Source organism: Maylandia zebra, linkage group LG6 (assembly GCF_041146795.1).
Source record: "Maylandia zebra isolate NMK-2024a linkage group LG6, Mzebra_GT3a, whole genome shotgun sequence".
NCBI classification, from domain to species: Eukaryota; Metazoa; Chordata; class Actinopteri; order Cichliformes; family Cichlidae; genus Maylandia; species Maylandia zebra.
Genome location: NC_135172.1, coordinates 15,304,676 through 15,444,222, shown reverse-complemented (window position 1 = coordinate 15,444,222; position 139,547 = coordinate 15,304,676). Strand labels below are relative to the sequence as shown.

The following is a 139,547-nucleotide window of genomic DNA, read 5'->3' as shown; positions in this document are numbered from 1 at the left end:
TTACATTTTAAGATGATGAAGTTAACAAGTGCATTTTCTCTGGTGCTGTACTTACTCATAACCTTGAGATACTTTTGAGATACAACTTCAGGCCTGCTGGAAATATTCAACTTTCCACTGGTAGCACAAATTCCATTTAAAAATGTACCAAGGCTCTTTGGATCCATTGTTGCAGGATTTTAAATAATTTCCCACTGGAATTTTCTTTAAATATTTCACAAAAGGCTAACATTAAGGGACACATCAACAAGGTTAATATAGATTTATTTACTGCAAATTTAGATTTTCTTCATTCTTGCCCTGTTATTGATGTCACAACCCCAGATATTTATCATTTAACAACCACTAAACCCAAATACCTAAGCATACATGATGATTTAAAAACAACTCCACCTTGACCTGATACATCTCTGAAATGTCAGTATGATGAAATAATATACAAAAAGTTTCCAGCCTCAGAGGTATTTTAACTTAAGATGCTTAAGGTTAGTATAGTTATAAATTATGCTTTCCTTTGTCTGTACCTGCAAACTGAGTGATTCAGTTAGAAACAACAGTAAATATTGTTTGTAGCTGTTCTCAGCAAAAACAAAGAAGTAAAAAAACAAACAAACAACAAACTCCTTAAGCTGCAGACTGTATATAAAAGATGGAAGTTGCCAGGATGAGGACATCAGGGATTCATTTGTGAAGCCACGTTTTAAAAGTTAGATTTTAGCATTTTGTCTGTCGCTGTCTTACTTTTATTTAAGCTGGAAGTGGGACACTTGAGTGATTAGAATGCTGCATAATCAGCTAATGTTTGCAAGCTTGGCTAGCAAAGTGCATCTGAAAAACACAGATATTTGCTAATTAATACTGTGTAGCATACAAATAAAATGCTAAATCTCACCCAGACTTCAAAGTGTATTCTTTGTCAGATCGTTGTCAGAGAAGCTTAGCAGGTAGCTATTGGTTATGGCTCTCTGGGTTGGTATCCACCTATCATTAATGCAATTAAATAGATGAATAAGAAGACTGAACATTTGTCACGAACTGAGAAATTTGCTATGGAGACCAGAACAGGTTTTTGTTCCAGGGTGAAACATGTCGATTTCTGCTGTGAATTTGGATATTCTGGCATGTGAGTCTCTGGGGACTGACTTTCACTTTTGAATCCAGCCTCAAACACCAATTCTTTGGCTTCATTTTCCAATCGCAGAGGTTGCCCCCTGCTTAAAAGCAACTGCACACTCCCTGCTCGGCACCAGATAAAAATGCAGTAGCACAAATAGTGACTCATTGGTTAACAAAGCTGAGCTTTTATTAGCTGAAGACAGTTGGTAAAGACCAAAAATGGAGCTTCCCAGAAAAACACAGACATGAAAGTTGCTTGGAACTGTTGGATGTGTACATAACTAATTGTTTGCATGTTAGTAAACCTTTAAACAACTTTAAAGGACATTTTAAAAGTCTGTAAAGGTGTCGCCACCAGTTTTAAACAGCCTTTTCTTTCTTATTGTGCCACAGAAGCCTGTTGGGGGGTGGCTTTAACACGAACGATGATGTCATATCTACAGCCATGTCTAGCTCGGATGCAATCAGCCAAGGTACGTCACTACACCAAACATATGTGTGCACATATTGATTGTGACTGGAGCAGACTTCAAAGTCCTCTCCCCTCTCTCAGACCTGGAGCCTCACAGAGGGATGGATCGTTATCTTGACAGCCTGTTTGACCCTGTGCTGTCTGACGGAGCTGGAGTAAGTTACATAATTCATTCACTCTGAAACACTTGCGCATGCGAGCAGACTCCTCCATCAACCACTTACTGTCAGTCACTGTAAATCTCTGTAGAGCTCTATTTTTAGAAAGTGGGCATGGAGTGTGCCTTCAAGGAATGAGCTGTATACTGGGTAAAAGTCAGTTAGATGTACAATGCATATAGAGAGCACTTTTGCCACTAGCATACAGACAGTTGTGAATATACCTCTGAGAGCAATTTCCAATAGAAGCACCCAATTTCAGGTCTGTCCTATGGACGTGCAGGTCTGAGATGTTCAGAAAGTCTAGTGTTTGATCCAATAAACCTTTTTGTAATTTTGCAGCCATTTTTTCCACAGTTTTTCCACCAATAATAGTAAAAATATAATACAAAACATAACTGGATGGTGCATAAAATGAGAGTAAGGACAAAAGTCATTAAAGAGAGCAAAGTCTAATTAAAGAAGAACAATAATTGTTTTACATCACCTTCTCAACAGGCGTCATCGAGAGACTGAGAACATTTAAAAGTACACGAGACTCAGTGGGAGTTTGGTAGAGAGTGAATATCATAATGTGAGGCCCTAATAGCAAAAGCCTGAGCGTCTTTGTCACAAACTGTGAGCTCCAAGTTAATTACAGCAAAACTGTGACTGGGAATTAGGGCATGTTTCTAGAAAGGAGGATATTTAGTAAAGTGTGTCTGGTGATTTATGTTTTTTAGCCTGGTTGTGCCAGATAAAAGCTTTTTTCACTTGAAAATTGTTTTCTTACAGCAGTAAAAACACTTATTCTTCATCTAAAATGTGTGATTGCAGAGAATATCTGAAGACTGAGTTAAAGCCTTTTGTCAGGGCAGTGTTGCAGTGAATGCGTGACTTTGTCGGCCGGCCAGTCCTCTGGACGCCGATGTGGTGAATGTTAGTCGTGCTATCGGATGTGGCTGACAGGAATTAGCATGTATCAGATGTGTTCTACAGACCTCTCCCGGCCAGCAACCTATTCCGTTACCCAGTTACCGTAACTGTCACAGCCACCAGATCGCCACGATGATTTCCCACCCAGGGGATCTGCTTACGAGGGACTGACACTCTGGCAAATGAAGGGCTTATTTTTTAATGAGACATGGCCTACAAACGCACACACTCCTGAGGATTTATGGGTCAGTGGCTGATTTCTGATGGAACGGTTGCACACTGAAGAGGGAGATTCCTCTGATCACACAGCAGACAGTCACTCGCTCTAAGATACTGTAAGCACAAATGCTGTTTCAACAAGCAGACACACAGATACATACATATATTGTATATATATTTAAATATATACACACATACAAATATACATAGAGAGTTCTGTGCAAAAGTTTTGAGCTATCCCTCTTTTCTCTACATTTGCTTACAAGCAGCCTGACCTTCTTGTGATTTTTAAAATGGACAGTTCTCCAGGCTTTCTGAAGGCCTTTCAGAGTTTTTCTTTGAAGATTGGCTGCTTTAAAAAAAGAAAAAAAAATCAGTTTCGACCTTGAACCTGACATTTTCAGAGGAATTATTTTTTTGTTAAGCTACTTTTAAATTGTACCTTTAGGCACTTGTTCCATTTTCTTATTTTGTATCTATGAAAAATGACAAATATAAGAGTTTGAATGGGATCAAATGGTATTTGTGCATCAGCTGTTAGCTGAAAATCTTTACCTCAGCACTGTGTGCAGTGTGTCCTTAAAAAATTTGAGGAAGCTGAACTTTGCTGAAACCTCATTAGAAATGGTCTGAGTGGAAGTATGGCTGTGGAAAAAGCCATGGAAGCAGAGAAAATGCCTTTGGTTTGCCAAATTATACAAATTACACAAGAGCTGGACCGAAAATCAGTGACAACAGGTGTGATTGAGCGATTAATCCAAATTCGAAGTATTTCAAGTGTTTCTTAATACATTTAGAGCAAAAATGACTTTGACTCTTTGGTGCTTGACCTCACGGTGATTATATTCATCTTTTATATACAGCCTGTGGTTTTAAAGTCTGCTTGTGTATCCTCACAGGAAGTAGAATCAGCTGGAGGACTATCCAGCCGGATGAAGGGAGCTGGGGGAGTTGGTGGTGGTTGGCATCAACAAGGAGCATCCACGGGCCCACCGCCTCCACCTGGAGGTCAGTCACAGACATGGGCACACATGCTAAATATTTACTCCTTCGCACTCCACAGTCCTGACAGATGATTAGCGTGTGAAATAAAACAAACACACTTAACATCTGACAGAAACTGGATGGCTGTGTGTGTTTGTGTTCACAGCTGTGCGAGTACTTCCTGTGGGAGGTGTGATGTCGCCTCCTGTTGCTGCAGTGGCACCTGTAACACCTGGTTTGTATAACGAATGATGATGATGGGGGGGAATCATCAAACATGATTTTCCATCCTGTTTACTGTGTTTTTCCTCCAGATGCCCAGCAGGCTGTTTTGTCCCAGCAGCAGCAGGCGATTGTGAACCAGCAGGCCGTCATCATGGTGCGCCTCGGTTTTGGATCCGCGTCTGTTTATCTATCCCACTGCTCTCTGCTACCAATGTAATGTGTCATGTTCTTGTTTCTCAGGCCCAACAGATGACTATGCAAGCCATGGCTATGGTCGGCAGCCCGGTGTCGAGTCCGCCCACCTCCCCGATCACGAGCCCTCCCATGAGTCCTCTGTTCCATCACCCTCTGAGCCCTTATGCCCCCACGAGCCCGTATGCTGCCATACCGCCAAGCCCGTATGCAAACATGCCACCGAGCCCCTACGCCAACTTCACCCCAACTCCCTTTGCTGCAGCAGACATCCCGCCTCGCCCCCATCCTCTCTCTGCTCAGGCTCCGTCACAGCCTCAGGCTCGGCCTCCTGCCGGTCCCCAGACTCAGCCTCAGGCCTCCCCTGCCAACCCTAACCCTGAGCCAGCCTCCACAAAAACTGACAAAGCTAACCCAGCAGCACAGGTCAGTAACTCCGAGACATGTGAGGAAACAGTTCGCACTGACACGTTGCGTAATATTCCAGCACTGCGAGTGTATAAAAGAGGCTGCCGTGAACTTAAAGCAACAGGAGACATTATCCAGGAGAAGCAGTTTATTTGAAATACAAAGAAGATATGTGTTGTCAGGATAATAAGCAGCAGCTGGTTCAAAAAAAACAACAAATATAAAAACCAAAACACATAAATGCATCAACCAAAGATCTGCAATAGTAAACGTACTAATTTCTATGCCTAATCAGCCAATCGAAATCAAGCGCATCTGAAAGTGACTCTCAAATGTTCAGACAAATGAGGGTGAAGCAGTTGTGCGACTACAGCTGCTGCGGAGGCGGCTGCAACTTTTCTTTGGTTCTGATATCTTAGTTTTACTCGTGGAGATTACTCTGGGTCTGCAATCCTCCGTAACTCTCAGCTAAAAACTCACTAATTCATTAAAGAGATAAACAGATTCACAAACACAATGCACAGCACCCTGAAAACACAAATCTCTTTATAAGGTGAGAACAATCAGCTGTGACTGAACTTGGATGAGTGACGAAACGTTTCTTCCTTATTCGTTTCTTTATGCACAGACGCAGACGTATTATATGGTATAAAAGACAAAATAAGGTGAAATTCGGTGTCCGCCTTGGTTACTGTTTTGGTTTTGTTTTTTTGGTTGCAAATTACAAATTTAGTTGCCAGTCTCATCTTCCCTTTGATGTGATGCCCAGAATCCCTACCTCCAAACATTTACTCTCACAGTTTGCCCATCTTTATTTCCCTGGCACACGTTGCTGAGTAAAGTGCCGTGTATTAAGTATTCTGAGGAGAAAATTTCAGACAGGTTATGGGCGAAGCAGTTAAATTGGATTGAGGCACATTCCATCAGTGCGAAATTTCAGCTCACTAGTTAAGAGCCATCCATCAGCAGCATTCAAAGACCAAACTGAATAGAATATCTCCCTCTGTCTCCGCTACATTCGCTAAGTTCATGTCAAGTGATGAGATCCTCGGGTCATCCCTTTTTTTTTCCTCCGAGCTCATAAATTTCTGGGATGGCAGCTTTGATTTGTACAGTGAGATATGTAAAGTTGTTTCAGCGTCTATATGACTTTTCCTCTTACATTATTATAAATCCTCATGTTTGTAGTGGTCAAAGGGAAAATAGTTACAGTGGGGCAAAAAAGTATTTAGTCAGCCACCGATTGTGCAAGTTCCCCCACCTAAAATGATGACAGAGGTCAGTAATTTGCACCAGAGGTACACTTCAACTGTGAGAGACAGAATGTGAAAAAAAAATCCATGAATCCACATGGTAGGATTTGTAAAGAATTTATTCGTAAATCAGGGTGGAAAATAAGTATTTGGTCAATAACAAAAATACAACTCAATACTTTGTAACATAACCTTTGTTGGCAATAACAGAGGTCAAACGTTTACTATAGGTCTTCACCAGGTTTGCACACACAGTAGCTGGTATTTTGGCCCATTCCTCCATGCAGATCTTCTCGAGAGCAGTGATGTTTTGGGGCTGTCGCCGAGCAACACGGACTTTCAACTCCCGCCACAGATTTTCTATGGGGTTGAGGTCTGGAGACTGGCTAGGCCACTCCAGGACTTTCAAATGCTTCTTACGGAGCCACTCCTTTGTTGCCCGGGCGGTGTGTTTTGGATCATTGTCATGTTGGAAGACCCAGCCTCGTTTCATCTTCAAAGTTCTCACTGATGGAAGGAGGTTTTGGCTCAAAATCTCACGATACATGGCCCCATTCATTCTGTCCTTAACACGGATCTGTCCCCTTGGCAGAAAAACAGCCCCATAGCATGATGTTTCCACCCCCATGCTTCACAGTAGGTATGGTGTTCTTGGGATGCAACTCAGTATTCTTCTTCCTCCAAACACGAGTTGAGTTTATACCAAAAAGTTCTACTTTGGTTTCATCTGACCACATGACATTCTCCCAATCCTCTGCTGTATCATCCATGTGCTCTCTGGCAAACTTCAGACGGGCCTGGACATGCACTGGCTTCAGCAGCGGAACACGTCTGGCACTGCGGGATTTGATTCCCTGCCGTTGTAGTGTGTTACTGATGGTGACCTTTGTTACTTTGGTCCCAGCTCTCTGCAGGTCATTCACCAGGTCCCCCCGTGTGGTTCTGGGATCTTTGCTCACCGTTCTCATGATCATTTTGACCCCACGGGATGAGATCTTGCGTGGAGCCCCAGATCGAGGGAGATTATCAGTGGTCTTGTATGTCTTCCATTTTCTGATGATTGCTCCCACAGTTGATTTTTTCACACCAAGCTGCTTGCCTATTGTAGATTCACTCTTCCCAGTCTGGTGCAGGTCTACAATACTTTTCCTGGTGTCCTTCGAAAGCTCTTTGGTCTTGGCCATGGCGGAGTTTGGAGTCTGACTGTTTGAGGCTGTGGACAGGTGTCTTTTATACAGATGATGAGTTCAAACAGGTGCCATTCATACAGGTAACGAGTGGGGGACAGAAAAGCTTCTTACAGAAGACGTTACAGGTCTGTGAGAGCCAGAGATTTTCCTTGTTTGAGGTGACCAAATACTTATTTTCCACCCTGATTTACGAATAAATTCTTTAAAAATCCTACCATGTGGATTCATGGATTTTTTTTTCACATTCTGTCTCTCACAGTTGAAGTGTACCTCTGGTGCAAATTACTGACCTCTGTCATCATTTTAAGTGGGGGAACTTGCACAATCGGTGGCTGACTAAATACTTTTTTGCCCCACTGTATCTGAGAGGGAAAAATGTCACCCTGTGCATTGACTGTATTGTCCTTTGATCCACCAGTTTTATACCTTTCATTTTAGACCTTCCTTCATGTCAGAACTCTGGCATGTCTATCTTTTAATGTTACAAATCAACAACAAAAACGTCCCCCAAAAACATTATGCACAGGTGCAGACTATCCACAGGTTTATCTGCACCAAAAACACTGTCAGCTTCTTTTTTCTTTGCTCCCAAACTGACTTCTCCGGCAAAATTGCAGATGACTACATTGAACATCTGCAGAATCTTGAGTGCAAACTCTCTGTTTTCTCGCTGTGTGTGTGTCTATGTGGCTTTTTCAGGCTCAGTCAGCCAAGGACAGCGTCCCTCTGAGAAAAGCTCCGGGCATCCCCGTGAACAAGGACAAACCAGTCAGGAAATTTGGTAAGAGAGTGAGAGAGAAGTTCGCTTCTCACAGAACTCTCATTTAAGAGAGCAGAGGAAATCTAATCTGTTTTTGCGGATGCCTCAGCCCCGGTTGTGACGTCTCCTCTGCCCCCTGCTGGAGAAGTGGTGAAGTATTCAGCTCAGACTTCAGATCATGTCGTCCCCAGCCAAGATATCCAAGGTAACTGCAATTTTTGACAGGTTCACACACACATGTGAATAAGCGAGTCTTTTTCTTGACATTCTTGAAATATTGTATAAAACTTTGAAACCACCCTTTGTTGACATGTTTTATTTCATTAAAAAGAAATCATTAAAAGATACAACTCTCCACCACCACCGACGGACCCACTGCCACCTGGCAAGAGGTGAGGCTACACAAACACGCACGCGCGCAAACACGTGTTCTGTGTTGAGGAATCAGCTCTCAGCTCGGTGATCAGATTTTCCTACAATAAACTTTGCTTGTAAATCCAGCACAGCAGTTGATGCTGTCTGCAGACACAGAAATAACTGCGCACGCTGTAAACAAAGCACCGACAGACACCGGCTCCGATGTTAACGCCTGCATTAAGCACGCAGCACCAGAACGATCGTGTTTACACTCAGTAAACATAAACGCAGATTATACAATTTGATGTATTTGTAGTAGAAAAACCCTGCGCACCGTAATGTGTGATGTTGACACTGTGTGGTTGTACTTAGGAGACCAGAAGGGAAGTTTAAGAAGGCGCAAACACCTCGCGATGAAGCTTTACAGATCCTCAAACCACAGATGGAGAACCCTCCTGCTCCACAGGTGAACACACACACACACACACACGTTAATGCAAGCAGCATATACAGTTGTGGTCAAAAGCTTAAATCCACTCGTCATGGTAATTTAAGGTTTTTAATTTTTTTTTAATTTATTTTGTTCTTTTTACAAGGTGGAATGATTGTACAGATGCAGCTTTAATGACTTAAAAAACTACAACTGGTTTAATTTAGTTTGAATTTATTTTTTTATTTTCTATAATCCACACAAGGCAAACCAGTCCCACTGGCAACAAAACTGGTCCAGAGCGTGACGCTTCCACCACCGTACTTAACAGCTTTTGTTCTTAGGTCTGAGCATCACCTGCCCCTGTGTGGATGCAAACTTTTGACCACAGCTGTAAAAGGTCACATAACAAAATGTTTTTGTGTCTCTTCAGCCCAAACGTCCTGCTGCTGCTTCACCCTCTGCGTCTGCAGTGAAAGAGGCAGGGTTTAAACCCACCAAGAGCACAAAGACCAGAGCGCCTGCCCGTCCCCTCCCCATACCTCCTCCAGGTATACACTGATTTGTGTACAGATGAAGCTAAATCACTTTCCCTTGTTAGAAAAATCTCAGCTTTAACCAAACAACAGTAGTCATCTCAGGACCCTATAATCCTCAGGCTCAAAGAGGATCGACCATGACCAACTGGGATGAGAGGAAAGAGGAGAGGGAGCAGTTCTGTTTTGTTTAGATCAAATAGACCTTACAAGAAGAAATTACGTGCTGAAGATATTGTCTGGCTCACAGAAAACCTGCAGAACCTGATTTTAGTTCAAAACTGTGTTTCAAGGCTTATAAATGATGAATAAAAAAGAAAAACCCACATGAGCCCTGTTTTAGCTTCCCTTCACTTGGGAAATTAATTTTAAGATTTTATTATTCACATTTTAAGCGCTTTATTGCTTGGTTATGAGCATTATTACTGCTGCCCAACCAGCCAGATTCTCAGCAAGGACTCGGATGACTAGATCAAGTCTAAAGCTGAGTGTTTTTTATTTTCACCAGGGGACTCTAAGCTGTAAAACTGGTTCAGTCAGTGACAAATTTGCCTTTATAAAGTAACTCATAATTAGGGCTGGGTATCGTCACTGATTTTTGAATCGATTCAATTCCGATTCACAAGGTCCCGAATCGATTCGATCCACGATTCGATTTAATTCGATTCGATTCGATTTAAATCTGGGAAATTTTGACAGTCAGAGATATAATTCAGATCAGGACATTTACATATTTTTGTATCTATAAAAAGGAAGCTGACACTCTCAAGACTTTATCCAAGGTGTAAGTGTCACAGCAGATGCCTTTGTGTCAAAGTAGCTGAAGATAAAACACAGAAAAACATGTAGGTGATTTTCCTGGCCTGGGATTTTATAAAAATATTCTGCAGTACATCAAAAACGAAAGAAAACCATTAATTAATCAACATTACCTCTGACGTTACAGCGGTTTTATTAGAGACATGGCTAAGCATTTTGCATTTTGAATAATTTTAAAAAGTTTCAATTTGTTCAGTATTGAACAGCAGAAATGAGATTTTCTTTTCGGAAGAATGTAAAAGGGGAAAAAACAGCGGCCGACAGCGCTGTAAACAACAGTAGACTTGTGTAACAAGCAAGCGAATAATGAAGAAAGCGAAACTGTTCGAGAGAGAGGGGAGGGGGAGGGAGAGAGGGAGAGAGAGAGAGCTGCGCATCGCAATGGAAGCAAAACAGTAAAAGAGTGAATTCATGACGATGTTTATGTGAAGCGTTTGGATCTTCTTTTGCTGCTGGTTCGGTCAATATTGTTTGGAGAGAGATCAAACTAACAGCTTTAGAATCAGCGCATAAAGGGCGTGAACACAAAGCGCGGACCCGGATCAGCGAGCTGTCGGCTTTCAGCCCCGACTGTGAGAAAGGCGACATCTAACTGATTCTGATCCGCGGGTCGCGCTGTGTGTTTAAGTCTATGTGCAGAATCCCTGTACCTGCTCTCATTTACTGTTTGGTGGTTCTTGAAATTTTGTGAGATGTCACCAGAGATTCTGGCATTTCGGACAAAATAAATTTATATTAAAAAATCGATTCAGGATTTTAATGAATCGATTTTACGTTATCCAAGCCAGAATCGATTTTAATCGATGAATCGATTATAAAAACCCACCCCTACTCATAATGTATTTGGAAAAGTGCTTTATGAATAAAGTGGTTGAAATTCCCAAGCTTTTATTTCTCCTCCAAACCTCTATGCCACGTGTTTAGTTAATGTTTTAAAAAAATAACATATATGCTTATTGTTACATAAAGTTAAGGCCAAGCACCCAGAAAAGAGTCTCTTAACAGTTTTCAGGTACTACTGGGTCATTATGTTGCCTCCTTGCCTCTTTTTATCTACTTCTCTGTCCTCCTGACCTCATCTAGGAAATGCCACTTTAATGGTTTCAGGCTTCTCTGAGAATTTGAAATAGATTTCTAGTAATTTGATATCTGGTTATTATAAAGTTTTGGCCTACTCACTGGATAGTTAATGTCCTTGCATTTGGATTCATTTTGTTCTTTAAGTTGGTTATTTGTGTTCTTAGTTTCCTCAGTGTTTGCCAGTCTGCTCCTCCATCTTTCTTGTTTCTGTCTTAATGCCATGGTTCCACCTGAGTAATTTCTTTTGTTTAATGCAGAGTCTGCATTAATTCTCTTTCCACTTTTACTTAACACTTGGGTTTCTTTCCTGCCCTGCATTAGCGTTTTTCCTGCTTCCTGAATGTTTTCACCTGTGTCTAATTTCCCCCCCTGTTCCTTGTTCTCAGTTAACCCAGTGTGTATAAATAGTCTTGACTCCTCTTAATCCCTCTCAGATCATTGGTCTCCTCCCCCTGTTTTTCTGTGATCTGTATGTTCTTTTAGACTTTTAGTATTCTTCACTTTGCCATTTAACAGCTTGCTTTTGTATCTTGACTGTCAGTTGTAATTTTCCTGACATCCCACACTACCTGCTTGTAAACACTAAGTAATAGCTGAGACAACTGTAATAGCTCTCTAAAGGTCAGGATATTGACAGCTGTGAAATGGGACTGTCACAGCAAGCCAGCAGTGAGACCCCACATGACCCTGACGGCACATAGATTCTGAACTATTAGAAACGTTTGACTTTCTGTTAAAAAAAAAGGTTTACAAAATGTTGGAATGAGTTTTCCCTATTTTCTGTAGTGAACTAATAGCAGACATAAAGATTCACTTCAATGCCTTCACATTAGCCTCCCCTATACTGTGGAGTGCTAACTAGCACAGGTTAGGGTGCTAAACAGAAATGGGGAGCATAAACACCCTTGTCTGGTTTCCCCTCCTATTCCTTGTTCCCAGTTAGCCCAATGTGTATAAATAGTCCTGTCAGATCATTTGCTTGCCTCACTCTGTGTTTCTGTGATCCACACATGATCTTTTAGATTTTAAGGTGTCTTAACATTGCAAGCAGTTGTTAAACTGCTTTCTTTTGTGTCATGCTTGCATTTTGTAACGTCAAAATAGATAACTATAATAAATTACTCTGGACGTCAGGGAAAGGAGGGCAGTGAAATGCAAAGTTTCTTTGCGTAGCTTAAAGCACAGGTTTGCCTGAGCACAGTCTCATCTCTATCCTCATGTATAAATAAGAGTGTTGACTGGAGGTAACACAGACATAATCTGACCTGTTTTATGCAGTCTCTCGAGAACTTCCAGTAGAGACACAAACTATCCAGACGCAGCTTCATCAGAGGACCAATGAAGAGCACTACACCTACACCAATGTTCCCTGGAGGCTGTATCTGAGGAAGGAAGTGAGCACATATACAAATATAAATCCTAAAAATTCCACTTATTCTGACCTGTATCTCCTCACTATTAAACCACGTTTCCTACCGCATTTCCTTTCCTTCACAGGTATTTTATCCCAAAGACAGCTTCAACAGTCCCCTGGTGCTGGATCTAATTTTCAAACAGGTAACTTTTCTTTTCTTTTCTTTCTTTTTTAAATTTCCAACCCATTTGAGCTCAATAAGTTTAACTAATAACGCAAAGATCATAGAAAGATTCGTCTTAATAATTTCTAACAATTCCTCTTCTCTGCTCTCCTCTGTCCTCCAGATAGTAAATGACACCTTGTCAGAGGCGTGTGTTCGCGTCACCCGGGATGAAAGGCAGAAAATGAAAGCTCTTTTTGGTAGTCTGTCTGTTCTTCCGGGAGACATTTTTTAAGATCGTATGCTTGAATCTCTTTGACATTCATGAGTTTGTGTGTGTCTTTTTGTGCAAATGGCAGCTAAGCACGGCGTCAGACAGAATATGGATCCAGTGGAGGAGCACGTAAAGAAAACTGTTGTCACAGCAGCCAGGGAAACCTGGGAAATATACTTCTCCCGACTCTTCCCAGCCTCGGTGAGCCTGGCGGTGAATCCTTAGGGCAGTATGATTTCTGAGTCGGTGGGGAATTTTCATTTTTAATAACACTTTTTTATATTTTTTCTGTCTACATTTCTGCAGGGTAGTGTAGGAACGGGGGTGCAGGTATTGTCAGTGTCCCACAGTGGAATCAAACTGCTAAAGACTGTAAAAAGCAGTGCTACAGCTCCAGACTACTTCCGAGTCCTAAGACCGTACACGTATGTGCTTGTTTGTCTCTGTGTAGATTTATGTCACAGACAAATACACCAAACATACACGGAAATACAGCACATAATGCAACAAGCAACATTTGCACAATTCTAACAATCTTGACAGTCAGTATTTGGTGTGAACACCTTTAGTTGTTAACACAGCCTGAACTCTCTTAGGAAACCTTTCTCATCTTGTCTTTAAGAAGTATTCAGGAATAGTTCTCCAGGCTCCTTGAAGGACATTCAGAGCTCTTCTTAGGATGTTGGTTGCCTTCTGTTCTCTGCTGATATGATCCCACACTGCTTAAAAGAGGTCTGTTGAGGTCTGGGCCTTGGGGAAGCTAATCCGTGACTGATAGTTTTTCACTTTTCTGTCCAGTTATGCCTTTACTTTACAGATGGCTATAGGCACTCACTGTTGTACCTCTCATTTGATCTCCTCTATACATACTGATGACCAAAAACTTTCAAATTTGGTGCTAACCCATCTCAAACGAATTAGCACTGTTGCCTCACAGCAAGAGGGCTCTTTGTGGAGTTTGCATGTTCCCTCTGTGTTTGTGTGGGTTCTCCCAGAGTCCCGGTACTCTTGCTTCCTCCTGCAGTCCAAAGATATGCAGTTACTGGGGTTAGGTTAATTAGTAACTCTAAACTGCATAGTTGTGAATGTGAGTGTGAATGGTTGTCTGTCTCTGTGTGTTAGCACTGCGACAGACTGGTGACCTGTCCAGGGTGTATCCTGCCTCTTGCCCTAAGTTAGCTGGGATAGGCTCCAGCAGCCCTGCAACCCTAACAAGGGTAAGCGGAAGAGAATGGATGGACTCCATTAGACCTGTTGCTGCTGCTGCTGATTTTCAGTCCATGCCTCAGCCTTTTCTCCCTGTTTTCCTTCATGGCTTCTTCTTTCCACTGTCACCATTTCCATTGTCAGTGAATAGTTTTTCCTATTTATTAGGACATGACTTTCTGCTATCGATAGTTTCTTACCTGACACTTCTTTTATTCTTTGGCTTCTTTTTTTGTATATGAAACTGAAGAAATCAATTATGTCTTTATATATCAGGCCGCAAAAAAACATTCCTCTGAAAAGGACTGAAAATGAGGGGAAAAACCAGCCAATGTTCAAAGGAAAACTTTGAATGGTCTTCAGAAAGCCTGGAGAACCAGACCACCTAAAAAAATTGAGAAGAAATGACGGTTGCCTCGAGACTTTTAGACAGTCCTGTATCTCCAAGCTCTCACCAATCTGTTGTCTGATAGTGTGTTTTATTTTGTTTTGTTTTTGTTGTTTGTTGTTAAAATATTTACTCCGCTTTTTTTCCAGCTATGCCGACATCCTGTTTGTGACCATCCCATCTGAGAACATGCTGGAGTTCAATCTGACCAATGAGAAGCTCATACTGTTCTCAACCAAGGCACCACAAGTCAAACACCTCATAGACATGTTCATCAATGAGATCAAAAAGGTACAAAGCACACACACACACACACACACAATTCACCTGAAACATTCAGCTTAAGTAGGTTATACCAACGTCCAGATACACAAAGATAAACAACAATTACACATATAAAACATACGCAGGTATTTGAGCTGTTTAAAAAAAAAGAAAGAAAAACCAAAAATAAGCTCTTTTTTCTGTGTTTTTCCCCTTTTCCCCCTCAAGGACTCAGACTACGTGATTGCAGAGCGTAACTTTGTTACAGATGAACGCTCGATGCTCAGTTTCCATAAAGGTGACATCATCAGGCTCCAGGTTATGGATGGGCTGGAGAAAGGTGAGGCACTGGTGTGGAAGTCACGCTGTATTCTGTGTGAATCTGCGGCAGACTCATGAGCTCATATTTGCCTTTGCTCATTCTCCAGGGTACAGCTATGGCTGCGTGGTGAGGAAGAAGGTTGTGTTTTTGGAGGAGCTCAAAAGAGACACTCAGGACTTTGGTATTTATGAAATCCTGTTATTTTAATAACAAAAAACAATCAGTTTTGCACAGAGTTCCCAGATGTTGGACGAGGCCCAAATATAAACAAAGCGACAATTCAAAATGACGGTTTTAAAGGATTTACTAACCTATGCTGCGCTGTGTACCCTGGGGATGTGAGGGTATTTTTAAAGCCAGGGAAGAATAGCTGCAGTCGTGTTGATGGCGCCTGCGGCACTCTTTAAATACAATATTGTATCAGAATATTATTTTCCAGATGGATGACTGCAATGCAGTTCCAAAACTATTGATTTATGTGTTTTCTTGAGGACATAAAAGATGAAATGGGATCACAAATGTCACGTCAAGCAGTCAGTGGATAAGACAAACTACAGCAGAAGTTTGCGCACATATTTCTAATTTAATCTGACGTATTGGTTTTGTTTTTCGGGGTCTTAAATTCAGAACTTATAAATTGCTCATATAGCACTCCATGCTCATGTTTTATTCATGTGAATTCTGCCTGCGCCATTGAGACCGCTCTCATTCAACCACAGTCTTTAAATGGTAGCATAAAAAGCTATATTTTTACATAAATTAACCTTTAATGTTAAGTTGATTTATGGGCTGCATAAAACATTTTTCATCAACTACGTGCCTGAAATGTGTGTTTGTTTTTTCTTTTTTAAGATTCATTGCGTGTGTTCTTATGAAACACAAAAAGGGACTTACTGCTGACCTTGTGGCAAAGTGCTGGTCCCTATAAGCCGACGTTTCTTTTACTTCTGCCTGAAACAAGATGATCTCCAAAGTTGAGACACAACGGTTTTCTTATCCAGTTACTTCTGTCACTTCTCTTTGAGTTGGTCCCCGGCCCTGTTTACTGCTTGAGGATGTTAAACTTGACCTTATAGCCACATGAAAAGCTAAAACAGTTTTATTTATTTTTAGAAAGGAAAGCAACATTGTTTTTGAGCACTATATCAAAATTGGAAGATTAACAATTCAGGTTTTTTTCAGTCATATTGCCACAGGAGTATAAAATCATGCACCTAGCTATGCAGTCTGGCCATACAAAAATATGTGAAAGAATGGGTCAGTCTACAGAAGGGATATCCAACTCATTTTATGTAATAGGCCACATACTGCTTACTTTCATCTAAGAGTAAACCTCCCTTTTTGTCACTGTAAAGAAGTTTAACTGCACATTAAATCTGTCAAATATCGTAATATAAGCAAAAAAAGAAGGAAAGTTCAACAGTTCAACTCATTTCTTTCCTGCATGATAAAGAAATTAAGTAAATAAAAGACATCTGTCAGCACGATAATCCCCAGACTGACCTGTAATTACAAAAATTTTTTCATTAATTCACAGGAAATTCTGTTTCTTTTTATCTTACTGTTGGTCTATTGCAAAAATCAGACTGAGATTTCTATTGTAGATAGTGGAAAAAATGGGTTTTCTCTCATTTTTTTGTTTATCTTTTACATAATTACTTTGGTGTAGTAAGAATGGCCACAGGGAGGTCTTTATCAGTGGAATGCTGTATTTTAAAGTACACAATTTAAACCCTCCTTCACATTTCCAAAGCCATCAGGTGGGCGAGATTGGAGTCCTTGTTGATTTCTTCCTCCGGGTCTTAAGTTTGACACTCCTGTTCTAAAGGGTTTCCTAAATTTGGGTGTGGAGCTGTCATAGGATGGTAGCTTTGCTACAAGTCAGTTGGTGACATTTCTTCACTCATAGATATTTCCCAATCAACTGCAACATGTACTGTTGCAAAGTGGAAGCATTTAGGAACCACAGAAACTTGGTGTAAACTTACAGAGCAGGTTGATGGGTTGAGCTCCAAACCTCCTCTGGCATTATCATAAATACGAAATCTGTATTTATGGAGCCATGGAAACTGTGGCATAGGTTTCCATGGCTGTCCAGCTGCATGCAAGCTTTACATCACTGAGCAAAATGCCAGCTGTCAGATGAAGTGTCTCAGGACTCTAGAGCAGTCAAAACATATTCTGTGGATTGATTAATTTTATTTCTCTATCTGGTAGTCTGATGGATGAATCTTGGTTTGACAAATGACAACTGCATGCTTCTAACTTTGCTTCTTCTCCTCAGAAAACTGAACCAGTTTTCACATAAGTCTGAAAAAGAAAAAAACAAACGGCGTCTCTGGAAACTATGAGCCAGCTGACAGGTTAAACTATTGAATATTGCAGCATTAATTTCATCACTCGCTTAGCTTCGAGGATTGCTGCAGCACCATGTCATGTTTGGGATCAGGGTTGGAGGTTGCCCCATATCAGATAAGTTAGCCTTATGTCTCTACAATTATAGAGGAGACTGCCTTTTGTGCCAGGTTATCAGTGTGGCAGCAGAGAGGTGGGAGGGGGATCACATCTTGTAAATGAATGCAAAGCCTGCAAATAAAGATCCGACCACTTTAATTGAAAAGCTGACCTGCTGGTAGAGGAAAGGCCGATAGCGATCAGGATTTGCAGTAAAGCAAAAGCTTGTTTAGGCACAGTGAACAATCAGCTGTTTGCCCTGCATCACCTGCACCTTGTTACCCCTCTGCTCTGTCTGCGCATCAGGCTGGAAGTTTGGCGCCGTGTTCGGCCGCTCCGGCGCATTCCCCGCCGAGTGCGTCCATCCCGTCGCTCCTCCTGACTTCCTGTCACTTCCACTGGACCGAAAGTCGGAGCCTCGAGGTGGAGCAGGACAGTTCGCTGTGTCATCAGCTGTCGCTGTCGCCGTAGCATCCACCATGGCCGCGCATGAGATAGATCAAACAATTGAGGTTCACAGACACTCACACACGCATACAGATTGCTTGTTTTTCTGTCAAACTGAATTCAGGTTGTTTTTCACTGTCACTCTTTGCCTTTCAGAAGGTCTCTGTTGATGGCTTTGCTGATGGAGATCTGGATGAAAGCGCCCTGCAGGACACGAAATATGACATGCTGGAGTTTGCCAAGAAGTACTTCAGACAGGCGCCCAGCGGGAAAGGGTGAGGGAAAACACAGAATGAGTTTACCGTGCTCTAACAGCAGAACAGGAAAAAGATGTGTTAGTTATCTTTTGTTCTTAGTAATCAGCAGGGAATAGACAAAGCCACCAGACTTCCTAACAATAACACTGTATTTTCATGTAAAATTATCACTGAGTGAGAACATTAGAAGCAACAGAATGTCTCCTTAATTTTAGTGCACAGTCTTCAAGTGGATGCAGCTGCTGAGCAGCAGGAACAGCGAACCTGTTGCTGTTAGAAATTTCACTAGGCAAAGATAAAAGAGTGAAATGAGGAGGTACGGCCCGAGAAGGAGCATCAGAAAGGGGCATCGAAAGTAATCAAAAATACTTGAGTTACTTTGAAAATCATTTAGGAGCTAGGCGCTCCTGTGTTCACAAGTTCTGCATTGAAATACAATTTACGATGCTAAGTCCTGCTCCAATGATAGAATATTAAAATGATGTAACACTGAGAGGTACTAATCTGCATCATAGGTACACTGAAATCAGTTGTGTCGAAAGTGCTTGCGTACTCTTGTTTAGATACATATTTGAAGGTTGCTAATTTTCAGGCAATTCAAATAAATGCTGTTTTATTGGAACTAAAAGGCAACATGAGGCATGACTGACTGTGTTCACAGAGATTCCCTGAAGAGCAAAAGCAAGAACAGAGACTCCCGGGAGCCCATTGAAATGATCAAGTTTTCCAAGGTGCCTTCTTCTTTGCTCTCAGTTTTGCTGTCGTAACACTACGGCCGCACCGCGTCGTTCGCGTAACTTTTCTTGTACTGTGTTCACCTTTGCAGACGCCTCTGACTGAATCTCTGATAGAGTTCACAGACCCGGCCATGAACAGAGTGGCAGCCGATCTCTTCCTGTGTAAGTTCTCACCTTCTGTCGTCTTCAGTTACATTAATAATTTTCTGATTTTTTTTACAACCCGGGCTTCAAGTGATCTTCTGTTCAGAGGAGATGTTCTCATATCCTGTGCCATCTACTGCATATCTGTTCATCTCGGCAAAGCAAGAGCTGAGGTTCCTGCTTTTTCCCCGTAAAAAGGATTTGAGGGGAATTTTTCATTATGTGATTTGACCATCTGAAGTTCAGGTTTAAATGTTGGTGTGCGTGTGTGTGTGTGTCCTGGTTATGTATTTTATGTAGCCATGATGCGTTTCATGGGCGACTCTCCATTAAGGGGGCTAACAGAACAGGAAGTGGTCAGCACTTTCCTCAAGGTAAACATACAGATCATTTTTCGCCTTGTCTACTCTGCTGTTTTCTCTTTGACAGCTGGCTAATCTTTTTATGCTGTTCTATGTATTTTTGTGTGTATGTGTGTGCGTCCATCCACCGCTCAGCTCATAAGAGAGTTCTCCTTGATGAGGGATGAGGCTTACTGCCAGCTCCTCAAACAGCTTACCACTAACACCAGCTCCAAACCGTAAGTCCGCACACCGACACACACGGTACAAGCCTCTTTCATCACTGAGCCTGTGATTCCGAGCGTGCACTCCTGTGCTCCACAGCGACAGTTGCCAGCGAGGCTGGCGGCTGCTGTACATCCTGACTGCTTTCCACTGCTGCTCTGAAGTCCTCAAGCCCTTCCTCCTCAAATACCTGCAGCAGGCCTCTCGCAGCGCAGGAGTGCAGTATCAGGGTAACGAGCGCGCACAAACACACAGCTTTTACTGTCCCGTGAGTGTAAATGTGTAACGTTGCCTATAAAATTGGCAGGCATAGCTAAAGCGTGCGAGCAGAATCTGAAGAAGACGTTCCAGTTTGGCGGCCGCATTGTTCCACCCAACAGCATGGAGCTGAAGGCTATGATGGTCAGTGTCTCTCTTTAATTTATGTCCCGAAGTTTCCACTCACAGTTTATCACGTTTGCTGATTTGTGCATAAAATGAATAAAAAGCAAAACTATTTGCTGTAAATTGTACTAAAATAATGGTGTCAGGTTTAGGGAGCATTCAAAGCTGAAGCTACCCCAGCGCTTCAGTAGTGCTGTGCTCCTGTCTGCATTGTTTCGTTGCACCTCTGTGGGTGTGTACACTCTTTGTTCACTATATTTTTTTTGTTACAAACTGAATAAGGACAGACACAATTTCCAAACCCAGTCTGCCTTGAATTAGAATGAAGTTTACTCCTATTATGTTATGTTACAGTACTGTTATTGATGTAAGCAGTAAGTTAATGAGGTAGCTGGCTGAACTGAATTGGCTTTTGAAAGATGAAAAGTTATATTCTATTTTATTGTAATAGGCAACAAATTGAATGAAAGATCAAACCAAGCAATGGTCGGATCCCACCAGCAGGCATTGTCTGAATAATCAAAGCTTTTTTTCTCCCCTCCCTCTTTGCCAGGGAACTCGATTGTTGTCCAAAATCTATTACACATCAGAAAGCCACAGTGTTGCAGTGGCTGACACGCTTCTGGGGATTCTAGTGTGAGACTAATTCCCAACAAATGCACAATTTTCTCCTGTTTCAGCAATACTTGGCAAAAAGTGCAGCGTCCAGCTTTTTTAGCAAATAACTAAAGGATGCAACTTGGAAGCCACTTTAAAAGATTTATTGAGGAACCAGCAGGCTTGGGGGGCTGAATGCTACAAACAGGAGAGCCTAATGAGAGAAAAACATGCTGTTAATTTTAAAAAAAAAACAGGTTTCATTGGGTGTAGGATCTTGTGAAGTAGCCCCACTTATACAGTGTGTGTAGTTTAATCTCTAGCAGTGTATTACATGTGTATGTGTTCGTGCCTCCTCAGGCGGGACGGAGTTCAAAACGTCAGCTGTTCCTCTTCCCCGGGGGTATCGAACGTCATGTGAAAATCAAAACTTGCTCTGTAAGTGCTCAGCTGCCACTTTCACCATCACTGGTGTGCATCATGAGAGCGAGTGCATCCATGTGTCTGCACTGACACTGTTGTGTTTGGGTTTTGGTTTTTTTAGGTTGCCCTGGAGGTGATCGAGGAGCTGTGTTATGAGATGGGTCTGCACAAGCTGGAGGCTATGGAAGAATATGCCATATTTTTAGTGACCAATAGAGGTATGCTCATGGGCAGCTTGTCTCAAACACATACAAACACATACATATTAAACTTTGTATTTATGCTCTTTGAGAAACCCAAAATTACACTAAAATGCAGAAGCAGTGTGCGGAAAAATTAATTACAACTGTCATGGTTTCTATCTGACTTAACGGGGTAAGAAGCAGCCAGCTGCTGCTAATCAGATCCACTCGATTAAAGCAGAAGTTTCGGCAGGTTGCTCATCTGCAGCATTTTGGTGTGAGTTAACTCTGGAAGGGCTTAAATTTCCAAACTATTTGACATCCACCATTCAACAGTGAGAAAGATTATTCACAAGTGGAAAACATTCAACGCAGTGCCATAGCCAATCAAGGAAACTCAGTTTCCTGGACTCAAACACAACCTGGAGACCGACAGCTTTGCAATTTCAAAAGGTTTATTAACGAGTATGCTCAGGATTTTAACTCAGGAAGACTGGTCTGCCAGAGAAGGCAGGTAAATTAGCCAAAGTGTAATATGTTATATTTTTTATTTTTATGTCGTGATCTGTAAAACCTTATCATTTGAGGAAGGGGCACCTTCTTTCACATGACTGTACCTCTAAAAGTAAACATTTTTTTGTGTGTATTTAAAAACACAAGTGATGAAGAACGGCCCTATGGCTCGTTTCCTTCTGCTTTATCAATAATTTAATGTTTAAGCCCCTTGAAATGCTCTCACAGTACATATACTTTATACACAAACACCATTGTTGTCTTTTTTCTTCCCTGAGCATTAAATATCTCCACATGATAACAGCTGGCAGCTGCTCTGACTCCTGCGCTTTTCCGAAGCACAGCAGGTCACGCAGCATGGGGCTGCACAGCACATTTCAGAACACGAGTATCAATAGTTTTAACTCCTTTTTGGGGGCTGAGCAGTGGCCAGTGTGAAAATATGCACGTCCACTGTGTAAAAACTTTGCATATTTGCATGTTCAGGTCAGAATGTGCGTCCTTTGAACAAGCATGAGTACATCCTGGATGTGGCGACAGAGGCCGAGTTAGTCGACACCGGCTACAGCTTCTGGTTCAGGCGAGTCGTCTGGACTCAGCCGCTCAAGTTTGACAATGAGCTCTGTGTGGCCATGCACTATAACCAGGTACAACATTTGCTGCACATACTCGGTAGCTGCTGTTTACCTGTGTGTATGCATGTGTGCATAACCCTGTTTTTGTGATTATTTAGATCCTTCCAGACTACTGTAAGGGTCTGCTGAATGTTCTTCCACATGGAAAAGTGAGCGATCAACAGTTTCACCAGATCTCCAAACTGGCAGCTTTGCAGCACCGAGCCAAAGACAACATCTTCATTCCCAGCATGTGAGGAAACAGCAGCACTGAGAAAGTGGTTATAGTTTAATTCTAATGAGCCCCAAAGAGGACTTTAAATTTAACCTGGAGTTCAATTTTACTTAATTTTACATACTTACTTTGTTCTGAACAATTTACTTTAGTGATAATCATTGTCCTGAAAACACAAACTTATTGTACTTTAACAATCCTGATGTCAAACAAATCCCAATTAAAAGAAAATATTAGCAACTAGCAATTAGCTCCAACTCTGTGCATTTAGGCAGATAAACATGGTTGAAGAAAGTTAATTTAAATGACTGAATGTGGCATGGTTGTTCATGCCCGATGAGCTAAACTGAGTATTTCAGAAACTGCTAATCTGCTGATCTCTAGCGTTTTCAGAGAATGGTCTACAGAAGAGAAAATATTCTGCGAGCAACAGTTCTGGTTCAGATTGGCCAGACTGTTCTGTTCTGAGAAGAGCATCTCTGAATGCATAGCACACTGAACCTTGAAACAGAGAAGCTCCAGGCAGCAGATGACAACACTGGGTGGCACTCTTGTTAGCTAAGAACAGGAAACTACATTTTTTTTGCACAATTTGCCCATTATCGGCAAAATCTGGTCTGGTAAAACCTGATTTCTGTTATAACATTCAGAATTTGGCATACACTTTGTACAAGTATGGATCCATCCTGTCAACAATTTATCCTGCAGGTGTAATGGCTTATTTTCTTCAAGCATCCCAGCCCACCTGAATGTTATTCCTGATCGCGTCTATCCCTTTATGGCCACAGTGTACCCATCTTCTGATGGCTGCTTCCAGCAGGATAACGCACCATGCCTAAAAGCTCAGAACATCGTAAACTGGTTTCATGAACATGACAATGAGTTCACTGTACACCTTTGGGATGTGGTAGATTGAGAAATTCTCATATTGTATTTGCAGCTGACAAATGTGCAGCACCTCTTTGATACTGTCATGTTAATATGAACCAAAATCTTTGTGGAATGGTTCCAGCAGCTTGTTGGATCTTTGCCACAAACAATGAAGGCAGTCCTGAAGGCAAAAGAGATCCAGCCTGGTATTAATAAGATGTACCTAATAAAGTGTTCAGTGACTGTAGATGGAAGTCATTCATGATGTAAAAACAGTGTCAGCATGTTTCTATACATTCTTTATGTTTGTCTAACTTCGGTTTTGTTTTTGCCTTTAAATATTATAACTTGTTAACTAAGTTATTCTTGATATTTGAACGTTGAATGAACACTTTCCCCAGGATTTCTGGATGGGTTAGACTTTAAAATGAAATAATTCTGTTCCCATCAAAAACTTTGGTAATACACCCTACAATGACCAAATTTGTTGTGGTCTTTTATATCTATAATGTAGTATTAATGCTCATTTTAGTGGTGAGAAATTACAGCAATTAAAGTGTGAAATAAAGGAACGAGAATTTAGTGTCAAGCTGAAAAATTAAGAGTAAAGACCTCATAAAATGGCCTGCATAAAAGAAAACAGAGTAAAATCTTGTATAATGTTAATGTTTAAGTGGAGGATTCTGACTCGACTTGCAGCAGTTTAGTAAATGCAGGCACAGACTGTGGTGCAGTCACCAGTTATTGTGTTTAAAAGGCATGACTGCTTTTCTACTTTCTCAACTGTAAAAACTCTTATATGACTTCTTGCTCTAACCGCTGTTATCCTCGATCCTTCCTCCCCCATACACAGACACACACACAGACACACACAGACACACACACACAGCCTAAAGCGGGGAAGAGCAGCTCACTGAGTTGTAAAACTCTTCTGGAGAAATGTGGGAAATCACAGAGTGAAACAGACTGCTGTTTATCTGATACTCTGTTTCTGTTCTCCCTCTCCTGCAGACACGAATTATCGGAGTACATCGCCACACCTCTCTTCAAAAAGCAGCCACCCCAGCAGTGGGTTACCATGGCGACACAGCATATGCAGCAGGCACTGAACCCGCACCAGGCCCGAGCACAGTTTCTGGGTAAGATTGCTGTGGACATTAAGAAGCGCTGCAGGAACACCTGGTGGTCTACAGTAATGTGTTAAACTAAAACTCAACTGCTTCACCCCAAGATTGAAAATTTACTCAAATTTTTCTTGTGCGCTTTCAGGCCTGGTCAGTGCATTCCCCATGTTCGGCTCTTCGTTCTTCTACATCCACAGCAGCAGCTCCACCACCTTTTACGCTCCCAGTATCGTTGCTGTCAATCAACACGGTCTCCACTTCCTCCACAAAAATACCCATGTAAGGAGCGCGCACACACACACACCTTTGGTCGGCTTATGACTCAGCGCATCGTGACGAGAAGATGAACTCATATGCAGAGCTGTAATTTCAGCAGACAGCTGTAAAAGTTTAGTCTCTGTCATGCAGGAGATGATGGCACTGGTCCCCCTGGCGGATATACAGTCCACCCGCACCCAGAGACCCACTGCTGGGACCAGTTACCCTTATGTAGACCTCACCTTAGGGGATATGAATGCACAACGTGTCATTCAGCTACAGCTGGAGCAGGTATTATGCAAACCACACATCTAAAGAATCTTGATCATCTTTAGCCAGACAGCTTTCGGGCTCTGATCCACTCTTTCTTCATCCTCAGGGCCTGGAACTGTGTCGAGTCGTCGCCATGCAGGTGGAAAACATGATGTCAGTGCGGGAGAAGAGGCTCACTCTGCCACCCAGCGAAATCACCATGCTGTAACGCACAAACTTTCACGAGTGCACATGCTCTCGCTAATGTACATGAGACCTTCATAAATAGCCTACCTCTTCTCAGCTTAAGGTGTTTGCTATATGTATCTCGCACACACAAATGTGAGGTCACTTTCTATGAGTGCAGAACAAGAATGGATCTCAATACTGGACGAATTTCCTGTTTTTCTATCTGTGTGACTCATTAATAATTGCACTTAACTGTTTTATGTGTACAGAAGCTGTAAATGAAATGTGGGGAGGCTTTGCAGGGCCGGTGTCGTGTCTTCACAAAGTTTTATAACTGATAGGCTACATGTTTTATATTTTTTTATAAGTACAGTTGACTGTACTCTTTATTGTTATATTCAGCCCTTGATAATGCCCATTTTGTTAAAAAAAATCAAAACAAGAAACATTATATATAAATCACAATAAATCAGGGTTTTTAAAAACAATTGTGAACTTCTTCAGTGATTATTATATTACGTGCATAACTATACACTGCTGGGGAAAAAGTGAAATATTTAATCAGCAACCTTTCTCCTAATCAGGTATTTACTGACTTCATTGTTTACACACATAATATTAAAAATATACATTGTTTCAGTGTGCGAGAGTTAAGCTGAATACTGCTTGCTTCCAAACTCTATAGCGGCCGGTAAGTAGTTATTTTTACTGTATAACAACACTTTTTTTTATTCCACTATATTCACTCTTTTATTCTTCTTCGTGATATGTAATGAAATAAAAAGTTTGCATAAAACTTTAAAAACTATTTTTTAGTCGCACAGTTTTCTTTCTTTGTATATCTGCTATATAAACTGAGAACCAGCGGAATTAATAAAAAAAAAAACAGAGCTATCTGGATGTAAAGTGTGGACTCAGTGGAGGTAAATAAGAGGTAAGTGGGACAGAATTAGCAGCAGAGGACTAAAATGTGTCCTCGGGGTTCCCAAAATGGATTTAGCCCCGCCCCACACTGTCAAATCGTCACCGAGCATGCGCAGACTTCTGGCAGGTTACACGAGTTTATTTTCAGCCTTTTTCTTGGAGACGGTTTGTGCTGGTGTAAACTAAGAGGAGGTCAAGATTCGTGCGCATATAGCAATGCGTTTCCCAGGCTATTGGAGTTAAAACCTGACTCGTCTGCGGAGCTCTGAGGTCTGGAGTTTAACGGCGACATGTGAAATGTTGCTGCGTGGTTTGTCTGTTTTTCCAGGCGGCGACGGACAGACCCAGCCAGGCTAGTGGAGCTAACTAACTTACTAGCTTGCTCGCTAGCTGGTAGCCAGGCCGCTCAGATAATATTTTTTCGCGTTTCTGCTGGCCGAGCGTGCTGCATTTGCCACGGCTCTGTTTTCCTGAGAGAGTCCGGTAAGGTAATCTCCAGACTGTCAACTGCCACACCACATCGTTACTTCAATGCAGACGCGGAGTGGCCCACCAGCTTAGCTAATGTTGGCTACTTTATGCGCTGCGAGAAAGTAACTGGACCCTTTAAAGCAAGTGATATTCATCTGTTAGACGTCTAGTCCGCTCACGCTAACAAGACCCCGAGTAATTGTTGCTGAAATGCAGCGCTGATGCGTGCTATCTGTTAGCTAGCAGCCCTCGTCGCAGCACGCCGGTCATCTTGTTTTGGCTGATATGGCAGCCAGTGGATACTCCGACCTGAGGGAGAAGCTCAAATCCATGACTCCGCACAGAGACGACTACGAAAACAAGTGCGTGGACGAAACGAGCAACGGGAAACACCGAAAACGCAAGCACCGGGAATCCGATGACGACGAGTACGAGCACAGCGATGACAGCACGGACCTCCGGGAGCAGGAGGCCCGCCGGGTGAGGAGCAGCATCCAGCAGAAGACCATCTTCACGCCGGAGGAGTGCGCCCTCATCGAGAAGAAGATCGACGAGGTGGTTGCACAGGCAGAGGCCGGACATTACCGCGAGCACACCGTGGATAGAGCGCCCCTTCGGAATAAGTACTTCTTCGGGGAGGGCTACACGTATGGAGCCCAGCTGGAGAAGCGTGGTCCGGGTCAGGAGCGGCTGTACCGCAAAGGAGAAGTGGACGAGATCCCGAGTTGGGTGCACGAGCTGGTGATCAATCGGCTGGTGACAAACGGAGTCATCCCAGAGGGGTTTGTTAACAGTGCAGTCATCAATGACTATCAGCCAGGTGGCTGCATCGTGTCACACGTGGATCCTTTGCACATCTTTGACCGGCCCATCGTGTCCGTGTCCTTCTTCAGTGACAGCGCTCTCTGCTTCGGCTGCCGCTTCCAGTTCAAACCGATTCGGGTGTCTGAGCCCGTGTTTGTCTTGCCTGTGAAAAGAGGAAGTGTCACCGTGCTTAGGTGAGTATAGCTGTGTTTGCTGTCATGTTTTGTGTTTTTGTGTAGTTCCCACGGGCTGCAGAGAGCAGTCACTAAAAGCCTCTTTTCCCCTCTCTCAGTGGCTATGCAGCAGATGACATTACCCACTGCATCCGACCGCAGGACATAAAAGAAAGGCGTGCAGTAATCATCCTCAGAAAGTGAGTCAACACACTGTGATTTTGAAAAATTGACAATCCTAATTTAAACCTCTCTCTCAACCCCAGTCTTTCTTATTCTGCTTCTTCTTCTTTTTGGCAGGACTAGACCTGACGCTCCTCGACTGGGCTCTGACAGCTCGTTAAGAGCTTCTTTGGCACAGAAACCAGGTCGCCTGAAAGCCAAACGTTCTCATCGCAAAGCAGACCCTGATGCTGCTCACAGGTATCCACCCGCACATGCTAACACACCAGAGGTCTTCATGGTACAAACTAAACTGAGAAAAGTCAGACAGCGCACGAGTATTTCATCTGATGAGAAACTGGTCAAAATGTAATTGGAAAACATAGAGGCTGCAATCAGTGAGTGCTAGGAAGGGGTACCAGAGTTTGGCATTAAATTCATACTGATTCCAGTCTCCTCTAAACTGAAACATTGATAAGTGTCTGGACAAGTGGTGCCACTCTCAGTATTTATGTAACGTTAATTCATTCTAACAAAGCCGGTGTTTAGAAATTCACAGCTGCCCCCTGAAAATGAGGCTGCTAGTCTCAAGCAGATTGTCTGCCCCTCAAGTCACAGTAACTAGGGCTATTAATGAGTCTTTTATGAAATGCACAGTTGGCATCGGTGTGAGTACTTCTTTAAGTGGCTCTAATTAATTCTCAGGCAAACAGCACAACAAACGCTTTCTCAATCAATAAATGAGGCAGAATGCCTTGGCCAAAGATATTGTAAGGCTAAGTTTGTTGACATGACAGTACAAGCAATGCTTGTTTTTGCCAGCATAATTAGATGTGTGGAAAGTGATGTGTACAAACAAAAACATTTACCTATTTCTGCCAAAGAAAAAAAAAGATTCCTGTCAGGATGACAGGCTGCGGAGCGGAGTAGGTGATCCCATGTTGGGTCAAGATGATGTGTGTAAACACCAGTGAGTGGTATTCATCATACAGTCTGTTCAAGTTTAAACATGTAGAAAAGATATAGAGGGTGTCATATCTTGGTTTTTAAGTTGCTGTGACAGAAAAGCGTCTTCCACTGAGGTCAGGGACGATACTAGCCTCTGGTCTCGCTACTCACGTGGAAAACTGGGCAGCACTTAAGCAGAGCTCTAAGCTGTAATATTTTGTCATGGCTCAGAGGTGGTGAATCTGCAAGAATAAACGTGAGGTGTGTTAGTAAGATAACTCTGTGCGATGAAAGGGTTTGTGATGAATGACCCAAATGTGACTCCACCAGGCCGAGGGTTCTGGAGATGGATAAAGAGGAGAACAGACGTCCTTCACTGTCCCGTCATCGTCACAGCATCACCTCAGAGAACTACAGGAGACGCGGCCAAGACTACGACAAAGAGCAGGAGAGTTCAGGGCGCAAAGTCAAAATGAGGCGCCACTGAGGACTCCTTTCACATGTGAATATCTGGTTGTTGTTGTTTTTTTTTAATGTAAGCCCATCAGCCACAACATGAAAACTACTGACAGGTGAACAGGATGATCTCATTACAGAACAGCGTCGTTTGAATCCTCGGGGCCCTGGCGTTCATGTCAAAGTTACTCTGGCCAGCTAAACACTGGAGCACAGCAGGACAAACACCAATGAGGAAAACATCTTAGCAGGACACACAGGCAGCCAAAGAATCTGCTGCTAGCATCACAGCGCCATCAGAGACACCCCTACCCCTATGGCATGATAGGTCAAATCTGTTTTGGCAACACTGAGTGCGGCCTGCACCGTTTTGAGCAGGTGGTTTTAATGTTATGGCTGATTATTATATTTCAGTATTATATTATTTGTTCATTCAAACTTGCTCCTTTTGTTTCAGTTTGGCACAGGGAGGGCAGTTATCATACTGTTGCTTTTTGATTTGAGTGGATTAGTTTTTGGCAGACAAAGCTTACATCTCTGCTACTTATTACAGCACTTGGAGTTATTCACTACAGTTAGGCTCTGTTGATAAACTGTTCAGTTAAATGAAACTTTTTGTTTGTATGTTCATAGATACCTAAAACTGGCATGTTTTGTTTTTTTTTTTGTAACCAAGATGTACAGACCTTGAGAGCTGAAAGGAGTATGGACTTGTAAAAAGGAAACCCTGGGCTGTAATCTAACTTGTTATAATGTACAATATGTTTATATAGTGTTTGATTGGAGGACTTTTATGGAGCGTTTGAGTTTTAGCACCTACGTTTCTGACCTGTAACTTCACTCAGTTCACTTTAGCCTCCATTTTGCAGTTTTAAGTTGCAGCAGACGTGAAACCTGGATTTCTGTTTTACGATTCAACTCGGCCGCATGGCTTCTGTTGCTGGTCTGTCAGCTGGAGTGATGCACCATTTCAGGAGCAATGGAAAAACTCAGGTCTTGTTTTACACTCCTGTTTCATTCTGACGTTGTTGCTGTCCTGTGCTAGATCTAAATTTTTTTTTCTTTTAAATAAGGTGAAATTGGGGTCAGTCAGAACTTTAATTTGAGCAGAATGACCTCCATTAAGTCCTGTTTAGTTTGGGTCTGAGCAGAAACAATTTCCTTGCGGTTTGCTGTGTAAACATAAATTTGTTGCTTGCTTCCAGTCAACCATGTTTGGCAGAGGTACTCATTAGATGACTGCTTAGTATGGAGTTACATATGAGCAAAAATAACCTTGGTTCAGAGGAGAAATTGCTTTCTAAAAACAGGACGTGGGGTGTTCATGGCTCTGTGTAGCTCGGCTAAAGTTGAAATGATTGTGTGGACAGTGAAGGAGCATAAAATGGTTTCATGGGTTTTTAGTTGTCATTTGTTTTGACTGACAAAGGTCCTCGCTAAATGAAATAAAGCTGAATTTGCCTCTCCCGAGTCTATTTATTCTGCCTGCCATACTGATAAATATGTATTTGTTACATTTTTAAGTGCAGAATTTGAGATTAAATGATCTATTGAGAAATCTTATTTTATATCTAATATCAGTAAGAATAGAATAGAATTCAACTTTATTGTCATTGCACAGGTACAGGGCAACGAAATGCAGTTTGCATCCATCCAGAAGTGCTTTAGCCATGATCGAGAAGCTGAAACATATAGCACTACAATTTACTGCAAACTTTCCAGCCACTGCAAACTGCTAAACAAATGCAGTTATGAACTTTTTTTTTAAATGGTCTGATTCTGTGGTATCAGAAATACAATTTCTTCTGGAAACTTCAATCTAGAGTACTCCCATTTTATCATTTCAAAGCAGAAAGCTGACGTAAGCAGTTTCCTCACAAGCTCCACCTCATGAACTAAGTCAGGGTATTCATCTAAAGTTTCCTCTACAAACTGCTGCTGAATTTAACATCTGATCCAAATGAGCTGTTTATGTTTTTAGACTATGTTGAACTGATGAAATTTAACTTCAGTGAAGGCTTGCTGAAAAGCCTAAAAACCTTCTTTCTTGTCAGCCACTTTGAGTAGGAGAGAACTTTCATCTTCACTGAAATCTCATCTTATAGCTTTGGAATAGTTAATTATTAAGTGATGATTTAACTTAAAGGGAGAACCACAAAAAGGAAAAAAGCTGCCCACATATATATATGTATGTGTGTATATATGTATTTGTTACATTATTTTTGGAAATTCAGATAAATGTATAGAAATAACCCGATTAGTTAGAACAACTGTACAGAAGAGAGCCGGACAGTTATTGAAGGTCTGTTGTGCCAGAGCGTCACCAGGGGGCGCTAATGCACCTTTAACGATGATTATCATCCGAAATTTTAAAAAAAGACGAAGAAGCCACCAGCTGTTAGCTACTGTTTATGGCATACTTATGGCAGCAAACGACAGTCGACAGGCTTTTTTTATTTGCCAAAAAAGCATCAAAAGACGTGTTCTGTCAAACTCCAATGGTTCTGAACCTGAATATCACATTTTCTTCGCACTGAGTGGTAAGCATATTTATCAGGAGGGTGGAGAGATAACTTATATAATGGACTGCTAACAAGGCTAACCAGCTGGCTAGCTGCTAACAATGAGAAACGCTTTGTTTTTGTCTGCGTTGTTATTCGGACAGCTGTGTAACTTTACTGTCTGTCAGTATGTTACTCGTTTCCGTCGACGTATTTTTCGACTGTTTTTGTAAGGCTAGAGATGAGAGGGGAGGTCGGCGCTAAAATACTGTCACAACTCGTTAGTAGTGAGACCTTCAAAAGTTTGAGTGATTCCAGATGTTTCACAGAAACACTTAATTGAAGTCTCCTCTCTTAAATTTCCAAGTCTCCCTTTGGAAAAATGCCTCAGCAATGTATTTGGAGGCTGTTAAAGGACCAGTTATGCAAGCAATTAGTTCGTTTGGATATAACCCAGAGCATGACTAAAGCAGTAACCGCAATAATATAATATTATTTGGAGGTAAAAACAGAAACAAGATAACAAAACAGATAAAACTAGGTGAGTGATTAGCAGACTCTAAAAGTTGTTTCTGAAGAGGAGAGTTAAAGAGGAGTAAGAAAAGTTGAAACAACACCATATGCTTCTGTCATGACCTGCTTTCCACACTCTTTCTCAAAAGCACCAAGAGACAGATAAAAGAAACGGACTAAACAGGGGGTTAATCAAACCTTAAGCATGGTTAAGGTTCCTCAAAGTCTGGAGCCACATTCTGCAAACTTGACTAATTTGGTCCAAACACATTGTCAGTGAAATGCTGAGAACGCATTGCACTGTTCTGCATCGTGATATCACATGAAAACAGGCAAAGAACTCTCTTTAGCAAGCAGCAGAATCAGAGCATCTTGGATTCATGTAAAGACAGTTGACTCTGAGAGAAATTAAACATTCAGAAGAATTCTCCAAAATGCCAAATATCTTGAAGGCTTGTTTTAAGGGCAAAAGATCAGCACACCAAGATTTTTTCTTTTCAGTTTACTACTCTTATTATGAAGTCAATTAACATTAGAAACTTTTCCACAGTACTCTTACGGTGAACATACTGGCAGTCCAGTCAGCAGGATAAACTGCAAATCCTTTAATCCTGTGGGAGAAGTCTAACTTTGCCCTTTCTACATTTGCCATGTGATATGTTTAGTATTTGGTCAGTAATCTATCACACAGATGGAAAAGAAGAAAATTGCATTTTATTTGTATAATGTCTTTGTTAGTGTCATATATAATGGCAATGGCAGGTTTATATATATATTAAGATAAAAACCTAAGAATCTGTGCAGGTTTGCAGTGCTTTAAAGTGAAAATGGCAAAAATAAAACTTTACAACCTCCCATTCACACACACTCACAGCTATTAAATGTAGAGTTTGTTTTTGTTTTTGAATGTCGGCAAAGACGGAGCGCTGCCTGTCCTCTGTCAGTTGAAGTCTAGTAGGATATCCTGCTGCTGCTGATGGTGGTGCTAATGTGTCTGTAATATATATATATATATAAAAATAAATAATATTTTTTCACGCTTAAATTAGCAGTTTGAATGCGGTGGTATAATTAAGCACTATTGTGACAGCAATCAGGATATTGATGTAAGTATTGACCTGATGGTAACAGAACAGTGACCTCTGTTCTGATAGTCAAAGTGACACCTCCATGCTGTATGTGCTGTAACTAGATGACTCAGGGATGCACCGGGTCTATAAATAGAGCGCTCCTTTGGTTTTGGGACCCTGTGCCTCTTGCAGGGAGCGAGGACACAGAGTTGTTTGAAATGGTTTTGAGTAATATCTTATAGCTATTTGTGGATATCAGGCATCTGGAGCTAAACGCAATAAGCTCAACAAACTTTCGGCTTTGTACAAACTAAAAATACATTTCTATCACTGTCATGTTCAGTTATAGAAGCTTACAATCAGCTTAAACAAGCTCCTTAACTGAAGTTTTGCAGTGCACTGGATCATAGACCTCATAGTGGGAGGGATGTTTTACCAACAGACTGATGTGTCACAACAGGAAAATCCCAGGTGTCATCAGTAAGGGCTGGTGTACTGTAATGAGCTTAGGAGCGCAATTAATGGGATTGATTACACCTGTGGAAAAAGACCATGACACAAAAGTCTGCTTTAAATTAGCTTGCCTTTCTATAACACCTAGCTATGAAAGAAAAAAGAAAGGAATATCGTTGTATCAAGCCCAGTTAGGCGAATGCATGTCAGACATTGATCCTTACTTTTTTTTTTAAACAGAACCTTTATTGTGGCTGTTTCAGGTCTAAAATATGACCTTAGTTGCACCATATTCAAGGCAACCGTTGCAGACATATTTAGTTCCTGATACTAAAGCAGTGAGCAGAGCCCTGAATGGTGTAGTCAGCTACACCAGTCTGTGAAGCTCTCTTCATGTAACTACATCACTATTAACTCAGTGACAATTCTGAAGCATGTCAAAACTGAGCTGTCAGGATTCCCGCTAACAATAATAGCCATGTTTGTTTATGTAACACTGTTTCTGCCAGCACTTTCTGACATGTTTAGTTATTCTTTAACTGGGAAGGGATGCTGCTTTAAGAAAGATGAGAGCAGGTTTTGTCATTCTAAGAAATACTCTGTGGCTCGTAGAAGTATTGACATAAAGAGTGCTGAAAGATTAAGAACCAAGCCCTTCATTCAAGGTATAAAAGCTTCAGTTTATTTCTTTAATGTGTCCACACATCTTTGAAGAATACTCTGCTCGATGTGTGTGAAGTTATTCATCATATTAAATAGAAATGTTGCTGTGCACACTATTCCACTTTCATGAATTATTCAGACTTCAACACTTTAGAGTGCTGTTGCATACAATTATTTCTAAACGAAGAGAAACCCCCAAAATGTTGTTTTCCATCTGACAGTCAGTCATATCTTGTGTTGCCTTCTGCTCTTCCAAATGCATGCCGTCTCCTTTTCCAAAGGCTGACCACGAAAAAGGAGAAGATGAACTTCCAGAGCAGTCGGAGGCGAGGAGAGGAAGGCATCGCTGTAGTGATTGACTTTCTGCTGTCTAATGCCCGGCTGGTTCTGGGAGTTGGAGGTGCGGCTCTGCTGGGGATCGCTACACTGGCAGTGAAACGGGTGAGTGCTTTTTGAGTTTGTTAGTACCACATCACAACATCTTTCCCAAGCCCAGTGAGTATGGAAATATTGTGTATCTAAAGGGATGAATGACAGATTCCTCATCATTTGTTCATCATTTTTGCCTTTTCTCGCCTTTATACATCACTCTTGTAGCTGCCAGTAACAATAATTTTAAATTCTGATCTAATAATATAATATAATGTATGTGATTCTGAAAAAGATCATTATGCACAATGAGTACTTTTACTTAATGTACTTTAACTGTGTTGCAAAAGGGATGAAACAAGTAAAAGTAATAGTGCAAAATCTGAATTTTGCACTATTACACATGGATCTAAAAATCATGCCTTATGGCATCTCTCCCCATTTTCTTTGCTGTTTTTACGTCAGTGTTAAATATTATAATCTCTTATGATTCTTTCACCCTCATCTATGCTAAACCATTTAAAAAAAAAAAAAAAAAAAATCTTACATGCACTTTGGACTGCACAGGTCCTGAGGATGGTTCTGTCTATCAACGTTTATTTGCCTGTGGGTTGTGATGGTGTATGTAATTGTATTTGTGGAGTGTACTCATGGCTGCACGTCTGTGACAATGAGTGTTTTCATTCAGCTGATAGAGCGCGCAGGCCGCGCAGCAGATGACGAAAAGGTGGAGCAGAAGATGGCTGAGAGCTGGGAGGAGTTGAGTTTGGTCTCTGCTTCCCCAACACTCATCAGGAAGGGCATAGAGGGTGTGGTGATGAAGCATGTCACCAAGGCAACCAAACAGCAGAAAGGTATTTGAGCGACTGAAAGTGGGCACACAAATACACAGAACGTATCCTGCGTGACACCTTCTGTTATTATATCACAGCTGTTCTCTTTTCACTCAGCTGATCTCTGCCAGCAGCCTCAGATGTTGGACGTGCAGACTAAACCGGAGTCAAAGTCCAAGAGGCTCCAGCTGTGCGCCCTGACTTTGCAGGTACACTCTGACACTTCACCTCTGAGCCCTTGAAGAGAGAGAATATGAAGTCTCAGCAACTGCTCTGTAGTTCCTCTGCTGCTGTTGGCTCATTTATGTATGCGCGTCCAGCATGTTTTGTTAAGTGCAGTGCTTAGGGGATACATATTTATTATGCACTATTAGGCTGACAGAGCCCCAAGAGCCCTGCCAATTCAAAAAACAGTGTGTGCTGGGCAAGCAGAAGATACAGAAGAAGTCAGACAAGCATGACATTGCTCTGAGGTATTGTGCATAACATCCACATAAGCAGAGAAATTAGTATAAGATAATAATTTCTTCAGTAAATGTTAGCAGTGCTTTTAAATGGTCAAATCAAGAGTTGCAGTATGAACTTTGGGAGTTTCCTTGCATGATGACTATAAATAGCAATAGATGTGTTAGAACAAAGTAGGGAGTATTAAAACTGATTTTAAATTATGTGAACTGTTCAGGAGCGTCTGCAGCAGTACTACCACACAAGGGCGGCGCTCTCTCCCCAGGAGGTGCAGAGGGCTCAGTCTGTGGCTCTGGACATCTGCACTGAGATCCAAGGTTTTCTGCACAGCCGTCACCCAGACATGCCTCTGGGTGATATGACACTCGGCGGTTCTCTGCTGGATGATTTGCAGGTATACACAACAGAAATATATTTCCCGCTGATGGGGAAACGAGCCTCTGATTTTGTCTAGCAACATCTTGGAATTGTTTTGTTATGTGCTGGTCTTTAGGTGGTCAGTGCAGACCATGCGTGCCTGCTGGTGCCTCTACAGCTGGAGTCTTCTCTGTGGCGTCTCATCCCAGGAGAGGAAACGTTGCTCACACATCCTCTGCACTGGATGGTCCGACGGATCAATCTAGAATATTTTCCCAAAGGACGCAGCTACTGGGACAGGTGATCACCACACATTTTTTTTATGTCTGTATTAAATCAAACACATGTGTAGCATATTAATATAGTGTATTGGCCTCCACTTTCCATTTTAGAAGCAAAATTAATAGAATTTGGGGGTTTTTGAGACGCTGTTAAATGGATGAAACAAGGGTCTCTACTTGTGTCTTGCAGGTATTTGGTGGGCGGCTATCTGTCTGCAGAAGCTGTTGTGAACATGTTCAGTAAGGCTGTCATGGAAACTGTGAACTGGCCGTCAATCAGCAGCACTTTGGACTGTGTCGTCAGACCTGTACTAGGAGGACCTGACCTGAGATTGGAGATCCGGTGTGTGCCCATGCTTAACTGCTGATTTGTTGAAAATTGTGTTGTTGTTTTTTAAATAGTAACATGTTGTATTTAATAGTTCACTGCTGACATTACTTAATTAATACAGTTTGATATTGTATGACGAAGCGCACACACCATTCTTGAAATGAGTCTCTGGATCTAGAAAGATGTATTAGTCCAGATTAGTTTGTGATATACGCTCAAAAGGTATAAATATTTATAAATATTTATATTTGATGCAAGATAGACCTAGCTTCACCCTCAGTATAATTTTCATTCAAACCTGAGTTTATGAGTAATCTAACCAACAAACATACTAACAAACTGAGTGATGGGTATAACTAAGAAAATAATAAACTCTACAGAAATGTCTGTTTGCATTGAACTGACACTCCTCTGTTGTCATGCTGCAGGCCTGGAAATGCAGTCGAAGGAGCAGAGAGCGACTATCAGCCCTTGTTTGTCTCTATGTTGCCTCTGTTGAGCGAGGGCGATGTGGTTTTGACCGCCCAGCCAGAGTTTACGTCTCCTTGGGTGAACGCCTGGCATCTCTCTCTCTACCCGTGGGAAACTCAACGTCTGGCTCAGCTTGATGCAGCCGACAACGGCTACCGCAAACACACCCTTAAAATACTCAAAGCGGTGTGCAGACAGAACCCTGCCCTGCGACCGCTCAAAGCCACCCCGCTGGCCAATCTCATCCTGCACCTTAGCGACTCCGAGAGCGACTGGTCCGAAACCAGCTTGGATGTAAGATTCCAACAATGTATCACAGAGCTAATTGGCTACCTCGAGCAAGGGGCGCTGCACAGTTACTTTAAACCAGCCGTCAATCTGCTGAGCGGCTTGTCAGAGGACCAGGTGGACCAGATGGGCTTCATGTTCTACTGTGCTGTGTCAGAGCCGGAAATACTGCTTATTTAACGCTGCACACCCACAGCATGTCAGTTCTCTCAAGCTCTGACATGCAGAGATCAAAGGAATAATCTTATCTGTGATGTCTGGTTCAAGGCTCCTTGTCTAGCGCCTCCATATTTGACACAAATGAAAAGGGCACAGTTGCTGTGGCATAATGGCAGGCACCATGGTTTGATGTCTACGCTGGTGGAGGAGACGTTACAAGGAGGCTGCAGATTTGCCAATCAGGCTAAACAAGGCACTCTGAGGAAAAGAGACAGGCAAAGAGTTGAAAAAATATTTGTCAGGATGTCTGAAATGGTGTGTCAGACCTTTAGATTTGTGTGGTATCTTTCCCAATTACACAGCTCAATATATCAACAGCAGAAGAGGAGAATGGCTTGTTCCTTTATCCTCTGATTAACGGTGTGTGCCCCGAATCATCTTCTTAGATCACTGAAATGTTCTCTATGCAGATCAATAATAACATGATGAAAACCACCAGCTGTTGCTGCACTATCCAGTGTATCTGAGTTGGGCTTATTTAACTCATTGTGAACATTTAAATATAATGATGGTTTGAAGTGCTGAGCATTTTTCTTTGTCTTGTTTAGTCATCTGTCTGTTGTGAGTCGTTTCTGGGTATAATAACCCTTTAAATTATGCTTTGAACCTTCCTAATGATTTTATGCAGTTTTTTTTTTTAAATACAGAGTGAATGTGGTGGGAATATTTTAATTGTGTGCTTTGATGGTCGTAAGAGAAATAGTTTTTCTGTGAGTGAACAGCAAAACTGCAAATAAAAATGAAAAGCTTTTATTTAGATTCCTGTAACTTTGTTACATTAAAAAGTGTTTTACGTTTATGAACCTATAAGGTGGCATGTATTGTGAATTTCAAATGAGTCATGGGGGTACCTCAAACCATTGCTTGTTAGGCCTCTTACAATATATTCATTCAGCGAGCTGTGAGCACTGAAGCCCACTCACCTGTGGTTCAAACCCTATGTTTGTGAGGAGCAGCCTCAGAAGAAAGTTGGTTTAAGAGAAAGGTGGATTTAAAGGATAAGGGACTAAAGAGGGATGAACTTGGAGGCGGCACCAGTGCCCAGAAAAAATTAAATAAAGATCATTTTGACCTGTGTGTTATGCAAAGCTGCTCCAGTAAAACAATAAAAATATGGAGCTGGAAATAAACATAACAGGTGTCCTTTGAAATAATTTGACATGCTCTTATGTATTAACCTGTCTTTTATTTCATTCGTTTCTTTGTTAAATCCAGAAACGAATTGAACATCCTTTTCCACATATAAAATAATCAGGTCCCATCATGCCTTAAAGACCTCATAGTACCATATCACCCCAACACAGCACTTTGCTTTCAAACTACAGACTTATTTCAGGTTCATATGGTCTTTTTGATAAAATTGAGAAACAACTCTCCATTAGTTATGCAGCATAAAGCTATGCTGTGTTTTTAACCAACTTCCTTTTAAAAGGCAGGTTTTCTTTTCCACTGTTGCCAAGTACTTGTTCATAAGGGGTCATCTGATTGTTAGGGTTTTCCTGTGGTAGGAACTGTTTCTAAGATTTGGTGCCAAAAGAACCTGAACTTAATAGGATTAAAAAACAAATATATTCTAACAGGGTTTCTGTAGGCTGAACTACTTCAGTCAAATTAAGTGTCGATCCTCTGTTTTTAAGGTAGTATTTCTAATATGAGCAAGCTGACTTCTATTTTAATTTCTACGTATACTTTTCTAAACCTAATGCAATGTCTTAGTTTTATTGTTCAGATTCAGCCGTGTTTTGTGTTGGGTGTAGTGTGATGCAATTAACTAGAGTAATAATAGTGATAAACATTATTTATGTAAGACCTTTAAGTCCTTTGACAAATACACAAAATTAGAAAACAAAATTTGGCTAAAACCAGCCAAATATCAAAGACACACAAAAAACGCAGTAGACAGTACAACAAAAGACACTGCATTATTGTGTAGACATGTTAAGTAAAAAAAGTGTGCTTCCATTAAAATAAACTCAACAGATAAATAAAATGACTGGTTAGTATAATATAATTCAGGCTTTAAAACAATCAGAGCGTTAAATCAACACTGTACCACACACCGATAATGACAAGCTTCATGAACACGTGAGTTTATTTTGCAGCTTGTATTTGTCTGTAAGTGCCCTCTTGAGTTGAAACCAGTGACCGGAAGTGTTCATTATCGAGTCTTGCTGCAGTGCGGACCTCCCGCGGGGCTTCACATTAAAAGCACCCACTTTGACGTCTCAAGGAACGGGAGCGTCTCGGCGTCTCTCCCTGCGGCTGCCCGTCACAAGGTTAAATATTTGCAAAGAGGCACAGGTCAGATATGTGACAGCGAGGCACATGTTTTAGACTCAAAGTTAGCTTGCTAATTGCGAGAAAAAGAGGAACACGTATCCCGGGAGAAGGTCAGCAAACCGTGTTACTTGAGCCCGCAGGGAACTTTCGCTTCTCCGTCGACTTTTCTGTGCTGCGTGTTTGTGGAAACGCCGCTTGTTTGCGCTGAAACGCAGTGGTTAGGAGGACCCACATTGAAGTTTCAATCTGGTTAACTTTCAATAACATTATAGTTTTGTTGCAACAAAAAATTGCGCAACTGTTTTTATTTATTTTTTGCCTCCTTGGTAGCGGCGGTTGTTGTTGGGTCCCGTGTGAACAGCTGACTCACGGACTGTAGGCTGGGCGGCACCGCGACATGGCGGTGTTTGAGCCCGTAGCCTACTCTTCCTCCCCTGCGGAGTAGATCAAAGGTACTCGCTGATACCCTCCTGGGGGCTGACCCTTCACCGAGTCAAGATGATCGGGTCACCGGACCTGCTGGCCTTCACCAGCACGGAAGGCTTTGGGGGAGAGGAAGACGAGCAGGAGGCTCAGGGTCTACCTGAAGAGCTCTCTGTCCCTCGCTTCCCCTCTTCTCATCCCTGGAGCACAGCAGCACAGTTTCACAGAGACTTCATATTGGTGGCTGAGTTCTCAGAGCAGGTGTGTTTGCTTCATTCAAACAAAAACTGCTGGTTTCTTACTGTGATCGCACTTGTTTTAAACGGGATCCCATGTTTTTGGGGGGTTATTTTCTGTCTATATAGTTTTAACAGGGTGGATTCTCATAAACACAAAAAAAGCTTCGAATAATGGGGTCAGTACACCTGCAGGTAATCCCCGTGTGCTTGATATAAAGGTGTATGAGGCATTGGAGAAGGGGTAGCTTTAATATGGTCATCTTATGCACAATCAGTCAATCATGGTATGAGCTGAGGGACTACATCAAGTGTAGGATAATGAAAGATTATTTTGAACTGTTATGTGAAGCTATTTTACAGTTAAATAATACAAATATGGAGCTTGTAAAGTGTCAAATGGGATACGCCAAAGTTGGACCCCCATATTTACTGATTCTCCTTCAGAAACAATAGGTGTTGAAGTATTGCAAACCCATCTGCTAAAGATTATTTTGTAAAAAAAAAAAAGTTTAAGTAGGGGAGACCGGGGATAGTTGTAACATTTTTGACATTTCTGTCTGTAAATTGAAGCTCTTTTAAGGTAGTGGATTCAAAATGTAATGCAAAGTATTTACATGTCTCTGCTATTAAATAGTGCAGCTATTTTCTCTGCAGCACAATTACCCATTGCATGGTATGGTCTCAAACACAAAGAGTGAAATGTTGCAATTAACCCCATAGTCTGGGTTAGTTGTAACATATCCTGGGGTGAAATGTAACACAATGAAATAAGGGTACTAACAAAACATTAACATGTAATCTTTGTTTATTCAACACATGAATGCACTTACATCCATTTATGTAGCTATGTGTGTGTGTGACAGAATGCAGAAATCTAGCTTTTGAACATATTATGGAATTTTCTGCAACTGAATATATCATTAATTTTGGTTGGTCTTCCTTGAGTTTGGCCTCATTGGCTCAGTGGGCATTATAACTTACAACTCTTGCACCAATTTTGAACATAACAATGAAGCTGAAAAAATGTAGTTGTTCACCAGCATCGCAATTCCATTACTTTTTATCCTGGCTTACCTTGGTGTGGTTTGCAAAGTGCTTCAGAAAGATGAGGGAATCTGTTTCTTGCACCCATCCTGACTTATTTCCACTACCAATACTTCCTACTGGTCCATCTCTGACACAGAGGTCTGCATAATGTGGGAACACAAACAGTGGAGGAATTGTGTTGCCAATGGCATTAACCGCATATATAAATGCGACCAGTGAACCTCTCTCTGCTGATGTCGTTGCCCCAACTTGTTTAATATCAGTTAAAGTAATAGTGTGGCAAGTTGTAACATCTGCATTATTGTTACAACTAACCCAGACTGTTGCTGTTACAACTGACCCAGACTCCTATAGCCATGAACTAGCTAACATTACAGCCAACGGCTAAAACATTAGCACTAAAGACTTACACAGAATATATCCCCATAGACATACAAATAACATAATTTAAGTTTGATGAGTTTAACTGCAAAGCAGATAATGCTATCACAAATTGAAATAAAGTAGAAAAACTTACTTTTTGCCATACAAATGACTTTTTTTCATGTTAAATTGTCTGTGTTTGACAAAATGTGCTGATTTTTCACGTGTGATAGCAGAACTGAATTGGGCATGCACAGGATGAGTCACATCATTTGAAACTTAGCCCTGATTGGAGAAATTGGAAGTGTTACAACTGACCCACGTTACAACTATTCCCGGTCTCCCCTACATTTATAAATTCCCAGAAGAAAGCTAAAGACAATCCAGGCCTAGGTTTATAACCCTGCTTTATCTGCATTAAGGTGCATAGGTATTATAATAGCACGGCATCACTTGTTACACACATATAATCAGGCTGCATTCTCTACAGTGCAACCATGTTTACTCCAATACAAACAATATATTTCCTGCTGTTTTCTAGATACTTATGCATCACTGTGTTGCAGCAGATAGTGAGTTGACGTTTATTCATTCAGGAAGTCTCTTTAAGATTAAGATCTTTTTGTCAAGACAGAACTACTGAATGATTAACAGGAAATACTCTCCAAGTCAATCACACAAACGAGCCACCTCTCACATAGAGGGACGCCGAATCAAAAAGTTACAAATAATAAATTAGCAAGTGCAACTTCCCACATTGTTGCGTATCTGTAACCGGAAGGTCGCTGGTTCGATCCCCGGGCTCTCTGTCCTGGTCGTTGTGTCCTTGGGCAAGACACTTTACCCTACCGCCTACTGGTGTTGGCCAGAGGTTCTGTCAGTCTGCCCCAGGGCAGCTGTGGCTACAACCATAGCTTACCTCCACCAGTGTGTGAATGCACGAATGGATGAATAGTGGCATTGTAAAGCGCTTTGGGTGCCTTGAAAAGCGCTATATAAATCCAATCCATTATTATTGCTGGGGTTCAGTGATGAAGGATGAATAAAACACATGGCATGACATGAATACACAAAGGCAAGTAAAGACATAATATTAAAACAAAAACAACAAATGAGAAACCAGGTTTAAGCATTTATGGTAATATTAGTCTTAATTTTGTCATCATTCTTTATTTCTGAAAAAGCATAAAAATCATCTGAAAACAGCTTTCTTCTGTTTATAAGGACGCCCCTTGTAAACAAGTACATTTTAGGATGTCTGCTCCCAGCGGTATCATACAGATACACGTTCGGCAGTTTGCACCTCAGGCATGTTAAAAGTTCACGACAGTAAAATTAGAAAAAGACTCAACAAGTATTGCTTGTTTGGAAGCTTTGCCAGGAGAAAGGCTATTCTCTCTAAAGAGAACATGGCAGCAGAGCTTGTTAAGTTTGTTAGCGTTAATCTGAACAAAACGCAAGACTTCTGGGACATTTGAACAGATGAGATCAGGATGGTGATGTTTGACCATAATGCACAGCGCCATCTTTGGAGAAAACCAAACACAGGGCACCTCATACTAACTGTTAAGCACGGTGGTAGAGGGGTGGTGATTTAGGTTTGTTTCACAGCCACAGGACCTGGACTCCTTACAGTCATTGAGATGCCCATGAACTCTTCTGTATATCAAGGAATTCTAGAGTCAAATGTGAGGCTGTGTCTAAAAGCTAAAGCTTTGTGCAAACTGGATCGTGCAACAGGCCGATAATCCCAAGCACAGCTGCAAATCTACAACAGAACGAATAAAAAACAGAAAAAAATCAAGCTGTTTCAATGGCTCAGTCAAAGTGTGCACATCAATCGAAATCTGTGATGGGACCTTACCATAGCTATGCAGAAACAAATGCCTGAAATTCTCAATGAACTGAAGTAATGCTGCTAAGAGTGGAACAAAATTCCTGCATAATGGTGTGAGGGACTGATAAAGTCATAGAGGAAATAATTACTTCATGTTATTGCTGCTAAAGACGGTTCTACAAGCTATTAAGTCATGGGGTGTGTTGAGTTTTTCTCATGACTGTGAATGGCTTTTCTGTAGACATTTTCTTCATCTTATTTAAGGCTCTAAGAACAGAGGGTGTGGTATGCTCCATATGTGGTAAAAAGCCCCTGAATCAAGTTTGTGATTTTTGGACTACCTAAATAAATCCACAAATCTAAAATTAAAGCCAGATGATTAGTGACTGATTTGATTACATCTCTACAAACCCCCTGCTCTGTGTCTCCAGGTGGGTCCATCTCCTGTGCTGACAATACCGGAGGACTCCAGAGTCCTCGGGTCATTTGACCTCAACCACTTCTCTGTTCGCATCATGTCTGTGGATTACCAAGCGTCTGGCCCCGGCCACACCCCTCCATCCTCTCCCGGCCCCCGACTCAACTTCAGCGAGGACTCCAAAGTAATCCTGGGAGATTCAGCAGAGAATGCGTTTGCATATGTTCATCACCTGACGCTGTACGACTTGGAGGCTCGGGGGATGGTGCGCCCTTTCTGCATGGCCTACGTGTGCTCGGACCAGGTGAAGCTGATGGACAACTTTTCTGAGCTATCGACACGCTTCGCTGAGGCAGCTGAAAGCCTCAAGACGGGAAACAGACAAGCATTTTCTATTGAGCTGCAGAGAAAACTACAGGAGCTCGAGTAAGAGCAGCACTTTTTACTTTGATTAAATTGGACGGTTCTGTGCAAAACTGTTTGTACTAAAATATCCAAGCCACTTACTTCTAAATATCTTTAATTTGAGCAGATTAAGAGCGTAAATTGGAAGGAATAATGAAGACGGCCTGAAGAGAGTGAAAATGCTTCAATTTCTATCTCAGTGGTGAAAAGGGGAAGCTGTTAAAGAGGAAGCAGTCACAAGCTCAAGCATCACTTCATTTATCAAAAAGGATGCTTCTTATTTTTCAGATCCTCCTGTGTGGCCTCTTGTTTATTTGGCACAGCTGCATTTAGTGATAATTTCACTGTAACTTTGAATTTCTAGCCTCAAGCCTAAGCCTAACCTGAAAGAGGAAGGAGCTGGATACCACCTTCCACTAGTAATGACTTGTAATGTGCAGGGTTGGTTAGCAGGTCTAACATTAGGCCCCGCCTTCCTTGATAACCTTTTGCTAACTTTAACCTTCTTTTTGTTAAAAGAACTGCATGCCCCAGCTAAAAATCAAATGGATTTTTAATGTAGGATCTTTTACTTTTACACAAATCCACTCACTTGCTTATAACACAGCTCTTCAGTCATCAAATCTCAGGGATGCTTTTATGTTTTAAAAAACATGTATAAACCCACATAAGTGTGTATTCAGAAATGTAGACTCAGAAGTATCTTGGGCATGGTTGTCATGGTAATTTTGAACTTTTAATGGTTTCTTTGAACTGTTCTTTTTTTCAGGGTGGACGATTGTACAGCAAAAATATCTAATGACTTTAAAAAACAAAATTCAGCTGCGCAAACTTGAATTTATTTTGGACTTTTGATAATCTCTGATACAAACAGATTCAAGCACCCCACTTGAAAGCCAGTGGGGTGCTTGAAACAGAAGATTATTTTGGCTAAGATTGTGGCTCGTCTTCTCAAGAAATTTAGCTTTTCCCAGAAGTTTGTAGTTCATGGCAGCCTTGAAACTGTGACACCACTGTTAGTTAATTAAGGGCTGCTCACCACATGTTACTGCCTGTGTTTCAGGTACAGACGGCTGACCCTTCGTAAGGACGCAGAACGTCAGACAACGGTAAATGTGTTGACAGAATCTGAAGGAGAAAGTGAAGAGCTCGAAGCTGTGGAGCGTTCAGTCTTAAATCACAGAGAGCTCCTTCGTCAGGTCGCATCTTACCCAAACAGGAAGCTCAAACAGCCCGACTTCTTGCCCTATGACCCAGCCACCTCTCTCACGGATCCATTGCTGTTGCCACCTTTTGAGCCATGCTTCTCGTTCTCCACCCCCTCCTGCAAGTCAGAGCACCACCTGAAGCCACTGGAGGAGCTTTGCAACGAATACTACCTGTCTCTTACGAAGGACCGGCTCAAAGACACAGAGCGACGTCTCCGTGGTGACAGAAGTGTCCTGCGAACTACTTATGCCACACAATCATTGTCCAGGAGACTAACACTCACCAACTTCCTGTTTGAGCTATGGAGCCCGGACGATGCTGATGAAGAGGGCACTGAGGTGGAGCTGCCGAAGGACATGGGGAGTAAGAGGACTGGCGGGGCGTTTCAGCCAGAACCACCAAGCATGGAGTCGTTCTTCTCCTGTGTGGAGGAGATCCCAATCAAACTGGAGGCAGCAGAAGCACATACACTGACCCCTGGTCCTGGTCCTGGCACAGAGATGACGGGGAGTGTAAGCAGCAGTGACAGCATCGAAGTGCTCGGAACTGAGAAGTCGTACATGACGCAGCATGTCGCCGACAGCAGAGGTACGGCAGTGCGGAAACATTTCTCAAATAAATGTTTGGCGGATTGGGTATTTTTGTTAGTCAATTCATATAAGAACAAAAATAACAAATAGTGTCTGGTTGTTGATCAAGAGTGCCAAATATATCAGAACTGGCCCACCCAAAGGTCTAATCGGGTCCACTGGGTGGCTTTCAATAAACTCTGACATGTTTGATTTTGTCTTATATTAATTAAATACCACAGGGACTCAGTTTGAACATTTGATCCTCTGCTCCTGTGTGGATGTCTGGGATTTAAGCAACAAATGATGGTTTAAAGAAATATCAATGAAAAAAAGTCTTTCGGCTTTTCATTACATATCTAGTGAGATTAAATGCTTATTTTAAAATAAAAAAATGAAACAAAAACCTTTCTCTTCCACAGACACACCAGTCGGAATGACAGAGAGTTGCAGCAGGCGTGCAGCAGTAGACACTGGCATCAGACACCCGCGAGCTTATGCAAAGCGTGCCAACAGCGAGGACAGCATTGAAGTGCTCAGCACCACAGAATCCATCCTTACCGAAGACCTCACCGCCATCACAGAGGAGGAAGCAGAGCTGCAGCCTCTTAGCAACGGCTTTGAGAATGAAGAAGAACTACAGATGGTGGATAAGTCTTACAAAGTCCTCCAAGAGGAAGAGACACTGAATGCACCTGCTGCAGTAGGCGAGGATGAAAATGATGGGCCTGATGAGGAAGATCAGTGTTGCGTTGAAAGTGAAGAGCCTTTGGAGCAAACAATGGTTACTGATGACATCATGATCAAAGAGCAGCCAGGCGCCATAAAGATGAATCAGTTTCGCAAAGACGACAGTGAAGAGAAGACCTCCAAACTACTGCAAGGTAACACGTTGTGCAACTATTCATTTCTCAAGCTCTCGTTATTACATCCATGCTATAAAACTATGAAAAACATATATTCACTTTGTCGGTATGGTTTTTATCCGTTTTAAATAAAATCTGCAGCAACACAGAAATTAATGAGAAGCTATTTTAAAAATGTGGAAAATATGCATTTGTAATCGTGGCTTAGTGCAAATTTAGTTGGGGTTTTTTTTTCTTCTGACATAATTTAAAATTATAACAGCTGATCATTTAATAAAGCGCTTAACTGCTAGGGAAAGTAGCTGATTACTGTAGTTTTTTTAAAACATATAAAATATTGTTATTACTCCACAGCTGACGAAGCGATGAAGCCCTCACCTGAGGTTCACCAGAAGGTGCGGCTGATGCCCCAGGACAATGCGAACTTTGCACCTGGTTCCTACATGGCCGAGGTGGATCGTTGGTCTTCCCCCCGCCCTCCCCTGAGGCTGCTGAGTGTTGATGAGGAGTCAACACTCAGCAGCATCAGTTTCACTGAATCTTCAGAGCCCCCATCCCCCATTCAAAATATCCACAGCAACATCTGCTGGGATAAGAGGAGGAGGAGAAAGGCTGGACTCAGAGCCCTCAGGTTTATCAAGCACAACTCGTTCTCCCAGCATGCAGTGTTCTGTCTCCTGAGTGGCCGGCCACTGGTTGTCATCGGAGGAGATGAGAACCTAGTCAGGAAGACGGTGGATGCTCTGACCCTCTTCCTGCCTGCTCCTGGTCCTCATAGAAGTGCTGTGAAGATGTGTTTGACCACGCCCCTTCAGCTGACTGACCTGCTCACCTGGAGACTGATGGGAGTGTACAGGTGAGGGCTATCTGCCATCCTGCTGTTTTGTTTGTTTATTTTTATGCATTTATTTTTGAGTTGGCAGTAAATATTTCGGTAACAGGGTGGCTAGTGGCTAATGCTAGGTTACTGGTCAGCACTAACCAGATACCTGCTAACGTATAAATAAAATAATATTTCACTCGCCAAAACCAGAGTACAGACTTGTTAAAATACATTACAAGTCCTGCTTTTTTTGTTTCGTAACTTCATTAAGGTAATTAAAAGTCAGCAACCTCATACCGATGAGATGTCCAGTTCATTGAGCTAAGGTTAGAGCTAGCAGGCAGCTATGGCTTATATCCACTAGCCCTCAAATTGGCCAAACCATTAATAATGCATGACTTTAAACCAAATACAGTTTAACTGGAGATCTTATAGAGAAATTTAAAAAGTATGACCCTCCCTACAGTTGTAATGAGCGAGGAGGGGACATTAGCCAAAAAGTTTTTGTCCCAGACTGTAAACATGTTTGTCTGCTGTCAAGTTGGGTGCTTTAACTGTATATAAACGCTTTTAATCAGGTGGCCATTTAAGGCGAATGACTGCAGTTATTGGTCAGACCTGGAAACATTAAGTTCTGTCACCACCTTTACAAACTGAGCAGCTGAGGTTTATGCTTTTCATTGTTTACTTGCTAAGTTTATGGGTCTAGGTAGCTTCAAGTTGATCCGAAATGACAGTAAACTGACATGTGTAGAAGGCTACAGCTTATTTCTTTTTTTCTTCAGCTTCAGGTCATAAATGAAATTTATTAATGTCACATCCATGTCATGGTTTCTTGCACCAGATCATCCTCAGCTTCTTTTTCCACCATCCTTCCTTCTCTGAGTCGCTACAGTCGTTATGTGGCTCTGCTGGACCTCGACCAGAGGACGCTGCGGTGCCCGTCTTACTCTGGTTCTCTTCTCAGCAGACTGGCCAATCCTCACACTGGTATCACCCGGGGCATCACCTACCTGCAGCATCTGGAGAGCTGCCTTGCTGCGCTGGTCAATCACGTACTGGTGCACACTTTTATACCTCTTTTTAAAAATCTATGCGTTGCTAAAGAGAAGGGTAACACAGAAGAGGATTCCTGGTGTGAACGAGGTGTGAGCGAATGTGATTTGAGAGTGATGAGCTATCTGTCTCATCTCATTAAACAGCGGTATGCGGGACGTGGACCTCCAGTGTTAAGATTTGCTTACAGCTCAGTGCAAATGCACAGAAACACAATGACATCATAGGCGTCCAGACGGAGAAAAAGAAACCCTGAATGTTTAGATGTTTCTCTAATTTTTAGGTTTGATCAACTGCTGCTGTGAACATTTCGGTACAAAAAAAATGTTTTTATGTGCAGTGTTAAATATAGATTTAGGTCACATCGTTGCACTAGTGCCTCACTTGGCACCAAAACCCTTCCACATGCTGGCAGCCTTATCACTTAATGACACATGAACTTGTAATTTAAGAAAACTGAGCCTTATCTGAACACTGTGCAATGTAAGCAAGCCTGTAACCTCTATAGAGTACTGTTTACTATAGAGTACAGCAGGACATCCACATGACATGTAGGTCCATTACATCATTACTTTGTAAAAACCTGTCACCCTGCCTTTAGCATGTCTGATAGTCACAAATAACTGGCAGCCTATAATTATTCTACGACTATTAATGACAATGCGGCCCATGCAGTAAACCTGCAGGTCTGTTGGATGTCAATGGGTTCTTGCTAAAGGTTAAACAGAAAGATCAGTACCATTTTGTTTGAACAGACAGGTAGTGCATTACATTGAATCACCCATCACCAAAATCTCAAGTGAAGCATTGGTGGAGAAGTGTGCACTGTTTTGTAAAAGCTGTGTGTGGTGTAAAGGTATGTGTACTTTTAAAGCACTTTACAACTGAGTACTCGGGTGCTTTTTACTGCAAGCCTCATTCAAACAAGCGCATTTTTCTATACTGGAGCCTTGTCACACAATTGCACAAACACTGAGGGATGCAGCAGGGGCAAATGTTTAGTATCTTGCCCAAGGATATTTGATGTGCAGGCTGGAGAAGCCAGGGAGTGAACTGATCACTAATGTTTCTTGGCTGAATTGATAATGGATTTATAGTGTTGGCATTATTATGCCAAAATGGTTAGCTTGCATGAACACCAGATAATTACCTGTTTTTATCCCTCGATTATGAATTTGTAGGATTTTTTTTTTCCTTTTTCAAATTAAGCAGAAACAGTCCATAGCACTTACAAATTTGTTTTGTTTTTTTTGTTTGTTTTTTTTAAATTGATATGGTTCAGGTACCTCTTTTCCACTGTGGGCGCAGATTCAATTCTGCACCAGGAACCACGGATTTCCTTAGAATTAAAAAAAAAAATAACGTTTTTGTAAAAAAATCCTTACTTTTGTCTATAAAAGTACACATTACACCATCAGTTACTGTGGTAACTAGAACTCCATAAAAGCCCGTTAATCCAACCGGGATTTTTTTTTTTTTTTTGTATACAGCACACGATTTGAAACAATAAAGTGCCTTTATAAAATGACAGAGCAACAACTGTTGTTTATCTTGCTGTGGAGACAATAAAATCATTTTGTATTCAAGCAGTGATTCAGCAATCTAATGCATAAAACTGTCTTTTTATTTATAACTGTAACATTAACATTTTACGAACATTAAAAAGGTGAATCAATATCAAGTCTCTTGTCATCAGATGGTGAGTAGTAGGGTTGATCTGATATCCTCGTGTTGGTGTTGTTCCCAGACCATCATGAAAATGTTGTTCCAGGATCAACATTGCAAGTGACCAATCAGAATGTTGTGACGTCATACTTTTGCGACTTCGGGAAAAAACCGCGTAAAACAAAAAACTGTACTTAAGCTGCGAGAAACCGCCTCTGTCCGCCGATCAACGGACCCTGACCGTAACCCTTTAATAAACAGTAAGCAGAATTGATATTGTCCTTGCAACATTGGAATTTCATAAATGCACGAATGGCTTGGCGCGCAAAAGAATAACGTCACAACAATGTGATTGGTCACTTGCAATGTTGAACCTGGAACAACATTTTCATGATGGTCTGGGAACAACACCAACACGAGGATATCAGATCATCCGAGTAGTAGTGCCAGTGTGGGCGCAGCTGCACCAGGAACCACGGATTTCCTTAGAATTAAAAAATTATAACGTTTTTGTAAAAAAATCCTTACTTTTGTCTATAAAAGTACACATTACACCATCAGTTACTGTGGTAACTAGAACTCCATAAAAGCCCGTTAATCCAACAGTGTTTTTTTTTTTTGTATACAGCACACGATTTGAAACAAAGTGCCGTTATAAAATGACAGAGCAACAACATCCTTCTCTCTGACACTTTTGCTGTGGAGACAATAAAATCATTTTATATTCAAGCAGCGATTCAGCAATCTAATGCATAAAACTGTCTTTTTATTTATAACTGTAACATTAACATTTATGAACATTAAAAAGGTGAATCAATATCAAGTCTCTTGTCATCAGATGGTGAATAACAGAAGTATGTGCATTGTACCAACATGAGCTGGTGTGAGGACGCAGGTACAGTCGGGCATCTGTAAGACGCTGGCGACTCTCCGCAGTATTTAAACCTTTGTGGAAGGCAACAGTGCTGTAAACAGTGTTTAAGACTTCTGTAGCTCTGCAGGGGGTAAGTATGTGCAATCAGGATGCACTGGAACAAGAAGAAAAGTAATGACAATGAGATTCAGTCAGACACACGTGCAGTGCTGAAATTATCACATGGCTGTTAGAATTTAAAAAAAAAAAAAAAAAAATCCTTTATCAGACAATATTTCATAGTTAAAAAGTCCTTGCTTGTCCCACTTGTGCTGAGGTAATGTATGAGTCGGCATAAATATGTAGCTCTAACGCTTTTAGAGCCTCTCTTCCCTCCGTCGCAGACACTTAACGCACCTGCTGCATCCACAAAGCAACTTGCATTGTGGAGGAACCGCACACACACTCTTCACCCTGCTGCCTTCTGGCAAGAGGTACTGGAGTATTCAGGCCCTCACTGCCAGACTGTGAGACAGTTTCTTCCCAAGCTGTTAGACTCCTGAACACTCAGTAACTGGACTGACACACATGCATACCTTCATACACGTCAATACCAAGCACTTATCTGCAGAATCACACACATTCATACACCAAGTTACTTTTTGCACATTTCTATTGCACTGTTGTGTCTGTATCGTTCTGTCTCTTGTTGCACTGTCTTTGTTTTTGCACACTGCACTTTATGTAGTCCTGTGTTGATTATCTGTTCTATGTCATATGTAGCACCACGGTCTTGGAGGAACGTTGTCTCGTCTCATTGAGTACTGCACATGGTTGGAATGACAATAAAGCCACTTGACATCACACTCCATTTTTATATTTACATTTAACGCACACAAACTTTTTTGGGGAACTGGGATTGTATTAAATCAAAGCTTTTCTGTTTCTGGAAGTTAATTTGATTAGCTAAAGGATGCTGAGATTTGTAGTGGTTTATCTCAAGACTTGTTCACATACCTGCTGTTTTCCCTCTCCTGTGCAATCGCCTGAAAGAATCTTTTCAGATGTTCTTCACTGGAGGAAAAACTTTCACAAAGCCACCTAAAGGCCCATGAATTCTCCTGCAACACAAGAAAGCTGATTAAACAACAAACAACAGCACAGCCCCCGAGAATTCAAAGTGTGAAATTATAGAATCTTTTCAGTCAATAGTGACCCCAAACAAACAGACAAAGCATACAATTTTAAAGTTGTGGTGTCATATGTTTAACTGCGAGTAACACTCTCACCTAAGAGAAAGCATCCTGCATCCTAAGTGTGAAAATGTCAGAAGAAAGACTTCTGTGAACAGCTGGAAACTACACACTAAACTCCAGCTGCTTTTATTAATTTGGAGAGTTATTTATCCATTACTGGTGTGTTAATCTGACCTGTCACAGGTGGTTTCCATCACAGATGAGACTTGAGTGAAGAGCTGGATCTTAAACATTTCTTTAGAGAGCAGCTACAAAATTGTAGATCAAAGTAAGAGTACTGACAGGGACTAGAAAGAGAGAGCATATTTCTCCTGTTTTGGCTTCCCTTCATTGGCTTCCTGTTAAATCCAGAATTTAATTCAAAATCCTGCTCCTCACATACAAGGTCTTAAATAATCAGGCCCCATCTTATCTTAATGACCTTGTAGTACCATATCACCCTATTAGAGCACTTCGCTCTCGCTCTGCAGGCCTACTTGTTGTTCCTAGAGTATTTAAAAGTAGAATGGGAGGGAGAGCCTTCAGTTTTCAGGCCCCTCTTCTGTGGAACCAGCTTCCAGTTTGGATTCGGGAGACAGAATTAACTGAGGGAAAACAGTGTGTGGTTCCAATAGCCGAAGACATGTGGATTTTATGACTCTTCCACAGTGTGTCTTTTGTTTTGTTCCCCCCCCCCCCCCCCCAAGTCTTAAAAGGTAGGTTTTCCTCCCCACTGTTACCAGTTGGTTGGGTCATCTGTATTACCTTCCAATAAATCATAGCAGGAGGTGACTATTCCTGTGATTTGGTGCTATATAAATAAAAAATGACCTGTAATCAATTTGAGAAGAGTGAGGCTGAGAGTGATTCTCTAAAACAAGCTTTTCCATGTTTCTTTATACTGTACTTGTCTTATTTGTTATGCACGTCTGTTGTTTTGTAATTTGAGGGAGGGGGGGAAGGAAAAAAAGGAAGGCCATCCAGTGCCAAATGAAAAGATGCAGATCCATCCGCTGTGGCGACGCCTTGGGAAATAAGGGAGCCGCGAAAAGTACCTTTAATTATTTCTTTAGCGAGACAAAGATGCAAGAGACACTCAAACTGTCATAGTTACACAAAATTATAGCACCGTTATTGTTGCGTGTGCCAATAGAGCCCTTTACATGATATAGCTTAAGTATGTGAAAGCACAAACAGTGGCGTGGCGTCTATGGAAGGAAAGCAAGAGTTGGCTACCTGAAAGGTGTTGAGCACAGGTAGGATCGGATACAAAACGGAATCGAGGATTCTTTGGCTCAAAGCTTCCGTCACCAACAGGAGCAAGGCCTGATCTGGATACACCTGCGAACACATTGGACTGTTTAGTTCTCGCAAATTCTAAACACTGAAGTGTAAGTGTTAATGCACTGACCTCATGCAAGGATCGTGGGATCTGCATATTGGAGCCCTTCTGATCAAGCAATATCCCTTTCACAACATCCCGCGCTTCCTTCATCATTCAGACATCGAGGAGACAAAATACAGAATGAAACAAAGCAGAGAAACATGGAGAAAGCTGCAAGTCTAACTCTAACAATCAAGAAGTACACACCTGCAGAAACTGCATACTGGGCATGGGTAAAGCAGTGAGTGAACCGCAAGGCTTGTTGACAATCGAGAGCAAACTGGTCCAACACCGAGACTGGATCAGAGGAGTATTAGACATGCAGTCAGACATGGGACATACTAGTCAAGGTTTTAACAAGTATAAAATGTACCTAAACCAAGAAATAAAGATGGCAGATATCTAGAGACAAAAACATTTTTCAGACTTGAATGAGGAGCTTTTAACTTACATCAGCATATACAGCACTGCAGCATCCCTGAGCCCTGAGAGCAAACCTCACCAGCTCATGACGTTTCAGCGGCACAGCATCTACACACAGAGGAATCAGATTTATTATCAATCCTTGTTTTATACTAAATCTTATCCTGAAGCTACGTTTACACTGCAAACCTCATTGCTTCATTTGGATATTTTGCGTTGATTTTTTTTGTTGAACTGTTCATATTAATGATGCGATTGTGTGGCCAAAATCAGATTCCCATGTGACCTGATTCATATGCTCTTGTTACTGTTCTTACAGCAACAAAGACTTCTCACACAGGAGGCGGTCATACAGAAGCAAGCACAGAGGTCACAGTTAGTATAACTTTAAAGGGCTGTAGCTGCAATCACATGACATTATTGTGCATGTGACATCTCTATTGAGGTGTATGTGGATGCACAGTTGAAGCAGGAATGTGGTGGAGTGATGACATGAATGGCTTCAGTAATGCACTTTCAACTGAAAATTTCGTGATTACAGTAACACTAAGAAAAATCAGACACAAGCACAAACTGACTTGGGTCACTTCTGAACTTGGTACAAACCCACCCCCCCCCAAAAAAAACAAAACATCTCTGCTGGACCTTCAATAGACTCCCACGCTGCACCAGCACAGCAGAGCTCTCCCGGTTTACTGACTGGTGTCAGCTTTGGTGCAGTCGCTGTTTCAAAGACTTTGAGATAAAAGAGGAAGAGGTCCGGAGTAAAGTGGGAAGCGGGAGCATTCACCGAGGGGAACAAACTTGTGAGAGCTGATGAAAAGTCTCCAGCCATGCACATGAAGTAGGGGATGAGGTCTTGTATCTGCTGATACCTGACAGAGAAACAAATCCAATGCAGCAAGTCAGCAACATGTCACTGCTGGTGTCTAAATATTTAAACGTTTGATTTGAGATTTTAGTTTCTCTATAGATGGTAACTGCAGATTGACAGTCATTTCTGAACCTATATTTAACGAATTAATGAACTCCAGATGGGGTTTTAAACTATGAAATATGGAAGAGCTACAGTTTTCCCCTTTTTCAATTAAAAATGTATTATCCATCCTAGACTGGAAGAAGAAGATTGAAAATGTGAAGCAAGTGCAGAAGCGCCTCAAACCTCCCCTCTTCCTAATGGCCGTGGCGTGGGGGTGATCGGCTTATAGTTTTTACTTTGTAAATGTAGAACAAAACACGTTACACCTACGACACTGATATCCTGATCCAGGAAACTGTCTCACTCTCGCCTGCACCTGGATCAAGGATTTTCTTACAAAGTGCCGACAAATAGTCAAGCCTGGTCCTCACCTCACCCCCAAAACACCACTCAGTGCTGGTTATGTTTTTAAATCATGTACTGACATGACAATAACACAAAATGCACTTTGCTGGAAAGAAAAACAGAGGAACCTGTGCATGTACTCACTGTGCAGTGTTGTCTGTCTGGACGACTCGTAGATATCGACACAGCTCTCTGTACCTGCAGACAGAAACAACACAGTTAGACAGCTGTCTACACACAGCAAAGTGAATGAGTTCACGTATACAAACCTGCGCTGATGCTGCAGTAGCTCCGTCCTCAGCAGAATCACAGAAATCTGTTCAGCCAGGACGTCTTTCTTGCCTTTGTCCTTACGCACGCCTGACACGTTCTGTCCCTTCATCACAGACACGAGCAGGACGTCGTTCCAGGGGCGAACACACAGGCTGGAGCACACAAACATCAAGTTATAGCAACAACATATACATGTAACAGGTAACCCTGGAGGTTAAAGGGCGAGCATACCTGTTTCTCATGTTCCTCAGCTCAGCTGGGAAATGCAGTTTCTTGCAAAACTCCTGTAGTTTGTTAATGAAGTCTGGAGTAAAATTAGCCATCACCATCTGTCTCTGTACCAATGCTATTACCCTGGTAAGCACACACAAACACAAGTAGAAGATGAATATCCAGGTGAATGAGCTACAGGTATAACACAAGAAGTCAACGTGCATGCATTTACCTCTGCAGTAACATCGTTTTAGCTGTATCAACATTAGCCATTGGAGAAGCAAAGATGAAACCCCTGTAAATGGAATAAAAAAATATTGAAAAACATTTGAAAATTAAGAAAAAAAGGAATGTGTGTAGAAGCGGAAATGCTGCAGTGAGTACCCTGAGAAATGGAAATGTCTAATAAAGTCCTCAGCAGCCCCCAGACTCATGATGACTGCCGCTCTGCTGTCCTGTTGATCTGCCTGGTTCAGGAACGAGGACACAAACTCAAACACCGGTGAGTAACTGGAACAAACACAACAAAAAAACAAAGGAAAGTTAAAGAGACGTCTTAATATACAAGTGTGTGGACTCGTTCCAGCACTGCACTCCTAAAATTAACAGCTGACCTCACTGAAGCGTTACGTCAGACTTTTTCAACTCGGTTTTCCTGGGTCTTTTCACGTGTGTTATGAATAAATCTTCTTTTTTACAGTACCGGTACTAGTTTTATTTTGTTGCATTTATCCGCGACACCTTAAAGGCCGGTCCGTGAAAATATTGTTGGGCATGAACCGGTCCGTGGCGGAAAAAAGGTTGGGGACCGCTGGTTTAGAGGAGAAGTCAGTAATGCATCAACAGAACAAGCAATAAATAAAGAAATACTTTTAAAACAAATAATTAAATCAAAAATATAAAATCGCAGATTTACAACCAGGCAGTCCTATGAAAAAAAACTGAAGCTTTTATAACACTATCTCCAAATACGTCACTAAAAGCAAAGAAAAGTGTGCACCCTTTCTCCAAGAATGGCTGATGTTAAGGCATCAGCTGTGTTAAACAATATTGGTCACCAGGACTCAGGGAACCAAAATGACCTCAGATGGTCTAAAGGGACATGTTTTTGAGGTGAGCCTTGGTGATCTGTAGGATGAATAGCTGGTCTTTCCACAGGTTTAAGCTCATTACTGGGAATGTTCAAGGCAAAAAATTGTCACAGCAACTTCCATGGACCTGATCCGTAACAAGATATGGCAGACTTGCCCCCCCCCAGACTTGCCCCCTTCCTGAGCTCTGTTTTGCTGCAGGTTTCTCCTGCAGTGTGAGTTTTTCCCTTCACACTGTCACCAAGTACTTGGCTCGAGAGGGGTCGGCTAACTGTAGGATCTTCACCTTACAATCCAAATCACTGTGAGGCACTTGTTGATGTAATTTGACACTATATAACTAAAGTTTATTGAATTGACCACAATTCAAGCCCAAGTGAATATAAAGACCACTGATGGCTACTTTCTTCTTCTTTTTTGTGTGGGTTTCACAAAAAACTGTACCAACCAGATTAGAAAGACCTCCTACACCTGATGGAGCTCATGACATGTGATGCTCTGACCAATGACCAGAAGGAAGTGCTGAACAAGGTGATCCACGACAGTGGTTCACACTTCAATGTTGGCCTTCTGTCAAATGTCTAAATAATTATACAAAGTTATTGTGAACTGGACTGTACATCAAAGCAGAGCATTAAGTGATTTACGAGCCAGCTGCTTGATGTATACCTGCAAGCTCAAGAAGCTTAAAAAGCCTTAAAAAGTCTGACTTGGGGAAAGTGATGAAGTTCCATGTTGAAGGTGGTGGCGGCAGTGCAGCAAAGGCAGAGGGTAGAGACAGCGGACAGCTATGACCGTGCCCATCCCGTAGACAGTGTAAAAACACTGACCTGAATAATCAATGTAAATGCTCCACATATTTATAGACATATTGGGAATCTCTTACAGCTATGGATTTATAATTGGTCCAGATGTGGCTCCTAATCATTGCAATATAGAAATCAAAATCTGAGTGTTATGAAACATACTTGTAGATGAAGCCTTGTTGGTTCTCTTGGCTCAGACCATAGTCCTTTAGTGCCTCGCCTTTCATGTAGGACGAGTAGAGCGCAGAGAGCTCTTGTCTGAACTGCTGCAGCAACGTCGCTGGACATGAAGTGAAAATAAATAAATACATTAGTAAGATATATTTAAAGTACAGTACAAGAGGTTCATCTCGGGTGTCTCCTCGCATGAATTTGTTGTTTGCACCTGCTTGTCGGAGGTGCGAGTCCATTTCTGACAGGGTGAGGTTGAAAGCAGTCAGTCCTCCCAGCAGCTTATGGTTTCTGAGGTTGCTCCAGAAGGCGCTCCTCTTGTGGCTGTTGCAGTGACAAATGCCGCTCACGCACCACATTTCACACTGAAAAACCAGCGAGAAAAGCACATCAATCACTATTTTGTAAGAGACCTCCCCATGACTTCAAGGACCTGCTGGAGACATAGGGATGTAAAACTTCACTGACATAAGCTGGTGCTTGTTCATGAAGAGCTCTAAAAATCAAAACCTGAATTTTTTTAATCGACTCTGAATTTAATCTGGAGTCAGTGCAGCTGGGTCAGCAACAGCGTGCCATGAGAGCTCTTGGAAGACTTAGCACTCTGACCAACCTTCAGACATTCCAGGAAGTTGTGTTTACTTAGACAACAATGAATTACAGCAATCCAGGGGTAAAGAAATAAATGCATAAATAACAATCTCCAGGTCAGAGTGCGACACAATGGGACTTGACAATATGTCTTTAGTGATAAAAACAAGTGTGAACCACAGATCAGACATGAACACTCAAAGTGATGTTCATGTCAAATCCTGATAGAAATTTAGCAAACAAGGCAAGGCGACCAAGAGCTTCTATTTCCTTAGGCAAAAATAAGTCAGGGGCATAAACAAGGACTTCCTCATTAAATTGGAGAAAGCTGTTTGCCATCCAACTCTTCATAGACCTATTCAGGATCTGTAGCTTAAAAAGAGAGATGTATAACTGAAGGTCATCAGCATAGCAGATAGCAGCGATGACAGTCATGTTGTTAAAGGTCCCCAAAATGTGCTGAAGAGGGAGCAGATACAATGGAAACAATAAGAGCCCAGTACAGAACCTTATGGCACACCACAAGTAAGAGAAGTGGAAGAGGACCTGTATTCAAAATTAGCTTAAAATGAGCTGATAACACTACAAAAAAATCTTTAATTCTTTATTTCCCCCCATACTGTTTCTTGATACAGTGTTATTAAAAAACAAAACAAAAAACAAAGTATGCATTTATTTAATTTTTGAGTAGGCAAGAGCAAAAATAAGCAAAAAAAACAGATGAATACAGTTTAGTGAACCCTCCAAACTGCTGGTCAGAAACATTTTGTCCTGTTAACATTAACACCTACCAATGATGCCAGCTTATCGCAGATGTAGCAGAAGCACTGATCACAAATGAGCTGGTTACTGTCTACTGGCATGTTAGTCTCCAACTCTGTAGGCCTGAGCGTGCCAAAGAAAAGCAGTGTGAGCACCTGACACAGTAAGACGGGGGTAAAGAGCACTGATGGTCATTTCAAAGTGTATCTCACGTAAAAGGGTGTATGGGACAGTCGTAGCGAGCATGAGGTAGCACATCAGCGTGGCGGGAGAAGGTCACGACCAGGTCTTCCTCCAGAGTGCTGGGAGAGGACACGCAGTCTGGAACACAGAGGCTGTTAGTGATTAGTCATAAGATCATCCACAAACACATGGAGCAAACAAAATAAAACCGCTGTCACCTTTTTCCTTCACATCCACCACCTCCACGATGAGGCAGGACATGTCTCTGTCATCCTTATGATCATCGTCATCATCACTACTCAGGATGATTATATCTCCACTGTCTGCTGGCGTGCACATCAGAAATACCTGGTTAAAAAAAGAAGAAGAAAGAAACAGAAAAAGGAAAACCAACCATCAGTTAGTTCACAGATGCAGACCTGCAGTATGAAATGCGTGCATGAATGTAGACTTAACCCTGCAGTCATGCACCAAGGCTGCTAGCCCACAGGCTCAGCTGTGTGCTTTGTTGTGAATTTCTAAACTTTAGAGGTCATACTTTCTCAACAACACTGTGTTATTCTGCAGCATGAACTGTTCCAGCCAGGCCTAACAAAGGGACAGTACGGTTTTCTTACTTTTAAGAGGACAGTTATTTATTTTTACAACTTTAGAAACGCGTAGAAAAAAAAGTCGACCTCGCGCTTTATTAGCTGCAGGCGAACGTGTAACGTAAACCACATAAATGACCGCGTCGGTACCGTAAACCATAGTTTTCTTACCTTGTTCTGTTTTACTGTTTGTGTCTAAACCGAAGTACGCTTTCCTTCGCGCCTGGCGACTGAAATTTCTGCGTCACCGGATGTGATGGCGTCGCTTCCTCTGCTGCTGTTTCTTTCTTCTGTTTTTTGCGGCTGTGTAACAGCTTCGAGTTGCATTACCGCCGCCTCCCGCATAGAAGAGAGAAAACAGTCTAATTAAGGTGAAAATCATCATCTTGTTAATACATTGCTCCTAAAAATGAAGGGAACACTTGGTCACTCGGTCGAGTCTCTTCAACTTTGTCAGTTAGGAAGTAGAAAGCATGTAAGCCACTTCTTCAGGTTAACATCAGTGTTAAGCCTGGGTTTGAGGTATGAGCTCACCACCTTCTGACCAATCAAATGTTCGTCTTCCCTCCTGTCCGACCTCCATGCTCGGACGGGACCATGTTTAGATCCAGTTTTTCTATGTATTCTTTACTTCCTCTCTGACAGTCAAACATCACTGAAGATAACATGTATTAAATTAAATACTCAATAATAATCTGTCAGATTTTTACCAGAATTGTGATATTGGTAAATCTGTTTACTAACACTTTCCTTCCTGGGATCAAATAGACCTTAATGATATATTCAAAACACATTCATTAAACACTTTTAATACACAGCTACTGCACTCTGTCCTCTCATGGCAGGTTACTTTCAGTATGCATAAATTATGTGATTTATCAGATGCTGCCAGCATCAATACAGGGAGTGCAGAATTATTAGGCAAGTTGTATTTTTGAGGAATAATGTTATTATTGAACAACAACCATGTTCTCAATGAACCCAAAAAACTCATTAATATCAAAGCTGAATGTTTTTGGAAGTAGTTTTTAGTTTGTTTTTAGTTTCAGCTATTTTAGGGGGATATCTGTGTGTGCAGGTGACTATTACTGTGCATAATTATTAGGCAACTCAACAAAAAACAAATATATACCCATTTCAATTATTTATTTTTACCAGTGAAACCAATATAACATCTCCACATTCACAAATATACATTTCTGACATTCAAAAACAAAACAAAAACAAATCAGCGACCAATATAGCCACCTTTCTTTGCAAGGACACTCAAAAGCCTGCCATCCATGGATTCTGTCAGTGTTTTGATCTGTTCACCATCAACATTGCGTGCAGCAGCAACCACAGCCTCCCAGACACTGTTCAGAGAGGTGTACTGTTTTCCCTCCTTGTAAATCTCACATTTGATGATGGACCACAGGTTCTCAATGGGGTTCAGATCAGGTGAACAAGGAGGCCATGTCATTAGTTTTTCTTCTTTTATACCCTTTCTTGCCAGCCACGCTGTGGAGTACTTGGACGTGTGTGATGGAGCATTGTCCTGCATGAAAATCATGTTTTTCTTGAAGGATGCGGACTTCTTCCTGTACCACTGCTTGAAGAAGGTGTCTTCCAGAAACTGGCAGTAGGACTGGGAGTTGAGCTTGACTCCATCCTCAACCCGAAAAGGCCCCACAAGCTCATCTTTGATGATACCAGCCCAAACCAGTACTCCACCTCCACCTTGCTGGCGTCTGAGTCGGACTGGAGCTCTCTGCCCTTTACCAATCCAGCCACGGGCCCATCCATCTGGCCCATCAAGACTCACTCTCATTTCATCAGTCCATAAAACCTTAGAAAAACCAGTCTTGAGATATTTCTTGGCCCAGTCTTGACGTTTCAGCTTGTGTGTCTTGTTCAGTGGTGGTCGTCTTTCAGCCTTTCTTACCTTGGCCATGTCTCTGAGTATTGCACACCTTGTGCTTTTGGGCACTCCAGTGATGTTGCAGCTCTGAAATATGGCCAAACTGGTGGCAAGTGGCATCTTGGCAGCTGCACGCTTGACTTTTCTCAGTTCATGGGCAGTTATTTGGCGCCTTGGTTTTTCCACACGCTTCTTGAGACCCTGTTGACTATTTTGAATGAAACGCTTGATTGTTCGATGATCACGCTTCAGAAGCTTTGCAATTTTGAGACCGCTGCATCCCTCTGCAAGATATCTCACTATTTTTGACTTTTCTGAGCCTGTCAAGTCCTTCTTTTGACCCATTTTGCCAAAGGAAAGGACGTTGCCTAATAATTATGCACACCTGATATAGGGTGTTGATGTCATTAGACCACACCCCTTCTCATTACAGAGATGCACATCACCTAATATGCTTAATTGGTAGTAGGCTTTTGAGCCTATACAGCTTGGAGTAAGACAACATGCATGAAGAGGATGATGTGGACAAACTACTCATTTGCCTAATAATTCTGCACTCCCCGTATACAGCCCACACACTGAGCCAGACACCTCTCCTCCTCTGTGCTTCGGTCTCGTCCAGCAGTCAGCATGGGAGGAAGGTTGAAACTGAACGGAAATATAAGCCATTTCTGCAGAATCAGTCTCAAGCAAATCCACAGGAGATCAAACTGAATCCATTAAAACACAAAGTAGTACAGTCCTGTACTGATTAAAGGTTTGAGTGGGCTGAAGCAGCGAGTCTGGGAACAGCTGCTTTAGAAATCAGAAATGCGTTTGCCTCTTATTGCAAGATGATTTATCTTCAGCTCTGGGTCATCAGGTTCACGCTTACTGTTCGTTTGGATAAAAGTTGACTTTGAAAATGAACTGAGCAAACCTGACATTTAACAAAGGCCCTCAACTTGCTTACAAATGCAGGTAATCCTCACACCAAACAACGTTATGAAACTGCTGTTTGTTTATTGAAACGCTGATCAATATTAATACTCAGTTAACCCGAAATCCACAAATTTTATGACCAGTGTGGGTCACTGAAAGCCAATGGGTTGGTTGGGTACCTTTAAAATGACAGTATAACTGAAAAGATGGAGATGAAGAAGTTTTATTTTTCAATAAACAAGCCCAAAAACTTGAAACTGGAACATAAATTACAATGACATCACTGTTTTTCAAGAATAACGCAACCACATGAGCCACTATTTTGATCCAAGTCCATCCAGGGTTATAAAGTTTATTACAGAACAAGCAGCAGGTAAAAGAGTGGTCGTGATGATCTCCTGGAGTTCAGTCATACAGTGGACGTGCTGCTGCTCTTCCTGTCCCTGTTGCGAGTATGACACCTCCTGGCTGCTGCTCTGTGGTTCCTCTGGGCCTCCATCAGCCCATCTGCAGCCTCTGTTCTCAGCTCTGCAGCATCTGTCTGGGACTGCAGCGCTCCCTGCTCCTCCTCAGCGCTCTGAGCAGGCATGTGCTTGAGCCACTGCTGGTAGTAACCACGGAAACCGTCAATTTGGACCAGATAGTTGTTTCTGGATTTGTACTGGGATAGAGAGAGGGGAGAGGGTGCCAAAAAGTGAGGGGACCAGAGTGAAAGGAGAAATGTGAGTCATACAGTCACCTTCCAAGTTGGATCTTTGTTGTGCCACGAAATGAGAAGAAGTTGTCTGTTTACAGACTGCACTGAAGTCAGTAAACAGAGAGGCATTAAGATTGACAGCATACACACTTCAATTAGAGCAAAATAGTTTACAGTGTTTTTTATTCCCGTGTTTCCAATTTAGATTTTACTTGACTGGTCTGCCTGTGTATTTTAACATTGGCTGGACTTGCAACTTGCCTGCTTTGGACTGCAGCCAGTAATAATTGTTCTGCTCTGCAGCCTCAGTGAGCTTGGCACCAGCTGAAGTCTGTGATAAGAGACTCACTGGAGAGGCAGCTAATTATATCAAATCAAATCAAATCACTTTTATTGTCACATCACATGTGCAGGTACATTGGTACAGCACATGTGAGTGAAATTCTTGTGTGCGAGCTTCACAAGCAACAGAGTTGTGCACTCTGTGTTATATGGCACTTATTTGTGAATTAGAAAAAAAAAACTTATAAAGGAATATCCTAGCAATTATTTGAAAAGAGCATATGCCTTCTCTAAATATGTGGGAAACACTCATGTACCAATCATTACAGATGTGCTCAGTATAGATGGGTGCATGCTGACCTGGTTATAGTTGGGAGGATATTGTGCAGCAAACTCCAGCTGTCTGATGATGACCTCATTAGGCCAGACTTTCATGTCACTCATGGTTTTAAGGATTGTTCTTAGGTAGACGTAATCCAGTTTGCGACTCGCTCGGCCAATCAGAGCAGAGAACACGTGGACGTTAGGCCTCAGTCCTGCTTCCTGAGAAAAAACGCATAGAGCAAAGTTAACTAAGATGCACAAGCACCTAAACCCTGCATTCCTTCTACCGACCAGCAGGGGGCGAGTTCTGCACTAACAATGCCAGAGACAGAATTCAGGTCAATAAACAGCCAAATTTAGTGTAATAACATATGCTTTGTCACCTCTATGCCTTCCAGCAACTGAAGGCCGTCTTTCTGCTGGTCACAGGCTAATGCAAGGCACCCAAATGTCTGCAGATCCACATTTACATTGCGCTGTCTCATTACACTCAGCACAGCCTGAAAAGTGAAAGAAGTGTGTGAAAAACAGCACGCACAGTTTAAACATTTCTAACTCCAATTTTGTTAACGTTTACCCAAGTTTAAAATTTGTGTTCCTTCCTCCTCCAGATTTACAGATACCAGATAGACAACAGTTTTTCTGAGGACTATTTCTCCTAAGAAGTTGCTCCAGGATGGGCGTCACAAACAAAAACAACACACACACACACACACACACACACACACACACACACACACACACACACACACACACACACACACCTTTGCCTCGTCCAAGTCCCCGGCTCGCGCTGATCTGTGAATCACAGAGTTGAAGAACGCGACATCAAGCTTCACTTGATGCCGTTTGGCGACCTTCAACAACACCTGCAGAGACTGGTAGCCTGGCTCCATCGTGTCGGCCAGTAGGGTCAGAGTCCTGAGGTTTGGACTGAGTGCGTTAGCTTCCATCCTCTCTAGAAAACCTTTAGCTCCACCGATGAGGGCGAGCCTGTCTGACATTTTATCTACAGTGCCAAGGGAGACCACAGCACCTCTTTTACCCTCAAAAAGTTCTAGTAGGTTAGGAGCAGAGGAGTTGGCGACTAACTCTCCGGGTAATTGGGCATTTACTGTTTGCCTGACCGGTATCAGATGGGCCGAGTCATGTCTGAGTCGCGTCTCACTGCTGTCTTCCTTCTGCTCAGGCTGGATAAATAACCGTCTCTCAAGTAGGTCGATGTCTATCACAGCCTTGCACCTGGACTCCGACACATCCTTGCTCCCTTTCTGACCCTCACAGTCAGTCCCCAGCAGAAGAGCAGTGGCCAAGGCAGGATCGCCAAGTCCACAATCTCTGGCAGTTCTCAGGAGCAGGGTATAGTTGTGCGAGTCAGGACGAATCCCTGACTGCAGCATCTGGCGCCACACCTGAAATGAACATTACGAAGGAGCTCATTTGTGTATCAAGTATCAATATTGTTTAATGACCACCTGATGTATCATTATCAGATTTTTAAGATCAACGAGAGCTGGCATTGGTTGGGCTATTTTAAAGTTTACTCCTAAAAACATCCCACACTTAAGTATTACGTACCTGTAACGCCAGCCTGAATCCTGCCTCTTTGTCCTTCAAGCAGCCCATCAGCAGGTAGTGAAATGTCTCCTGAGTTACAGCATGACCATTCTCCAGCATCTCCTACAAAATGCACACAAACCCAGAATAAGACACAATTTGGTGACAATGGATGAGCTTTCTCCCTTATAAACATGCAGCTGTGTGTCCTACCCTGAGCGTATAAATGCAGGCCTGAAGGTGGTTGGTGACGGCGTGCGCCTTCAGAAGAGCGTGGTACGTGATTGTGCTGAGAGGGTAGTTTTTGCGACGGAGCTCTTGCTCTAGCTTCAGCGCTTGCTGCAGGCCAGCTTGTTTTGAAGGCGACTCGGCGCAGGCGTTGAAGAGCGCCGTGTAGGTTGCATCGTTAGCAGTGAGACCACGCTTCTTCATCTAGGAGAGAAAATAAATAAATAAACAAATAATTACAGAGAGGGTTTCTGACTGTGTATAACGATCTGTCAGAATAAAGGACAAGAATGAATAACACACTTAAATATTAAAAAAAAAAACATCTACAATGAAACTAAACTGATTGTGAAAGCTGGCTCTTCTATGGCATTAGTGGACTAAAGCAGTCCCCAAGTTTTTAACCCCTCTGAATTTGAAATAAGACTTATATTTATTTTAACACACAAACACATAGGAGTCTCGCATCAGTGTCTGAAGCTTTAAAAATACTAGAATCTGTTCTTTGATTATAGCCAATCTCCACAGTTTTCCTGACACAAATCTGGAGGATGGAGGGATTGGCAGCCTGCAGCATTTAAAGTAATGTTTCTCATTAAATCTTGACTGCCATACAAATAAATTTATAGTAACTTTGATGGCTGTAGTAGCTGGTATGTGGGGCAGTTCAATTGTACAAATCATTTGTATTAATCTTAGTCTCTTCTTGTGGATATTAAAAGCGAGGTCCATATTCATGCATCTTCTCTGTGGTCTTCCTTGTTTCCCGCTGGCAGCTCCATCTTCAACATCCTTTGTTCACTACATCCACCATCTCTCCTCTGCACATGTCCAAACCATTTCAGCCTTGCCTCTCTAACTTTGTCTCCAAATTGCTTCACCTGAGCTGTCCCTGTGATAAACTACATTTAGAATTTTGTCCATCCTGGTCACTACTGATGAAAATCAGAGCATCTTCAACTCTGCCACCTTGAACTACTCCTATCTTTAGTCAGAGCCACCGTCTCCCAACCATACACCATCGAAGCTCTTCTAGACCTTCCCTTTAAATCTTTCACCCTGCCTGTTGCTTCGGATTGTTGACCCCAGGCATTCACCTTCTCTACTCCTTGCACATCTCCCGTCTTGCTTCCACCTGCTCCTTAGCCTCACTACATATCACAATGTCATCTGCAAACATCACAATTCAGCAACTGGAAACTGCAGCACCTGAATCAACACCACTCTAAAACTGTCAAACATGAATATTTTAACTTAGAGTTAGAGTGTACCTTGCACACTGACATCTCATTTCAATTGGTCAAATTAAATATGCTTACATCATTGTAGAGTTTGAAGGCTTTTTTCAGTTGTCCAGCTCGTCCACAGCCTCCTATCAGGACCGTGTAGTTGTACTCCTCCGGCTGCAGCCTCTCTCCCTGCAGCATGTCCCTGCTGAACACATCCAGAGCCTCCTGTAGCTGTGAGAGCACAGAGGAGGGTTATAAACACATCAGCAGGGAAGAGAAAGAACAGAATGCTCCTTTACGTTGGTTGCCAAGTTAAACACAAAGAAGAAGAAGAAGAAGAAGAAGAAGAGAAAGAACAGCAGTTAACATAAAACTGCTCAGCCACACTAACCTTGTTCTCTTTGATGAGCTTTTTGCATTGTAAGAAGTACCAGTACGGTGTATTTCTCCTCACGGGCCTCCTCTGAGGTTTACCGGCGTCTTCTCGCTCTTCTTCGTTCCCGGTTCCGTCTTCCCGGTACTGCAGGTCCCGGAGGCCTGGGCTGCTTTTCCTGAACGTCCTCCTGGAGGCCATGTCGGTAGACAGAGAGCCGAAATTTTCCCAGTCAAGTGGTTCAGAGGGGGAGTCCAGTGGGTCCGCGTCTCCTCGGGAGAGGGCTGACAGACACACGGGCCTAGGATGCCAGGGAGTGTGTGTGAGAAGCCTGGATAAAGGGTGCTGTGACACATCCCGTCTGCCTGTTAGAGTTAGCGGTTCTGGTGACTTCCTAAAGGTTGAAAATGTGCACAGCCTGGCAGCAGGAAGCGATATTTTCCTCCCGTTTCGCGCACACGAACGGACAACGGACGTCAGCATGTTTGTTAGTGTTAGCGAGCTGGTTAAAAGCTAACGGATCATGTCGGGTTTCTTCCTTTTGTCAGAAAACTACAAAATGTGTTACACTTACAAGGCTAGCTAAAGGTGCACTAACTAGCTGCTGACAAGCTGAGTACAACCACGATGTTTCAATGACACAAACTTGCCCAGACCTTAATAGTAGATATACAAATATAATTATGAGCGTCTTTTTGGGGGATTATTTTTTAGATCGTTGGAGTAAATTAACAAATTTAATTTAATTTAATTAAAAGTATATTTCTATTAACGGTTTACATAAATTGTTGAAAAATACCAGTCTAGTTAATTAAGGATGGCGTACTTCGATCGACTACATCGACAATATGTTAGTACGCCTGTGTGGTGTTTAGGCTTCACATAATCTTTAGATAGATTGATATCGCCCCCTGCTGGCTATGAAAGTACATTTTCCGTCTTTTGAATGGGGTGAAATGAGGTGAAGGCTAAAGCCACATCTTTCTATTTACTAAACATCCAGGAAAATGTTCTAGTTAATATCTAAGTGGCGGGTCAGGTGGGGTCAAGCAAGGCTTAAATGAAACAGGTAATAAACCCTCAAGTGAATAGGCAGGATAGTTTAGTCAGCATTATTACCCTTGCAAGGAAAGCTACAGCAGCATGTCACACTATGGTATTATTTCAGCAGAGGGCTCCAAGTTCAGTTCAATAGGCTAAAGCTTGTTAACGCATATACTTAACCAGCCAATCACATGACAGGAACTCAGTGCATTTAGGGATGTAGACGTGGTCAAGATGACCAGCTGATGGTCAAACCGAGCATTACATGACTTCCAGTGTGGCAGGTGGGATAGTTTGAGTGTTTCAGAAACTGTTGATTAACTTGGCTTTTCCCACACGATCATCTCTTTTTATTACACTGAATGGTCTGAAAAAGAGAAAATATTCTGTGAGCGGCAGAGGAGAATGAAGCTGATACAAAGGCAACAGTGATTCAAATAACCAGTCGTTACAACCAAGGTATGCAGAATCACACCAGGTGCTACTTCTGTGCGCTAAGAACAGGAAACCGAGGCTACAGTTCGCACAGGCTCACCAACACTGCACGAGAGAAGATTACAAAAACATTTTCCGAGCGGAGGAGTCTTGATTTCTGCTGTGACATTCAGATTGTAGGTTCACAATTTGGCATAAACAGATATGTTTAGTTATAACAGTTCGGACTGGTAGTGATGGTGTAAAAGTGTGGGTGAGTATTTTTTGGCAAACTTAGGGCCCCTTAGCATCAACTGAGCATCACTTTAACACAGCCTATCTGAGTATTGTGGCTGACATTGTTTTTCCCTTTGGGACTAGGCTTTACCCATCTTTTTATGGCTGCTTCCAGTAGGATAACACACCATGTAACAAAGCTCAGGTCATGAAAGTGATTTCTTGAAGATTTAGAGTTAAGTTAAAGGTGAGTTGGACTTAAAATGAGTCCACAGTCACCAGATAGCAATCAAGTACAGCACCTTTAGCATGGTGGTAAAACGGGAGAGTCACATCATGGATGTGCAGCTGAATAATCTGCAGCAACTGTATGATGCTGTCATGTCCACATGGACCAAAATCTCTGAGGAATGTTTCCATCACTGTGAACTCTTTATTGTCATTGCACAGTCATAGTTAGTACAATAGCACAACAAAGTTTGAAAAGTGTCCCACGTCGACACTAAGCACAGTAAACTTTAAAGTGGATAAAAAGTGCAAAAAATGTATGAATAATCAATGCTAGCTTTTATTTGAAATTAAGGAACTAAGTATTTTGGGGTTTTTTCTAAGTTCTGCATTTTGCTGTTATTTTGAGACAAAGCACTGAATTGTGATGTGGAAAGAAGTGCACCTGTTTCCTGTTACAATCCCTGTAGATACATATATTTGGATCTTAATTTTTAATCATGCAAATTACCCAAAACCAACAAAAGTCAAGTACTCTTGGTGAAAATAATCTGCCTTTATGGCACCCTGAAGCTGCCTTTGAAGAAAATAAAAATTCTCTCTCTTCTTCAAGTCTTTATCATTAAAAGGCCAGCATGGCACTCGCTGCTGTGGCTGATCAGAAAAATCAGAAATCTACAACCCCAGTGTACGAGAGACAGCTTCGGCAGTGTTCGGAGTGTTTTTGAGACTCCGACTGAAATCACAGACAGCAAGAAGTTTGGAAAGATTTTGCAGCCGCTGGAGTTTACAGATATGCGAATGTGGACAGATCTTCATTTTTTCAATTGAATTCAGTTTTATTTCTATTTTGCCAAATTAGAACAACAGTCCCCTAAAGGTGCTGTATATCATGGTCCCATGGACCCTACAATAATACAGAGAAAACCCCAACAATCATACAACCCTCCATGAGCAAGCATTTTTCAACAGTGAAAAGGAAAAACTCCCTTTTAACAGGAAGAAACCTGAAAATGTAACCGAGGAGAGGTGGCAACCGGTCTTTTTCTTCTCATCTAGCCTACCTACAGTACATTTTAGTGTGTCATAGTTCCTGACCAAGTCACACAGACTGATGGGTATCCATGGCTACTCACTCACTTTCTGTGTGCTTTGTTTGAGTCAGACTGACGGTGAAGGACATGATTCATATTCATGCAGCTCAAACAGCCACACAGCTTGTCAGGGTGATGACATTATGTTCTCTGAGGTCATCACTGCTGTAGGCGAGCCCAATATCACACAGGAAGCTCCATCTTTAAGTGGCTTTAATAAAGGTCTGAGTAGAGCTCCTGCTGATGGCTCTGTAGGTCAAAGACTACAGGCAGTAATTAACTGTAAATGGGGTTCCATGAACATTAAATGATTCATTTTGACTTTCTGCTTCTTTCCAATTCATTTTGAACTTTGTACATGGTGTTAAAAAGTCTGGATCCCAAATATACTTTATAAAAAGGTAATTGAGTATGAATATGATAACTTATCAAATAAATCAAATCTCCACCCAATTTTATGTTCTCAGAGAATATTGAAATGAAAGAGATGTCAATATATTATTTTGTCTCAAACTGAGTACACTGAAACACACACACAAAAAAAAAAAAGTTACCTCCAGTGCTATTCCACTATAGTTACTTCAAAAAAATAAATAAATAAATAAAAATAACAGCCTGCCATGAATGGAAGAGCAGCACACAAGGGAAGGATTAAAAATTATTTACACAGACTTTATTATGATATTTGGTACAAAGTTTAAAATACAAATGCATCCTAAAATCCATTTTGGCACTTCATTTTAAAGGAACTGCAATGATTTGTGATAGAGAAGCCACAACCGTCACAGAGCCGCAGTACATCTGAAACATCCTGGAACGAACCGTGAGCCTGAGTGAGTCTATTTCCCTTGGAAAGATGATCACCGGTGTAAATGTAAACAATCGTGGAGCACACAAACAGAAATGATGGTGCTGATGACATTCAGTCTCAGCATCATTTGTGGATTTTATTTCGTGCAAGAGGAGAAAAAAAAAAAAAAAAAAAAAAAAAAAAAAAAAAAATGATGAGCACCTCAACTGCTGAGCACCAATCACACTAAAGCATCCTGATGAGGTCACAATGGTGATAAATGTGGTGGTTGAGCCACGTGGCTCTGAAACAAAGTGATCCGGTCCAGCAGTGTTAATGGGATATCTCTGATGACTGAGGGTAGGTCTTCGTGTTGTAACGGATAGATGACCACACTGAGTGCCGGGCGCTCTGCTGAGAACCTTAAGAAGGAAAAAAAAAAAGCCAGAAAATACACAAAACGAGTGAAAAGACCCCACAGGTAAAACTTTCGACAGAATATGCCCCCTAGCTTTAAATACATGAACACAGTCACCAACCTGTCCAGCAGAGCTTTCTGCAGCGTGCGACACATCACTAAGGTGCCACCCATGAACATGTGGCACATGACGACATGGCAGCACCGCTCCATGAAAGTTTCTGTGGCTGATGGGTCAAAAGTGCCACAGCGTGAAATAAGGCAGACGCGCTGCAGTCGGGAGCAGCAGGACAAAGCCTCGAAGAACGACGCATTCGCATTCAGGTAGGGCTGCTCCAACCTAAGAAACAGATGCACGTGGTTAGTTATGCATCCATCCATCTTCATCCGCTTTATCCAGGGCCGGGTCGCAGGGGAAGCAGCCTAAGCAGAGAAGCCCAGACCTCCCTCTCGCGAGCCACCTCCTCTAGCTTATCCGGGGGAACACCAAGGCATTCCCAGGCCTAATCTCTCCAGCGTGTCCTGGGTCTGCCCCGGGGCCTCCTCCTTGTGGGACATGCCCGGAACACCTCACCCAGGAGGCGCCCAGGAGGTATCCTTGTCAGATGCCCGAACCACTTCAGCCGACTCCTTTCGATGTGGAGGAGCAGCGGCTCTACTCTCCCAGATGGCTGAACGTCTCACCCCATCTCTAAGGGAGAGGCCAGCCACCCTTCGGAGGAAGCTCATTTCTGCCGCTTGTATCCGCGATCTCGTTCTTTCGGTCACTACCCACAGCTCATGGCCATAGGTGAGGGTAGGGACGTAGATCGACCGGTAAATTGAGGGCTTCGCTTTTATACTCAGCTCTCGCTTCACCATGATGGACCGGTGCAGCGTCCGCATCACTGCGGCCGCAGCACCAATCCGTCTGTCGATCTCCGACTCCCTTCTCCCAACACTCGCGAACAAGACCCCGAGATACTTGAACTCCTCCACTTGGGGCAGGAACTCCTCCCCGACCCGGAGTGGGCACTCCACCCCTTTTCGGCTGAGACCCAGGCCTCAGATGTGGAGGTGCTGATCCTCATTCCCGCTGCTTCACACTCGGCTGCGAACCGTTCCAGTGCGAGCTGGAGGCCCTCACCCGATGAAGCCAACAGAACCACATCATCCGCAAAAAGCAGAGATGAGATTCTGAGGCCACCAAAGTGAAAGCCCTCCGCCACTTGGCTGCACCTAGAAATCCTGTCCATAAAAATTATGAACAGAATCGGTGACAAAGGGCAGCCCTGACGGAGCCCATCACCCACCGGGAACGAGTCAGACTTATTGCTGGCAATGCGAACCAAGCTCTTGCAACGGTTGTATAGGGATCGAATGGCCCGTAGCAATGGGCCAGACACCCCATACTCCCGCAGCACCTCCCACAGGACACCCTGAGGGACACGGTCGAATGCCTTCTCCAAGTCCACAAAACGCATGTAGACTGGTTGGGCAAACTCCCATGCGCCCTCAAGTATCCTTGAGAGGATAAAGAGCTGGTTGGTTATATAAAGACAAAAATCTGAACAGACATGTCTTCAGTCAGAATTAAAAGTAGAAACAGTCTGAGATTTGTCCCAGTTCAGAGTAAAATAAAGAGCAGGAGTGGGCAACTCCAGGCCTTGAGGGCCGGTGTCCTGCAGATTTTAGATCTCACCCTGGGTCAACACACCTGAATCAAATGATTAGTTCATTACCAGACCTCTGGAGAAATTCAACACATGTTAAGGAGGCAAGTTAGCCATTTGAATCAGCTGTTTTGGATCAAGGACACATCTAAAACCTGCAGGACGCTGGCCCTTGAGGCCTGGAGTTGCCCACCCCTGATATAGACCAATTGGACAACTGGAAAGTGAAAATCCTATTTGTTTAAAAGCCTCTCAAAACCAAAACATAATTCACAAATTACACTTTACAGGTAATTAACATTAAATGCTTTGATTGAAGAGAGTCAAGGGCAGGTCAATTTGGTCAACTTTAAAATGTTGGGCAAATTTTATTTCCTTAATGTTTTTTTTCTCCAAATTAACAGAAAAAACTGAGCCAACTGTCTGCTGGACAGTCATACAGGTTAGTGCTTCTTAGATGAGATCCTCTCATTTGCATATATGAACCTAACAGTCTATAGGGGGCAAAAAGAAAGATAAATACGAATAATATTTAAGTGATGTTAATGTTCTTGCTTCAGGTGTATGAAATCAGACAGTTTTAAAGCACATTTTCATACTATGAGCATACTTCATACTATTATATAAACAAAGCGAACACAAAGTCATCTTCTTACCTGAGCTCCTGTAGCTGCGTGCACTGTTTAAGTGTGTCCAGCAAGGCAGCGGTGTAGTTCATGGTTTTCAGCGAACCCAGATTGGCGAGGGATAATACTCGCAGGTCTCTGCACTGCTTTGCCAGCTGTACCAGTCCCGTTCCCCTAAGAACTCCAGGAAGACCAGCCAGAGTCAGGCGACGCAATTGAGGCAAAGCCTCAAGCACCGCCAAATGTGCGTCTCCAATTCCTCGTGCCCAAGCGCACATGCCACGAGGCTCCACGCTTGCACGAGTGCACGGCTCAAGCCGAGGCAGTGTGGAAGCAAAGCCTGGACCGATAAGCTCAAAGGTCTCTAAAAAAAGGCAGCCAGCTAACAGCAAAGCGAGCCCCGATGTGCTGTCCCCTGACACAGAGGACTCTGAGGCAGGCTTGTAATTCTGGAGGCCCACACGAGGAACCTTCTTCAATCCCTGGAAAAGCGGAGAGAGATGAGTGTTCTGCATTTGCGTGTGATTTGTATTTAAACCGTCTGACAGGGCGCAGGCAGGGAGAGTGAGAGACAGCAGGTGTCTGAATTTGGCCAAGCTGGCACACAGGTGGGTTTCCCCTTCCAGCCCAGGTGAGTTTTCATGATGATAATGTGTGTGCATCAAGTTTAGGTATTTAATGTTGGAACAGCTGTCTGCCAGCTGGCTCATTGTCCCAGCAGCCAGCTGATCTTCCACAATCCTGCACTCCGAGTAAGGAACGTGGTTGATCCCGCTCAGATTCAGACTAACCAGCTGCGTGGCGTCTCTTACACCACTGTTCAACAGCGACTGGAACACCTGTGGCCACAATGCCGGGCATCGGCTGAAGCTAAGGTGTTTGGGGCTGTTTCCTTCCAGAGCTTGCTTGAGCGATGCAGAGTCCAGCCATGACCGAGGGAGCTGCAGGGCAACCAGGTCGCCCCGCTCACCCAAGCTCTGAGCCACTGAGGGAGCAGCAGGCCAGGGAGCCGGGTTTGGGCCGGGGATGGACACAAGGAAAACTCTGAGATGCTTCGGAACGTTAACGCTGAACACTGCCAGGTATAGGAGGAGCAGGGTCTGGTTTACCTAAGAACATGACAACACAAGCGCGTTAATTAAAGCCCATATAGGAACAGGTTTCATGGACATAAGCCCCAACACACTCACCTCTCCTGGAGCCAGCCTGGCAGTGAACTCCTCAAGCTGTTTGTAATGTGGCACGCTGCTCTGACCGACCATTAACTGACAGCAAACGCCGACACCCTCTTTGGTCACATCTGGGATGTCAAACTGCAACATCAGCCTACGGTGCAACGACAAGCAAATGCACACAACACTGTATCATTTAAATATCATACATTTTTGTTTTTTAAGCCAAAGACACAGCTGTCACATAATTTACAAATGACAGCCATTTTATAGGCTATTTATAGATTTTTTAATTAGACATGTTCCCTCGTTATGTCATGAAAATTAAGCAGATCAAAGAAAAATCAAAGTAAACCTATCAGAGAGTGGCTGGATTAAAGGACTGGCAGAAAACCTCAAGGAAACGCAGTATGGTGGTCCAGAGAGCCAAAACCTATAAAAACTGACATTGTCCAAATATTTCTAGACTTTGAAGAGGGCCGCTCCTAAGCATTTGAAAGGGGTTTAGGGAGGGAAGGGATCAAAAAACACAGTTGGGTCAGGGCCAACATCCTTACTTGCGGAGTTGGGCACAGCATGGCACTACACCGTAGCTTGGTGTCAACAGCATCTGCCTAAGCTCTGACAGGCGGCTCAGTGCATCCACTGCCTCTGAGCTGAGCTGAGCAGAGTTGAAACCTGGTGCCACGTCAAAAGCGAGGGATTTGAGGAAAGCGAGGGAGGAGAGGAGACGGGACAGGCGAAGTGAAGTGATGCGACAACCGGTGACATCTAGGTGTGTCACTCCTCTGCAGCGTGCGATGTGCTCCATGGTGGAGCCAGATAGCCAGTAGCAGCCATTCAGGCTCAGAGACTGCACATGATTGGCCAGCTGCTTTAGTATGCGTCGAACCAATGCGTCATCAGCCTGGAGAGAAATAAAGAACAGAGTCTATTTAATGTTTCATTAGAATACAACTTGCTGTTACAGAGGCATTTTCTTTTTTTAAAATACATGGAAAGTTGTACACATACATGAACTTGAATATTGCAGCAAGTTACCCAATAATCCTCAGACAGGCTGACATGTGTGAGCAGGGTCTTGTCATGGCACAGCGTGTTAAGCTTCTGGCAGACATTTGCCACATTCAGCAGCAGGTCACACACTGGAATATGGCGCAGGATGCATAGCAGGATTTCATCAGACAAATCTGACATCCCCACGGACGAAGAAGACAAGGTATCCTCATCGCACACAGCCTGAACCAGACAGCACACAGTGTCAGTGACAGGCGCTTTTAGGCCATTTGGAGAATATTAGAAAATTAGTCAATTAAATTCCTCTAGAAGGAATTTAATTGACAATATAATTTATACCATGACAGTATTATTTTATGTAGCTGTTGTACAGCTCTCCTTTTAATGTGTCCTGTTTTATTGTCATTTTTGTACGTTTTTTTTTTTTAAACATTAATATCAGGTATGTGTTAAGTATTCAATTTACTCGATCAGAAACAATCATTTCTCCATGGTTTATCTTTATTCATGAAGTATGACCCCCACTATAGCTGAAGCATTATTTAGCAGAAACAAAATAAAAATGAAACATTTTTAATAGAAAATGGCAATAGTGGTCCCTGTGCTCCAGGTTATTTTTTTATTTGATAATACCACTTCGGGACAATACAACCTTTTAATGGTTTTAGTACCAGGGCGTTTGAGCTTAGCAGGTTTTCTCGATAAAACAAAACAAACAAACCCACACGCGCACACACCAAAACGCACTTATTTCCAGCACACTGCCGACGCCGGTAAACCAAACTCGGGATTAAAAAAATAATTGTGTAAAGTGTTTGGAGCATAACCTTACCTGACCGGCGTTAACATTTTGTCGCTAACGTTACTTTGAGCTGACCTGCTCAGCAGCACCGCTAACTAACTGTGAATGCCGTCTTCACCAACCTGTAAAATCTGGTAATCCATGCCGTCTGAAACTCCGCACACATCCCCACTCATGTTTTTTTAAAAAAGGCTCATCCACCCAGCTGGAGCTTCATGTTCCGTGAATCTGCTGCGTGAAACCACAGGCGGCTGAACGTTTGTGTTACCGTTAGCTGCACGGACGATATATGCTGTCGCACGTGTCGGACATCTTTTTGCGACGGACACACTTCCTGCTGGTTCAATTTACACAATAAAATACAAATTATTTTGTAAAAGTTATTAAATAAAGTTTTGTATTTTTTTTTTTTATAGATGCTATTAGATAGATATAAAAAAAATATACAGGGCGATAACAGAGCTGTCTTCTTTTGCTGGCTGCTCCCACTACAGTGAATCAGGGCCAGTGTCCTTCAGGTTTTAGATGTGTCCTTGATCCAACACAGCTGATTTAAATGGCTAAATGACCTCCTCAACATGTCATGAAGTTCTCCAGAGGCCTGGTAATGAACTAATCATTTGATTCAGGTGTGTTGACCCAGGGTGAGATCTAAAACCTGCAGGACACCGGCCCTCAAGGCCTGGAGTTGCCCACCACTGCCCTAGAGGTAACATATACCAGACGAGACAGCAGGATCTTGCTGTCCACAGTATCAAAGGCAGCAAACAGGTTTAGATGAACTAAAATGGCAGGGCTGCCAGAGTCAGCAGTTAAAAGCAGATCATTAAGAACTCTCAAAAAAGCCATCTCTGTAATGTGACCTGACACTGACTGAAACTTTTCCCACATACTCTGTTTGCTTAAAAACATTTTTTTCCAAGGACCTTAGACAGAAATGGTAATTTAGAAATAGGTCTGTAGTTAGAAAAAACAGCAGGGTCCAGGTTCTTCTTTTTAATAAGAGGCTGCACAACAGCATGTTTAAAGGCAGCTGGAATACAACCAGATGTAAGGGAACTGTTTATGAGAGGAATAGCTGGTTCCACTGAATCAAAAGCCTCTCGAGAAGACAGTCTGAGGGAGAATTCAAAAGTCTCATATGCTAAACCAGTCACAAATCACCAGTCACCAGTCCTGTTTTCATACATGCCCCACCCTCACATATTACTTCTCCTGCACTCCTGACTTTGGCATGCAGACTGATAAGAGAGTTATGCAGGATTTATTGAATATTCACAAATCTAAAGTATTGGTAAGACAAATGTATGCCAGCTTTAGTGTTAAACAGAAAGATAGTAAAGTTTCAGTGCAGCAGTCTTTATATTTCCTAATGTATAGAACTATATAACATCTTATATATTTTCTAAAGTCATTAATGTAAAAAAAGCTGATTATTGTTTCCCATAATCAGTTATTCACATGATGGCACTATAAAGAAAATTTTTGTAGTAAAGTTATACTCCTCAAAATCCATCTTCAGTATTTAGCCTGCCATGAAGGCTGATGACTGTAAAATTTGCTGTTTAACTCTTGACAGCAGTCAGACTGAAATGTGTGTTAAATTCTTTTTTTTTAAAACTGATTAAAGAAAAATCTTGAGAAAAGAATCTACAGAATTCACATAATACAGTGTTTGGATGGAGGCTTTGATGCATCAGTGTTTGTTGCATGTGCAGCACCTTATACTGACATGCAAACAGTAGCCAAATGGGCTCCAGCCATCAATGCCATTCACGCCAAATGCTTATCCCATTTCTTAATTTAGACATCCTTGATTCCTTTCCTCACATGACCCCCAAGTCCTTCCTACGAGCTGCAAGCTGAAGTGTTAAGACAAAAGCAGGCTTTGGTTCTTGGATTTGTCATTTAAGACACTATTGTTTCAGTCATATTTTTGCCAAGATTAACATGAGACAGGTGTAGCTTATTGTTACAGCACACAACTACATTTATGACACTGAAGTCACAAGTGTTGCCCCTGAAATTAAGGGTGCAGAGTTCATCTTTTAAATTTTAATGTGCAAACTGAACCTACTATCCACTATGGTTTAACTTCCAGGTGTCACACTTCTTGACTTTTGCCATTTATACCAGCAAAGCCTCTGTCTCTTCCAGATGCATTTTACTAAGTCTTACATAAGCTGAAACAACTTTCCCAGAGTGCAGTTTGAGGCCAAATGATGAATAGGTTACTTTGATGCATTCAACATAAAGACAAAATCAGACTTGAGTCAGACATGTGCGCTTTATTGGGTTGTTGTGTACACCAGAGGCTTAAAGCCCTATGCACAAACCTTCATACACCTCAATACAAGGTACAAGCCTTGTCTTTTGCATGATGACAAAAACAAACTGGACCAAGTATCATTTAAGGCTGAAAGTACAAAAACAAAACAAGTTTCAGATTACATAATTTACATATTAAGCAATACTACAGTTCTGATGGGCAGCAAGCCCACCAGAGAATAAACCTTCATAGAGGCAAATAAGGTGGTGAACAAAGACAACTGGAATGACCTACACAAACACGACAATGGATATCATGTTTCTCACACATTCACACCGCCTGGGATGCTCCGTACTTCCTGCAGAGTTTCTCCCCATCAGGGGGCATGGTGCCGTAGCCAGAGTGATGAGGGAAAATGGAAGAGGTGTAGGCTCAGCATACACCAGTGTGGTGGTGTAGGCATGTATGCTGAGCTAGTTTGGGTTTGTAGCAGTGTGTTTTGGTGGGGGTGGGGACAGTCTGTTTAGAAGCACTTTCTGTGGACGATGCTGGGGCCGGACTCATCGTACTCCTGCTTGCTGATCCACATCTGCTGGAAGGTGGACAGAGAAGCCAGGATGGAGCCTCCAATCCATACAGAGTACTTCCTCTCTGGGGGAGCAATAATCTGCAAGGGCAGAAGTAGAGTTGTCAGCAATGAACACAGTCCATTTATTATAAACTTATAATAAAACAGACAGAACAAGAATTTTACCTTGATCTTCATGGTGGTGGGTGCCAGTGAAGTGATCTCCTTCTGCATGCGGTCAGCAATGCCAGGGTACATGGTGGTACCTCCAGACAGCACAGTGTTGGCGTACAGGTCCTTACGGATGTCAACGTCACACTTCATGATGCTGTTAAAGGTAGTTTCATGGATACCACAAGACTCCATACCTGTGGAGAGTTGGAAAGTTTGGGGTTAAGGTTAGCCTTGCAAAGGACTACTTTTTACAAATCACAGAAATCTGTCTTAAAGCTGATGCTGCTTACCAAGGAATGAGGGCTGGAAGAGAGCCTCTGGGCAACGGAACCTCTCATTCCCAATAGTGATGACCTGTCCATCAGGCAGCTCATAGCTCTTCTCCAGGGATGAAGAGGAGGCAGCAGTTCCCATCTCCTGCTCAAAGTCCAGGGCAACATAGCACAGCTTCTCCTTGATGTCACGCACAATCTCACGCTCAGCTGTGAGACAAAACATTACAGTTAAGATAAGAAAACCCTGAAAGCCTCACATCATGTCTCAAAAACCATCCTCATGCTCACCTGTGGTAGTGAAGCTGTAGCCCCTCTCAGTCAGGATTTTCATGAGGTAGTCTGTGAGGTCCCTGCCAGCCAGGTCCAACCTGAGGATGGCATGGGGCAGAGCGTAGCCTTCATAGATGGGCACAGTGTGGGTCACACCATCACCTGAGTCCATGACAATACCAGTGGTACGACCAGAGGCGTACAGGGACAGCACTGCCTGGATGGCCACATACATGGCAGGAGTGTTGAAGGTCTCAAACATGATCTGCAAGAACAGCAGGAGAAAAGAGATGATCAGTGAAACTAAAAGCCAAAGTACTCTGAAATAAGTTTGTGTTAGTTCAAGTGTACAGAAAGAACAGCACACTGGGTTGAGTATTATGCCAACTACAATAGAAAACTGCTTTGTTACACTGACTCTAAAAGTTAAAGTGCAGCAAACTGCTCTATTATCATCCATTGCTTCATGCAGACACCCGTGTAGTTAAACACAAGTCTCAGTCTAATTTATAAACAGCAGTGCCCATGCTGCAGCTCATTCCTGATGCATCACAGTGCAGAGATAGAAACCTGAAGCATCTGCAGAGCTGAAAAGATCAGTCGAGGGCAGAGGAAACCTGGAGGGTTGAAGGAGGATGAGGAAAGACAGATTGAGCAGGGGAAGAAACACCCGAGTGGCAACATAGTTTCCTGTTGTTGGGCACTGCAGCTCAACAGTTTCCTGACTTAGGGGGAAGTTCGTCAAGGTGTCAGCTCTTGTTACCTGCGTCATCTTTTCCCTGTTGGCCTTGGGGTTCAGGGGGGCCTCTGTGAGCAAGACTGGATGCTCCTCAGGGGCAACTCTCAGCTCATTGTAGAAGGTGTGATGCCAGATCTTCTCCATGTCATCCCAGTTGGTGACAATTCCGTGCTCAATGGGGTACTTGAGGGTCAGGATTCCTCTTTTGCTCTGTGCCTCGTCACCAACATAGCTGTCTTTCTGGCCCATACCAACCATTACACCCTAGGAATGCAAAGAGCAGTGCGATTATGAAAAGGTCAGCAGTTATAAGGTTACAAGGTATGTGAGGTTTATTAAGGAATATGTACCTGATGCCTGGGGCGTCCAACAATGGAGGGGAACACAGCACGTGGAGCATCATCTCCTGCAAAGCCAGCTTTGCACATTCCAGATCCGTTGTCAACAACGAGGGCGGCAATTTCGTCTTCCATTTTCTGTATGAAGTAGTAACAGGAGGAAAGGATTTTTAATCCTAATGTTCAGCAGCAGTGTGCGATACATCTGGCAGACAGCCTGGATGAAGTCTTGCAGTTATTGAGAACGGACGCTGGATGTCGCAGTGGCGCAAGGTTGAGTCCTAATCCAGAGCTGAGAAACAAAGGCAGTTTCTCACTCGGGCTGGCCATGGCCATATAAGGCAAAAGTGAATGCAGCTTAGAGACTGCTGTAGACCGGCCCGGAAGCCGCCCCGCGTGTCGCCAAACCTCAAATGACACCGACAGGCGACCACTCCCTTCACCGAGCTCACCACAACCGTTAACCACACAGAAAACCCTTTAGCAGCTGAACGAACTTCTACAAATCACAGTTAAATCTGATATATCTGAACGTCGTGACTGACGCATTTGCAAGGTTACACGAACAAAAAGCCAACTTCGCACATTTATTTGAAGCAGACGCACCAGGATTTGCACATTAACTGATAGCTGCAGTGACACAGCAAAAACCTTTAATTTCAGAAGCTCTACTTACAAAATTAGTAAAGTCTCTATAAGCCTAATCCATCCAATCTGCATTTGCCTGGTCTGGTGTTTGAATGTTTGAAACCGGAGACACCAGAGCTGCAGACCTGCCACAGTGGATGCTTACATGTAAGCGAGAAGGTCAAGCTTTTTTCCTTTAACACGTAGTCTTGATTTGTCGGACTACAAAGTGATGACAGCATCGAGTGGTAAGGTTATTTCACACCCACTTAAACATAAGCGGCAACATGTCACCACATTTCTAAACCGAACCGTTACATGGTTAAAACTGTGGCGGTCAAAATAATAGGAACACTGTAAAGCCTAGCAAGTGGCTTCAGCTTGAAATGAGAAAACGACTTGGTTCGTAAGCTAAGGAGTGATATATATATAAAAAAGAAAACACTCGCTGTTCAAAATGTTACATTAAAGCGTTAAAATGTGAGGAAGAAACTTCCACCGACATTCCGCAGTTGTCTTACCTGTGTGAGGGAGGGTTTTCGGTGTATGAGAACTGTGACTGAGCGCTACACTCCGGTAGGATGTAGTGTCTGAACTTGACTGCAATGAAGGCCAATAAAGTGGAGGATTTTTATGAGGGCTCGTGCTGCAGCCCCTCTCCATAAAAGGAGAACTTTCCGCACGGCGCCCGCTGATTGGTTCGGCTCCATCCACTGGGTGTGGCGCATGCAGATCATGGTTTGTGCGCTCTGACATAGCAGTGGGGGGACAAGTTCCACTAAACTAACCCATATACCTCCCTAAAAGTTATCAATCCGGGGTCGTTCAGTGTTCAGTAAACCTGCTGATTTTTTAAAACTGTCTGCCATAATGTGATAATAATACATAAGTGGGATACAGACTAGTGGATGACAAATCCCACAACCCCTGCTGCAAAGCACTGAATGGTCCCTGAGCATGTATTAGTTATTACTTTAATAGACTGAATTAATCCAGCCTATAGTTACGTCGTTTTTACATCCTCTACATTGTGACGGTGCCAGGATCATCCTGATTATAGCCTCAGTGATATAATATACCCATGAATGAGTGCTCTTAATTTTATTCACGGGGTCAGGGAATGCTTCAGAAGAGGATTTCACCATTCCATTTCCCATTTGTTTGCAGGATGCTTGTTTGTGGTGACAGGACTGGGGATGGTGTTTAATCTCAGGGTCACTGACAGCACGGTTAACCCTCTATCTGGCTCTTCTGCCCCGGCACACCAGCGTCACACAAACACAAACGCACACAGTGCAGACTGACAGTAATGCATGTATCCAGGCTGAATTGCGGTAATGTTTAGGGCATGACTGTAACGAGACTATATATATATATATATATATATATATATATATATATATATATATATATATAGTCTGTTAACTGTTAAATCTTTTTTCTTTTACTATATTTTATTAATATTTTGCTCTTTACTATTTTTTACTGTACCAGTCTGCTGAGTGACTGTCTTCTGCTCGTCAAATACATTTCATTGCAATGTTGACCCTGTGCTAACTTGCATATGACAAATAAAACTGAAAACTGAGACTGTAAATGTCTTACCTTTTCATCACCTCGCAGGAATTGTGCAATTGAGTTTACGGGGCTAATCTTGTGAATGACGTGTGATAAACAGGCGTGTTATTTTCAGAACATACTTATATTAGGTGTCAAAATAAAAACAATTAGGCCTGGATTGATTACTCAGGAACATGATTCACTTCTGGTATGCATACAGCCTACACACAGGCAGGTATTTCACACACCATTGTTTGCCTCTGGCCTGAAACTATTTCAATTCTTTGTTGATTTTTTTTTTTAAATTTTTATAATGAAAATCCTCCTCCAAGGCTCATTTTATAAGTTGACCAGAGATTAGGTGGCTGGATGGGCTTTAACTCAATAAGGGCACCGGACAAAGCCTCATAAACTTACACTAGGAATTCTCACAGGCCCTGTGTGTTCCTAATAAGGATATATGGGAGCTGGATCACCAAAAGGCACAGGAAGCAAGCTTTTAAAGTGCCTCACTTCTACAGATGGAGGAAGTGACCACACACACACACACACACACACACACACACACACACACACACACACACACACACACACACACACACACACACACACACACACACAGAGCTAGGTGTAGGCAGGCAATCAGGTGATCAGAGAACTGGCTTTTCCGCTCAGCATTATCCTGCTTTGAATTGACGCTAAACACACACACACACACACACACACACACACACACACACACACACACACACACACACACACACACACACACACACACCAAGTATAGACCCAGGGCACCACCATCCCTTTAAGAGTTCCTTTGGATGACGTCCATATAAGGAGATATTGGAGAGAGTCACATGGGGGGAAGAATGCGCTGCTCCGGTCATGTGACCACTCTGAGGAAATGAATGAATCTCCCTTTTTAAGGCCATGTTTGTCTGTTACCGCTCACATTTTCTTCTGTATTCTTTATCCGATTTATGTTTCAATCACAGTTTTAAATGATTAAATGTATCTTACAAAATAATCTTTTAAACTTTGTTCTCTATCCAGACAGTAGTTTCTCAATCTCACGCCTTTGCTTGAGCAATTTCAAAACTAGGCAGCGTGCATGACTCATGCACGCATTACAACACACAAATGTAGGCACTCCCTCCCTGCATTGCTCACTCACACAGTCAGAGAAACTCACAGTCCTGGGTAAGGCCAGCTCTGACTAAGACCGTATATGGAAGAAGCTGGCAGGTAGCTTCTGTCCACTTCTCACTCATCCCCTTCTCTCCCCACCCTCTTCCTTTAAACTCCCATTAAGTCTCCAATTCAGCCACTCTCTTTTTCTGTATGTGAGCACCATGTGTGCTCAGTATGCATACTATACCTGTTTCAATCTTCACCGTGTTTCCAGTCGTTTAATGGTCACATTTCAGCAGAGTTTCATACACAGCATTGAGGGGGCGGGGCTCGTGTATGTGTGGTATGAGAGAAACCGCATTTAGTAAATAATAGCACATTTATTACTGTGAAACAACAATGCATCTCATGTGTATAATGTAAGGCATTAGCACGAAGTCTTCTGTCAACCTTTAAGCTTACTGAATTTTTAATTCTAAAATATTATGTCCTATCTTAGAGTCACAGGGACACACAACCTTTCTTTTAGGCCCCTAACAGATGAGATACAGGGCTACAAGATTAGGAACAATAATGATATGCAGTATTATGCTTGCGTCACCTCATTTCTTTATATTTTGTTTAGGCAAAAACAGAGTTTGTACAATTCTAAGGAACTCGAAAGTCAATACTTTGTATGACAATCCTTACTCTCCAACATAGTCTGAACTCTTAGGCAAGCTTTCTCATACTTTAAGTAGTCTTCAGGAATAGTTCTGGAGGCTTTCTAAAGGACATTCAAAGCTTTCTTGTTTCTCTGTTATACTGCTTTTTGTTCTGTTCTCTGTAAAGATGATCCCACACTGCTTCAGTAATGTTGAGGTCCAGCCTCTGGGGAGGCCGATTCATAATCTTTCATTGTGTGTTTTTCTACCCAGGTATGCATTTACTGTATTAGGTGTGTTTGGATCACTGTCATGCTGAAAAATAAACTTGTTGCCAATTAGATGCTTTCCAGATGGTATTGCATGGTGGATCTAAATTTGACAGCACTTCTTCTGTGTTCATAATTCCATCAATTCTGACAAGATCTCCAACACCACTGGCTGACAGAGCCTCCAATGTGTTTTACAGATTAATGTAGACACTCACTGTGGTAGCGCTCTCCCTACCTCCTTCATAAAAAGACAATGATGTGAACCAAAAAAAATACATAAATTCCAGTTTGGATTTACCCCTTCATCAGACCTTCTGCCACTGATTTTCAGTACACTTCTTATGAAATTAGGCACACTTCACCCTTTTCTCCCAGTTTCCTTTCCTTAACTATGACTTCTTGACCTTTCCACTGATGGATCAACTGGATCAGGTGAAGATCCTGATGCATCTCTCCTGTCAGGAAGCAGCCAGTGTCCAAATAGGAACTTTGAAGAAAGCCTGGAGAACTATTGTTCAGGACCACTTGGAAAAATTACAAAAAAGTCCTGCTCCTTGGAAGCAGGGGTGGTAACTAAAAATATTTCAGCTAGTACTTAAATCAATTAGCCTGTACTAAAATGTGAGAACATCTTTGTGTTTTTATCTTATTATTGTATTCGTAAGTGTAAAGTCTTCAGTTGTTATTGAAAGTAAGTAGAGTATAAATATCCTTTGATGGCTTTAATTCCAAAAGTAAATACAATATATTGATGCCCTGAGTAACAGTAGAACATTTTCCAAGACCTTGTACCACACATGACAGACATGCAGTTAACATCTCAGCATCAGAAACAGATTTAATCTTTCAAAGAAAGGTGTACACATTTATACATTTACTGCCTTACTTTTTTATTATTATTAACAAAACACAAATATTTTAACTTTACAATGCATTAATAAACTGTAAAAACCAGTGTCAGAACAGATTGAATCCTCCATATGCAAGTCAAGCAGTCCAGCTCTTCCCCATGTCTACAAGCTCCATGCCTTCACAGTAGGACCGTGGTCGTGACACCCTGACCTGGTTTCATAGAGAAACATCGCATCATTCAAACTGTGAAACCACGCAGACATTTGTATCTTACCGAAACTCTCATGGAAACCACATGTACAGTCACACACTCACTGTGGGTGTCCTGTGAGAAGCCAGTTGCTGCAGAAGTGGAAATGGAGTCCAGTGAATGGGTTCCACTGGCCAGCTACACACTGAAAGGTCACTGGCCTTACCCGAGTCCAGCACACCATCCCCCATGCTCATCTCACTCCCCCTCCATCCATACTGGGAACTACAGGATGCAAAAGGATTATTTACATTATTTAATCACTTCAAGCTCAAATTAGTAGCTATTTTAAGCAACAGTTAGGGAAGTGAGTAGTGAAATCTTTGAATGAGTGGGTTTTTAGAGAGATTACTTATTAACATTTAAACTAGACTCAAGTGTATTTTGCATTTATGTACAAATTATTATGTTGTGTTAAGTCCTGCAGTTAATTATGGATAGTTCATTTCATTTCCTATCCAGTTCAACTTATTCCAAACTATATGAAGTGAGTTTAGTTTGGATTATTTTGGAGGCCCAGTCCACTGATGCCCTAACATCCTACTTCTTGGAGAAACCTCTGCTGCACATGATACATTCATTAGCGTTAGCTGCTGTGGGCACTGGCAATTAAAAGCACCTCACACACATTTAGAGCTCACGCTAATGCCTCAGAGTTTAATTAGAAACTCCATTTCAACATTAACTCTCCAGGAACTGACTAGAAATTTGGACTCTGTGCTTATGAATCAAAATCTGACATTTTATTGAAACTACCATGTATTAGTGAGACGCAGAGGTGGCGAACAGAAGGTATTTGCGACTTCTGCTGAAGTGCCAAATACTGCATGCTCTCTAATGGCAACTTGAGGCTGGCTCCAAAAGCGAGTCAATGTCCACAGACTCCCATCCATGTTAAAATGGCCAGCTTTACAGCCTTAAAAAACAACAACATGTCCACTACAAAAATAGATTGTCCCCTCTCCAAAACATCTATATGGTGGGTGATTTATTAGTTTCAATTTCTTCTTCTTATTTTAATAATTGATTTATCGGGCTACTAGAGTCTGATATTCCCCACCTGACCTGGATATATGCTGTTGATGCCATTCTGGAGCATTTGGAGAGTGACTGGGACATGAATAACTTGAGCCGATTATATAATATTTTATTACAGTGTATTTCTTACTAGGCAGCGCATTCTCTTGACAACGATTTCTTTAAAGCTATAACACATTTTGGGGTAAGACTGAAAGAAAGGCAGATTTGAAATGTAAAAGGGAAGTCAGAGGTCAAATGTTACATGATATTTGGATGCAAGCTATGATGTGAGATTTACAATCCCCATGTACCAGGACCATTTCCTAAATGCTGCCAATGCAAACACCGGCAGAAGAATTTTAAGCAGTTTTAAGATAAAATAGATTTTATGAAAGTTTGACCTTAGGGTCCAAAGTAACATGGGATTTAGAATCCGAATATAGAATTCCTTATATTCCATATGCTGTCAATACAAAAAAAAAAAAAAAAAAAAAAAAAATGTCAGTAAGAAACAGTTTTAGCTTTACTGGCTTTAAAACATGTAAATATTCCAAGGTGACCACAGTGACCATCACTGATAACTGTGAACCAAGCTTGTTTTTAAGCTTCAAGAGTGGCATTGGTGAGAACAGAGAAGCTTTTCACTGAAAACTCTCCCACATTTTGGAACACACAACTCACTGTCAGACAATGAACACTGTGTGTGTGTGTGTGTGTGTGTGTGTGTGTGTGTGTGTGTGTGTGTGTGTGTGTGTGTGTGTACGCTGTATATACCTGTGGGGGTAGATTGTGTTGATTCGTGTTCCGTGGCTGGGGCAGGTGGAAGCCAGTGACAGCGTGTCGTCGTGGTAACAGCAGGGGCGGTCAAGCGCTCGCAGATGCAGCAACTCATCGGAGCGTGTGAAGGCAGGATTGTCCAATGAGTCTGCTGATCCCGCCCACGAGCGCAACCAGAAGCGACCTGACAGCTCATCAAAGTGGTTGAATCTGCGATAGCTGCGCAAACAAAATCGTGAGAGGTCACAGGGTACAATGCTTGTTGTTGTTGCTTCTCTTTGCAATCTGGGTTTTCCTCTTTTTTTTTTTTTTTTTTAACAATTGTGTGCCAGCTTTAAACGTTTCACATGAACAAAATTTCAAGAAGGAAAAAAAAAAAAAAAAAAAAAATCAACCTAGTCGATGGGAGACAGCCCTTTTACAATGTGGGGTCATAACTTGAACCTTATCTCTGTGGCATTCATAGAAGCTCTTATTTTACCCCTAAAAAGAGTTTCTTCTTAAAAGCTCTTCACAAAGCTGCTCAGTTTCACCAAGGAACAAAGAACTCCTATGACAGCAGAAAGGTCGGAGATGACCCCGCTCATACAGATGATGTTATGTTTCATGAATGAACTGATGTGTCACAGTGACACATGACTGCTCCTTGCCAGTGAATAACTTTCCATTTACCAGAAATAGATCAACAGGTAAGAAGAAACATTAACAGATTTGTTTAAAACATTGCAGATCAAGAACAATATAAAACTATACCGCTTAATTACCATTTAATGGACACAGGTGATTTTTTCCAAGTTATTTTAATAGCATAAGTTCCACTTATAAACACCTTTAAAACCCAGCCATTGCCCTGAAACCAGTAGTTGTCAGCAGTTTTGTAATGAACTCTAGTTTACAACCAGGGTTTGTGTATACTGGCAGGAGATTACTGCTCTAAGATGTATAAAGTTATAAAAGGTAAATCCTCCCCATTATTTGTATAAAAATCCTCTGGAATAACTTATTTTAGGCTAATTTTAAAATATTTTCCTGTGCTAAATTATATGCTTTGCAAAGTTTCTCTAAACTCGGGCAATCATCAGCTACTTGGGATGTTTAAAAAGATGACTCCAAAGAGGCCCCAATTTCCTGGAAAACACACATTTCCTACTCTAGACATACTGGACTTAAGGCTTAGCTTCAGACTTATTACTTCCTGTCTGATCTTTGTCTTTGTACATGCTCAATATTCAGTCAAACAAACAGTATCTTGATTAAGATCAATATGCTTTTGCCTCTTGCAGTCTCAGTTTGTTATTAAGGTTCAAATGAAAAGTGCTTCGACACAAGAATCCTTGTAGGTAGACTTTCATGAAGCTGAATCCAAGTCTCTGCACGCCATCATATTAGAACCATCCAAAACCACAAGGTCATTTTTTCCAGACTACACTTGGAGGAACACCCGAGGTTTAAAAACAAACATTAATATGAAAAGAAAGTACACAGAATTGAGATTGCATTTATGCTGGATTTACTAATATTACCATGCATACACCTCTAATATTAGTTGTGTAGGAGGCATTTCCATTCAGGAACAACTAATAGGTTTCCTCATCTCCTGGCCCAGCACCCTAATGAAACATGTCACAGTATCAATGACTGTGTCTGTGTGCTCAGCTGTCAGCATATGTGGAGGTTAGACATTCAGATTGAGCCAGCAATCCAGTTCCACCTTCATCCTTAGTATGTGCGTTGTCAGCTAGACTGTGCCACCTAGTGGCAATGAGTGTTTACAGTTACTGAAGAGCATGTGCGTTTATGTCAGTCTCTGGTTTTTCTCTCATGGATCACAACAGAATACTTTCACCTATTGTGACTACTGCGATTTACTGTACGTCACAAATATGCACGTTTTTACTATAAATTTTAAGGTTTATGGAAGTACTTATCGTCCAAAAAAAATGTAACCTTTGCAGTAAAAACCACAATGGATCTAAAAGCAAACAAGATGTGACTGAAGAGCAATCTTTCAGTTTTAATTAATATATAATATATAAATATAATAATAAAAAAAATCCACTGTGGTGGTGCAGAAAGGCAAAATTAGAAAAATTGTATAATTAACAAAATATGCATACGCCTGAACTGTAGGTGCGTCTTAATAAAAGCCTTTTCCTACCTGCTGCGAGTCTGGTCTACTTTGGCCTGAATCAGAATTGCTCGATAGCGTCGCACTGCCACAAACGCCAAAATGATGATCACTGTCACTATGATGAGTAAGATGGCAAGGCACGCACCAATGAGACGTGCGCGGGTCATCCTGACATCGCACCTCTCACCCATGAACCAGAAATCGTCACCTGCAAGGCAGCTAATGCCCAAATACAAGTCATTTACACATGCAAACAAAATATGCCTGGGTGAACAAAAAGATTTGCTTTTCCTTTTAACGTTCTTACCGGCAAACTGGAAGCTGGTGTGGATGGTGTGTGCAGATGCCGTGATGGTGGCAGTAGTCAAAGTGGCAGACTGAGGAACAGCTGTAGTTGGCAGTGCCAGGCTGGGAAACACACTTATATCCTGCAGAGCACTGCAGCAACCAGTCACAGATGTCGCCCTGCAGACCTGAGGGGAAGGCATGTTTAAAAAGAATTAAAGAAAATAATAAAGGTGGTGCCATTTTTTTTTAATTTTCTTATCATAAAGTGATCTCATTGTAATGATATATGCATCCAAAAATCAGACAGGCACTGAAGTTTTTAGTAGTCACGTGAATATCATGCAATTACACATTAAGCTAATGTGTCACAAGGCTGAATTTTCAGTTGTACTTGAGATACTTGAGACTTAACTTAACAATTGTTGATTAGGTTCTCCATTAACCAGCTGATAATGTTTCTTATTTGGTCTAAACAGTAATCCGTATTTCAAAAATTGTTACAAGTATGTGCACTGTATGGACAAAAGGTTACATCGCTTGATCTTTGAGCTCAGGTGTTTTCAGTCCTGTGACCACAGGTGTGGCCCTGGACTGAGTTGTGAAAAAAAAATGTGTCTTTCTAAAGAGTTAACTGAATTCAAGTGTTGGACTGTTATTGCAAGGATGGTTTCATTGCAATAATTCAATTTGTCAAATCTCTTCCTTCCAAGATTTCCACCATTTAAAAGGGATCTCCACACCAGGTAGTTGTAACAGTCACCAAAGTAACCGATCACATAAAGTCACAAAGTGGTGAGGTACATAGTGTGTAAAAGTCACCAACACTCCGACTCCAAACTTCCTCTGGCATTAACATCAGCACAAGAAATGCGCATCAAGTGCTTCATGACATGAGTTTCGATGGCTGAGCATCCCCTGAAAATGGAAATGAACCGGCCACATTTTCAGTATCTTAAAGGTTTTACTTTATCACCTGGAGAAATATAAAAAATTTATTAGAAAGTTTCCCCACTTTTAGAATAATTCTCATCTTAAAGCTACATGACATCACTCTTGCTTTTCTGGTGAAGATGTCTGTAGCATGTGCTCTCCTCACATGTTATGCCTCTAACAAGCTTGCAGTACAAAAATGAATCACTGAACCTACTGCGTTTTTTACCAAATGACTATTTAAACTACACTGCAGCACTTCTGCATTTTAGATTTTTTCTGATGCCAAACATTAAAATGGAAACAAATAAAATGACTCCACGCTATAGTAAAGAAGAAAAAGTTTGTTAGACCAAGCCAGGTAGAATAATTAGATTTTTCATAATTAGATTTTGAGCTTAACTGAGTCAGGCTAACTGAGTTACGATGTTTACATCAGTTTTCCTGTATCTGGGTTAATTGAATTAAGACGTTAAAAAAAAAAAAAAAAAAAAAAAAAAAGGAACTTTCTCTCAGGTTAATGAAGAAACTCAGGACATCTTGGTGTCAATTTTTGACATTGATGACAAACACAAACACCCAGTCTTCTGCAGAAAGATGACAGGAAATGAACGGAAAGATATTAAGAACAATGTGCATGAAAAGGCAACCAGACTCCTCCCAAACTGCTCAGCCACCAGGGCTTCAGTCAGCTGCCTGCAGACCGGCACCTGAACACGGGCTTACCTCCGACTGTGATGTTGGTGATCCTGGAAGTCCTGAATGTCCTCTTGTTGCGAACAGCCTGGGCTAGTCCAGTACGCTCCAGCAGTGATGTGGGTTCTGTTATGCTGAGCCACTCCAAAGCTCTGCTGGTTTTGAACTCCAGCAGGCTCTGCACTGCACGGCCACTGGAACAAAAACAGAACTGGAGATTTACCTCCTTTTACGCAACTTTCTGTGACCGATCCCAAAGCATAACCCAATTACAATTTCCACTGTGCTTTAGTTAGATCAAAACATTCCAGTTGGGAAATTATCTGAGCCCTGTTGACAAACTGAGGGATGGCTAATAAAATTAATGTCGGGAAAGCAACATAGAGGTTAGAGACCATTACATAATTTAATGGACACTGACTTTAGTTTCCAAAGTCCCATTAGCTGCATGGGTAAAAAAAAAAAAAAGGTTAATACTTAAGAAAGGGGAGAAAAATGCAGAAGGATGATGAAGAATTTATTATGTTTTTTTCACATTTTTTCCCCTAATGATGTTTAACTCTGGTGGATTTTTGTGGTGTTTTAATTGTGTTTACTTATGTCTGAGAGTTTATATCTTCCCCTAGCAGAAATGATGTATTTAACGTCCCATAACCTGGGATAGGAAACACACACACAACTGAGAAATGGACAGTGCATATTGAGAGACAAGGTGGAGCTAATTGAAATCTAGAAAGAGCCTGGAGGTGCCTTTCATTTTCAGCTTGTCTGCACCACCTCACCTGCTCCAGACTCCCAGCAGCCGGCTGAACCCCGGGGCTTTCTGTAGGTATGGCTTCATCTGAAAGAAACCTTAATTGAGAACTCTGTAAAAACTACTCAGCTGAAGTCAAAAATACTTAATTATTTGATTATTTCTGCTTTTTTGTGCCAGTGTGTGTTACTGTACAATCCCTCACCCAGGTAGTAGTGTCGTTCTCCAAATTGACATTTGAAGCCAACATGGGCTCTTCTACAACTATCTGCAGCAGCAGCTCAACTGACTCCACTGGACAGAACAAGTAAATAAACTAATTTCAGGACTTCTGGATATATAATCAGGATATTTACCTAAACGTAAAACACTTCAGTGGTGTTTGGGAAGTACCTCTGATGGCAGCAGGCTGATCTGGCACGATGTAGAACTTGGGACTGTTTGTGGAGCTTCGAGCAGGTGTGGAGGTTAAAGCAGAAGAGGGCTCCTGGCTGGGATGCATGGTTGTCTGCTGTGGAGGTTGCTGTGGTAGTCCAGATGTGGGAGTGCGTGTGGTCGTGCTGCTGGAAGACCACTGCCAGAACTTATACTTTTCTACTTGTTCTTCTCCAGCTCCATGTCCATAATCTAATGTTACAGTAGAAAGGAGAGGAGTATGTGCAGTAGTAGTAATAATTAGGGGTTGGGATTGGTTACGTGTTGGTGACATATTAGTAGAAGTCTGAGGAGGCGGGTGATTGTGTGTAGGAGGTGACATTTGTGGAGGTGAAGGCGTGGCTTTGCTGACTGTGTGGTCCGTGGTCTGAGACACAGACGAGGTTAAAGCAGGGTGTGAACTATCAGGAAATGTACTGTGTGTGTGGAGTGTGTACAAAGCTGTAGAGGACTCTGTGGATGTGGTGGAAGATGAAACAGCAACAGCAGTAGAATCTGTGGGCGAGTCATCACGTAGGAGTGTGTGAGCAGGATGCAGAGTGTATGTCACTCCAGTGGTTCCTGTGATGGCTGAGTTTTGGGTTACACCTCCCACGGTCAGCGCTGCCCCGGGTGTAGAAGAAGAATCGGTGAACCCTGAAGTCCAACTGTAAGCCTTGGTAATACCAGGTGGGGAAGGGATAGTGTTTCTAGTCGGGTGCGCATCAATGATATTTCCGCGTGCACTTTCTACTGCCGTTTGTGTCTCTTTGTCTGTCTGTGTAAATAAAGATGACGTGTAAGCAGAATGTGTGGGGCTCTCTGTGCTTTGAGGAGAGTCTGTTAGACTCCTTGAGGAAAATGGGAGCGTCATCTCAGTTTGTTCAAACTTATCAGGCAACTCAGATGTAACAGTCTGAGCAGCAGCAACAGATACAAATGAGTTAATTTGACTTATGTTTGGATGAACTGGATCAGCCTCCACAGTGCTAACAACGTTGTTGAGCTCTGTGAAGTGGGTGTTGAATGAATGAGTGCCGCTGTAAACTTCTGAAGATGATGATGATGCAGTGGGTTCAGTGTGGGTTTGTGCACTGAAGTCATCCTGCAGTGTTTTGATGGAGGATTTTAAAGGGTCAGAAGTGACAGCAAAGGTCAGGTCAGAATTATGTCTGTCTGTGCTTCTCTGGCTCCTCCAGGAATGAGGCTGTTCATCTCCAGATGTCCCACTAACACCCACACCATGTGCGGTTATGCCTGTATGACCTGTCCTGGAGGAAGATAGCTCAGCTGGAACAGAAGTACGGAGAGGAACGCTGGCGCTGGACACTCTTTGATCCATTTGTGTGGCAACATCTTTGCCTGTGTTTTTAGATGTCTGAACGGATGTATCTTGTATAGCTTTGTCAAGCATGAGAGCTGAACTACTGGCTGTTTCCTCTGTCAATGCCATCAGAGTTTGAAGGCTTTTTTCAGTCGGGTTTGAGGGTGTGCTTGTATTGGGGCCTGCACTGAGTCCATGCTGAAAATATGGGTGTGTTGTATTTCTGGCAGCCATGGGCCCATCGGTGAGGTGAGCAGCTCCAGATGTTTCCGCTCCATTGTTTGGTTTTTCCTCAGGAAGAGGGAGAGTTTCCCTATCACTTCTCCCAGCGACAGGGAGTCCCTGCTGGGGTGAGGTGGGGTTCAGCAGTCCTTGATCCAGAGAGGAGGCACTAGACACAGACAGAGGTGCAAAACTCCTCTCCAGACCATCGTAGGTGTGATCTCTGCCCTCCTTCATGCCTCTCGTCACTTCTTGATCAACAGGAGGACTATTTGTAAAGCTGGTTCCTGTTGGAAACCATTGAGTGGGGTCTAGGTCTGGATGTTGGGTTGAGTGGTCCTCCGAGGAATTCCTCTCATCTTCCTGGACTGGAAAACCAGGAACAAACACAATAACAGAGAGAGAGAGACAGGGTGAGAAGAGACAGAGTGGAAATCACAACAACATAACATTGCTCTGTGTAACACCACAGAGGGAGATAAGATCTTTCCGACAGATTCCCAGCTCACGGCACAGTTGGAACAACACATTTTCACAGCATGTTAAGTTATATACTGCTCAACCTGACTCCTACTGTAAATCATGAATATATTTCATGTATTCACTGAGAACATCAGGAGGCAGAAACAGCTCTAAAAATACCAGAAATAAATGTCATTATGATTCTCGTGATTCGCGCTTTATCTGAGAAGAGAAAGAGAAAAACCTTGTTAGACTTTTACAGCTCAAACTGCATTTGTGGGAATAAGCTGAGGGAAGTACAACCAAAAGGTTAATTTAAACAGAGAATTTCAGAGCTTACAGAACATCTTATTTCCATTGACTAACCCCAATAATATTGAGGTTAGGTATTCCATACCGACAGTGTGCATATCACTTTGATTTAGCCTAATTTAAAGACAAAAGAATAGCAAATAGCACAATAACATCTAACATGTCAGCGGCGGGCGTTCTTACCTGTTGTGACGATAAAAAGCAACAGACAGGCGTGGAGCTGCATTTCCAATGGTGAGACATTTCAGTGTAGAACACCCTTTTAATCCAAAACACATGCAGTTTTTTTTACACTGACAACATGTACATGTTACGAGGAGGACGAGCAAACTGCGCAAATGATTAATGAGCTCCAGTCTTTCCTGTGGACTGTCCCTGAGAGAGAGAGAGAGAGAGAGAGAGCAGAGAGGCGTCAGAAACTTTCCTCCTCCATCATTTCCTTGTAACGGAAACCGCTGCGCTGTCAGGGGCACAGCGCCGTACACTCACCTAAATTAAACACACGTGTGTGTGAGAGGCAGCCTGTCCTGTACTGCAGAATGGACAGAGGCTTGCGGATGGGAAGGTTTTACGCCGCCTCCAGGCTGTTCCACACGACATTTCAGAGATGAGAGGAAGGAATCCAGTGCGTAAAGTCTACACAGGAAAATTACCGCAGGCGGCATGGAGGCATGAGAGGGAGCAGTTCATTAGAGCTTTTATACTTACGCCCCACTAGGAGTGCTCGAAAGACTAAAAATGAATGCTACGAACACGTAAACAGGTTTTAAGTCTATAGGTTCAAAAAAAGTTTAGGAAATGCAGAACAAATGAAAATATACCGGGAAAGCGGATGACATCATTTCTCAAACATGTGGGAGAAAATGAACTTTGGAGGTGTCTTTGTAATCAGAACGTGTAAGATCTGTAAACACATTAGCTTCCTCCCCTATTTTATAACACCATGACACCCCCATGGACTGACTTGTGAAGAAACGGTTGCTTTCTACAAGATGGTGACCCGAAAATCAGAACCACATTGTACAGGAGAAATTTCCACACATTTAAAAACAAACAATCAAAAACAATAACAATCACACAGGACACAGTTTTGTTTTATTCATATAATGCCAACAACAATAACCACGTCAAAGCACTTTAAAGTGTAAGGTAAAGAAATACAGTTTCATAGAGAGAATCCCAGTAAGCACGTGATGTCACTGGAGAGAAATAATAAAAAACAAACAAAAAAGAGAAACATCTCGTTTAAATCAGTCAGACCATCTGAATGAAAGTCTGCAAGGCTGTGATTGCTGCCAATAAAGGATTGTTTGATGAAGCAAATTTCAAATTAATATGAAAATACATTTTCAATCTTGGTACTATCATTATCCTTCTTTCATATTCACAAATTTTATAAATGACAGTATATGTTTTCCAGGGAGACCTTAAACAAGCAAATATATATATTCTGGGAGCTTGAGGGTGCTGCGCAGTATCTTTGCTGTTCCTAGGACTGCATTCTTCTGGACAGAGAACTCGGATGTTGTTCCTGGGATCTGCTGGAGCCACTTGCCTAGCTTGGGAGTCACTGCAGCTAGTGTTCCGATTACCACGGGGACCACCGTCACCTTCACCCTGCACATCTTCTCAAGCTTCTTCTCTGAGCCCTTGGTACTTCTCTAACTTCTTGTGTTCCTTATTCCTGATATTACTTTCATTCGGTATCGCTACATCTATCACTACGGCCGTCTTCTTCTGTTTGTCTACCACTATGTCCGGTTAGTTAGCCACCACTATTTTGTCTGTATCTGGAAATCCCAGAGGATCTTAGCTCGGCCATTCTTAACCACCCTAGGAGGAGTCTCCTATTTTGACCTTGGGACTTCAGGTCCATACTCGGCACAGATGTTTGTGTATACTATGCCAGCTACTTAGTTGTTGCGTTCCATGTATGCATGCGTGATAGACCCCAGCCTCGATTAATCTTGTGCTCAGAGCTTGTTCCTGTGCTGCCATGATTAGTGCCTCTGTGCTGTCTTTCAGTCCAGCTTTGTCCAGCCACTGGTAGGACTTCTGGATGTCAGACACTTCCTCTATCTGCCGGTGGTACCATGCCTGTCCTTCCATGATGGTTCCTCCTCTTCCTCCTCTTTCTTGGGTTTCTGCCGGCTGAGGTAATCACTGAGCACGCGGTCGGTTGGGGCCATCTTCCTGATGTATTCGTGGATTTTCGTTGTCTCACCCTGGACTGTGGTACTGAGACTCACCAGTCCCCGGCCTCCCTCCTTCTGCTTAGCATACAGCCTCAGGTTGCCCGACTTGGGAGGAAACCCTCTATGCGTGGTAAGGAACTTCCTTGGCTTAAGTGGCTTCTATCTGCTCCTTTGACCAGCTTATTATCCCAGCACGGTACCTGATCACAGGCAGGGTGTAGATATTCATAGCCTGGATCTTGTTCTTACCGTTCAACTGACTCCTCAGGACTTGCCAAATCCTCTGCAGGTACTTGGTGGTTGCAGCCTTTCTAGCGGCCTCTTCATGGTTCCCATTTGCCTGTGGGATCCCCAGGTACTTGTAACTGTGCTCTATGTCTGAAATGTTGCCTTCTGGTAATTATATCCCCTCAGTTCTGACTACCTTCCTTCACTTGGTTACCCGACTACACTTCTCCAGTCCGAACGACATTCCAGTGTCATTGCTGTATATCCTGGTGGTGTGGATCAGTGAATCGATGTCTCGTTCACTCTTGGCATACAGCTTGATGTCATCCATGTACAGGAGGTGGCTATGGACCGCTCATGTTTCCCACTTTGAGAGCAAAGGAGGCATCTTCAAAAGCCTTCTGCATCTGAGTTAAAGCAGAAACATACTCTAAGCCATTATCCAAATAAAACTCATACATCATCAGCACATGTGACATGCATCTACAGAAAGTGAAATCAAAAATATTTAATTAATTCCATTTTTTAGAAAGCTTGTTAGTGCTTAGTTATAGCTTGGTGCATATTTTCTGCTGCAGATTTAAACACACCAGTTTAGGGAGACATGGGTGCATAGAATCGGGTCGGGTGCACAGGAGAGGTGAAGAGGAGAGTGTCAGGGGAGATGTGCAACAGAACGAGAGAAAACATTTTTATAAGCTGGTAAATTGGGACACTGGAAAGTTAATTACAATGACCATTGTGGCCTCTGGCAGCGGACTCTGTGCTTGTGCTGCTAGACCTCAGTGCAGCAGTCGATGCTGTTGACCATAATATTTTATTACAGTTATTAATATTTATTAAATGGAGAGTTATCTTTACACACTGAGTTTAATTATGGAGTTCCACAGGGTTCTGTGCTAGGACCAGTTCTATTTACCTCATACATGCTTCCTTTATCATTAGAAAGGATAGAAAATATGGACCAAATATGGTTGTTTCATGGGTACCTGCTCTATCATGCTGTGTTTTTTGAACACTGTGACACAAATGCGAGATCAAATTTTTTTTATGTGAGTACACAATCCCATTGCATAACAGCAGCATTTTTTATATACACTATCAGTTAAATGTTTGAACATACCTTCTCATTTAATAGTTTCTTTTTTTCATGACTATTTACATTGTAGATTCTCACCAAAGCTTCAGAACTATGAATGAACACATTGGAATTGAATGTAGTAAACAAAAAATATATATTTTAGAATCTACAGAATACACACTGTCAGGGCTCTGTGTGCAGGCAGGTGGAGAGGAGGATCCAAGTGCAGGACTCAGACACTGAACTGTAACTCAAACCTCAGCTTTATTGCTGGCATAAAACAAAACATAAACTGAGCAATGGCAATGACCGTGAACCACTGCCACAAAAACCACACAGGCATAATCTGAGGGTACAACGCAACACCAAGCACGGGAAAACACAGGGCTTATATACACAGGGTAGTAACGAGGGAATCGGCAACAGGAGGGCGACACAGCTGGGAGAGATCAGGGCTAATGAGACAGGGGGAACAAAGCTGCACACACTAACATAAGACAAAGACTTTCACAATAAAACAGGAAACATGAATCACAACTCAGAGACACGGACTCAACACAGAGAGACAGACAGAAAATGACACATGGAACTGAACTGTAAGTGAAACCACAATTCCTAAAACATGGATAACAGAAACATGAAACTCTAATAATCATCATCATCATCATCATCATCATAACAAGAGAATGAGAAAACAATCCAAAACACCAAGATAACTGAAACACAAAGTACCAGAGAAACATAAAGAATAATCCATGATGCAAAATTAAACCAAAACATAATAAACTCAAAATACTGGGTCCAATGGACCCAGAACCGTGACACACACACTTTGCTTTGATCACTGCTTTGGACACTGTTGACATTCTCTTTTTTGGAGAGAGGTAGTCAGTCTGTAGATGAGGTAGGCACCAGAAATGGTTTTCCAACAAGTTCCCACTCCATCAGTCCTTCTTGGTCAAACAGCCCTTACACAGTCTGGAGGTGTATTTGGGTGTTGAAAAATAAATGATGGTTCAACTAAACGTAAACCGAATGGGATGGTATGTCACTGCAGGATGCTGTGGTACCCATGCTGGTTCAGTGTGCTACTGTTCAACTCCCCAACAGTGTCACCAGGAAAGCACACAAAGACAAGGGGTGGAACCAAAGATCTCAGATTTGGACTCAGAAGAACAAAGCACAGTTTTCCAGTGGTTTTAATGTCCATTCCTTGTATTTCTTGGCCCAAACAAATCTCTTCTACTTGTTGCTTTTCCTTAGTAGTAGTTTCTTAGCAACTATTTGACCATAACACCTGATTCGTGCAGTCTCCTCTGAACAGTTGATGTAGAGATGTGTCTGTTACTGGAACCCTGTGTGGCATTTATCTGGGCCCTAATCTGAGGTGTTACTAACTACAATCTCTGAGACTCACATGAATTTATCCTGTGCAGCAGAGGTGACTCTTGGTCATCCTTTCCTTGGGTGGTACTTATGTGACCCAGTTTTGTCATAGCACTTGATGGGTTTTGCGACTGCACTTGGGGACACACTGAAAATTTTACCAATTCTCCAGATTGACTGACCTTTAGTTCTTCAAGAAATGATGGACTGTCACTTTTATTCACTTAGCTGATTGGTTCTTGCCATAATATTAAGTCTAACACTTTTCATAGGGCTGTCAGCTGTATACTGCCAGGCACACCTGTGAAAGTGAAAACCAGTTCAGGTGGCTACATCATAATGCTCATTGACAAAAGACCAAGGGTTTGCAGCGCTGTCAACAAAGCAAAGTGTGGCTACTTTGAGGAATCTAAAATATAAGACATATTTAGAGTTATTTATCTTTTTTCTCTTTGCTACATAATTCCTCATATCTTGCTTAACATATTTGATGTTTTTAGTATAATGTAGAAAGCAGTTAAAAAAAAGAAAAATAATTCAATTCGAGTCTAAAAAGAAAAATGTTTTTACTTACCTGAGAGAGCAGAGTCAGGTGGAAAGCTAAGGAGTCTCGAAAACACTGGTGCCAAACTGAAATCCTTGTGTGCTTTGAATAAAGCACTCAAAAAATAAAATTGGGTGGTTGTTACATTTATAACTTGTAATTTAAACAAAACAACTGTTTATATGGTGAACATCATTATATTGTGTAGGATCTGCATGAAATTCAGCCACTTTAATATGAGATGATATAATCTAGAAAGAGTGGTTAGTAGCCTGGACTTGCAAAATTCACGAGATCACACAAGATTTCAAACCACAGGAAAATCACTCGTGTTATAAGAGGCAGAAAAAGAAAAAAAGTATTGCTATTTATATTAGTTTAACATGTCAAGGACAAAAATATAAATAAAAATCTGTATCAAGCCTTGTAATCAGTTATTATGTTAACCAGACTAGACTTTGTTTACTGACTCCAAAAAATATCATTTTAAACTTATTTTAAAAAAATCACGGAAAGGATTTCCATGTTAATAAATGCCTTTCTAGGATTAAATATTTTTGTTGGACTAAAATAATTTGAATGGGTTGGATCAACTCAATTAAATACAGTTGGACTTAACTGCAAAAAATAGGGTTATTCATCATTAAATAATTAACTTGGTGCATAATGCTAAAACAAAGCAATGTAATCATGCTGGAATTCTATAAACTCTACAAAAGAAACCAAATTCCAAGAAATCCAAACACAGAAATGTTTGCACAAATATGTGATTATGCAAAGAGGTCCCTACCAACCAACCTCAGATCTCCACGCATGCAAACATGAATACACATGACTTTGCACACAACCAGAAATGAACTCCACCAAAGGAACCAAAATTACGAAATCCAAACACAAAAATGTTTGCACACACATGTGATTATGCACAGAGGTCCACTCTACTGACCAACCTCAGATCTCCACACATGCACACATGAACGAAAATACATTTGAACACAAACAGAGACAAAACTCAACCAAAGGAACCAAATTCCAAGAAATCGAAACAGACAAATGTTTGCACAAATATGTGATTATGCACAGAGGTCCAACCCGACCAACCAACGTCAGATCTCCACGCATGCAGACGTGAATGTTCTAACATTTGCACACAACCAGAAATGAAGTCCACCAAAGGAACCAAATCCTAAGAAATCCAAACACAGAAATGTTTGCACACACATGCGATTATGTGCAGAGGTCCACCCTACCAACCAACCTCAGATCTCCACGCATGCACACATAAATGAAAATACATTTGCACACAACCAGAAATGAACTCCACTAAAAAAACAAATTCGAAGAAATCCAAAGCCCCAAATCTGTTTCAAGATGTCGCCACGGGAGAGGCTGCCAGTTACAGGAGCTCTGACCAACTTCCATTCTTTTAAATTATTTAATAATAAAAAGTAGACAACAACATACAGAGCAAGAAAAGAGCGTATGGAAAAGGATGTAACTATTGCAGTGTTTACATTGTATTAGATGGAGGAGTTGTACAGGGAGATGGCCACAGGCAGGAATGATTTCCTGTGTCGTTCAGTGGTGCTTTTTGGTAATCTCAGTCTCTCACTGAACGTGTTCCTGTGACTGACCAGCATGTCATGGAGTGGGTGGAAGGTATTGTCCAACATTGTCTTTATCTTGGACAGCATTCGCCTCTCCGGCACCACCTTGAGAGAGTCCAGCTCCATACTCACAACACTACTGGCCTTGCGGATCAGTTTATTGAGTCTGTTGGCATCAGCAACCCTCAACCTGCTGCCCCAGCATGCAACAGCATAGAGGATAGCACTGACCACAACAGACTCACAGAAAATCCTGAGCATTGTCTGACAGATGTTGAAGGACCTCAGCCGCCTCAGAAAATACAGATGACTCTGGCCCTTCCTGTAAAGTGCAGTAGTGTTTTTTAACCAGTTCAGTTTATTGTCTATGTATACTCCAAGGTATTTATAGTCCTCCACAAAGTCCACGTTGACCCCGTGGATTGAAACAGGGGTCAAGGGTTTCCTGGGTCCTAAACTCCACAATCAATTCCTTGGTTTTTTCCACGTTGAGCTGTGGATGATTGTGCTCGCACCACGTGACAAAGGAGTCGACCACAGCCCGGTACTCTGACTCGTCACCCCTGCTGATGCATCCAACCACCACAGAGTCATCAGAAAACTTCTAAAGACGGCAGGTCTCTGTGCAGTGGCTAAAGTCTGTGGCGTAGAGGGTGAAGGGCTACATATCTCAGACCATGAAGATTTATACCAGGGTGACATGAGCTACCTATGTGAACTATGCGGGGAACCATCAACTGGAACTAGGTGGAAAAACTCAGGGAGAGGGTCATGACTCAGCAGGGAAGATCAGTGGTACTGGAATACAGAGAGAAGAGTGTCAGTCATGGCGGCGGTTGGTCTGGTAAGAGGAGTAATTAAACTGAGAGTGTCTTGCAGGTTTTGCAGGTGGAGGCTGGCGTGAGGGAAAGGCAGTCAAAGTGGTCTGGGTGAGTGTACAGAAGTCTAATTTAACAAATTTGCACTCAGCTTTGCAGTCTCAGATTTTGTAGCTGTCCTACGTATTTGTTTAATATGCACTTTGAAGCTCATAGATGACTTCAGTGACTTCAAGATTACAGGAGCTATAATTAGCTCTATGCACTGACCTCTTTCTCTCTTTTATATATACATGCTTGATTATTTGGCTCACTGCTGCTGCAAGACCGGGGGTGGTCTGCTTGTCTCCACCCCAGAGCAAAGGGAAACATCTACTGGGTCCGGGGGCAGATTGCCCCTCTGATACCTGGACCAGGGGGTATAGAGTATGTTTGGGGAGTGTGAGTGTGTGTACAGTGTTCATTTCTGTTTGTCTCCATGTTGGGCGAGTGCTGAATATTTTTATATGTGTGCATGATGGTGGGAATGCATGTTTGTGTCTCTGTGTGCCTGTTTGTCTATGTTATGTGTCAAGTCGCGTCTTAGACTCCACCGCTCTGGAAACATCTTAGGCCCCCCCATGATGTGGGGGCCAATCTTCCCTTACCACACGCCCTGCCAGTGGCTGATGCCCTCACCTGTTAGTAAAAAACGAGTAGATCTTGCTTGCTTTATTGTCTTTGTTTTTGCCTGTCCCGTTCGGCACTGTAGCAATCACAATTATTGTCTGAGGGCCAAGAAAAATGCCCAAAAGATTTATTTTCCCAAATGCCCAAATGGATCATTACATCTTTGCCATACTGGTCCACTTGATTGATCTTTATAATGTGTGTGTGTGTGTGTGTGCTCTATGTGTGTGTGTGTGTGTGTGTGTGTGTGTGTGTGTGTGTGTGTGTGTGTGTGTGTGTGTGTGTGTATTTATGTATGTATTTATTTATAACTTTTAAGTTATTACAATCAGACATGACCGGGGATAGGAACGGGAAAGACATAGACAAGAGAAGTTCAAGAAAAGGAGAGGGAAAGAAAAACAGGGGGAGAGGGACAGTGAGAAAAGACACAAAAAATCTGCTACATCACTTGCCATGCAACACTCTGCAGCATGGCGCTGCAGCAACATGCCAGCTACGCCAGAGTGGACCGCCCCTGGGCCCAGAGCCCCGAGGTCCTAAGCTGGGTGCTTCTGCCGGCTGCTTGGTAGGGCCTGGCGCCCGTGGCTCTGTCAGGCCCTGCCACGCAGCCTCAGGGAGTCAGCCAGTACACATCCGAGCACCCAGCCTCAGACACTGAGTGGAAGATCTACTTGATTTTTTACTGTGAGCCGAATGGTGAATTTTACTGTTAGAAGCAGCTTTGATGGATTTGTGTTTAACTTGGTAAATAAAACAAACAAAAAACATGGAAACCCCGGGGCCCGCTGGGGAACTGGGAGAGTACTATTGCCATTAGCACCAATGTACATCTACCTCTGCATGTCATGACTACTCTATTACTTTGCAAGCTTCTATCGATAGTGTCAGCTTTGACTGGAGGCTTTAGCTGAACTAAAAGCTACTTTGCTGCTATTTTGAATGATTTTTTTTTTTTTTTTCTTCTTTTGGCCTGTCCCGTTTGGCTCTTTTGCCATCAAAATTGTTGTCTAAAGGCAAAGAAAGATGCCCAACGGATTTACTTTACCAAACTGACCATCCCAGCCTTGCCGTAATGGTCCATTTGATTCACCTTTTATTGTTTATTTTATTTTCACTTACTGAATACGGGACAGACTTGACTGGGGGAAAGAAGGGGAGAAAGAAAGAGGGAAAGAGAAACAGCTGAGAAGAGGGACGGGGGAGAAGGGCAAAAGACAAAAACCAACAGAACGGGCAGAGAAAAAAAAAATGCATATATCAATCACCTGGATCACCTGCTGAGAAAGAAAAAAGAAAGCAAGCAGAAGAGAACAAGAGTAATAGAATAAACAGCATCACAATGATATATGGGAATATGACAGTAAATACTAAATATTAAACATTATTGTGCAGCACATAAGATCAACAGAACACAGTGTGCTTTGAGGTAGGAGCCAAAAAGGGTGTAGTTTGTGGGTGTGATCACCCGTGTGTACACCTGTGAGCATGGACGCGCTTGTTTTTTGTTTTTTAAAAGGTTCCTTCATGTAATAATCTGCTAGAGGGTGTGGGGGGGCCACAGCCCCGTCCTCCAGGGCGTGAAGCAGGTGTGGAGGAGATCAAAACTCCAGACATCCAGAGCAAAACTCCAGACATCCAGAGGCCCCCAGAACACAAGAGACCAAGGAAGACCAACAGAGGGGCAGCTGCGCCACTGTCCCGGAAAGAGCTGAGGAGAGTCCCAGATGAGGGCTCACTCAGCAGCCGTGGAGCAGAAGCCAGGGGGAGTTGCAGTGACGCGCCCGTGAGCTCCGCCGGCAGCCAGCTGCGCCTGAGTGACCGAGCCCCAGGCCGAGAGGCCGGGGGCACCCCACCTCCGAAGTGGCCCGAGCGAGCCCCAGGCTCCAGGCCCCGATAAGCGGCCGCCAAGGAGTGAGCCGGTGTGTACCTGGACGCCCATCCCCGGACACAAAGAACCACCAACGCACCGATGTCTGAGGGGGTCCGCCACTGGCAGGGGAAGTGGTGGTAGGGGGAGATAGGCCTCCAAACCTTGGAGGGCCTGAGATGTCCCCAGATACTTCCTTCTCATCAATGTGCCTCACCAGCAGTGTTGTAGAGCTACATATGCTTCTTCAAATTGTAACTTGGAGACAATTATTGTCAGTCACTATAATATATATATATTTTTATAGTAAAAAAATAATGCAGCTGGGATGCAGATACACACACATACACTCACACAACATGGATTCCCTTATAATTAGGTTTATCTGAAAATTAGTTACAGTAAAACAGCAACAGTACACGTATCTTTTATTTATTTATTTTTAGTTTGTGGCAATGATTTTTTTAAACATTTTAAGAGTAATAAAAATCAAAAACATTATCAAATCCTTTTCTTGATTTGCAAATGAATTAAGCTATTTTAAGCTGTATAAAAAAGGTAGTGGGTTCATAGTGTAATATTTTACAGTTTGAGAATGGGAGGAGACACAAATTCCTCAGGGGTGCATCAGCTCTTTGTGAGTAAGGGAGCAGCCACAAGAAGCTACTAGGTGTAAAAACGTATTCTGAGTACTTCTTGTAAGAAATTACCATCAAAACCTGTCGTTATTCACCACGTTATAATTTTGAGGGTATATAACTTCATTCATACACATTTTAAAATCACCAGATGCTGAATTTAAAAATAATTTCCCCAGAAATTCCTACTTTTTAAAATCTGTATATCCAGACAAATGCACTTGTGTTTGACCTGCCCACACTGTGACATGAAGTATAATAGTCTTTTGTTTAACAAATATTATGTGATATTTTCTTGTTGTGTTATCACGTTTCTTTCTTTCTTTTTTTAATTTAACATTACCGTGCTTTTTTCATTTGTTTGAGAAGGTAAAAAAAAGGGTTACATGTATTTGACAAACTGAAATCAAGTATAATCTGAAAAAAATGAAACTACATATGTATATAAAATATAAAAAATAACTGAATGACAAATGAAAAGAAGATCAAATTTAAAAAAATGGATATGTACGATATATATACGAGGAAAATGAAAGAAAAAACCCATCAGTCATGTGACTCTTATGTGATCAACAGATTTATCACAATTGATTATAGGAGAAAGACATGCAGCCCCAAAATGCATTTCTCATTATGGAGATGGTGTATATTGGTGACACCAGGCTCCTGTGAGATGTGAGTCGCAGGTCAGAGTGGTCTTGAACTCATAGCTGCCACTGTCAGCTGAACAGGAAAATATACGTGTCCCCTGAGTTGGACGCCGGGAACATGATCCCAGAAGATCATCATAGAACAGATCCTCATCCCATAATTCAACATACACATCACTGTGTGTGTCCACCTTCATGAGAAAAAAAGCATTAAAAATAGGATTTAATATACTGTTGTCCTACAAATAATATGCTTGAGATTTTGTACCATATACAATAGTGACAATGGTAATTCACATCTAATTCATAGAATGTAAATTCTGGTAGCACTGTTGTGTTTTTGATATATATGTCATATTGTTACATATTTTAAATAAGGAGGAAAATGTGCAGTAGCAAGATTTGCATTCAGTACTTTATGACACATGGTTGACATTGTTAAAGCATTCATATTAACCGAAATCATTACCTTAAATTGTTTAAATATACCTGATGAAAGAATTAGTTCTGCTTAAACTTAACCAAATGGAAATAAATAACCTCAGTTAAAGAACAGCTAAAGTTAACTGTATATAAAAGATGTAAGTAGCCCAAGTTCTAAAAATTGAAATCAGTACATCAAACCTGCAGTATTAAAATTCCTTTAATATGATCCTTGATCTTATATGTAGTCAGGGTTCACTGACCTGTCCAAGATCAAAATAAGCATTCCATCGGGGATAACTTGATTCGATCATGCGAGTCTGATGATTGATGGAACCAAACCTCAGTTTAACATAGCTGTGAGTAGGAGAAAGACACAAAGATGAATAATATTGCAGATTTCTAAATCTCTAAATCCTAGAGATTCGGAAATCTTTAGAAAACTCTAAATCCTAATCCCTAACCATGCTGGTCTCACCTGTCAGTTGGGCCAAGATGATCTCCTTTCAGATTCCAGGCCTGGATGATTTCCACAGTTAGCTTCCCCCTCCAGGCTTGTCGAGGACAACAGTTGAAATCTAGGTTAGAATTGCCCCGCCAGCAATTTCGTTGGCTGTGTGATTGACTCACATCATTGTCTGTTATGTACTGCTCTATGGCAGCCTTCATCCCTGACTTCTTTGTGCCTTTCGGTATCAGCTGATACATTGGGCGAATGAAGTAGGAAGCAACATCTGCATGATCCTTCAGACTGTTCAGCCAGTTTTTAAAACCCAGGGAGTCATCATAGGCAAGTGAAAACTCTCCCAACCACCCATCACCTCCCACCACATCCGTATAGTGTTGGTGGAGACCAGAGCTATACCTAGTGGCAACATCCCGGTTTTCCAGGAGGTTTTTGCAAGAACCTTGGACAGCAGATGGATTCAGCTTTCCCAAGCCAATGGAGACACCCATCGACAGGCAGGAGTGTAACTAGAAGGCAGGAGAAGACATAAGATGCAGGACTTCCATTAAATAGGAACACATGCCAAAGAGAAGCGCTTGTGATGTTAGGCCTACATGTCATGGAACTTGTGAACTAAGTGTGTCACTCAAGGGTTATTGAAAATGTCCTAAAAATATCCTGGTGTAGAGCCAATTTAAAATGTAATAAGAAAGCTTTGTTTAAACAAAGAAAGGTATTCATGTCTCATTGTTCTGGTTCTCTCTGTATTATTGAAGGTTCTTTACCTTACAATAAACACAGTTCCTTGAGACAACTTTTGCTGTGCTATATAAATCAAACTGAACTGAGCTTCTGTCACTGGACCTTTGTGCAGTATTGGCCAGTTGTGGCTTTCCTCCCAGAGGGTACACAGTGTGGTCAATTTCCCTGTGCCTGGTATGGTAACTTATTTTTCTTTGTCTTTGTCTTTTTGTATTTTCTGTTTGTTAATGCACTTTATTGATATTTGTTAAAATGCAGATGTTACAAATTACTTATACATGCATTCAGTGTTGAAAATTTTGGCAATGCTAACCATCACATGATTTCTTGTAAATTATGTGTACAGATCCAGATCCATACTGTTCATATTATTCCTAAAAAAGTAAAGTGGAAACAATTTGTAGTTGATCGTTAATTCGTTAAGTCTTTAAAATGTCCGCAGGTGTTTCTCTCTCTCTCTCTCTTTTTACCAAGTCCTGATGCCTGTTTCGGCTAGGAGGAGGCAAGAGTGAAATCACCATTCACCTGATTTACGCTATTCATGCCCACTGGCAGTTGAGAAATTTGAAAAACAGATAAAGAAAAATGGAGAAAAGGAGAGATAACAATGAAGAAAATGTCAAATATAAGTAAGTAAGTAAATGTAAGTAATCAGCAATTTTCAAACAGCAGTCGGTTGGATGTGTCTTTGTCACAGGTGGAACTAGTCAGGCAAGTTCTTGTCACAGACAGTGGGGAGCTGACGGTGTGTAGAGAGAACACTGGATCCAAATGCAGACTAAAACGGAGCGTGAAACGTGACTTGGACAAAAAGTGAGCCGTTTCTTGTGGCTGATAAGAACAGTACACAAACAAAACAAAGGCGAGTGGGGCGAAAACTAAACTAGAACCTAAACTGGAGAACTTAAACTTTGATTACTATGACAAAAACATGAATCAGAACAGGTGCATGTAGGAAAATATGAATATAAACATGAATCATGAACTACCTGAAACTTGACATGACATGAAAGAAAGAACACAGAACAACAGGACAAAGACTGAAGGAAACACACAGACTAAATACACACAGGAGGTGATCAGGGGAAGTGGAAACACATGGGGAAACAGCTGACACAAATGAACATAACAACGTCACAGGGGAAGAGTAAAACTAAGCACATTGAACAAAGAAACACGAAACTTTCAAAATAAAACAGGAAACATAGCGAGACGTAGACATGACAACCCAGAGTTTACAATATGAAACACGTGGACAAGAAATATAAAACAACTAGCACAGAAGGCCTGGGTAAAACAGACTAAACTAAAATTCACAGCCAATTAATAATAATCCCAACCTCCACATTATCTTCAAAATATAACAAAAGAGATGAAAACCAACTGAAACTGCTGGGTCACAGAACCAGCTGCTGACAGTTCTCATACAGAAGTGGCTAAAATACACTACATTTCCAAAAGTATTCACTAATCCATCCAAATCATTGAATTCAGGTGTTCCAATAACTTCCGTGATCACAGGTGTATAAAATCAAGCACCTAGGCATGCTACAAACATTTGTGAAATACATGAAAGTTTGGTGGAGGGAGGATTGTGGTGTGGGGTTGTTTTTCAGGAGTTGGGCTCGGCCCCTTAGTCCCAGTGAAAGGAACGCTTGATGCTTCAATACACTAAGGTATTTTGGACATGCTCCCAACTTTGTGGGAACAGTTTGGGAATGACCCCTTCCTGTTTCAACATAACTGAGTACCAGTGCAGACAGCAAGATCCATAAAGAAATGGATGAGTGAGTTTGGTGTGGAGGAACTTGACAGGCTCACACAGAGTCCTGACCTCAACCTGACAGAACCTTTGCAATGAATTAAAGCAGAGTTCTCATCTAATACCAGTGTCTGACCTCACAAATGTGCTTCTTGAAGAATGATCAAAAATTCCCATGAACACACTCCTAAAACTTATGGAAAGCCTTACCTGGAGAGTTCAAGCTATTATAGCTGATGTCATAATGAACCCTATGGATTAAGTATGGGGTGTTACTCGGGTTGATATGCATGTAAAGGCAGACAAGCAAACACTTTTGGCAAAATAAGTGTTAAAAGGTGCCGTGTTTATGGTTGTTGTTGATGTTGAAAATGGCAGCGACAGAAGCTAGAGGTTTTTCAGCACAGCAGAGAGAGCTCCTGATGGACTGTGAGACAATTATAGAGATAAGGTACAATGGTTTCTTTCACTTTGGTCAGTAGAACAACTGAGAGAATATCTTTTGGAAGGGAATAAGCTCCTTGCATTCATATACAAATGCAATAAGAATGATGTCACTATTCAGTTGTTGCCAAAAAACCAAACAAAAACACAACTATTTAGCATCCCTTATGTTCTTATTCATATGGAGTAGAAATATGCAGTCTGGTGACTGTGTGCAGGCAAATGTTTTTCATGTACCTCATTTGAGGAGAATCCGTTTAGTCTGGACAAACAGGTTCGTACAGCTGTGACTCGTCTAAGACGGCCACCAAGACGAACCTGTAATGTAGCACAAAGTTTTAATAAAAAAGTGTTTTTACTCCTGAAATAATCTAATTAACAGTGTTTCTGTGTTTTAACCTTGCGAATGTAATGTGTGCCGTAGGTATCTATGACCTCGTTGTACTGATCTCTGGTGGAGGAGTTATAGCGACTTGGCAAACTGGCCACATCCCTGCTGAACTCAGAGCTAAGAGTCGGTCTGCTTGATACCCGGTAACTAGATAGAATGAAACTGATTAGTAAATTATTAAAAACTGAAATTATATATTGTTAATCTAAACTTGTGGTATATGTGGTAATGCCAGGATTTTCACAGCTAACCGATAGTGAGTACAGGTGACCGTGTGTGTGCTCAAGGAGTAGTGGTCCTCTTTGGTCTTTTTTGTAGCAAATGCATATGCCATGGAGTGTGTTCCTCCAATCCCCACGCTGGTAGATATGGGATTTATATTTAGTCCAGCCTGATAAATAGAAATGTAATTTCATTACCATTTTTGTTTTTAATAATAGTCAATGTAATGTAAAAGTAATAAAAGTATTAGATATAATAAATACTGTCTTATTATTCATTCACTCAATTACTTTGAATATAATACTTTTTTTCTGGGGATCAAAAATATTAAATTGGAAATATTAAATGAAATAATGAGACAAGGAATTCATATTTGTATCACATTTACACAGCTCAGTGAGCCAAAATTTAATCAAATCAGCCCTTTTGATGAGAACTTGCACACTAAGGTTTTTATGTTATTACAGTCTGTTTGATTCAGTGCACATTTCACTTGTAAAAGAAAAAAAAAGAAACGAATCAGCATGCAATGTTGCTTACAAATTTTGCATTTCTATTAGTTTTAATAACAAGTAATTACAGTAACAGTATTTTGTAGTTTCAAACAGTAATTTTGAAACAAACAGTAAGTGCAAGATGCTTCCTACCTTCCAGTCGTGGATGTCCTGATCAGTGTTAGAGGTAAGTAGTGAACTGTGAACACAATTTGAAGGAGAAGAATGACTTTTTATTTACTTGTTTCATTTCTTTAAATTTTTTTTACAGTCAAGCATGGAGGGGAACCATTATGTTTTGGTGATGTTTTGTTGCTAAATGCTGACTTCACCAAATTTAGGGGCCAATGGATTTTATTTACCATAAAATCTCGGTCGAGAACCCTTTTCTGTCAGCCACAACACTTAAGGCTCGTCATGGATGGGTCTTCCAACATGCAAAAGAAGCATTAAGGTGATGGCCAAGCCAATCTCCAGACCTCAGTCCTATAGAAAATGTGGAGGGAGCTGAATCTTGGAGTTGCCAAATGACGGCCAAGAAATCTAAAGGATTTAGAGAATTTCTGTAGTGTGCCCCAGCAAATAAATATAAATTCAGTGTATGTAGTGAGATGCTGTTTCTATTCTATCAGACTGTTGTTGCCAGTATCCCCTATTTTACTGCCCTCAGCTTTTTACACTGTGATGGGAATGCAGTATGGTGAGTAAGAATAGTATGTGGCTGCACATATTACTGAAGAAGGCTGGCTTATTAATGGGCAGGACTGTGGATTCACTGGGAATTATTGTGGAAAGGTGTATGGAGAAAAAATACTAGTCACCCTCTCCATAATATTTTGAAGGGTCAGAGATGTAAACAGCAGGCTTCTTCTCCTAAGCAGTGTAGGACAGAACACATTAGAAGTTCTTTTGTTCCTACTGCTATGAGATTTCAAAATGCTGATAATCAACACAAGAAATTTGTGACCTGGTCATCACTTTACCTTCCAGTATTGTAAAAATTCACCCATCTTTGTTGTTTTATTCTACAGTTGAGGAAATATCATTTGATCCTTTTTTGAATATTAAAGTTTACTCACAAAGAAGTTAATAGTCGTTCATTTTGTTGGTGTTTCCTTTTAATGGAGAGAGACAAAGTGCCAACCAGACATCTAAGAAAAATATGTGTCTGTCATGGCTAACTGGTATTGTGACAGACTAGGTGAAGTAATGAGATGACAATGATCTCTGGGATGAAGTCCTTTCAGCAACAAATATACTACACTATACTGTACCTAACAGTGGTGTGTGCACTGCTGGAGATATCGGTTTTGCATTGGCTGATTGCACGCCAGTCGACAACAGAGGCCGGCAGCTGAAGATAAAAAAAACAGAACACCATGATTAAGATGTGCACATAACCTATCTACTATAGTTTGCTGGTAATCACAGTTTATCCATTTACTTTTTGTAGAGTTTTGTTTTGATTGCGGTTGGTGCAGAGAGTACAGGTGCCATCTGGTTTGCGGTAAGTAGCTACATCAATCAGGTAGGCTCCTTTTCGGCGCAGGGTGATGACATCAAATCCCTCCCCAATCAGGTTGTGGCCTGGTACAAATGGAGCAGACTCACACTTGCTGTTGTTCACTGTCATACAGGAAAGAACCGGGGAGTTCCATGACAGAAAGAGAAGGAGGCTCAGGTAAAGAGGAGGTGGGGTTGGACTGGAGCGCATGGCTGAAGTCAAAGACAAAACAGACAAAATGACAAAAGTTTTGCAAACAGGTTTTGTCTGGGTATCACAACAGGGGTTATCAATTCTCTTTATTTTAACTGTCACTGTTCTGACTGAGGTATGCAAGACTCAGTCTCAAAAGGAACAAAATGAAGCCATGAAAAATCCATTAAAAATTATTGGTAGCACTTTCTGTTACAGCTTGGAAATAATGTGGTATTGGTGAGGTCCTTTGTCAGTGACCAAGCACTCTGTGCTTACTGTGCTAGACCTCAGTCCAGTGTTGAACACTGTTGAGCTTAATATTTTATTACAGAGACTGAACACTTAATTACAAAAAATATTCAATAATATCAAAGTAGTTCTTCTACATCAACAGAGGTTATAGCTAATAGCTAAGAAATATTACACGGAACTTTATGTAGCTGACCAGAAACTGGTGTTACGACCCGTCTAGGGCCAGGCCATAACATGAGCGAGGCACTCGCTTCCCCCCCAAGACCCAAGCAGTCACACGAAACCAATCCGTTAGATATGAGGTGATTTATTTACAATGTGAATAAAGAGAACCAAAACGGGAGTGTCAACACTTCAGGGTGAGCCAAGGCCAAAACAATAAACAAAACAAACCTACACAAATCCCGCACCCCCGACCTTACCAAAACAAAGTCAAAAATAAAGACAGAGTCTGACCTCCTTAACTAACTCAAAACAGGAGAAAACGGGTGATCAAAAGAAATGGCAGCTCACCCCTACCCACTCCACTTCCACAACTTTCAAGCGTATACTGCAGCCAGCGGCTACCACAGGACTACTGCTGGGTGATGAGGAGAAACGCGAGGGCCTCTCCCGCTGTAGCACTCCAGCCTCCTTTTAATGGGCGGGTCCTCCAGCTGGATCCAATCACGCCGGGGCAGTATATCCACGCACCAATCGGAACAGGGCCCTGGCACAGCTAAATTAACATAGAAAAAAACACAACACCTGCACAAACAAACACATGGACATACAAGTTCGTAACACTGGAGACAATAATGTGGAAACAAAATCTTGCCTATGAGGCAAAACCCATTACTAATAGTTTAGCAATATATAGGCAACAATATGACAACCAGATTTTACCAAAATGGTCAAATCTGTGCATTAGAACTTTTGTATAATGACTTATGGTAGTAGCCCACAATAATAAGGCAATATTGGTTTATACTTACATTAGGATACTATTAACATATTATTAACATATTATTAACATATTATAATGCCGGCCGGCATTCTTTTTTGTTTGAAGCTAGCAATGTAAATATTATGTTTAATGTTGTGGCTAATTGTCTAAATATGTGTGTGTGGTTATTCTGTGCAATAACCAGCAAACAGGGCTAAAAATTGCACAAACCTTTATTTGTGTAATGAAACAAAAATGATATATTGCAGTATCATAGGTTTTGGCTCTGGGACATCACATGTGACTAATTTTCAATATTATATCTGTCTCCATTTATTTTAATGAATAAAATTTAAACTTTTTATCCTCAAATTTGATAAATGCTCATTGTTGTTCATTTCTTACTGGGGTAAATTGACATGGTAATTTACGCTATGGACCTAACCTGATCTGGAGCAGGTTAGGCTCCAGGTTAAAGACAGTAGGTCATACCTACTGACCACTCAATTCTTCAGAAATAAACATTCTTAAAGATCTACTGAACCACTGCATGGAGAGTAGGAGTAGGACAAAAAAAGATAATCACAACCAAACCATTTTTTTCCAATGGTATGTATGGTATTATATATTTCAATGGTATACTTATAATGGTAAGTTCCACTCACTTAAATTCAACAACTCACAGACACCTAAGTCAGCAGCCTCATACACAAAGAAGCCATCACACATGCAACGAAGTCTGTTTTGCAGACAGTGCAGCAGTCTCACGCTCTTACAAGTAACTCATAGATCAGTTCTTGAAACAAATACCTTTTGACGGTCTGGAGGGCAGAGCCCAAAAGAAGAGGCCTGGTCTGTTCCACAGTAGTGATGGACATGTTCAGTTTTCTGTGTTAAACTGAGTTTAACATATGAATTGCTTCTTTGTGTGAGTGGCTGCTGCTGTGTTCCTCAATAAATCAGAAGTCAGAATTTCTAGAATACCCTCTCAACTCATATTTCCCTCACTGAAAGTCAGAGCAGCACCAGCATTACTAAAATTGTTAACTTTTAATCTGTACTGACACTGTTGTGCATTTTTGACTCACTAAATAAGACATATGCAGAGGACCATATCCATGAATGCACTTTTAAAGTGCAAAAAAAAATGATACCTGAATGGTTCTGCCAAGAATCAAAACAAATGTTGTTTTTCTACAGTTCTACGTCCACAGGTTGTTGATTTTGCAAAACTGAAATTGTTCTGTTCAGTAGGGGTGGGTGGATCAACCCAAATATCGATAGTATCGACTTAATGCTGGTACTGACATTGAATTGTTACTATTGTGATCAGCTCAATGCGTTAGTTTTTTTCTCTTATGTAAGTTCAGTATGTTGCTACTGATCATCAAAAAGGAGACATGTCTGTGCAAACTGCTTCCCTCTCATGCAAGCACACTCTTGTCCGCTCCCTCCTCCCTGCTCAGTTGTGTTTAGTTGTCCTACAGTCATATGACTCAGATGCACTAAGCAAAACCATGCAAGCTGCAGTAAGTGAGAAATTGGAACAATATATAGAGCTACTTTACAGCTGTAAATCGAAACACTGCAAACAACGATGCCTGCTAGAAGGATGTTTTCTACTTTGGCAATCCTATGAACTTATATAAAGATATGAAAGACTATGAACAGCACAACTTTGTCTTAGAAAAGCAGCAAAAGAAATGAAGAGAGGATGAAGGAAATCGTTCAGACAGACCCAGATCCCTCGCACAGAGACAGAGCCCACTGTCACAGAGGGAAATTATAACCAGGTAGTTCATATATTGGCAGTGGCAGTGGGGGGTACAGTTGGTTAAGGGGCAGTGCTGGGGGGAGGCTGGTTAACGCAGCTGTGGTTATTTGGCTAATCTTACTTGCCTCCCCTGTCATTTAAAACATTAGAATGTCAGGACCAAGATGATGTGTGTGTGTGTGTGTGTGTGTGTGTGTGTGTGTGTGTGTGTGTGTGTGTGTGTGTGTGTGTGTGTGTGTGTGTGTGTGTGTGTGGAGAGTGAAGTGAAGTGATGGCTGAAATTTGAAGGAATATTAAAATGGATTTGCTACAAACTGAACACCTCTGTGCTGTGTTGGGTGAACCAGCAACATAAAGCCTGCTACAGTAATGTTTCAGCCATGACTGATGCTGGATCTACAGTAAAAAGGATTAAATTGTTATTCGTTATCATAGCTGTTACTTTAGCAGTCCAATGCCTGCTAAAGTAATATGATTACTTATAGACTATATTCAGATAATATATTCAGCCCAACATTATTTTATTGGAAATGAAATAATATACCTTTAACATGAACTATGAAAAATGTTAATGCGAATATACTCACCTTTTTGTGTTGACTGTCAGGTTATTTTATCATGGAACACATTTAAACAACATAAACTGACCCAAAGTGCTTTAAAGCTAGACACATTTGTCTTCCAGGTCTCCAATAAAACCCAAGAACAACAAAGTGTTTCAAAATACATGAAAAAGCTGAAAGGTGTGTCTTGTTGTGTTCACGGATTATTGCGGAAAGTAAAAATCACAGATTCAGTGTTCATTAAAATTTGTTCAGAATTTAGCAAATTGATGAACTCTCTCTACACTCTGCCTTTATAAGTTAAACGTATCGGTAGTACTGGCAATACTTGTATTTACTTGGTATTGGATAGATTGTAGTATCGCAGAACAATATGAGAGTTTCGCTTTTAAATCGGTTGGAAGAGCCACGTTTTCACTGAGTCTTCACTTCGTGCGGCACTCTGCAAGGAGAATGTGTTGTGCAGCTTGTTAAGCCGTACCATACTCAAACCACCAAATGAGGCGCAAACTGCGTGTCGAATTATCACGGGAATGTGCATGTATTCATTTGGTGATTAAGAAAATACATAAAATGCGGATATACTTGATTATAATCTGCTGTTTTTCTTTCTTTCTTTCTTTTATTCTACTGGGATTGCTCAACAGCACTAAGAACACCTGACCAATCAATAAAATATATTTCCATTTGGTCTGCGACAAATTAAAGCGTTTTGCGTTATTAGACTTTGGCACAGTCCATTTAAACATTTAAGTAGAGTAGGCTTAAATGTTTAAATGCCAGTTTAAAGTTTCAGAGCTCTAATGTGCAGACATCGCCTTAGGGGGAAAAGCAGCACTGAGCACGCACTCAGTGACAATAATAAGAATTAACTGCATTAAAATGTTTATTTTTGTGCCCTAAATCACCAGATTAACAGTTTGACCCAGAATTAATCTTTTGTCCTTTTTACAGCGTGATATTTTACTAAACATTTATTATTTATTTATTATTTTCTTAAATTTTAATCACCATTTAATTGTTGGTGGCACTCACAGAAATTGTTTACTGTGGGCGAAAAATACATATGATCTGTGAAACAGCCATTTTAGATTAGTCAGATACTGCCAACAGCACCATTTCATGTGAACGCGCAGGAGACACTCTGGGTTAATTTGGGGAACTGATAACCAGCTTCGTGTAACTGCTCATCCCAATTTCCAATGTCAGGGAAAGTCAATCCAGGTAATGGAAAACTATCCTGTATGTTGAACTGGCATTATAGTATCGGGTTCAGTGAAACCTTAGAGCATGAAACAAAATTATGTACCGTCTCTGCTCCAGGGACAAAAGAGATTTCAAACAGCTGCAACAAACTACCACAACTACACAGCCCGTCTTTAGATCTGTGCGCAGGTGTGCAGAGATATACGCTGAGAGCATGCACAAGAACCTTGCAAGTCTATTGTGTTGTGGAAGAACGTGGCCCCAAAACAGACTAAAAAAAACCCCAGTAAAATAGTGAAACAGAGTAAAATAAGCAAAAAACGAACCTTTATTTAGGAGAGCAGATAATCCAAAGAACAGCCGGTAACAAAAGTCCGTTTAAACCGCAAAAACAAAAAACAAACAAACAAAAAATTCACAAGGTACAACAAGTGCGGACAAACGCCGCAGAGAACTGAGCAGAGACAGAGGCTACAGCCAAAATACACACATGGCAATCAGGAAAAGACCAGGCAACGCCAGGGGACACAGATGAAACCAATAAGGTAAGACAAGACAGTGGAAGGAAAACGAAATATAGCGCACATGAGACAAGATGCTGTCAAAATAAAACGGGGAGTTACAAAACGTAGACTTCACGACACAGAACAGCAGGCCCTATTCCAGCATGCATACATTTGCACCTAAGAGAGTCAGATGAGCTGTTCAGCTTGTGTTAAGCACGTTCGTTATCAAACGACCTCCAGCACCAACATCGCAAAGGAAAATAAAGAACATAGATTTAATTTTAATGCAGCAGATCAGGAACTAGGAACAGCTGTCAGTGCTGACCATGATATTTAACTAAAAAAACAGGAGGGGAGAAATGACTCATTTTAATCTGCTTGGTCCACTGGAAACTGGAATTTTATTTTTGTATTTGGCTTTTAAATGTAATTATTCAGCTTTAACACACACACACACAAACTCTCTCTCTCTCTCTCTCTCTCTCTCTCTCTTACACACACACACACACACACACACACACACACACGCACACACACACACACACACACACACACACACACACACACACACACACACACTGTATCATCTATTTTGAATCCGGTGTCTTATTTTGAACACGATCTGTATTCTGTATTTATAAAACGAAACATACTTACAAAATACTAATGAACTACCTAAACACTTCTATTCGTTCTGTCTCCGTGACAGAGTAACCCATGTGACTAATTTCTTCCTTCTTAAAAATGTTTTCTTTCTTTCTTTCTTTCTTTCTTTCTTTCTTTCTTTCTTTCTTTCTTTCTTTCTTTCTTTCTACAGCACGATCAGTGACATATGTGAGACGTGTTCATATTTCTCGGTCCACGTGGTTAAAATGCAGGCTCTGCTCTGTAATGAAAAAAATTCTGGCAAACTGAAATGCCAGTGGAATGCTCCACAGTTTAATGTTTTGTCTCCATATAACCTTTTAATATAAAATCTCAGCTGTATAAGTTATCTTTTGCAGGAAATGTTCTGACTGTATTCTGTAAATATAGCTGCACAGGTGTGGCTCTGTTAGGTGTAGTTCTAATAGGTATTAGGCCAAAGCAGTACCTCTGACAATAATTGTATCCCAGTCCCCTAAAGCGCGCTCACGAGGAACCGCAACTTTGTTGTGTTCTGCAAAGGACCGCGCGACTCCAAAGTAGATAGTTTCTTTTCATTCGTCGGTGTGCTGCTCATTACTGATCTATGTTCGTGGCATAAACCTAGAATGTTGGAAAACCCCGCTATTGTATCGTTTTGAAAGTAAAGTGAATACATTTTAATATCAATTTCAAGCAAAATCAGTAAAATATCTTTTATTTATGTAGTTCAAGTTACTAATGCAAATGATTGTCTGCTAGATAAATAATTCAGATCTTCCTTTAATAAAATGGAAATTGGTAAACAAAATTATAACACTAAAGAGAAAAATACGTTTTAGTTATATAACTGTAACTGTTTTGCTCACCTTCGTTATCTTCTGGAGGTTTGTGGTTGGACCTATAGTGTACCAAAATCCATCTCCTCTTTGTAACCACTCTCTGTCTTACTTCAGTGTTACACATTTTATCAGGCTGTGACAGCCAAAAAGTATGTCCCCCTCTTCTATGATCAGTCCTTCCATAGCCAAGTGTTTTATTTTGCAAAGATTTCAAGGGACTTCTTGGTAACTTTATAAGCTTTAACAACACCATATGTTTAACTGATTGAGCTGAAGTCTTTAACGTGCTCTTCTTTCCTAGTAAAAAGTGACAACAAGTGAGGTTTATCAGAGCATCTGTTTAAAAGAGAAAAACCACACACACATACAGTACACTGCCTACTGCACTTGTTGCATCACTCAGACAACTGCATAGTTCATTTCAACAATAATTATAAGGGTAACATTTCTGTTGTTAAAACATCAAATGGTGGCAAATGAGTTACCTGTCTCCATGATCCAAACAAAGACTTCAATCTGGCCCAAACGGCTTCCTTCAATTCCCATAGTGGCCACCTGAGGGCAGACAATCCCCACAGACAAACAGGTGAAACTGTCCAACTCAACAGTATTTTAAAGCATATTTATATGCTTTCACATACATTTACATGGCACAAAAAAGTTTTTGGCCTGTATGGATAGTTTCTGCCTTTAAAACATCTATACCATGGCTTATTTATCTTTTCTTCTTTACAACTAATCTATCTGAAGACTGGAGACTGTCTGACACAAGAAGCTTGAGCCAATTAGAGCATGCCACGTCTAATTTCTGCTAATAATCCCAATGCTGACGATGCCTTTTGGAACATTTGATACAAACAAAAAACATTACCTGAAAAAAAAACAACCCGGTGTGAGGCTGGGACGTGGCCCCAGAGTAGACCCGGGACTGGAGAGGTTACAGATCTGCTTGGGAATGTCTCAGTGATCAGCAGGAGGAGGTGGCTGAGAGGTAGGAGGCATGAATATCTCTTCTTAGGCTGCTGAAGCCCAGCTCCAGATGAGCAGTATAAAAAGAATAGATAAATGGTGTATCTGTATTCTGCATAGCTTAATTAGTATAAATGCTTAAGGGAGACATTAAATTTTTTTAAAGACAGATATAGAATCACCAATCTTCTGGTTAGTAGGTGACCTGCTCTACCACCTGAGCTACAGCCACTCAAAATAGCAATTATACATTTATCTGTAGTGTCACGGCGGGGTGCTCCGATTGTGTTGATTTCACAACTCAGATGCAGATGCGGAGAGTAGAGTTGTGTTTGAACGAAAAGCGAGCTTTATTTAGCTGGTCACCTATATTTCTACATGCTGAGCACCTCTGATGCTTGCACTTGATTACCAAAATGGCAATCGTGAATATTTTGTCCAACACTGAGCTCACGATTATTTACCACAGTTATTCACTGATTTTATTGACAAAGATGTTTTTATTACAGAAATGTAAACAGACACCGAAAAAAGACAAAATGATCGTCATTTACAAATATTTGCATTAATTATTTGCATTAAAATAAAAGAAACCCTCATTAATCACCTAAATACAGTGCATCTCTAAGAAAAAGAAAAGTCTGCTGATAAAAAAATACTAATACAGAAAACAAAATTAAGTCATTAGAGCACGGCTTTTACCTTAACATTGTGCTATTAATTCATCTTTATAAATCAATATTTGCAGAAAAATAAGATAAAGTCTTTCCCTCCATTCATTGTAGCAGATGGCTATGAATAAAACTAGCAAAGTACTCAGAGGAAATGCCTCTCTACTTTCAATCAGTGTTCAGTGTTGTGTTTTACACCCCAAAATTTGTCAAATACATCTTCACGAAGCTTAACCCAATCTCTGCATTTCACTATATTATAAAATTGCTCAATCTGTAAGATGTAGATTTTCCAGATTTCACTGGGAAGAACACTTATAGTTAATAAGAGCATTAGTGTGAAAGCATATGTGTAATAATAAAGTAATAGTGAAGCAAAAAACAGAAGTTGTGCAAATTAGGCAGAACAAAAAAGTAATAGAATTTTGCTTGATTTATGAATTTATTAATGTACTGAGTGTTATCATACAAACTTTTCCAATATCAATGGGCTTAATTTTGGAAATAAATTCAGGCGGAAGAATTTCTCCCCATCAGGGTGCATGGTACCATACCCAGAGTGATGAATTAAAAATGGAAGAGGTGTAGGCTCGGCATACATCATTCTGGTGATGTAGACATGCATGCAGAGCCAGTCACTATGGGGTTTGTAGCAGTGTGTGCTTTGGTAGGTTGAGGGCAGTCTATCTAGAAGCACTTTCTGTGGACGATGCTGGCGCCAGACTCATCGTACTCCCTGCTTGCTGATCCACATGTCCTGGAAGGTGGACAGAGAAGCCAGGATGGAGCCTCCAATCCATACAGAGTACTTCCTCTCTGGGGGAGCAATAATCTGCAAGGGCAGAGATGAAGAGGGTTCAGCAATGAAGACTTTTAGGAAGTGCACTTACATTCTGCCAGACATACAAATTCAGCACAGTGTTAAATACCTTGTTCGTGTGAAAGTGAAGGACCTTTAAAAAAAGAGTGAGTATGAAAGAGTACATAAGAAGCAATAACTTTACCTTGATTTTTAGGTTTTTGGGTGCCAGTGAAGTGATCTCCTTCTGCATGCGGTCAGCAATGCCAGGGTACATGGTGGTACCTCCAGACAGCACAGTGTTGGCGTACAGGTCCTTACGGATGTCAACGTCACACTTCATGATGCTGTTAAAGGTAGTTTCATGGATACCACAAGACTCCATACCTGTGGAGAGTTGGAAAATTAGGGGTTAAGGTTAGCCTTGCTAAGGACTACTTTTTACAAATCACAGAAATCTGTCTTAAAACTGACGCTGCTTACCAAGGAATGAGGGCTGGAAGAGAGCCTCTGGGCAACGGAACCTCTCATTCCCAATAGTGATGACCTGTCCATCAGGCAGCTCATACTTCTTATCCAATGACGAAGAGCAGGCAGCTCTTTCAATCTCTCTCTCAAAGTCCAGGGCAACATAGCACAGATTCTCCTTAATGTCACGCACAATCTCACGCTCAGCTGTGAGACAAGAAAACCCCCAACTTTTTATTGTGAGTTTTAAATTTTTTCCTAGTTTTACACATCTTCTCTTGACTGTGTCCATGTGCTCACCTGTGGTGGTAAAGTTGTGGCCCCTCTCAGTGAGGATTTTACCAAGGTAGTCTGTGAGGTCCCTGCCAGCCAGGTCCAATCTGAGGATGGCATGGGGCAGAGCGTAGCCTTCATAGATGGGCACAGTGTGGGTCACACCGTCACCGGAGTCCATGACAATACCAGTGGTACGACCAGAGGCATACAGGGACAGCACTGCCTGGATGGCCACATACATGGCAGGAGTGTTGAAGGTCTCAAACATGGCCTGCAGGAGAGCAGGAGAAAAGAGATGATCAGTGAAACTAAAAGCCAAAGTACTCTGAAATAAACTCATATTGGTCATTCTGTCTCCAACCAAACAATTATTGTCCTCAACTATCTCCAATTTGCATATATTGTATGGTGGAAAATGTTAACGTTTATATGTAAGGGTAAGAAAGGCATTACTGACAAAAAAAAGACCCCCCTTCCCCAAAATCTTTTATTTACAATGTTTGGTTAAAATGTTCCGATTGTTCAAATATGTTATTTTCTTTATTTGTTGTAAAATAATGTGTGCCCCAGTCTCTAATGAGACATAGTGCTGGAAGGGTAGTTATTCCTCCGTTACACCACAAGAGGCAGTATCTCCTGAAATGAGCACCTCTAGCAGGCGTAAATATGCCAGGCCACTCACCATAATGCAGTGTGCCCAACAAGAGCTGTGTGAGACTATGTGCAAACATGTAACCATGAACCATGTCTATATATGTACAGAAGATAAAGGCGGACTCACAAAGCTACACTGGTTTCAATTCCTTTTAACCCAAGTGTGCAACATATAATAATTCATAATAATTGTTCTGAAATTTTAGCTTCACATATCTAATAAGTTTAATATATATATATATATATATATAAAAAACACCCAGCACGCCCCTGCGGGCGGTTTATCCTTCAAGCTCGGGTCCTCTACCAGAGGCCTGGGAGCTTGAGGGTCCTGCGCAGTATCTTAGCTGTTCCCAGGACTGCGCTCTTCTGGACAGAGATCTCCGATGTTGTTCCGGGGATCTGCTGGAGCCACTCGCCTAGCTTGGGAGTCACCGCACCTAGTGCTCCGATTACCACGGGGACCACCGTTACCTTCACCCTCCACATCCTCTCGAGCTCTTCTCTGAGCCCTTGGTATTTCTCCAGCTTCTCGTGTTCCTTCTTTCTGATATTGCTGTCATTCGGAACCGCTACATCGATCACTACGGCCGTCTTCTTCTGTTTGTCTACCACCACTATGTCCGGTTGGTTAGCCACCACCATTTTGTCCGTCTGTATCTGGAAGTCCCACAGGATCTTAGCTCGGTCATTCTCCACCACCCTTGGGGGCATCTCCCATTTTGACCTCGGGACTTCCAGGTTATACTCGGCACAGATGTTCCTGTACACTATGCCGGCCACTTGGTTATGGCGTTCCATGTATGCCTTGCCTGCTAGCATCTTGCACCCTGCTGTTATGTGCTGGATTGTCTCTGGGGCATCTTTACACAGCCTGCACCTGGGGTCTTGCCTGGTGTGATAGACCCCAGCCTCTATGGATCTTGTGCTCAGAGCTTGTTCTTGTGCTGCCATGATTAGTGCCTCTGTGCTGTCTTTCAGTCCAGCTTTGTCCAGCCACTGGTAGGATTTCTGGATATCAGCCACCTTCTCTATCTGCCGGTGGTACATACCGTGCAGGGGCCTGTCCTTCCATGATGGTTCCTCGTCTCCCTCCTCTTTCTTGGGTTTCTGCTGCCTGAGGTATTCACTGAGCACTCGGTCAGTTGGGGCCATCTTCCCAATGTATTCTTGGATGTTCCTTGTCTCATCTTGGACTGTGGTGCTGACACTCACCAGTCCCCGGCCCCCTTCTTTCCGCTTAGCGTACAGCCTCAGGGTGCTGGATTTGGGGTGAAACCCTCCATGCATGGTAAGGAGCTTTCTTGTCTTTATGTCAGTGGCTTCTATCTCCTCCTTTGGCCAGCCTATTACCCCAGCAGGGTACCTGATCACGGGCAGGGCGTACGTGTTGATGGCCCGGATCTTGTTCTTACCATTCAGCTGACTCCTCAGGACTTGCCTGACCCTCTGCAGGTACTTGGTGGTTGCAGCTTTTCTAGCGGCCTCTTCATGGTTCCCATTCGCCTGCGGGATCCCCAAGTACTTGTAACTGTCCTCTATGTCTGCAATGTTGCCTTCTGGTAGTTCAATCCCCTCAGTTCTGACTACCTTCCCTCTTTTTGTTACCATCCGACTACACTTCTCCAGTCCGAACGACATTCCAATGTCATTGCTGTATAGCCTGGTACTGTGGATCAGTGAATCGATGTCTCGTTCACTCTTGGCATACAGCTTGATGTCATCCATGTACAGGAGGTGGCTGACAACTGCTCCGTTCCGTAGTCGGTATCCGTAGCCAGTCTTGTTAATGATCTCACTGAGGGGGTTCAGGCCTATGCAGAACAGCAGTGGGGACAGAGCATCTCCTTGGTAGATCCCGCACTTGATGGTGACTTGTGCTATGGGCTTAGAGTTGGCCTCTAGTGTTGTACGCCACATCCCCATTGAGTTCCTGATGAAGGCTCTTAGGGTCCCATTGATCTTGTACAATTCTAGGCATTCCAGTATCCAGCTGTGGGGCATTGAGTCATAGGCCTTCTTGTAATCAATCCAGGCAGTGCACAGGTTGGTCAGTCTGGTCTTGCAGTCTCGGCTGATTGTTCTGTCTACCAGTAGCTGGTGTTTTGCGCCTCTGGTATTCTTGCCAATTCCTTTCTGTGTCCCGCTCATGTATTGACCCATGTGCCTGTTCATCTTAGCCGATATGATGCCTGACAGGAGCTTCCATGTAGTACTGAGGCAGGTTATTGGTCGGTAGTTGGAGGGGACCGGTCCCTTCTTGGGGTCCAGGACTGTCCGGCCTTCGGTTAGCCATTCCGGGTGTCTCTCGTTAACTAGCAGCTGGTTCATTTGTGCTGCCAGACGCTCGTGGAGTGCAGTCAGCTTCTTCAGCCAGTAGGCGTGAACCATGTCGGGCCCTGGTGCTGTCCAACTCTTCATACTGGAGACCCTTTCTTGGATATCTGCCACTGTGATGGTTACTGGACCCTGTTCAGGGAGGTCGCTGTGGTCAGCCCTCAGATCCTCTAGCCACTGAGCATTGCCGTTATGGGTTGCATCCTTCTCCCATATGCTCTTCCAGTATTGCTCCGTCTCCAGCCTTGGTGGTGCTGTTCTCTTATTGTTCCCTTGCCACTGAGAGTACACCTTTGCTGGTTCTGTGGAGAACAGCTGGTTTATTCTCCTGCCTTCTATCTCTCTGGTGTACCTCCTCAGGCGGCTGGCCAAGGCTGTGAGTCTTTGCTTGGCAGTTTCCAAGGCCTCAGGTATGGACAGCTTGCTGTATTTCTTAGGCACCTAATTTGTTGCACCTTTCTGCAACTCCGTTAGTTGGCTAACCTCCCTCCGTGCTACTTTGATCTTGCCCTCTAGCCTCCTTCTCCATGGAGGGTACTGCCCCTTGTCGCTGTTCAACTTGTAGCCAAGCATCTCACTGATCACTGCTGCCGTATTGTAGATCAGCTTGTTAGTGTCGGTAATCGTGGTTGTAGGTATTGCCCGTAGTGCTGCATTAACATCATAACAATGGGGATGTGGCGTACAACACTAGAGGCCAACTCCAAGCCCATAGCACAAGTTACCATCAAGTGCGGGATCTACCAAGGAGATGCTCTGTCCCCACTGCTGTTCTGCATAGGCCTGAACCCCCTCAGTGAGATCATTAACAAGACTGGCTACGGATACCGACTACGGAACGGAGCAGTTGTCAGCCACCTCCTGTACATGGATGACATCAAGCTGTATGCCAAGAGTGAACGAGACATCGATTCACTGATCCACACTACCAGGCTATACAGCAATGACATTGGAATGTCGTTCGGACTGGAGAAGTGTAGTCGGATGGTAACAAAGAGAGGGAAGGTAGTCAGAACTGAGGGGATTGAACTACCAGAAGGCAACATTGCAGACATAGAGGACAGTTACAAGTACCTGGGGATCCCGCAGGCGAATGGGAACCATGAAGAGGCCGCTAGAAAGGCTGCAACCACCAAGTACCTGCAGAGGGTCAGGCAAGTCCTGAGGAGTCAGCTGAATGGTAAGAACAAGATCCGGGCCATCAACAGGTATGCCCTGCCCGTGATCAGATACCCTGCTGGGGTAATAAGCTGGCCAAAGGAGGAGATAGAAACCACTGACATAAAGACAAGAAAGCTCCTTACCATGCATGGAGGGTTTCACCCCAAGTCCAGCACCCTGAGGCTGTACGATAAGCGGAAGGAAGGGGGCCGGGGACTGGTGAGTGTCAGCACCACAGTCCAAGATGAGACAAGGAACATCCAAGAATACATTGGGAAGATGGCCCCAACTGACCGAGTGCTCAGTGAATACCTCAGGCAGCAGAAACCCAAGAAAGAGGAGGGAGACGAGGAACCATCATGGAAGGACAGGCCCCTGCACGGTATGTACCACCGGCAGATAGAGGAGGTGGCTGATATCCAGAAATCCTACCAGTGGCTGGACAAAGCTGGACTGAAAGACAGCACAGAGGCACTAATCATGGCAGCACAAGAACAAGCTCTGAGCACAAGATCCATAGAGGCTGGGGTCTATCACACCAGGCAAGACCCCAGGTGCAGGCTGTGTAAAGATGCCCCAGAGACAATCCAGCACATAACAGCAGGGTGCAAGATGCTAGCAGGCAAGGCATACATGGAACGCCATAACCAAGTGGCCGGCATAGTGTACAGGAACATCTGTGCCGAGTATAACCTGGAAGTCCCGAGGTCAAAATGGGAGATGCCCCCAAGGGTGGTGGAGAATGACCGAGCTAAGATCCTGTGGGACTTCCAGATACAGACGGACAAAATGGTGGTGGCTAACCAACCGGACATAGTGGTGGTAGACAAACAGAAGAAGGCGGCCGTAGTGATCGATGTAGCGGTTCCGAATGACAGCAATATCAGGAAGAAGGAACACGAGAAGCTGGAGAAATACCAAGGGCTCAGAGAAGAGCTCGAGAGGATGTGGAGGGTGAAGGTAATGGTGGTCCCCGTGGTAATCGGAGCACTAGGTGCGGTGACTCCCAAGCTAGGCGAGTGGCTCCAGCAGATCCCGGGAACAACATCGGAAATCTCTGTCCAGAAGAGCGCAGTCCTGGGAACAGCTAAGATACTGCGCAGGACCCTCAAGCTCCCAGGCCTCTGGTAGAGGACCCGAGCTTGAAGGATAAACCGCCCGCAGGGGCGTGCTGGGTGTTTATATATATATATATATATATATACATATATATATATATATATATATATATATATATATATATATACAGGGTGGGCCATTTATATGGATACACCATAATAAAATGGGAATAGTTGGCGATATTAAAGTCCTGTTTGTGGCACATTAGTATATGTGAGGGGGCAAAACCCTCAAGATGGGTGGTGACCATGGTGGCCATTTAGAAGACCACCCATCTCCCATGCTATAGTTAGCAAACTGCTTGCTAAGTTTCGTGAAACTGGTTCAGTGTTGGATTTGCCAAAATGTGGATGCAAGAAAACTGTCACTAATGAAGAAACATCAGTGGCTGTCCTAGCTTCATTCAGCAAGAGCCCACAGTGTAGCACTCGCCTCATGTCACTGGAGAGTGGCATTAGTCGAACATCCCTTCGGCAGATATTAGCTACTCACAAATGGCACCCTTACAAACTCCAGCTACTGCAGCATCTCAACGAGGATGACCCAGATCAGCGCACAGAATTTGCAGAATGGGCAAAACAAAAATTGGAACAGGACCCTCAGTTCACGCAGAAGATTTTGTTCAGTGATGAGGCAAACTTTTATGTGAATGGTGAAGTTAACAAACAAAACCACCGCTATTGGTCTGACACTAACCCACATTGGATGGATCCCTCCAAGACTGTTGGAACAACAAAAGTGATGGTTTGGTGTGGTATATGGGGTACAACGATAGTGGGTCCATTCTTCATCAATGGAAACCTCAAGGCCACTGGATATTTGAAATTGCTACATGATGATGTGTTTCCCTCTTTATGCACTGAAGCTGGCACGTTCCCTGAGTTTTTCCAGCAAGATGGTGCACCACCACATTATGGGTGCCAGGTCCGAGCATTCCTAGATGAACAGTTTCCTGGAAAGTGGATTGGTCGTCGTGGGCCAGTTGAATGGCCCCCAAGGTCTCCCGATCTGACCCCCTTAGACTTTTATCTTTGGGGTCACCTGAAGGCAATTGTCTATGGTGTGAAGATACGAGATGTGCAGCACCTGAAACTACAGATACTGGATGCCTGTGCTGGCATTTCTCCTGCGGTGTTGCTATCAGTGTGTCAAGAGTGGGAGAAGAGGATTGCATTGACAATCCAACACAATGGGCAGCACATTGAACACATTTTATAAGTGGTCAGAAACTTGTAAATAACTCATGAAAGAATAAAGTTACGTTGAAACCAAGCACACCATTGTTTTTCTTGTGACATTACCAATAAGTTTGATGTGTCACATGGCCCTATTCCTATTGAAAAAACAAAAGTTGTTTCCAAGATGGCCGACTTCTAAATGGCCACCATGGTCACCACCCATCTTGAGGAGTTTCCCCCGTCACATATAATAATGGATTGCATTTCTATAGCGTTCAAAGCACTTTACACTATTCATTCACTCTCACATTCATACACTGGTGGAGGCAAGCTACAGTTGTAGCCACAGCTGCCCTGAGGCAGACTGACAGAGGCGAGGCTGCCATATTGCGCCATCGGCCCCTCTGGCCAACACCAGTAGGGGGTAGGTGTCTTGCCCAAGGACACAACGACCGAGACTGTCCGAGCCGGGGCTCGAACCGGCAACCTTCCAATTACAAGACGAGCACCCAACTCTTGAGCCACGATCACATATACTAATGTGCCACAAACAGGACTTTAATATCACCAACCATTCCCATTTTATTACGGTGTATCCATATAAATGGCCCACCCTGTATACAATATACTCAAATTTTCAATTGAATCTGCAACTGAAGCAGTTGGTTAGTATGATTTTGACTTTTTGAATTCCAGATGTTCGACTCTTGTCTAATTTAAAATAATGACAAAAGTAAGGAATAAATATTGAGTTTGGCTCAATGACTCCACTGTGCTTGTTCCTTAGTTATGTTATGTCTATATGATGGAAAGCTTTAAGTATCCGTTACTGAATATTTTTTAATTTAACTTTTAAACATGTTAGTTTTATTGTTGTTAAAATGTACAAGTACATAAATGTCATTAACTTAAAAAAAATAAAAATAAATTTGCCTTAATTTTTGTTCTGCTGACATCCTTGGGTTTACAGTGTGTGTATGGAGGTGTTTTCATTATATTCTTTTGCTTCTTTTTCTAAAAGATAAAATATTTCATCACTTGTCTTTGTCAGCTATTAGAAAATCGTTTTTGGTAATCTAGTAGATATTTATTTAACTATTAAAACAATATTTTTTTTACAATTCTTAAGTCAAAGTCATGTCTATTCAGAGTTCAGACAGGCATTACAAATGGTATGATTTAATGGGATTTATTTGCTTAGTCAAAAGTTTCTGTTTTTGTCTTTCTAAAAAAGTCATCACATACCAATGTGTTGATGTCAAAGGAGAATAGCTGGACTGCTTTGATGTGACAGCAAGGCAACATTAACTAAAATAATCACTTTTTAGAACCAAAGAATGCAGAAGAGCATTTCTGAACATGCAAGACTTTGAAGCAGGTGGGCTAGAGCAGCAGAAGAACATGCCAGGTGCCACGCCTATCAGCTAAGAACAAAAAAAGTCTCCAAAACTGCAAAATAAAATTGGAAAAAGATTGTCTCATTGTCTCATCTGATGAGTCTCAATTTCTGGTGTGACATTTCACTGGTAGTGGTGTGTTTGCATGAAAGTACAGATGCAACCTTTCTTGTTTCAGTGGTTCAGGCTGGTAGTGGTGTAATGGTCCTGGGGATATTTTCTTGGTACACTGGGTATCAGCCGAGCATCATCTAAACACCAAAGTCTGCTTGAGAGTTTTTGTTAAACCGTGTCCCTTTATAGCCACTGTATACTCATCTTCTTATGGCTGCTTCCAGCAGGATCCCTCACCATGTCACGAAGCTCAAAACATCTCAAACTGTTACTGGTACTCAAATGACCTTCACAGTTCCAGATCTGAATCCAAGACTGCACCTTTGAGATGTTTTGGAATAGGAGACTTGCATCATGATGACCTGTTGCTTCACAGTAAGAAGGTCCTGGGCCTTTCTTTGTGGAGACTGAAAGTTCTCCTTGTGCAATCGTGGGTTCTCTGCGGGTACTCTGGCCTCCTCCCACAGTCCAATAACAGATGAGGCTTCATCATTAGGTTATTCTTAATTGGCTGTAGATGTGAATGTGATGTGGATGTCTGTCTGTCTCTCTTTGCCAACCCTGTGAGAGACAGCTGACCTCTCTAGGGTGTATCCTGCCTCCGGTAAAGTCTGGAGCTTGAATCATGTAGGAAGAATTAAGGCAGTTCCGAAGGCAAGAGGTGGTCTACGCATAGCTACCAACACATTTCTACGAAAGCTGTCAATGTATAACAAGTATAATTTAAGTGGTTATTTCAACTAAAATGAGGACTTATAGAAAACCTGATCTTTTAACTTAAATGGTGAAAAAAAACCACTTCCTGGTGTTTAAAATACAAAGCTTAAAATGTCAAATGAAAACATTTTATACATGAGAAAAACTTCCATTGGCATTTAGCACTTGTCTTACCTGTGTGAGGGAGCGTATTCAGTGTAGGAGGACTGGCAGTAAGCACTATACACTCCAGTGGGATTTAGTATCTGAATTTGACTGCAAATGAAGGCCAATAAATTGGAGGATTTTATCAGAGGTCGTGCTGCAGCCCCTCTCCATAAGAGCAGAACTTTTCACATGAGTTACTCTGATTGGCTCAGACACATCCACTGGGTATGGCATATACAGTCACTGGTTCTGCACTTTGGCAACACGGGGGGAGAAGTTCCAGTAAACTAACCTATGTACTGTCAGTGTTAACTATCTGGGGTCGGGCAGTGTTCAATAAATCCTATTTTTATCATCTGTCCAAATTATCGCAGTGTGCACAACTTTGATAGGCATTATAAGTATTGTGAATGGGGCCAATAAATCCTGATTATGTCCATTATTCATATAACGTACTCATATAACATACCCTTCCATATTTGTGCACTGGAAACCTAACAGAATAATTAATTTATATAATTTAATTAATGGGATAAATGTGATTTCACCAGAGCATTTACGTGTTGCTCATTTGCAGATATCAGGACACTGGGTCTTGGGGCCACATGCACTGGAGGCACAGACCACATGGCACTCTGTGCCAGAGATGCATGTGGTCCGACTTAGGGGGGCTAATGTTTACAGCATGATTGTGATGAGACTATAAATTTCTTATCTCCCATCACCTCTCTTCACCTAACCTATGGTGCATGTGATTTTCAAGGACTCATTAATCTTGTAGGCCTGAATGAGATATGATTAACAGTTGTGGAATTTCCCATACATACCTATGTTTGGTATCAAAATAAAGCTATTACCCCTGTTATCAATTTATTACACATGAACACATGAACATTGTAGTGGAAAACTTGTATTTCAACACACTTAACCTTTTGTATACTAATGGTATATGATTGTAGCCTTCTTGTAACCTGACTGTGTGTACAGTGACAAACAAATTACTGTAAGCTGCAAGGTCATGAGACGTTTTATGTCTTTGTTATCAAGCAGGTGCCTATAAGACCGTGATAATAAAGTTCCCTAGAGCTGATGAGACAAAGTTTATATGCACACAATAAGTATAAAAAAGCAGTTTTCTTTCTGTATTAATACTGGTGTTACGACTGTCCGTGCTATATTGGTACATTTATAAAAGAAAGTAGGGACATGCAGCGCCAAAAGATTGTTACTAATCAAGTGTCTCAGTGTTTAAGTATCAAAAGCAAGATAGAAACCAGATTAACCTCCTGTCACAGCAGTCACTGCACAGCAGCTTACAACATCTCAGACTGCAGGATGGATAGATGCCCCTTAAATCAAAAACTGGTTAGTTCTGCAAGATCACTTTATGAAAATACTAAGATGTCATGGTCTTGGGTCTGTGACACAGTTTTTATGTGTTTGGACTTTTGATTCTGTTTATTTAATATTGTGAAGTTAAGATTCTGTTCCAAGTTCTGGTTATTATGATTGAGATCCCTCTGTTTAATATTTGTTTTCTCAGGTCTTCTTAGTTTTGTTATCTAGTCTTTAGGTTTTGTTATCAAGCCTCTATGCCCCATACTCTTGTCTCTGCAGTCTCAGTGTCAAGCTTGAATGTCTTTTTCTGAGTTTCTGAGGCAGAGAACATAGAGGGAGAAATAATGAAAGGTGTTTTCAGTGTGGAGCCACAGTACATTGGTTTAATGATTGATCTGAAAAGGCAGGAACTGAAACTGTTTGACTCGGGTCGGAGGGTGAGAAGGGGAAGGTGTCATAGCCCAAAGTATTTCCATATTAACCATTCACCCAGACAGTAGATGAAAAGAGGGGGGGGGGGGGGTTACATGACATCCGTTTTGTCCCTGGAGGATGGGAAATGACCACGTCCAGTGGCATATATCTCTGTCTAACTGAACTCAGAGGCTGGAGGCCTTAGTTTGTTTGTGTGCAGTAGGTGTAGCGAAAAGAACAGTTCTAACTTTGTCTGACTTTGTAGGCTACTCAGATTTAATCCTTTTGCTCCATGTTCCTGCCACAATAGCTTCTCCAACACACATACATAGTCACCAGATGCTGGAAATTATCAAGTAAACATACTTTTTAACTTTACTGGAAAAAATATTTATTTCATTTAATAATTTAAGGCACTACACTAAGGCGCTAAAATGGCCCCTAACAATCGGGAATAGCGTTTTGTTCAAAAGCTGTGTTCCCAGTACTTTAGCATCAAGGTAGGGACTGGTGCACAGTGGCTCTGTAACTGGTCACAGTTAGGTTACATCAAGTGCAGAGCAGCAGAGATTAATTGTTAATTTAAACTGATGAGACACTTAGATTCATTCACTAAATTGAACATTTATACTATAATAATACCTTGGAGACGCTTACAGCTGCCGTGAATACTCAGAATAACACCTCTGAGCATATATTGGGTTACATCAAGGAGAGGCCTGCTCAAAATAACACCTTTGAGCGAAAGTTGGATTACATCGTGGAACAGCTCACTGCAGTCGTGAGGTCTCAGAATCGGCTCTCTGAGCAAAAGAATGACAAGACCACGGAGCGCAAGTTTGATACCATCATCGGGAAGCTCGCGGTTCTCCAACGAGAGATTGAGAGACCAGTGTTGGAGTGTTAAAGAACAGCTTTGAAATTCTCATGAGTTGTTGCAAAAGAAAAATTACCATCATAATCCGGCTACCCCTTCGGCGCCAGCTGTGGGCTCAAGGCTGGAGCCGAACAAAAACTCCCTGATAACGACTGTGTTGAGTCTGTTCCTTCCCATTCCCTACAAGGTCACCTGGGTTGGCTGGTAGACTGTTTACTTAGCCTGGCGGGGCGAAGGACACTGTCTCAGCTGAACTATGGACACGCACACACATACATATACTGATACTGATAAGCACTCACTGACGCATCACCCTCCCTACCCCGGATCCAACGCCACCTCCAACGCTTACCTCCCCTCTGATGTGGACATCGGGTCAGCTGGAGGCGCAGTCGAAGATTGCAGCGGTCCCAGATCAGATGTACACACTGGAACACTTTCCCATGTTGCTTGTCTGTGTTTATTGTGCTATGGTGTGTTGATATCTGTGCATTCCTGTATTATCCTTTTGTGTTACACATTTCGATGTTTTTTCCTCGCTACCTAGCCTGACCTGTCTCCCCAATGTGATGTTTGTGTATTGTTTGTACGGTCGGCAAGGTCTGTCATCTCGGTTGTGGGCAAAAGACCTGCAACGGACAAATAAAGGCTATCTCATCTCATCATAAGCAGTATACTGTCAGTGTAGGGAACGAACATCAGGGAAAACATTTTGTGAAATATTGTGTTGCATCTCATTGAATTCAGTTGTGTAAATCCATAAAGAGCAGTAAACCTATTCGCAGCAGCAGCTGATCACAGCTCGAACACTAAGGAAATCTGCTGGAGCCCTCAGTGTAAAGTATTGTGAGTTGTGATTCTTTTCCCCACAATGAGCCAATAAAACCGATTTTAGGGTTCCCACTTAAACCCTAAAATTGGTTTTAGGGTTTAAATTGAATACCCCTTTAACCCCGGACTCGTCCGATTTTTCTGTTTAGCTGTGGAGGCAAAGTAAAAGGAAAATTTTCATTCCCATGTACTAATATTATTGGTATTTTTATATTAATAGCTATACTAAAGGCTATCTCTTCACCAAAAGAGCTTCTTCTAACAGCTGCTTTTTACTTTCTTATTCTGAGTTCATTTTAGAGCCTGGACTTTATCACTTTTACTTGAGTAAAGAAGTACAAGAAGTTCGTTAGCTATTAGTAGCTTCAGTATTTTTTTTTCATCTAGCAGCTTATATATATATATATATATATATATATATATATATATATATATATATATATATATATATATATATATATATATATATATATATATATATATATATATATATATATATAGCTGCCTGTACTTTTGCCTCCCTTGACAGTTGGACACATTTCTCTTGTTTTGCTTCCTTTCTTTATTTCTCTGTTTCAGTTAGAGTTGACTGTGCATTCATCTTTTCGGACAAATGCTCAGTCAACTCAGTTCATCAAGTGCTGCAGCCTCCCTGGCTACCAGTCCAAGTATACCACCGACGGTCGTGCTGTGAGAAAACAGTGCAGTTGGCAATGACCAAGAAGTAAAATATCTGTAGATGTAAAAATAAATAATAAACACATTCAATAAGTAAAGCAAGTGAGACCAAAAACAAAAAAAGCTAACAAAAAACTAAAGAAAAATATCACAAAACTGATAATCTTTTCTGTCAATTTTGCTAAACCATTTTAATACAAAAATCTTGGCAGATACATCTTCATGAAGCTGAAATTGCTGCATTTCAATGTTTTAGAAGAAGAAGAAGCCATAATATTTCATGTTGGATTTATAGGTTTACTAATTTACTGATATTTATCAACACATTTCCAGTATTTTTTGGAAACATTTCTTATTTTTGAAATACATTCAAGTGAAAAAGAGTTTGTTACAGAAAAACTAAGTACAAATTCACACTGAATGGGATGCTCTATGCTTCCTGCAGAGTTTCTCCCCATGAGAAAGCATGGTGCCATAGCCAAAGTGATGGAAAAATGGAAAAGGTGTCGGCTAGGCATGCACCAGTTTGGTGCTATAGGCATGTATGCAGAGCCAGTCATTTCTTTTTCTTGCAGTGTGTGTTTTGGTGGTGGTGGGGTGGGGGCAGTCTGTCTAGAAGCACTTTCTGTGGACGATGCTGGGGCCGGACTCATCGTACTCCTGCTTGCTGATCCACATCTGCTGGAAGGTGGACAGAGAAGCCAGGATGGAGCCTCCAATCCATACAGAGTACTTCCTCTCTGGGGGAGCAATAATCTGCAAGGGCAGAAGTAGAGTTGTCAGCAATGAAAACACGCCACATTTAAACATCACAGACTGAGGATTGAGCAACAAGAATTTTACCTTGATCTTCATGGTGCTGGGTGCCAGTGAAGTGATCTCCTTCTGCA

The 139,547-nt window shown here is 42.0% G+C and overlaps 12 protein-coding genes and 1 pseudogene across 18 annotated transcripts in view; 5 read left to right on the top strand and 8 right to left on the bottom strand.

Moving 5' to 3' along the window:
• The window catches only part of myo15ab (myosin XVAb), a 50,159-nt gene extending 24,340 nt beyond the window's left edge, over positions 1–25,819 (top strand). The window contains exons 38-72 of the mRNA XM_076884749.1: positions 1,510–1,589; positions 1,670–1,743; positions 3,780–3,888; positions 4,031–4,099; positions 4,179–4,243; positions 4,330–4,707; positions 7,832–7,913; positions 8,002–8,097; positions 8,224–8,284; positions 8,622–8,715; positions 9,113–9,230; positions 12,393–12,508; positions 12,612–12,671; positions 12,816–12,891; positions 12,991–13,106; positions 13,212–13,330; positions 14,649–14,790; positions 14,992–15,103; positions 15,192–15,266; positions 17,846–18,051; positions 18,143–18,261; positions 18,905–18,974; positions 19,070–19,142; positions 19,425–19,498; positions 19,622–19,704; positions 19,790–19,920; positions 19,998–20,092; positions 21,032–21,109; positions 21,216–21,312; positions 22,276–22,436; positions 22,523–22,656; positions 24,520–24,647; positions 24,778–24,911; positions 25,041–25,181; positions 25,270–25,819. Coding sequence (XP_076740864.1) covers positions 1,510–1,589; positions 1,670–1,743; positions 3,780–3,888; positions 4,031–4,099; positions 4,179–4,243; positions 4,330–4,707; positions 7,832–7,913; positions 8,002–8,097; positions 8,224–8,284; positions 8,622–8,715; positions 9,113–9,230; positions 12,393–12,508; positions 12,612–12,671; positions 12,816–12,891; positions 12,991–13,106; positions 13,212–13,330; positions 14,649–14,790; positions 14,992–15,103; positions 15,192–15,266; positions 17,846–18,051; positions 18,143–18,261; positions 18,905–18,974; positions 19,070–19,142; positions 19,425–19,498; positions 19,622–19,704; positions 19,790–19,920; positions 19,998–20,092; positions 21,032–21,109; positions 21,216–21,312; positions 22,276–22,436; positions 22,523–22,656; positions 24,520–24,647; positions 24,778–24,911; positions 25,041–25,181; positions 25,270–25,371 — 3,868 coding nt within the window. The 3' untranslated portion in view covers positions 25,372–25,819. The remainder of the gene's footprint in view (positions 1–1,509; positions 1,590–1,669; positions 1,744–3,779; positions 3,889–4,030; positions 4,100–4,178; positions 4,244–4,329; positions 4,708–7,831; positions 7,914–8,001; positions 8,098–8,223; positions 8,285–8,621; positions 8,716–9,112; positions 9,231–12,392; positions 12,509–12,611; positions 12,672–12,815; positions 12,892–12,990; positions 13,107–13,211; positions 13,331–14,648; positions 14,791–14,991; positions 15,104–15,191; positions 15,267–17,845; positions 18,052–18,142; positions 18,262–18,904; positions 18,975–19,069; positions 19,143–19,424; positions 19,499–19,621; positions 19,705–19,789; positions 19,921–19,997; positions 20,093–21,031; positions 21,110–21,215; positions 21,313–22,275; positions 22,437–22,522; positions 22,657–24,519; positions 24,648–24,777; positions 24,912–25,040; positions 25,182–25,269) is intronic.
• A 530-nt stretch (positions 25,820–26,349) lies between these two features.
• alkbh5 (alkB homolog 5, RNA demethylase) lies at positions 26,350–30,734 on the top strand. Its single transcript, XM_004568309.6, has 4 exons — positions 26,350–27,724; positions 27,823–27,903; positions 28,004–28,126; positions 29,144–30,734. The coding sequence occupies exons 1-4, from the start codon at positions 27,012–27,014 to the stop codon at positions 29,298–29,300; spliced, it is 1,074 nt and encodes a 357-aa protein (XP_004568366.3). The 5' UTR covers positions 26,350–27,011; the 3' UTR covers positions 29,301–30,734.
• Positions 30,735–31,648: 914 nt separating this feature from the next.
• On the top strand, positions 31,649–38,836 carry mief2 (mitochondrial elongation factor 2). The gene is made up of 8 exons (XM_004568308.3): positions 31,649–31,809; positions 34,751–34,910; positions 35,527–35,692; positions 35,789–35,880; positions 36,354–36,530; positions 36,630–36,793; positions 36,965–37,117; positions 37,534–38,836. The coding sequence occupies exons 2-8, from the start codon at positions 34,773–34,775 to the stop codon at positions 38,042–38,044; spliced, it is 1,401 nt and encodes a 466-aa protein (XP_004568365.1). The 5' UTR covers positions 31,649–31,809; positions 34,751–34,772; the 3' UTR covers positions 38,045–38,836.
• A 1,386-nt stretch (positions 38,837–40,222) lies between these two features.
• Positions 40,223–50,288, top strand: smcr8b (Smith-Magenis syndrome chromosome region, candidate 8b). The gene is made up of 6 exons (XM_004568307.4): positions 40,223–41,047; positions 44,704–45,116; positions 46,159–46,892; positions 47,296–47,757; positions 48,094–48,595; positions 49,407–50,288. The coding sequence occupies exons 1-6, from the start codon at positions 40,862–40,864 to the stop codon at positions 49,843–49,845; spliced, it is 2,736 nt and encodes a 911-aa protein (XP_004568364.3). The 5' UTR covers positions 40,223–40,861; the 3' UTR covers positions 49,846–50,288.
• Positions 50,289–52,032: 1,744 nt separating this feature from the next.
• On the bottom strand, positions 52,033–61,498 carry zgc:112980 (uncharacterized). 3 transcript variants are annotated; one of them, XR_013098921.1, is made up of 20 exons: positions 61,354–61,498; positions 60,811–60,940; positions 60,622–60,730; positions 60,439–60,532; positions 59,271–59,421; positions 59,048–59,165; positions 57,373–57,498; positions 57,221–57,283; positions 57,007–57,129; positions 56,772–56,927; positions 56,647–56,700; positions 55,824–56,053; positions 55,207–55,286; positions 54,963–55,052; positions 54,783–54,860; positions 54,608–54,712; positions 53,567–53,640; positions 53,426–53,447; positions 53,154–53,257; positions 52,033–52,311 (listed from the first exon to the last, which is right to left on the bottom strand). XR_013098921.1 is itself a non-coding variant. In XM_004568305.5 (19 exons), exons 2-18 carry the CDS (start codon positions 60,929–60,931, stop codon positions 53,197–53,199), a joined length of 1,833 nt encoding a protein of 610 aa, XP_004568362.1. In that variant the 5' UTR covers positions 60,932–60,940; positions 61,354–61,498; the 3' UTR covers positions 52,033–52,311; positions 53,154–53,196. The 3 variants fall into 3 exon arrangements, 2 of the variants coding, with proteins under 2 accessions (XP_004568362.1, XP_004568363.1); XM_004568305.5 differs by lacking the exon at positions 53,426–53,447; XM_004568306.5 differs by lacking the exons at positions 53,426–53,447; positions 53,567–53,640.
• Positions 58,039–58,873, top strand: LOC143419038 (small ribosomal subunit protein eS1 pseudogene; annotated as a pseudogene).
• Positions 61,499–64,208: 2,710 nt separating the features above from the next.
• ptcd1 (pentatricopeptide repeat domain 1) lies at positions 64,209–69,513 on the bottom strand. The gene is made up of 8 exons (XM_004568304.2): positions 68,712–69,513; positions 68,411–68,551; positions 67,077–67,295; positions 66,885–66,986; positions 66,071–66,718; positions 65,690–65,806; positions 65,343–65,525; positions 64,209–64,664 (listed from the first exon to the last, which is right to left on the bottom strand). The coding sequence occupies exons 1-8, from the start codon at positions 69,174–69,176 to the stop codon at positions 64,413–64,415; spliced, it is 2,127 nt and encodes a 708-aa protein (XP_004568361.2). The 5' UTR covers positions 69,177–69,513; the 3' UTR covers positions 64,209–64,412.
• A 2,848-nt stretch (positions 69,514–72,361) lies between these two features.
• Positions 72,362–78,725, bottom strand: fbxl18 (F-box and leucine-rich repeat protein 18). 3 transcript variants are annotated; one of them, XM_076884747.1, is made up of 9 exons: positions 78,635–78,725; positions 78,310–78,524; positions 77,410–77,607; positions 76,926–77,275; positions 76,387–76,522; positions 75,988–76,305; positions 75,227–75,678; positions 73,040–73,258; positions 72,362–72,922 (listed from the first exon to the last, which is right to left on the bottom strand). In XM_076884747.1, the coding sequence occupies exons 2-9, from the start codon at positions 78,361–78,363 to the stop codon at positions 72,766–72,768; spliced, it is 1,884 nt and encodes a 627-aa protein (XP_076740862.1). In that variant the 5' UTR covers positions 78,364–78,524; positions 78,635–78,725; the 3' UTR covers positions 72,362–72,765. The 3 variants fall into 3 exon arrangements, with proteins under 3 accessions (XP_076740862.1, XP_004568359.1, XP_004568358.1); XM_004568302.4 differs by having other exon boundaries at positions 75,227–76,305; XM_004568301.4 differs by having other exon boundaries at positions 75,227–76,305; positions 78,310–78,521; positions 78,635–78,724.
• A 1,730-nt stretch (positions 78,726–80,455) lies between these two features.
• LOC101464190 (actin, cytoplasmic 2) lies at positions 80,456–84,094 on the bottom strand. Its single transcript, XM_004568297.4, has 7 exons — positions 83,969–84,094; positions 82,833–82,958; positions 82,507–82,746; positions 81,762–82,008; positions 81,489–81,680; positions 81,211–81,392; positions 80,456–81,123 (listed from the first exon to the last, which is right to left on the bottom strand). The coding sequence occupies exons 2-7, from the start codon at positions 82,953–82,955 to the stop codon at positions 80,980–80,982; spliced, it is 1,128 nt and encodes a 375-aa protein (XP_004568354.1). The 5' UTR covers positions 82,956–82,958; positions 83,969–84,094; the 3' UTR covers positions 80,456–80,979.
• Positions 84,095–87,764: 3,670 nt separating this feature from the next.
• Positions 87,765–98,158, bottom strand: si:ch211-14k19.8 (uncharacterized). Its single transcript, XM_004568300.2, has 11 exons — positions 97,979–98,158; positions 97,673–97,864; positions 95,149–97,083; positions 94,961–95,049; positions 94,784–94,842; positions 94,032–94,195; positions 92,395–92,560; positions 92,115–92,306; positions 89,954–90,175; positions 88,225–88,384; positions 87,765–88,119 (listed from the first exon to the last, which is right to left on the bottom strand). The coding sequence occupies exons 2-11, from the start codon at positions 97,713–97,715 to the stop codon at positions 88,045–88,047; spliced, it is 3,105 nt and encodes a 1,034-aa protein (XP_004568357.2). The 5' UTR covers positions 97,716–97,864; positions 97,979–98,158; the 3' UTR covers positions 87,765–88,044.
• Positions 98,159–108,310: 10,152 nt separating this feature from the next.
• LOC101463700 (perforin-1) lies at positions 108,311–120,989 on the bottom strand. Of its 2 annotated transcripts, none has more exons than XM_004568296.4 (10): positions 120,867–120,989; positions 115,566–115,837; positions 115,396–115,475; positions 114,275–114,320; positions 113,657–113,796; positions 113,414–113,552; positions 113,252–113,332; positions 110,077–110,573; positions 109,862–109,955; positions 108,311–109,366 (listed from the first exon to the last, which is right to left on the bottom strand). In XM_004568296.4, exons 2-10 carry the CDS (start codon positions 115,833–115,835, stop codon positions 109,157–109,159), a joined length of 1,557 nt encoding a protein of 518 aa, XP_004568353.1. In that variant the 5' UTR covers positions 115,836–115,837; positions 120,867–120,989; the 3' UTR covers positions 108,311–109,156. The 2 variants fall into 2 exon arrangements, with proteins under 2 accessions (XP_004568353.1, XP_076740861.1); XM_076884746.1 differs by lacking the exon at positions 120,867–120,989 and adding an exon at positions 116,586–116,847.
• A 3,850-nt stretch (positions 120,990–124,839) lies between these two features.
• On the bottom strand, positions 124,840–125,964 carry LOC101487996 (actin, cytoplasmic 1-like). Its single transcript, XM_076884744.1, is given in 5 exon segments — positions 124,840–124,887; positions 124,889–124,984; positions 125,157–125,338; positions 125,435–125,626; positions 125,720–125,964. Coding segments are annotated over 5 exon segments (762 nt in total). The 5' UTR covers position 125,964.
• A 12,920-nt stretch (positions 125,965–138,884) lies between these two features.
• LOC101487522 (actin, cytoplasmic 1) overlaps positions 138,885–139,547 on the bottom strand; it is a 3,578-nt gene continuing 2,915 nt past the window's right edge. The window contains exons 6-7 of one of the 2 annotated variants that reach the window (XM_004568292.3): positions 139,501–139,547; positions 138,885–139,413 (exon numbers count right to left, since the gene is read on the bottom strand). The exon at positions 139,501–139,547 is cut by the window's right edge and continues 135 nt beyond it. In XM_004568292.3, coding sequence (XP_004568349.2) covers positions 139,270–139,413; positions 139,501–139,547 — 191 coding nt within the window. In that variant the 3' untranslated portion in view covers positions 138,885–139,269. The remainder of the gene's footprint in view (positions 139,414–139,500) is intronic. The other variant, XM_076884743.1, reaches the window with a different exon arrangement.

Excerpts from the sequence above, each read along its gene's own strand:
- alkbh5 (XM_004568309.6), top strand. The coding sequence starts at position 27,012 with ATGGCAGCCAGTGGATACTCCGACCTGAGGGAGAAGCTCAAATCCATG. Across the intron at positions 27,725-27,822 it reads GGAAGTGTCACCGTGCTTAG|TGGCTATGCAGCAGATGACA; the intron begins GTGAGTATAGCT and ends CCCCTCTCTCAG. Across the intron at positions 27,904-28,003 it reads GCAGTAATCATCCTCAGAAA|GACTAGACCTGACGCTCCTC; the intron begins GTGAGTCAACAC and ends TCTTTTTGGCAG.
- mief2 (XM_004568308.3), top strand. The coding sequence starts at position 34,773 with ATGAACTTCCAGAGCAGTCGGAGGCGAGGAGAGGAAGGCATCGCTGTA. Across the intron at positions 34,911-35,526 it reads CTACACTGGCAGTGAAACGG|CTGATAGAGCGCGCAGGCCG; the intron begins GTGAGTGCTTTT and ends GTTTTCATTCAG. Across the intron at positions 35,693-35,788 it reads GGCAACCAAACAGCAGAAAG|CTGATCTCTGCCAGCAGCCT; the intron begins GTATTTGAGCGA and ends CTTTTCACTCAG.
- smcr8b (XM_004568307.4), top strand. The coding sequence starts at position 40,862 with ATGATCGGGTCACCGGACCTGCTGGCCTTCACCAGCACGGAAGGCTTT. Across the intron at positions 45,117-46,158 it reads AGAAAACTACAGGAGCTCGA|GTACAGACGGCTGACCCTTC; the intron begins GTAAGAGCAGCA and ends CCTGTGTTTCAG. Across the intron at positions 46,893-47,295 it reads GCATGTCGCCGACAGCAGAG|ACACACCAGTCGGAATGACA; the intron begins GTACGGCAGTGC and ends TCTCTTCCACAG.
- zgc:112980 (XM_004568305.5), bottom strand. The coding sequence starts at position 60,931 with ATGTGCACGCCAGCAGACAGTGGAGATATAATCATCCTGAGTAGTGAT. Across the intron at positions 60,731-60,810 it reads GGTGGATGTGAAGGAAAAAG|ACTGCGTGTCCTCTCCCAGC; the intron begins GTGACAGCGGTT and ends TCTGTGTTCCAG. Across the intron at positions 57,284-57,372 it reads AGACATTTCCATTTCTCAGG|GGGTTTCATCTTTGCTTCTC; the intron begins GTACTCACTGCA and ends TTCCATTTACAG.
- ptcd1 (XM_004568304.2), bottom strand. The coding sequence starts at position 69,176 with ATGCTGACGTCCGTTGTCCGTTCGTGTGCGCGAAACGGGAGGAAAATA. Across the intron at positions 65,807-66,070 it reads GGGACTTGGACGAGGCAAAG|GCTGTGCTGAGTGTAATGAG; the intron begins GTGTGTGTGTGT and ends TTCACTTTTCAG. Across the intron at positions 65,526-65,689 it reads AGTTGCTGGAAGGCATAGAG|GAAGCAGGACTGAGGCCTAA; the intron begins GTGACAAAGCAT and ends GTTTTTTCTCAG.
- fbxl18 (XM_004568302.4), bottom strand. The coding sequence starts at position 78,363 with ATGAGTGGGGATGTGTGCGGAGTTTCAGACGGCATGGATTACCAGATT. Across the intron at positions 77,608-78,309 it reads TGGATTACCAGATTTTACAG|GCTGTGTGCGATGAGGATAC; the intron begins GTTGGTGAAGAC and ends TGTCTGGTTCAG. Across the intron at positions 73,259-75,226 it reads ACGCAGCTACAGGAGCTCAG|GTTGGAGCAGCCCTACCTGA; the intron begins GTAAGAAGATGA and ends TCTGTTTCTTAG.
- LOC101464190 (XM_004568297.4), bottom strand. The coding sequence starts at position 82,955 with ATGGAAGACGAAATTGCCGCCCTCGTTGTTGACAACGGATCTGGAATG. Across the intron at positions 82,747-82,832 it reads TTGGACGCCCCAGGCATCAG|GGTGTAATGGTTGGTATGGG; the intron begins GTACATATTCCT and ends TTGCATTCCTAG. Across the intron at positions 81,681-81,761 it reads CTACAGCTTCACTACCACAG|CTGAGCGTGAGATTGTGCGT; the intron begins GTGAGCATGAGG and ends TTTGTCTCACAG.
- si:ch211-14k19.8 (XM_004568300.2), bottom strand. The coding sequence starts at position 97,715 with ATGCAGCTCCACGCCTGTCTGTTGCTTTTTATCGTCACAACAG. Across the intron at positions 92,561-94,031 it reads CACCAACATCACAGTCGGAG|GTCTGCAGGGCGACATCTGT; the intron begins GTAAGCCCGTGT and ends CCTTCCCCTCAG. Across the intron at positions 88,385-89,953 it reads AACACAATCTACCCCCACAG|TTCCCAGTATGGATGGAGGG; the intron begins GTATATACAGCG and ends TGCATCCTGTAG.
- LOC101463700 (XM_004568296.4), bottom strand. The coding sequence starts at position 115,835 with ATGCGCTCCAGTCCAACCCCACCTCCTCTTTACCTGAGCCTCCTTCTC. Across the intron at positions 109,956-110,076 it reads CATCTTGGCCCAACTGACAG|CTATGTTAAACTGAGGTTTG; the intron begins GTGAGACCAGCA and ends TCCTACTCACAG. Across the intron at positions 109,367-109,861 it reads CTTATTTTGATCTTGGACAG|GTGGACACACACAGTGATGT; the intron begins GTCAGTGAACCC and ends TTTCTCATGAAG.